The 144,179-nt window shown below is 41.6% G+C and overlaps 2 protein-coding genes and 1 pseudogene across 5 annotated transcripts; 2 read left to right on the top strand and 1 right to left on the bottom strand.

Annotated features, from left to right (window-relative positions):
- Positions 1-37,338: 37,338 nt before the first annotated feature.
- On the top strand, positions 37,339-41,022 carry BSX (brain specific homeobox). The gene is made up of 3 exons (NM_001193069.1): positions 37,339-37,600; positions 39,562-39,758; positions 40,783-41,022. The coding sequence occupies exons 1-3, from the start codon at positions 37,339-37,341 to the stop codon at positions 41,020-41,022; spliced, it is 699 nt and encodes a 232-aa protein (NP_001179998.1).
- Positions 41,023-55,069: 14,047 nt separating this feature from the next.
- Positions 55,070-137,151, bottom strand: JHY (junctional cadherin complex regulator). 4 transcript variants are annotated; one of them, XM_024975533.2, is made up of 9 exons: positions 137,007-137,147; positions 134,072-134,490; positions 106,168-106,684; positions 87,136-87,249; positions 77,391-78,052; positions 71,710-72,004; positions 58,674-58,754; positions 57,777-57,905; positions 55,070-55,632 (listed from the first exon to the last, which is right to left on the bottom strand). In XM_024975533.2, the coding sequence occupies exons 2-9, from the start codon at positions 134,476-134,478 to the stop codon at positions 55,435-55,437; spliced, it is 2,403 nt and encodes an 800-aa protein (XP_024831301.1). In that variant the 5' UTR covers positions 134,479-134,490; positions 137,007-137,147; the 3' UTR covers positions 55,070-55,434.
- LOC107133161 (AN1-type zinc finger protein 6-like) lies at positions 87,709-88,404 on the top strand (annotated as a pseudogene).
- Positions 137,152-144,179: the final 7,028 nt, after the last annotated feature.

The raw sequence follows: 144,179 nt of genomic DNA, 5'->3' as shown, positions 1-144,179 counted from the left end.
GTTTCTGTTTTCTACATAGATTCATTTATATTATTTTTAGATTCCACATATAAGTGATATAATATAGTATTTGTCTTCGACTTCACTAAATACAATTTACTCTAGGTTAGCCATGTTGCTGCAAATGGCAATATTTCATTCCTTTTTATGGCTGAATAATATTCCACTCTGTATCTGTACCACATCTTCTTAATCCAGTTGTCTATTGATAGGCACTTGGGTTGTTTCTGTATCTTGGCTATTGTAATTAGTGCTGCTGTGAACACTGGTGTACATGTATCTTTTTGAATTAAAAAAGTTTTTATTTTTTCTGGGTATATATCCAGGAGTGGGATTGTAGGATCATATGGTAGCTCTATTTGTAGCTTTTTGTGGAATCTTCATACTGTTCTCCATAGTGGCTGCACTAATCTACATTCCCACCAATAGTGTAGGAGGATTTCCTTTTCTCCAAACCCTCTCTGGCATTTACTATTAAAAAAAAAAACAACGCTTTCATTTCTTTATTTTTAATTTTTGGCCACATACCACGTGGGATGTGTTTCATACATTGGTAATGCAGAGTCTTAACCACTGGAACACTGGGGAAATTATTTGTAGAATTTTTGATGATGGCCATTCTGACCAGTGTGAGGTGATACCTCATTATAATTTTCTTTAATTTTATATAAATTTCTAAAGTTCATATAATTTTTGGCTGTTCTGGGTCTCCATTGCTGCACAGGTGTTTTTTCTAGTCATGGGGAGAAGGGGCTACTCTCTACTTGGGGTGCATGGGCTGCTCTTTGCAATGGCTTGTCTTTGTGGATCATAGGCTCTTGGGCACCGGGGCTTCAGTAATTGCAATTTCCAGGCTCTAGAGCATAAGCTCAGTGGTTGTGGCTCACGGGCTTAGTTGCTCTGTGGCATGTGGGATCCTCCCAGATCAAGGATCAATCCTGTGTTTCCTGCATTGGCAGGCAGGTTTTTTCTACCACTGAGCTACCAGGGAAGCCTGCATTGTAGTTTTGCTTTGTAGTTCTCGAATAATTAGTGATTTTGAACATCTTTTCATGTGTCTGTTGGCCATCTATGTTTTCTTCGGAGAAATGTCTGTTTATGTCCTCTGCCAACTTTTTTTTAAACATGGACTTTTTAAAAAAAATTATCATTTTTGGCTGCTTTGGGTCTTGGTTGTAGCACGTGGGCTTCTCTCTAGTTGTACATGGGCTCAGTAGTTGCCTGGCAGCGTGTGAGATCTTAGTTCCCCTACCAAGGATCAAACCGGTGTTTCCTGCACTGGAAGGTAGATTCTTAACCACTGCACCACCAGGGAAGTTCCCTCTGCCAATTTTCTAATTGAGTTGTATTTTTTTTGGACATTGTTTTGTGAGCTATTTGTATATTTTGGATATTAACTTCTTGTTGGTCACTTCGTTCTCAAATATGTTCTCCCATTCTGTAGGTTGTCTTTTTGTTTTGTTGATGGTTTCCTTTGCTGTGCAAAAACTCTTGGTTAGGTCCCGTTTGTTTATTTTTGCCTTTATTTCTTTTGCCTTGAGTGACTGATTAAGAAAATATTGCTATGATTTATTTCTGAGAATGTTTTGCCTATGTTCTCGTCAAGGAGTTTTATGGTATCTCATCTTATTTTTAGGTCTTTAAACCATTTTGAGTTTATTTTTGTATATGATGTGAGGGAATGTTCTAGTTTCATTGATTTACATGTAGCTGTCCAGTTTCCCCAACACCACTTGAAAAGACTATCTTATCTCCATTGTATATTCTTGCCTCCTTTGTCATAGACTGATTAACAGTAGGCGCATGGGTTTATTTCTGAGTTTCCTATTCTGTTCCTTTGATCAGTATATCTGTTTTTGTGCCAATACCATGCTGTTTTCATTACTGTGGCTTTGTAATATAGTGTGATGTCTGGAAGGGTTATACCTCCAGCTTTATTATTTGTCTTCAGGATTGCTTTGACAATTCTGAGTCTTTTGTGGTTCCATATGAATTTTAGAATTATTTGTTCTAGTTCTGTAAAAAGGGTCATTGGTATTTTGATAGGGAGTATAGATTGCTTTGAGTCTTGTAACCATTTTAACAAGATTAATTCTTCCAGCCAAATAGCATGGGATATCTTTCCATGTCTTTGAGTCATCTTCAGTTTCCTTTATCAATGTTTTACAGTTTTCAGCATATAGTACTTTCACCTCCTCGGTTAATAAACAATTTTTATATGTGTTGGGAAGCAAAAAACTCATGTGACTTTATTGAGATAGTCTCTTTATTACAGGTCCGGAGTCAAACTTGCAATATTCTTGAGGTGTGCCTGTAGAGTTAAAGTTGGAACTTTGTTAGTCTGACTCAGAGCCTATATCCTAAACCTCATGATATTTTGCAATTACTTTGCAAAAGCAGCCACCTCTGTTGTTGAAGCTGTAAGAATGATTCTTTGTGGTTAAGCTAGTCTTGTTCTAAGAAGAGAAAAGTCTGATGGATGCACACCATGGATGTAGAGAAGGGACTGAGCAGGTCATGGTGTGAGGGCAGAAGGAGGAACAGGGAAGGAGAAACGTGTTGACAATATGTCTTCTAAAAGCAAGATATCTTAGTCTCTTTGGGGTGAAAAGATGATGCAGGCCTCCAAACTGTTTGTGGCCTAGAGGTGGCACAGAACTAATACTCAAATGATTGGGTTATAAGGCTTACATGTTGAAGACACGTGCTTTGGAGGTTCATCATAGAGATGTGCATATGGTAGATGGAATCAGAGAGGATAAGGAGGAATTTGACCTGGGTCTTTTTTTTCCCGTGGCTGCACAGCCTTCACGATCTTATTTCTCCAACCATGGATTGAATCCATGCCCCTGCAGTGGAAGTGTGGAATCTTAACCATCAGACTGCCAAGGAAGTCCTCCTTGACCTGGGTCTTGAAGGGAAGAGAGGATACCAGTGAATGAAGAAAGCTGGGGAGGGGATTTCCAGGTCCTACAGTTGTGAAGAACTATAAAAAAAAGATCTTCCTGGCCCAGCTAACCACGATGATGTGATCACTTACCTAGAGCCAGACATCCTGGAATGCAAAATCAAGTGGGCTTTAGGAAGCATCACTATGAACAAAGCTAGTGGAGGTGATGGAATTCCAGCTGAGCTATTTCAAATCCTAAAAGATGATGTTGTTAAAGTGCTGCAGTCAATACACTAGCAAATTTGGAAAGCTCAGCAGTGGCCACAGGACTGGAAAAGGTCAGTTTTCATTCCAATCCCAAAGAAAGGCGATGCAAAGAATGTTCAAACTACTGCACAATTACACTCACACGCTAGCAAAGTAATGCTCAAAATCCTCCAAGCTAGGCTTCAACAATATGTGAACCATGAACTTCCAGATGTTCAAGCTGGTTTTAGAAAAAGCAGAGGAACCAGAGATCAAATTGCCAACATCCATTGGATCATAGAAAAAGCAAGAGAATTCCAGAAAAACAACTACTCCTGCTTCATTGACTATGGCAAACCTTTTGACTGTGTGGATCACAACAAACTGTGGAAAATTCTTGAAGAGATGGCAATACCAGACCACCTGACCTGCCTCTTGAGAAATCTGTATGCAGTTCAAGAAGCAACAGTTAGAACTGGACATGGAACAACAGACTGTTTCCAAATCGGGAAAGGAGTGTGTCAAGGATGTATTTTGTCACCCTGCTTATTTAACTTATATGCAGAGTACATCATGAGAAACATTGGGCTGGAAGAAGCACAAGCTGGAATCAAGATTGCCGGGAGAAATATCAATAACCTCAGATATGCAGATGACACCACCCTCATGGCAGAAAGTGAAGAACTAAAGAGCCTCTTGATGAAAGAGAAAGAAGAGAGTGAAAAAGCTGGCTTAAAACTCAACATTCAGAAAACAGAGATCATGGCATCTGATCCCATCACTTCATGGCAAATAGATAGGGAAACAATGGAGACAGTGACAGACTTTATTTTGGGGGTTCCAAAATCACTGCAGATGGTGACTGTAGCCATGAAATTAAAACATGCTTGCTCCTTGGAAGAAAAGCTATGACCAACCTAGCCAGCATATTAAAAAGCAGAGACATTACTTTGCCAACAAATGTCCATCTAGTCAAGGCTATGGTTTTTCCAGTAGTCACGTATGGATGTGAGAGTTGGACTATAAAGAAAGCTGAGTGCCGAAGAATTGATGCTTTTGAACGGTGGTGTTGGAGAAGATTCTTGAGAGTCTCTTGGACAGCAAAGGCGATCCAAGCAGTCCATCCTAAAGGAAATCAGTCCTGAATATTCACTGGAAGGACTGATGATGAAACTCCAATACTTTGGCCACCTGATGCGAAGAACTGACTCATTGGAAAAGACCCTGATGCTGGGAAAGATTGAAGGCAGGAGGAGAAGGGGGGCGACAGAGGATGAGATGGTTGGATGGCATCATGGACCCGATGGATGTGAGTCTGAGTAAGCTCCAGGAGTTGGTGATGGACAGGGAAGCCTGGCATGCTGCAGTCCATGGGGTCACAAAGAGACACGACTGAGTGACTGAACTGAGCTGAACTGACAGTTGTGATACCTAAACTTTCCTTTTTGCAATGGCCCTGCATCTGTAAGACTGTGCTATCAAAACAGATTTATTAAGTAGTATATTTTTATACTTAAATCAATAAAACTGTTGATTAAAGCTCCTGATCATCACTTACTAGCCAGTATGTACTCAACAAAGAGATATTCAGCACCTTCTATGTATATAGTCCTGTGTCTGGTACTTGAAATACATCGATAGATAAGTCACTATGCTTCTTCAATTCTGAGTTTTCTAACTGGACAGTTCTGTCCCATACTATCTTGGGTACTTCTGTTATTAGGCCTTTTGAAATATTTGAAAAGGAAAACGACTACCATTTACTGAGAGACAGCTCTGTGCCAGGCACACATTGGGTACTTTCTATAGGTGTGGTTTTATTCATTCATGTCTCCCTTCCACCCACACTCGAATACAAGCTTCATGTTTTGATCACTGCTGTGTCTCCACTACCCACAGTGATGCAGAGTAGGTGTTCAACAAATACTAGTTGGACTGAGCTCAGGAATTAATTCAAGTCTAACAACCTGCAAGGTGGTTGTGATTCATTTTCTTTCACTGCTGAGCAATCTACTCCGAGATTGAATAAGCTGCTCAAGTCCGTGCAACTCCAGGTGACAGGGCAAGGGTTTAAATCTCACATCTGTCTGACTTTAAAAGTGCTGCTCTCAGGACTTCCCTTGTGGTCCAGTGGCTAAGACTCAGCACTCCCAGTTAAGGGGGCCTGGGTTTGATCCCTGGGCAGCGAACTAGATCCCACATGCTACAACTAAGAGTCCACATGCCACAGCTAAAAAGATCCTGCAGGCTGCAACTAAGACACAGTGCAGCCAAATAAATAATAAATAACAATTTTAAAAATATTTATTTATTTGGCTGTGTCGAGTCTTAGTTGCAGCACATGGGGTTCTCTAGTTAAGGCACACAGTCTCAGCTGCCCTGCAGAATGTGGAATCTTAGTTCCCCAATCAGGGATCAAACCCATGTCCCCTGCATTGCAAGGCAGATTATTAACCACTGGATCACAAAGGAAGCCCTCCAATAAATAAATTAAAAAAAATTTTTTTAAGTAAAAATAAAAGTGCTCCTGTCATTCTGTTCTTCTGCCAGAGAGGCCTGAAGACAGGCACACTATGTTGGGAAGCCCTGAAATGAGACATGTGTAAAAGAGGGTTGAAGCAGGGGGAGTGGCCAGGGTTCCGGGTCAGGAAAGGAGTGGGGAATGAGGCTGCATCGTGTGTTAATGTGGAAGGCCGATACACTGTGCAGAAGACCTTGACTGGATTGGGAAAGCACTTGTGCGTGTGGTGCCATGTCGCTTCAGTCATGTCTGACTCTTTGTGACCCCATGGACTATAGCCCACCAGGCTCCTCTGTCCATGGGATTCTCCAGGCAAGAATACTGGAGTGGGTTGCCATGCCCTCCTCCAGAGGATCTTCCCGGGCCCTGGAATAAAACCCGAGTCTCCTGTAACTCCTGCATTGCAGGTGGACCCTGTACCCTTGAGCCACTGGGGAAGCCCTGGAAAGGCACTGGGTAACACAGACTTTTGACTTGGTTGGAATCATGTTTTAGAAAGATTAGAAGCAGTGAACAGGGAGGTTAGGATTTTAGGGAGATGAGAGATGACCAGGGTCATTAATTCTTCAGTTGAGGGAGATTCAGTAATTGAATGGAGGTGGTGACAGTAAGAATGGAAAGGAAGGATGGTGTCAGAGTAGACTCAGATGTCCCAATGAGGGACCAAGATAAAGCTCAGATAGGGATTTCCATTGACAGGTGGGTGAGGTGGCTGGTATGAATGGTCTCCTCCGCCTCCTATGTCCAGGTGGGCAGCAGCCTCTGTAGGACCACAGCTTTTACCAGTCATCTGGGCAGAGCCTATGGCCAGCCATTTCCCTCGCAAATATTTATGGAGCACTTAGAATGATCTGTTCACAGCCTCAGCATTAGTACTGCTTTTGCACTTTGGGCTTAGGTCAATAACATGCATTAAGGCTGTACTGTCCTAGGGTTTGGAGATACGATAAGAGGAGACATGTGGGACTCGATTAGGCTTCCCCGTTCAGTCTATATGTAACTCCTCCTTTCAGTTTCTTCAGCTGTAAAATGAGAAAAATAATCCCACCTATCTTACTGTGCTGTGAGGATTCAATGAGCTAATATAGGTTAAGCAAATAGAACAGTGCCTAATTATAGGAGAAATGCAAGTGACTGTAGTAGTAGTGGCAAGTGATTGGTGTTTGCTAATGTGATGTGTAAGACAAAGCCCCTCCCCTCAAGGACAGCATCATATAACTGTATTCATCCAGTCTAGCAAGACACTGCAGTAACAGGTATAGACACAAGGGTCAGAAAGAGTTCTAAAGGGGAGTGATTTTTGAAAAAATTATTTATTTATTAATTTGCTTTTTGGCTGGCATGCAGTATGTAAGATCTTAGTTCCCCCACCAGGGGCTGAACCTGCACTCCTCGATTCAAAGCACAGAGTCCTGAAGTTCTGGGAGTGGTTTTCTAAAAAAAATTTTATTGGAGTATTGTTGATTTACACTGTTATGTTAGTTTCAGGTATACAACAAAGCGATTCAATTATACATATATATCTATTTTTAAAATCTGTATCTATTTTTTAACTTGTGGGAAAAACCTTGGAGAAGGTAATGGCACCCCACTCCAGTACTCTTGCCTGGAAGATCCCATGGACGGAGGAGCCTGGTGGGCTGCAGTCCATGGGGTCGCTAAGAGTCGGACACGACTGAGCGACTTCACTTTCACTTTTCACTTTCATGCATTGGAGAAGGAAATGGCAACCCACTCCAGTGTTGTTGCCTGGGAAATCCCAGGGATGGGGGAGCCTGGTGGGCTGCCATCTATGGGGTTGCACAGAGTCAGACACGACTGAAGCGACTTAACTTGTGGAAAAAACCTACAAGGTTTTTCCCCCTCTTAGGTTTTTACAAAATATTGAGTATAGTGACCTGTGGTATACAGTGGGTCCTTGTTGGTTACCTATTTTATATATAATAGTATATATATGTTAATCTCAAACTCCTAATTTATCTTTCCCCTCTTTCCCCTTTGGTAACCTTGTTTTTTATGTCTGTGAGTCTATTTCTGTTTTGTGTATAAGTTCATTTGTATCTTTTATTTTAGATTCCACAAAAAAGTGATATCATATGGTATTTGTCTTTCTCTGCTACTTCACTTAGTATGATAAACTCTAGGACCATCCATGTTGTTGCAAATGGCATTATTCCATTCTTTTTTATGGTTGAGTAGTATTGCATTATATATGTGTGTGCGTGTGTATGTATATGTATATATACACATATACCACCTCTTTTTATCTTTCCTCTGTTGTTGATAAACATTTAGGTTTCTTGCATGTCTTGACTATTGTAAATAGTGCTTCAGTGCTTCAAATAGCAAAGTAAATAGTAAATAGTGCTTCAAATAGTACTATTGTAATAATATTTCATTGATTAAAGGTGAGTGATTCTTGTGATTACTTCTCTATTGTTTAACTGGATCCTTGCCCCTGACAGTCAAGTTCTCTTTATATCTCTCAAACTCCTCAGTGACAAAATGACTATCCACTCTTCCCCAGCATCCAGAATGTTAGACTTCCCACGAGTGTGTGGGAGTCAGAGACCCCCATATAATTCTGGAGGTGACCTTTATCTCTGTCAAGCTCAGCAGATCTACAGGAATTAAGTCCTGGGACAAATGAGATTATGTTCCCTCTGGAGGAAAAAAAAAAAAAAAAAGACAATCTTCACCTCTCCCTGGACACAGATATTCTTTTGCCTGATCACCTGCAAAGCAGATGAGCCTCTGAAATGCCCTTTTTCTTGTTCACTTAGGGGTGAAAAATTACCAGCAAGAAACCAATTAGTATCTTCTACGAGCAGGTCCCAAGCCTTCTGGAGCCAATTTTTTTACTCCTTTCTCTGCACTGAAGGAGCATCTGCTTTGGGATCTGGTCCTAATTGAGTCCAACCTGTGCCGTTATCATGTGTTAATTGTGTCCCCAAGAGAAAAGGCAGAGGGAGGGACGGAGGGAGGGAGAGAAGGGACTCGGTCCTTCCTTTGTCTCCAGCCTAGAAAAAGACAATCAAGACAGAAGGTGGTTGGCCAGAGGGGTCAGAGGTCAAAGATGGAGGAACTACCTAGACACATTAGTGACTGATTTACATGCGATAAAAAAGGATAAAAATCCTTTTTTGAACAATTTTTTGAATTTCATTAATTATGCACCAGGAACTTTTTTTTTTTAGATATGCCATGGGACTTGCAGGATCTTAGCTCCCCAACCAGGGATTGAACCCAGGCCCCCAGCGGTGAAAGCGCTGAGTCCTAACCACTGGACTGCCAGGGAGCTCTGACCAAGCACCATTCTAAATGCTACTTATGGATTAACAGATTTAATCACAACAACTCTCCAAGTTGCTTCCCAGGTGGTGGTAGTGGTAAAGAAAAAGTGTTCGCTGCTCAGTCGTGTCCCACTCTTTGCGACCCATGGCCTGTGGCGCCCTAGGCTCCTCTATCCATGGGATTCTCCAGGCAAGAATACTGGAGTGGGTTGCCATTTCCTTCTTCTTTTTTTTTTTTTAAATAACATCTTTAATTAAAGTTTTTGCAAAGGTAAAATATTAAACTTAAAATAGGTCTTAGTACATCAAAATACTAAGTTCTCTAATTGTATTCCAAGATGGTCTTTAAAACATAATATCCCGTATATCACAGAAGAGCAACCTTGATCTGCAATTGTACAGAATGAATTTTACAAACATAATAAATATATTTACGCCCTTACACATAACAGTATGTACAACAGCAGTTGACAATAGTAGCTCAGAACAGCAAAAAGAATTATCTCCTCCCCCAAATTGTAGCCCTGAAGCATACCGGATGATTTAAGGAAACTTAACTTGAAATAGTAGTTAATAACTCAGTGTAGTTCTTCTCCTAAAAGAAAAAACAATTTTTCTTGTTCCTCAAAATAAAAATATCAAGTTCTGTGTGTTCTTCCTTAAACCATAAAAAATGACAAAAAATAGACTAAGGCAGACTTAAAAAGGGAATACAAACTTCAGAATAATTTCCATAGCATAATAGATTAAAATGCAAAACTATTTAACATAAACCCATGAGGAAATACATAAAGCAACTATTTTTTAACCAATGAATTAAAAACCGGAAACAGCTGATTCAGATGGATAGGTGGGAGATAGATAGATGTATGAAATAAAACGAAAATGTACAAAGGTGGATCAATAAAATATTACATTGCACAAAAGCTCAAAAAAGTTCAAGATGAAATAATCTGAAAATACAGGAATTTTCTTAAGAGGAAGAAAAAGCTAAGATATAAGGGAGCTCCCAAGAAAATTATGTCTGATTTCTTATACAAGGTTTATTTATTTCTGAAAAGAATGGTGACATTATTGCTATAAGATAATCAAAAATTACTCTTAGAAGGAGATAACACTTTTCATTCCTCCATAAAAGCCAGAAAAAAAGCAAACCAAATCCTTGATTTTCATATAGCAAAAGAAAATCTTTATACAAAAGCTATTATACTTTTATTTTTATGTTCTTGCAGTCTAAACCAGAGTCTATTAGACTATGGTCTTCAAGAACACATTTTAATCGCTATACACACTGCTCAAATCTTGATGCATGCCAAAAAGAACATCATCAAGGTGGCTTTGATTTTAAGAGAGGCAACAATATAAATGTGGTGCTATGATGGCATTTAATAGAAGGAAATGTGAACATTTAAAAAAATATAAAAGCCCAATATAAAGATCCCCCTCATATAACAGACATTTTAGTCCAGAAACTAATTGCACATTAGAGTTGTTTTAGCCAAATGTGGCACTCCACAGAATTTAAATGTGCTCTCAGCCATTCAAATGGTCTGATTATCCAAATGACCACCAAAAAAAAAAAAGAGTACATACACTGAAAGGCACACATTTTCACACTTAAACCTAGTACTTTTGTGTAAATTTTCCTTAGCACTGTTGATTGTTTTTTAATAAAAGGTGCCGTCATCATCTGTGCAAATCTAAACAAACCCTTTTCTGAAACCTTCACTTATTTCATAATACCAAGTCTGAACTATTTTCCTTCTTTGAATAAACGTTATCTTTACTTCAAAATTTTGAAAGTGGGAATCCTTGCATTTTCAAAGGAATGACATTTTTAATGGAACCTAATGAAATGATGTTAAATAAAATGTTAAAAGCATGATTAAGAATTCAAGTACAATAAAAGATAAGCAAGTGGCATTCTTACAGCAAGCCACTATAATAAAACTAAAACATGCTATTTGACTATAAAGGGACACAATGCAGTGATATATAAGAGCACAATTTGGTATGCAGTGTTGTTTGGACCAGTTTTCAGAATTTTCACAGGTAAAAGAAAAGCGCTTGCCAAGTATGTTATAGTTGATATGCAATATACACAGGTGCAAATATAAATGGTTATTTCCTGCTTCAAAACAACCCTACTAAGTCACACTGAAAGCAGTGGTTGTTCATATTTCAATGTTATAAAAACAGGCTAGTATACAATTCTATTATGAATACAATGTTTTTGTCTACATAGAGAGTCCAAAATATAAGCTGAGTATCATATAGTAATCCAAGGTTCAGTAGCGTAAGAACTACTAGATAGCCAAAGGGTTTCAATCAACACTGCAGCAATGCTAAACTTTTATAGGTAGTTCAGGTCACTGACTTCTTCACCAGGTAAATATAAACCTACTAGCAACTATACTGAAGGACAAACGAACAACAGGACTTCTGTGATTTTACTCCCTTCCTCTCTCCTCCCAGGCTCAAAAAAACAAAGCAAAACAAAAAACCTGCGTGTGCTTTGAGCATAGTGGGGTAAACAAATAAACCTCCAAAAAACTAATATAGTAAAAATTAAAACCGTATCACCAGACATGGCATCGAAATAAATCTAACTACTAGCATGCTAGAAACCACCATTTATATCAAAGTTCAGAACATAAGTTAAAGGGACCAAGGTGGTATTTTGGGAGGGAAGTAGGCAAAAGAAAAAAAAAAATTAGCCTTTTCAAGAAGTTAAAAAAAACAATATATATTGTGTTTCCAGAAGTAACAGAGAAACACTTTAAAGTACGTTGCAGAGAAAAACTGTGAGCTGTTTTATATTGCCATTTCCTTCTGCAGTGGATCTTCCTGACCCAGGGATTGAACCTGGGTCTCTTGCATTGCAGACAGATTCTTTACCATCTGAGCCATCAGGGAAGCCCCAAGTGGTTAAGAACCTGCCTGCATTGCAGGAGATGTAAGAGATGCAGGTTGGATCCCTGGGTGGGGAAGATCCCCTGGAGGAGATCACGGCCACCCACTCCAGTATTCTTGCCTGGAGAATCCCATGGACAGAAGAGCCTGGTGGGCTACAGTCCATAGGGTCCCAGAATCAGACATGACTGAAGCAACTTAGCATGCACATATGCACTCTCCAAGTTAGGTGTAGTTGTTAATTCTCATTTAAAAAATGGGGAAAATGGGGGCACTAAAAAGTTAAGTATTTGCCCAAGGCCATGACTAAATTGAAGAGAAACCAAGATTGGGCCTCAGTGCTCCTGCTGCTGCCTCTGTGCTCTAACCACTGCACTGCTTGGCTTCTCCCCAAGATCACCCCTTGGCTGCTCTCAGAGAGCTGAGCCAGCAGCAGCATCAGAGCAAAGACTCAACTACAGGTGCTGCTGCTGAGAATCATCAAGCCTAGGTCTCTGTGATCTCCCAGTTATCTGCCAAGAGAGCCTGGATGAGCAGCAGATGGAGGTGCCTCCTTGATGTAGAGCTCTGACCTGGATACAGAGGAAACAGGTAGTGTTTGGGGACACTAGGTGGACTTCCCAAATGGTTCAGTGGTAAAGAATCCACGTGCCAATTCAGGAGACACAGTAGACATGGGTTCAGTCCCTGGATTGGGAAGATTCACTGGAGGAGGAAATGGCAACCCACTCCAGTATTTTGTTTGTTTGTTTGTTTGGACTAATGAGTTTTTTATTCATATAATTGGAATTTTTAAAGTTTTATTATGATTAACATACCATAACGTAGAAGGCAATGGCACCCCACTCCAGTACTCTTGCCTGGATAATCCCATGGATGGAGGAGCCTGGTGGGCTGCAGTCCATGAGGTCGCTAAGAGTTGGACACGACTGAGGGACTTCACTTTCACTTTTCACTTTCATGCATTGGAAAAGGAAATGGCAACCCACTCCAGTGTTCTTGCCTGGAGAATCCCAGGGACAGGGGAGCCTGGTGGGCTGCCGTCTATGGGGTTGCACAGAGTTGGACACGACTGAAGCGACTTAGCAGCAGCAGCAGCAGCAGCAGCAACATACCATAAAATCCACTCATTTAAAATATACAATTCAGTGGCTTTTAATATATTTGATAAGTTGAGTAACTATTATTGTTGTTGTTTAGTCACTAAGTTGTATCCAACTTTTTTGCCACCCCATGACTGTAGTCTGCCAGGCTCCTCTGTCCATGGGATTCTCCAGGCAAGAATACTGTAGTGGGTTGCCATTTCTTTCTCTTCCAGTAGTCTTACCTGGGAAATCCCATGGACAGAGGAGTCTGGCAGGCTACAGTCCATGGTGTCGCAAAGAGCTGGACATGACTGAGCGGGAACATCCATTAGGGCTATCAAGGAAACAGGGTATGCAACAGGTTGAGACAAGCAAAAGCAAATTAACACCTGCCACTGGGGCCATGGCCTGAAACACAAAGCCCAAACTCTCTAGTAAAGCACCACAGGCCCCTCACCTCGTGGCTTCTGCCAAGCTCGTAGCCTCAGGTACTTGTTTTGGATGAAGACTGAGAAGAGGAAATCCCTCTCTCCTGTTGCAGTGTCTTCTCATTGCCACCCTACTGGCCAAGCCCAGCATCCCCCTGACTGCAGAAGAATTGCTTGGGTTCAAATCCACATGCCAGGCTCCAATCTGTTTCTCAGAGCACAGAGTTACATGTTCAAATATCCTTGGTAAATAAAGGAGGTATAACTCAATAGTGAGTGAGTGGTGCCTCCTGCCTTAACCTTAAAAGCAAGCATTTTGCCTAAAAGCTTTCAGGATAAAAACATAAAAAACACTGCTGAGCAGTTCAGGGCTCTTGGCTCCCCAGCGGGAGGAGGGATGGGAGTGAACCTAGAATTTCTCCTTTCCTGTGAATTCCTAATAGTAAGGAAGCAGCGTGGTGTGATTCCTCTGCATTGTAAAGGCATGCATGGACTTCGAAGCCAGATTATGTCATTTTGACCCCCAGCTCTACTATTTATTACCTGTGTGACCTGGGACAAACTCATATACCTCCCTTGGCCTCCATGTCTTCATCTGTAAAATAGGGAAAATGGTAGGACCCACTTCATGAGAGCTGTTGTAAGAATTAAATGAGTTACATGTAGACTGCTTAGAACAGTGTCTGGCCCCTCTTTGGTGCCATATAAGTGTCAGCAATGATTATTTCTATAGTGCACATCTCACAAGTTCTGGATGCTGTGGACATACAACGACAACCTACAGTTCTGTGTGCAGCCTGACAGCAAGAAGGTATATATATGTCACGTGTGCATGCGTGCTAAGTCACTTCAGTTGTGTCTGACTCTTTGTGATCCCATGGACTATAGCCTGTCAGGATCCTCTGTCCATAGGATTCTTCCAGGCAAGAATCCTGGAGTGGCTTGCCATGCCTTCCTCCCGGATCTACCTGGCCCAGGGATTGAACCTGTGTCTCTTATGTCTCCTGCACTGGCGAGCAGGTTCTTTACCACTAGCGCCGCCTGTTGTTGTTGTCCAGTCACTTAGTTGTGTCCAGCTCTTTGCGACCCCATGGACTGCAGCACGCCAGGCTTCCCTATCCTTCACCATACCTGGGAAACCCCATATATGTCACAATATCTCTAATTTACCAGGTTCCCTGGAGGTCACCATTACGTCACTCATTATTTTATAATTATTAATAATAATTAGTAATAGTATTATTTATTATATAATACAGTGTTTTAATAATAATAAAATTAACTAAAAGTAACAGGGTTCCTCTGTCCATGGGATTCTCCGGGCAAGAATACTGGAGTGATTTCCATTTCCTTCTCCAGGGGATCTTCCCAACTCAGGGATGGAACCCCCATCTCTTCATCTCCTGCATTGGCAGGTGGATTCTTTATTACTAGCACCACCTGGGAAGCCTACATATAGAGAATTTTCTATTAGTTGGATACCACACTAATTGTTTTCTATGTATCATTTCAGTTTTCATGTAAGTTGTACATGACAAGGACTATTATTATCTTCATTTTACAGATGAGGTTCCTGAGGTTTACAAAAGTTAACTAAATTACTTAGTCAAATTTTTTTTTTACTTAGTCAATTTTTATAAAGCTGACTCAATTTAATATAATCCTATGTCAATATCTTTTTTCACAGGACTGGAAAAGGTCAGTTTTCATTCCAATCCCAAAGAAAGGCAATGCCAAAGAGTGTTCAAATCACCCCACAATTTCACTCATTTCACGCAAAGTAATACTCAAAATTCTCCAAGCCAGGCTTCAACAGTTCCTGAACTGAGAGCTTCCAGATACTCAAACTGGATTTAGAAAAGGTAGAGGAACCAGAAATCAAATTGCCAACATCCGCCTGATGATAGAAAAAACAAGAGAATTCCAGAAAAACATCTACTTCTGCTTCACTGACTATGTTAAAGTCTTTAATTATGTGGATCACAACAAACTGTGGAAAATTCTTCAAGAGATGGCAATACCAGACCACCTGGACTGCCTCCTGAGAAATCTGTATGCAGGTCAAGAAATAACAGTTAGAACCGGACATGGAACAATGGACTGGTTTCGAATTGGGCAAGGAGTACATCAAGGCTGTACATTGTCACCCTGCTTATTTAACTTCTATGCAGAGTACATCATGGGAAATGCTGGACTGGATGAACACAGGCTGGAATCAAGATTGCCGGGAGAAATATCAATAACCTCAGATATGCAGATGACACCACCCTTATGGCAGAAAATAAAGAACTGAAGAGCCTCTTGATGAAAGTGAAAGAGGAGAGGGAAAAAGATGGCTTAAAGCTCAACATTCAGAAAACTAAGATCATGGCATCCGGTCCCATCACTTCATGGCAGATAGATGGGGAAACAGTGGAAACAATGACAGACTTTATTTTTTTGGGCTCCAAAATCACTGCAGATGGTGACTTCAGCCATGAAATTAAAAGACGCTTGCTCCTTGGAAGAAAAGCTATGACCAACCTAGCTAGCATATTAAAAAGCAGAGACATCATTTTTCTGACAAAGTCCATCTAGTCAAAGCTATGGTTTTTCCAGTAGTCATGTATGGATGTGAGAGTTGGACCATAAAGAAGGCTGAGCGCCAAAGAATTGACACCTAGAACTGTGGTGTTGGAGAAGACTTTTGAGAGTCCCTTGGACTACAAGGAGATCAAACCAGTCCATCCTAAAGGAAATCAGTCCTGAATATTCATTGCTAGGACTGATGCTGAAGCTGAAGCTCCAATACTTTGGCCACCTGATGCAAAGAACTGACTCTTTGGAAAAGACCCTGATACTGGGAAAGATTGAAGGCAGGAGGAGAAGGGGGTGACAGAGGATGAGATGGTTGGATGGCATCACCGACCCGATGGACGTGAGTTTGAGTAAGCTCTGGGAGTTGGTGATGGACAGGGAGGCCTGGCATGCTGCAGTCCATGGGATCACAAATAGTCCATGGACACAACTGAATGACTGGACTGAACTGAATTATGTCAGTGTCTGTAAAACTTATGGACAAGAAATTCTGGAGGTAAGAGCTTTTTTTTTTTTTTTTTGGCCATGCTGCGTCAAAAGAAAGTTCCCTGACCAAGGATTGAACTTGGCCCTAGCCACTGGATCACCAGGGAATTCCCAGAATTATTCTTTAAAAGGAATTCTTCTTGTGCTGTTTCCAGGTAGTGACCTGTTAGGCTAGGAGGAGATAGCTTGGAGTAAAAGGAAGCAGAGAAACTCAAGGCTGAAGATGGACAATTTAAACTGTGTAAAAGTGAAATTGGGAAAATGTGCACAGCATTTGGCATTTTATTGAGTGCCTTCTGGTTGCTCTGGATTGTTTTTGAAACAAGGCATTATGTAACTAAATAGGGATGTCACATTATTTTTTGTTTGGTTGGTTTTCTTTGTCACTGTGCTGAGTCTTCGTAGCTGGGCATGGGCTTTCTCTAGTTGCAACGAGTGGAAGCTGCTCTCTAGCTGTGCTGCACGGGCTTCTCACTGCAGTGGCTTCTCTCGTTGTAGAGAGCAGCCTCTAGAGAGCGGGCTCAGCAGTTGTGGTGCACCAGGTTAGTTGCCCCAAGGCATGTGGGGTCTTCCTAGATTGGGGAGCCAAGCTGTGTCTCCTGGGAGGTGGATTCTTAACCACTGGACCACCAGGGAAATCCTCTCTCTTTTTAGTGTTTATTTATTTGATTGTGCCAGGTCTTAGTCGTGGTGTGTGTGATATAGTTCCCCAACCAGAGATGGAACCCAGGCTTGGGAGCACAGAATCTTAGCCACTGGACTGCCAGGGAAGTCCCACATTCTTTTCTTGAAGAAACCTCTGCAACAGTTGTGAGATTCTCATTCTATAAGTGGGGCAACTGAAACTAGGAGGGGCTGGGTGACATGCTGAAGTTCAGTGCAGACACAGGGGTCAAACTTGTGCCAGGAGGAAGTCGGGTCCTGTGCATAGAAGAGAGATGTGTGCACAAAGTATATAGAACGTGCTGACCCAACAGAGGAGACCAAAAGGGAGGAGGAGAGAGAGGTTGCTGCCTTGCTCAAGCCTTAGCCCCATCATCTGGCACCCAGCTGAACCGCAGCATGCAGAATCTTTTGTGGCCACAAAATGTCTCTTTCTTTTCCTTTCCTCGAGTTGCCTGCATGTTTCATTATGATTTCAATTGAGGGATGGAAGATTTATGCCCTACAACCCTTTTCCCCAGCATTCTCATCACTTTAATTTGTTGAGCTGCCTAATTACCTAAATACTTCTGGCCAAGAAGCAGGAAGGGGATGCTGGGGCTGGTGTATCCATCACCTTCCTCCTCTTCCCCAGCAGGGCCGTCCCCATCTCAACTCCAAAGGCCCAGCGGTTTCCATCGGAGGGTAGCAGCTCCATTTCCCTCCAATATTAATAATTATGACATTAGAGGGGTGATCTGCTGCAATTCAGCCTTTCTATTTGCAGGCTGGTGACTGCATATCAATGGCATGATTAGGCAAATGAAATCAGATTGGCACTGTTATGAAATATTTACATGGCCAGAATGCATATGCTTCAATCTCATTGTTCCCATTATTAAGCCATTTTATAATCTCATAACATTTAGACTCACACTTTGCATTTCTAATTAACTTGAGGAGTGACTTCGCTGGGAATTAATTGCAACTTGTGCATTCTTATACACACAAACTCGCCGAAGAACAAACTCTGGTTGGCAATCATGCAGCTCACCCCCAGGCTGGACTCTAGGCTGACTTCTGTTCTAACCCATCCTCTGTCAGTTGGGAAAAGTGGTTGGAAACTTTAGTTTTCATTAAAATTTGGCCACAGATCACATGCAGGAACAGTCTGAGTGCCAGAGACCTGTTTCCCTTTGGAGGGACTTGTGTCTACCTACATAGCCTTGCACAAAGAGCATTGTGAGGGAGTGGTTTTCAGCCTTTTGGGTTTCATGGATCAATAACATCTTCAATAATAATAATGAAAGGTTTGGGATATCTAAGTAGATGTTGTGTTGAGCTATTACATTGTCTTTATTGAAAATTACTTCAGGATGAAGAATATGGTATATCTCGCACTCTTTAGTTGGTTAGTTAGCATTTGAAAATCTCTAATCACAAGTCCGTACCCCTGAAGTGGTCGCTACAAGCACTTTAATGATCTTTAACTCCTATTAACATCAGAGTTTTGTTAATATGCGCAGTTGGTGTCAGAAATGACTTTTTTACTGGAGAAATGAGTGATGTTCAAGATATTGTGGATTGGTTAGAAATACTGACGAGGCATTGTCATGAATGAACAACTTGTAGCCCAATGGCCTACACGGTTCAGAATAGGCCCAGAATTTTGCCTCGTCAAATTTTAAGAAACTTGTACAGGATCTGGCTGCCTGGATTCGATTAAGAAATGATCTAAGGGCTTCCCTAGTGGCTCAGTGATAAAGAACCTGCCTGCCAATTCAGGAGACACAGATTCGGTCCCTGATCCGAGAAGATCCCACATGCCCAGGAACAACTAAGCCTGTGCACGACTACTGAGCCTGTGCTCTAGAGCCCGGGAGCTGCAACCACTGAAGCCTGAGCGCCCTAGAGCCTGTGCTCTGCAACAGGAGAGGCCAGCACAGGAAGAGAAGCCCTTCCTTCACAGGGCTGAAAACCCACGAACTCTCTCAACGAAACAAAAACCAAGTAGCATGACTCCCGTTCTACAGAGGAGAAAACAGCCTTCAGCAGCTTGTTCATTGTCATAAGGCTAGTATGAGTTTTCCGTATCTGAACCCAGATCCCCCCACCTCTAAGATCTCAGAAAGGAAACATCTCTGCTGGGATGTGACCTAAGGATGGTGGGTATGTATCCACTCAGCATCTGATGGAGCATAGGATTGAATATTCTTTGGTGGATCATCTGGTCCAGAGATTCCCAACCTTATAATAGATCCATGAACCTTTAAAGAAAATTTTTTTAAAGTTTCATTTATTTTTGGCTGCTCTGGGTCTTCATTGCTGGGTGTGGGCTTTCTCTAGTTGCAGCAAGTGGGGGCTGCTCTTCATTGCCGTGCCCAGGCTTCTCTTTGTGGTGGCTTCTCTTGTGGCTCTTGGGCTCTACGGCACTCGGGCTTCAGTGGTTATGGCACAGGCTTAGTCACTCTATGGCATGTGGGATCTTCCTGGACCAGGGATTGAACCATGTGTTCTGCATTGGCAGGCAGATTCTTAACCACTGGACCACTAGGGAAGTCTCATGAACCTTTTAAAGATAATTATATACTTTGATTTTTTTCCAAGGAAAAATATTTTAAAAATACTCTGACACTACTCATGCCATTTCATTGAAGAAAGTATATTTTTAAAAATAATTTTATTTATTTATCTTTATTATTTATTTTTGGCTGTGCTGGGTCTTTGTTGCTGTGCAAGCTTTTCTTTAGTTGCAGTGAGTAGGGGCTACTCTTCATTGCAATGCACAGGCTTCTCATCATGGTGGTTTCTCTTGTTCCAGAGCATGGACTCTATGTATACTGGCTTGAGGGCTCAGTAAATGCAGCTCCTGGGCTCTACAGCATAGGCTCAATAGTTGTGGCATATGGGCTTAGTTGCTTCTTGGCATGTAGGATCTTCCCAGATCAGGGATTGAACCCGTGTCTCTTGCATTGGCAGGTGGATTCTTTACCACTGAGCCACGAGGGAAGCCCAAGAAAGGATATTTTGATGCTAGGAGAATAGAAAGGAAGTAATTCCTTCCTTCCTTCATTCAGTGAGTATTTATCAAGTGCCCATTTCATACTTGTATTCTAGGCGTTGGTGAAAAAAACGGAAAATGAGAACATCAGAGTCCTTGTCCTCTTGGAGCTGATGTGCCAATAATATAACTCAACTCTTTAAGTAAAAGAAATTAAACTCTGTGAAAGATTCATTCCAGGGTACCTATTGTTATCTTTTCATCTTAATTAGTACAATCCTTGTGTGGCGGGATTAGTAAAATCCTTGTGTTCCTAAATGCTGGTCCACAGCATTTGGGAACTCTGTATCTAATGCATTTATCTGTTTCCAAGGACAGAGCCCTGAAGTCATTTCAGATAGAAGGAAATCAGATCAAATTTTAGATAGTGTCACAGGGCTCACAGGGAAATCGGCTGTGGCCTTGTACGCTGGGGTGGCAGGAGCCAGTTTTCTCTGAGTGCAACTTCCGGTGCTTTGGTTCCACTGGTTAAGTGGCAGTGTCCGCGTCACCTTACTTTGCCTGCTTTTTCTATACGCTCACTGGTGTGCCCGGAGACCCTTCAAAGCATTCCAAGCACCTTTCCATCTCCCAGTTCATTGCAGCTCATGTACAGCACTGGGAGGTTAGGTTCATTTCCCTCACAGGGAAACTGAGCCTCAGGAAGAGGTCACCTGGCAAGGCAGAGGTGGCTTTAGGACCAATCCTGGCTCTTCTGCTTTTCCTCCATGGATCTATTCATGGGACAAACTAGAGTCTTCTCTGTTGCCTGAAGCAGTGACCTCAGAATTCACGGCAATGGGTCTGCATGGCTAGTATCTCTTACTTGCTGAGCTGTGCAGCAGGCTCAGAAATGGCAATACAATGACGTACACACTGAGAAGTGTCCTTGAGAGAGGGCACAGTAAAGAGGAAGAGCATAGGGGGAGAAGCAGGCCTGAGGTCTGAGGCTGGAAGGCTGTTCAGGGTGTTCCCCAGGCTTCAGGGTGGAAGTGAGAAGGCCAGGGTCCTTGCCTGAACTTGACAGCTGGAAAATAAACAGTGAGCTTCCCTTACTCTGCATGAGCTTGGTTTAGTTTTGCTTTTGTTGTCCTTGTTTGGTCAAGTCCTGTCTGACTCATTTGAGACCCCAGGGACTGTCACCCTTCAGGGTCCTCTGTCCATGGGAATTTCCAGGCAAGAATACTGGGGTGGGTTGCCATTTCCTTCTTCAGGGGATCTCCCTGACCCAGGGACTGAAACTGCATCGCCTACATTGCAGCAGATTCTTTACCAACTGAGCTGCCAGGGAAGCCCCTAGTTTTGCTTTAGAGAAAGGAAATTCCTGCTGGATCTTTAAGTAGCATCTGATCTCTCCTCTGGCCTCCAGGCAGGCCTACATTGGTACCACCCCTGGTGGCTGCCACTGGGCCGTATGCCCCTCCCTCCTGCCAGGCTGTGCAAGCCCTCTGCCCTCCATCCGAACGCCTGCCCTTCCCAGTCACTTCCCACAGAAGCTTCCTTGGCTGGTGAGAGTGTGGGCCTGCACAGGTCTCACTTGTTCATGCTCGCTCCACTTTCTTCTTTAACTCTGGAATTCATTCTCAGTTGCTGGTGCTGTTGCCACGGAAAAGGATGACTGGGCAACAGTACAAAGCAGTGCCTGGCACCGAGATCTTTCTGAATGGCGCTGAGAAGTGTGGAGGAACTTCTTGAGAGACATGCATCTCTTTCTGTTTTATTCTTTGGGTGGAGACTAAAAATGAGTCTGTGGTTCCTGAGCCCATAGCAACTGCAAACAAAGTGAGGAAACCCAGGAAGCATGGTTGGGTTGAGAGCAACATCCGCACAATGAGTGCTTGGCCATGGAAGATCTCAACATGCACGACCAAGAGGCAACCTTTATGTTTTGTAGAATATTTTATTATATTTTCATTGAAATAGAATAGACATATAACATTAGCTTCAGGTGTACAATGAAATGATTCCATATTTGTATATATTGCAGAGTGATCACCACAACAGGTCCAGTTAGCACCCACTGCCACACTTCGTGACGATTTTTCTCTTGCGATGAGAACTTTTAAGATCTCCTGTCTTAGCAATTTTCAAAGACACAAAACAATATTATTAACTATAGACAACATGCTAAGAGGTGATCTTTTACATATAGCATTTATTATGCTGTTTAATATTTACTGGGTTGGCCAAAAAGTTTGTTGGGGTTTGCTAAGAGGTTATGGAAAAACGAAGTTTTTGGCCAACTCAGTATGTCCAAATATGTGACTAGTTTAGTTTCTGCTAGTCAATAGGATTTGGATTGACTTTTTGTCAATAAGTGTTGGATTAATTAGTTTATCAATAAATAATACAATGTGTATTTCTATACAGCATCATTCATACCACATTTGGAATATTATGTTCAATTCAAGGCAGGTTCTGTTTTAAAGTTCAGAGCTCCATAGCGGTGAGATGGCTAAAAAATGATGTTACAAGGAGCAGCGCTGGTTCTGAGATATTTATTCTGGGACGGAGAATACTCAGAGAAAACAGTAGAGCTTTTAATTTTTTTTTTGTTTGTTTAATGTTTGAAAAGCTTTTCTGTAGCAGTTTTCCTCTATGTGATTCTATGCTCAGAACAGGAATCAGTTGTACAGGTTACACAGAAGTAAATTGAGACTTCATAGGAGGGAGTTGTTACACTGTCTCACGTCTTTTAGGTGGAAGGCCTACTCTGGGTAGAGTTTGGACAAATGTCTGCTAAGGCCCTTTCCTGCTATAAAATTATACTGCTGCTGCTGCTAAGTTGCTGCAGTCATGTCTGACTCTGTGTGACCCCATAGACGGCAGCCCACCAGAATCCCCCGTTCCTGGGATTCTCTAGGCAAGAATACTGGAGTGGGTTGCCATTTCCTTCTTCAATGCATGAAAGTGAAGTCTCTCAGTCGTGTCCGACTCAGCGACCCCATGGACTGCAGCCTACCAGGCTCCTCCATCCATGGGCTTTTCCAGGCAAGAGTACTGGAGTGGGTGCCATTGCGTTCATATTACATATATGTATATACATGGGCTTCCCAGGAGGCACTGTGGTAAAGAACTTGCCTGCTAATGCAGAAGATGCAAGAAACTTGGATTGGATCCCTGAGTTGGGAAGATCCCCTGGAGGAGGGCATGGCTACTCACTCCAGTGTTCTTGCCTGGAGAATCCCTTGGACAGAGGAGTCTGGCGGGCTACAGTCCATAGGGTCACACAGAGCAAGACACAACTGAAGCTACTTGGCACACACACGTGTGTGTGTGTAGCATATGGTTCTTCTGCTGTACCCAGACATAGGTTTTTGCTTGTCTTTTATTATGGGTAAATGTGACTAAGATCATCTGTTCTCTGAAAGTACATTATTTGAGTGAATGTGAACATGGCCTTACATTGATATGCATATACAGAAGTACATAACAGTATTGTCTAATTTTTATTAGGCACTGGACCCACCAACCACTTTCTGTGCACTGTCTCATTTAAATCTCCCAACCATCCTGTGAAGAGATGGGACCATTTATTTATGTCCCCATTTTACAGATGAGACATAGACTCTGAGAGGTCCCAGATAACATACCCAAGGGCACACAAGAAGGGAGAGCTGGGTTGAACGTCCAGGTGTGTCTGATGATCAGCCTCATGAAAGAGGATGTGTGATTTGTGTTTAAAGACAGACACACATTTTAAGACTGGGCATTTATCATGGAGACCACATAAATAGCTGCTGCTGTCCGGGTCAGTCTCTGTCTCACTGCATCATGGGACTGCAGAGGCGGTGGGGTAGCTTCTCTTCTGAGTGATGGGCTCCCTTCTTCCTTCAGGATCCGTGTACTTCAACCTCAAGGAGCTCATGGCCAGCCTGGGCCATGCTGTTGGTCTGGGGTTTCCCTGCCATGGCCCCGTCACAGAATGGAAATAACCTCACATTTCTTTAGTTGAAGCAAATGAAAATTTCTGTGCCTTATTTCACTTTGGTTTTTGTGTGTTTTGTGTCCATATGTACCTATACACATGGGCTTTTGCTTTTATTTTCCTAATGGATGAAGTTGGCATGGCAGAAGCTGAGCTCTCTGTACCAGAAGGGAAGCCTCCCCGATGAATGAGGATGGTTAAATGAGAGGAGATGCTTTTCACAGTTTGTCTCAAACAATCACTTAATGGGCACAGGAAATTTCTGCGAAATGGGTGAATAGCGTGGGTCCATTTTATCAGCCCCTTAATGAAGTAAAGCCCGCCGGCTTTTAAGAGCCAGGCAGCAAAGAAAAAGTGGTCTTTATCCTCACACACCAAATCTGTGCATCGGTAAAGTGCAGGCCCTGACAGGAATTTCGATTATTTAATCAAAAAGAAAATGAAAGAGGTCTTAAGTGTTGTGATTTGAAGACAGCCTTTTCATAGACCAATCTAGTGTGCGCTCACATTGAATATGAAGCAAAATGGGAAGGAAATTAAGGCAGCTTCGGCTTAAATCATGTGATTGCAAATAGTAAATTAGTTTCTCGATGTTTTCATTTAAGTGTTTAAGTGGAAGGTTTTATTCCTAATGTAGCGTAGTGACACAGAAGAGAACCCTCACCGACTCCAGCTTCCCGTCTTCAGGCGGTGATGCATTTGCCCTGGGGAGGGAGAGGGAGAAAGGGAGGCGAGGACAGAGAGAGAAGGGGAAGCGGAGCCGCAGTCACGTTGAGGTGCTTTTGTTTTAAATTGCTCGCGAAGTAGCTTTCACAGCAACTCATTAATCGGGCAGATGAGTAACGTCTGTTGAAAACGTACCGAGTGAAATGCATTTAATTTGGAAGAGAAATCAGAAACTGCATTAGTCAGAGCATTTAAATGGCAGCATCATCCAGTCGCCTGTTGTTTTGCTTGATGCGGCTTCACTGAGTTTGTTCTTAAGGGATAAGGGTTGGTAAAACCAGTTGGCATTGAGCTTCAGAGAAAATATACCCCTCTGGCTTTCAAAGGCTTCTGGGTGGTTTGGCCGGGGCTTCAGCGGGACCTGCTGGTTGGATGGGTGAGGACACCCTGGGAATCTCTCGGGAAAGCACTAATTGGGTTGGGCCGAGATGACCTCTGGCTGGTGCAACAAGTAGCTGGAGGTCATTTCTTTGCAAATGAGCATCCCTTTGTGTTTGTAATTAGCTTTGATTATTCGGCTAGGGGCCCACGGCGGTGCGCAGCAGGAGGTCTGGCTCTGGCTCTCGCTGTGGACCAACAGAGTATGGTCTTTTAATATCAAATTAGGCAATAGGGCTTGGCACCTCTGAGGATTAGACTTGCCAGCACCCCGCCTGTAGCCCACAGTGGGAGTAGAGTGGCGGTGAATGTGTCTTTAAACTCGCCATCGTCTTGGTTATGCTAGGATTACTGACCTTCTTGTATGTTTCAGTTTCAGTCATCCAAAGTCCCACCTCCTCCAGGAAGTATTCCTTGACTACCTCAGGCCAAGAGATTTATTTTTCCCCCCCTAGGAGTCTAGAGGACTCCTAGATAGCTTTTGGTTTATGTTTTTGTGATGCTTTCTGGACACTGAATACTGAACATACACTTTTATTGTTGTCTAACTTTCTTTTTATGGTTGAATGGTATTTTTGCTCTTCTTTCTTTTTATTATGGAAATTTTCAACAACTAGAACAAAGAAAACTATAAGGAATTTCCATATATTGCTCACTAAATTTTACTGGTTATTAGCCTTTTGTCATATTTATTTCTTCTTCCCTGCCCTGGTCTCCAAGACTTAGTTACCTTTTTCCATTTTTCTAAAAGAGTTTTTTATGCTTGGTATGTTCAAAGCAGGATCTAATCAAGGACCACAGATCGTGTTTGTGTCTTAAGTTTTCAGTACTCATTTTATTTTTATTTTCCTCATGGCATTGTTTTGTTGAAGGAAATGGGGAATTGTCCCATGGAATGCTGAATCACCTGGATTTATCTCACTTCTATGCAGTATGGTTTAGCTTACCTTTGGGTCCTTTTGTATTTTCTGAAACTTAAAGTCGGATCTAAACCTGGTTGAATTCAGGTTAAGCATTTGGCAGGACATCACAGCAAGGACACAGGTAATGTCTAGTTGTCCCACCATTAGGGATGTTAAAATTGATCACTGAATTGAAGAGTTGACCGCCTGATTGCACCAATATAGAGTTATAGTTCCTTGTCTGTAGACAGCAAGTAATCTGTGGGGTGGTACTTTGGTGTCATAAAAAAAAAAAAAAAAATCAGTTTCCCCATTTCCCAGCAAATGAGGGTCAAGAACCTTGCGTTAGAAAGTTTCCTGTTTTCTGCAGCATCTAGTTGTGTAACTGATATGGTAACAATTCAAAAAGTGATTGGTTTTGAGAGAATAAAAAACTTAATGAGAAATTCTGTATACCCTCCTGTGACTGATACATTGGTCAAAGGGCTCAACAACTTTGGGAGTCATGAAACACTAACACTTCACTGGATGTGGAGAGACTCAGGTTTCCTAGCCTCAGCTCGGCCAACAGTTTGCTGTGTGACTTTGGGCAAATCACTTACCTTCTCTGGAACTGATGTGTAAAACAAGGACTACAAAAAGAAGAAATCTGGGACTTCTTGGCAGTCTAGTTGTTAAGACTCTGTGCTTCCAGTGCGGGGGGTGATGGTTTGACCCCCAGTTGGGGAACTAAGATTCCCACATGCTGCAGGACATAACTAAAAATAAAAAGAAATCTCTAAGTTTCTACCAGCCTTAGAATTCTAAAAAACATGATGAACTATTTGGACCAGGTGGTTGGAGCCTGCAGATCTTGAACCTCCTTGAATCTGCAAAACACCAGCCCCTTCTTGCACCAGAGATTTGTGGTATTTAATAAGCTTACAGGTTGTCATAGCAACCACTGCCCTCCCCATAGCTTATTATCTGATTGCCAGGTCGGCTCTCTGCCCCATTTGATAGTGAATTGGAAAGGTGACCAGGCATTGATTGACTTTCATGCCATTTTATACGCAGTGGAAAACACTTCTTTCCCAAGCCAAGAAAAATCTTCCAGGCTTGATCATCTGAATGGCTCTTCTTTCACGTATGCTCTTATTTATTCACTTACTCAATAGTTGAGACCTTACTATGTGCCAGACATTGAACTCGATGCTTGAAAGATCATTGGTCCTCCTTTCTGTGGGGTTTACAGTTGAGAGAGGGAGTGCTGGTGGTTTAGTCGCTAAGTGGTGTCTGACTCTTTGCGACTCCAGGGACTGTAGCCCACCAGGCTTCCCTGGGGTCCATGGGATTTCCCAGGCAAGAATACTGGAGCGGGTTGCCATTTCCTTCTCCGGGGATCTTCCTGACCCAGGAATTGAACTGGGGTCTCCTGCATTACAGGCGATCTCCTGCATTGCAGGCAGATTCTTTACTGACTGAGCCACAAGGGAAGCCCCTAGAGAGGGAGACAAATGATTAAAGAGGCAGTTGCAATGTAGTGAGAAAACTATGATGATGTCAGAAGTATGGTAGCACAAGGGCAGGGCTCCTAATCCACCTGGGGGCATCAGGGGAAGGCTTCCAGGAGGAAGTGATTTGTTTTAGCTGAAAACTGGAAGCCAGCGCCAGAATGAGAAGTGGCAAGAGCAATGAATGTTCCTGGCAGAGAGGGTAACTTAACCTACTGCCAAAGGATTTTAAGCATGGACTAACAATCAGATTTGTACTTTTGAATCATCACATTGGCTAGTGAAGAAAGGATTGGAGGGAGTGACAGAAGAGGGACACAGAGACTATTAGCATTTAACATCATGCCAATATCATGAGGTTTGAAAGTCTTAAAAGCAGATGATGTTGTATTTACATTTTCTAAGCTACTGCTCAGAGAGGGCAATGGCACCCCACTCCAGTACTCTTGCCTGGAAAATCCCATGGACAGAGGAGCCTGGTAGGCTGCAGTCCATGGGGTCCCTAAGAGTCAGACACGACTGAGTGTTTTCACTTTCACTTTTCAATTTCATGCATTGTAGAAGGAAATGGCAACCCACTCCAGTGTTCTTGCCTGGAGAATCCCAGGGACGGGGGAGCCTGGTGGGCTGCCGTCTATGGGGTTGCACAGAGTTGGACACGACTGAAGCGACTTAGCAGCAGCAGCAGCAAGCTACTGCTGGGCTTCCCTGATAGCTTAGTTAGTAAAGAATCCGCCTGCTATGCAGGAGACTCCGGTTCAATTCCTGGGTCGGGAAGATCCTTTGGAGAAGGGATAGTCCACCCACTCCCGTATTCTTGCCTGGAGAACTTCATGGATTGTATAGTCCATGGGGCCGCGAAGAGTCAGACACGATTGAGCAACTTTGACTTCACAAGCTACTACTATCATGGCGGACGTCCACAGAAAGTGACTAATAAACATTTGTTGGGCTTCTGTTGTGGCTCAGTAGTAAAGAACCTGCCTGTGATGCAGGAGATCATCTGCAATGCAGGAGACTGGGGTTCGATCCCTGGGTAGGGAAGATCCCCTGGAGGAGGAAATGGCGATCCACTCCAGTACTCTTGCCTGGAAAATCCCATGGACAGAGGAGCCTGGTGCGCTACAGTCTAGGGGGAACTTAGCAACTAAACAACAACAACACAATGCTATCAGAGAGTAAGTGCTCTAATCTATTATCCTTAATAATAATTAGCATTTTCATGCTGCTGGACAGCTTTGAAAGATCTTTTGCATATTTTCCTCATAAAATAGTCCTACAATGGGTCTCTGAGGTAAGTGACATTATCCCCACTTTGCAGATAGAGTAACTAAGCCTCTTAAAGTTGGAAGAGTGGGATGGGAAGATTTTTCACTTCATAACTTTTATGGTTTTTCACCTTGAATGATTTGAATATTTTTCCTATAGAAAAAATAACACATAGTCTAGTTGGAGAAACAGAACATGGCCATGTAAAGAGATAAAACATATCAATGTTGTAATTAGCCTATTCTAAAAGCACAGTGAGTGGAACATCTGCTAATACTATGGTGACTAAGTGCTGTGGACAGGGATAGTTTTCTCAGGGACAAGGGTATGAACTGGATCTAGATTTGGATGGAAATTTTCTATGTAAATGGGAGGTGATATGGATGAACCTTCCTGAAAGAGATAGATGGAAGCAAGTTTTAATAATCAAGTTTTGTGAGGCTAAGACCTCAGAGTACAAAAGAGGAGAGTGAAAAAGCTGGCTTAAAACTCAACATTCAAAAAACTAAGATCTTGGCATCCAGTCCCATCACTTCATGGCAAACAGATGAAGAAAAAGTGGAAGCAGATCAATGTCCCCTGCTTTGTAAGGCAGAGTCTTAACCACTGGACCTTCAGGGAAGTCCTTGATATTATTTTCTAAATTAATGTTTTTGAACTCTGTCTGGGGGAAAGTAGGGAACATGAATAATGCAGCCATCCAATAAGAAGTTGTCATCTTTCTTAAAATCATCTTCAAAGTATCTTCTAGAGCTAAATAGCTATTCCCTACTTGGATCCAAGAGATGACTCCACCTTCTCAGTATATTCTTTTTTTTTTTTTCTTGACAAAAAAACTCTGCAATTATATAAGCCTGCTTTCGTGTGGCAACATGGTGTCAGATTCATTAATCCCTCGTGTCTGTGATATTGATCATTGGGCTTGCTTTTATCAGTTAGTTGGGCCACCAACACCACTACCACCACCATCAGCTCCATCTCTATCACCAGCAGAAGCACCAGTAGCAGGGCCACTTACTAAGCATTAACTGTGTTAATGCTTACTAAGCGCTGAGCAAAATGCATTACATATATTATCTTTTAACATTTTAGATATAAGAAATTCCCTGGCAGTCCAGTGGTTAGGACTTGGTGCTTTTACTTCCAGGGCTCTGGTTGGATCCCTGGTCAGGGAACTAAGATCCTGTAAGCTGAGTGGTATACCCCCAATCCCCCCAAAATTTGAGATATAATTGACACGTATATATTACCTTAAATAGTCTCCATTTTACTACTGAGAACAATAGGGCTTAGAGGAATTAAACAAAATGTCCATTATCATACAGCTAGTATGGAAAGGTGATGGAGCCAGATCTCTACTCTTAGTCTGCTTGACTCTAACCTTGCTCGATTTTCAACTGGCAATGTATACTGCTCTCATCATCTTGAAGCGTGCGTGTGTGTGTATTCATATTGCAAAGTTAAAACTTTAAAACAACCTGTTATTTTAAGTTCTGGTTATTACAGGTCATGATATGAATTTTATAAATTTTATAAAGTTATAAATTGGAGGATTTATAATCCTCCAATGAGAAGAACTGGGGAGACTGTCCTCTTAAATCTAGGGCAGTAGTTTCAAGTTCCATTCCAGATGGGAAACAGGCAGCATCTATTATTGTTTTGCTTGTCCATAGTAATGTGGTTGCAATGAACAGAGTATGGACCCTGGGGTCAGATAAACCTGAGTTCAAGTCCTGGTGTACAAAGCTGAGCGGCTCTGCCTACGTGATCTTCCATTTCTTAGTATGTAAAAAGGAAGAGCTGTGATACTCAAATGAGAAGGCAGAGCCAAATGTATGATAAATAATATAAATGCAAGAAATTCACCTCATGATCCATAATGTCATCATTGAAATAGTTAAAAAGCATTCTTCAAAGACTTGAAGTGACTAAATCCATATTATTCTTAATTTCTGGTTGAAAGTGAAGTGTGTGATCAACTTTTTGAAATCACATATTTTATATGACAATAAAGACTTGAAGAACTTTTACTAAGGAATTAAAGTTTAAAGTCCCTTATAGGCAAATATCAATTAAACACAACAGTGTACTAATTTGGGTCCAGTAACTTACAGAGAAAAGCTAAAATCATAATAAAAATAATAGAGTGAATTTTGACTGGAACATTCTGGGGTTGAAGTATAATAACTTTTTTTTCTTTTATATTTTAATCTTAAAATTATTTTTGAATAAATATTACATTCATATGATTCTTACAGAAAAAATTCAAAAGGGCGTTTAGGGAGAAACCTACTTCCCATGAAGTCCCTGGCACCTCAATCCCTGAAGGCAACTAATGCTAATACCTCCTGGAGTTCCTTTTGTTCTGGGTTTGTATAATTTAGTCGTGCTGCGCAAATCATATCTGTTGGATAAATTTCAATGTGCATTTGTAATTTTGACATATATTACTAAGTTGTTCTCCATAGAGATTGTACAAATTTGCATTCTTTGCATCAATATATGAGAGTGATTCTTTCCTGCACAGCCTTGCCAACAGAATGAGTAATTAGATTTTTAAATTTTTTTTATTCAACAGGTTAATGTCTCACTGTTCTCTTTCATTAGTCTTATTTTTGGTAGTTATCATTATTAGCATCTTTTAAAATGCTTGACAGCCATTTATTTATATTTTCTTTTAGGTGATCTCTTTCTATCCTATGCCCGTTTTTAAATTGTACTCTTTTTTTAAAAACAATATTTATTTTTATTTATTTATTTATAAATGGTAAATTGGTTGTGCTGGGTCTTAGTTGGAGCATGCCTGGTCTTTGGTTGCAGCATGTGAACTCCTCATCCTAGCATGGAGGATCCAGTTCCCTGACCAGGATCAAAACCTGGGGCTCCAGCACTGGGAAGGTGGAGTTCTTACCACTGGGCCACCAGGGAAAGCCCTTAAATGGTGCTCTTGATTTTTTAAAATTGATTTGTAGGAGCTTTTTATATATAAGAAATTATCCTTGTGTCTGGGATACAAATTGCAAATACTTTCTCCCAGTTTCTTGTCTTTTTCCTTTGCTTATGATAATTTTTGGCATGCAGAATTTTTAAAAATTAATTTTTATCAATGTTTTATTCTGTGACTTCCAAATTTTTATGTTATACACAGAATGATTTTTCCTATTTTAAGTTTTAAAAAACTTCCCCAGTACTTTCCCTCCTGTTTTCTTTGAAGATTATGTACTGTGTTGGTTATTGGAGGACAAACCCAATATTGTTCTCTTGCAGCGACATTTGTACCTCCCATGTTTTTGGCCCACCTAACTTGGTTGCATTCTTAATGAGAGTTTAAAGAATACAAATCAGTTTGCTTCGTGAACAATATTCTCAAAAAAATATAAACAATCCAGCATTTTAAAAAAACATACTCAATATTTAGTTCTATGAACATAGTCCTTTTGGAAAATGTTTACAAATTTCTGTACCCAGTGATAGAGTTTGAAAGGATCTTATAATCTCTGATATTAGAAAATCACATAGTAAGTATTATGGTAGCAACTCATTATTTTTGAAACTATGCATACTAATTTTGTATTGTTGTTTAAAGTACATTGTGCTAGTAGGTGCTAAGTTTTAAATCTGACATAGAATTTAAATAATTTAGAATGGAAGAAAAGAATACTTAAAAGGCATTTTGTAAGCTTATTAGGTTTTTTCCCCCTCTGGTAATATACTTAGTTTTGGGGTCTTGATGTCTTTTGGGGTTTTGATGAGAAAATGGTGGAATACTAATAAGAAACTTATTCAAACCTCATTCTTATTCTACTATATACTTCTTAGAGGATTAAAAAATGATGTGTAATCGCTCACATTTCAAACCTTTAACGTCAGGTTTTTTTTTTTTTTTTTTCCTGTCACTTTGTGAAGCTTGTTTTGAATTGAGAGGCCAAAGTCAGCACAGAAAACTTCAAAAGAGAAATGGAAGTTTTTAACTGTTCAGATTTTATCCTCAATGAGCAAACTGGATAGAGTTATTTCTCCTTAGGTTAGGAATACTATGATTTAAATACCCTATCCTTGAATGTGTTCTCATAAGAGTTCACATCCTAATTTTCAGTGTAAAAGCATTATTTGAAGATACATTTGCAGGAAGCATTCGGTGATTCTTGTTCTTTTTCTCGGCATGTCATCCACTTTGTTGTGCTTAAAATAAAGTACTCAGATAGAAGGTAAGTTGAAACAGACAACAAGCAATATAATACAAAATGTTATGAGTAAAGTGTGTTACTCAGATCCTTCTAAAATACGTTTCTCTCTATTTTGAAGGCCACGGTATAGGCATCTTGACTAATGGAACCAGTCTCTTCCTTTGATCATCAGTAGGGTTATCTTTTCGGGAAACCAAGTCTCAGTTCAGATGACAGTCTTAGATGAGGCTGACATGAAAGAGAGAAGGATTTTTTAATTATTAGCTCCCTGAGAAACATGCATTCTCTCTCTTTAGATTAATAATTCTTCAGCTGAAGCCATAAACAGGAGCTTGATCAGGTCTTGTGGGTTGAGGGGGGGTGGGGCAGGGATTTTTTTGATCTTTATTTTTTTGCTCAGATAGTAAATAGGATCTGAATGTATGTGTCAGCCTGGCATACAATTACAGCCTGCTGACTCTGGGTAGATCAATTTTGGTCAAAAGAGAATAAAAAAATAAATGTAATGTGAATGCATTTCTTTAATCTCCTAAGGCTTGGGGAAAGCTTGCAAAGATGGGTAGGGAGTACCCTCTCAGACAGTAGATGCTCAATGAATGCTCACAATAATAGAATATCATAGATGGATGAAAGGCAAGCATTGAGAATGTTGGAGGCTGGCTTCAACAGCTTCTTTCCATTTCCTGTTTGTGAATACCTACATTGGAAAAGGGCAAAAGGAATTACGGCAATTAACTAAGCGTGCACTGTTCAGTAGGTAACCACTAGCCATATGTGTTTAGTGAGCACCTGAAATGTGGCTAGTCTGAACTGTGAACAGAGATGTGCACCAAGTATAAAATACACCCTGGATTTTGAAGATTTAGTATAAAGAAAGGAATGCAAAAGACCTCAATGATACCCATACTGATTACATGTTGAATAATAATTTTTTTTATATATTGGGGTTAAATGAAATACATTACTATTTTACCTCTCTCTTTCTACTTTTCAAATGTGACTGATAGAAAATTTTAAATTACTTATGTGGTTTGCATTATACTTTAATTAGATGATGCTGGTCTGGACTTTGGAGATAATGTAGGCAATGAAATATCTCTGCTTTTAAGGGCCAACTTGCAAGCTATGTAGCTATATGACTACTTTTCTCCTTAGGTAGACTGGTGGGAGAGGAGGGGAGAGGGAAGCCTGTTGACTCTGGAATGCCTCTTCCTTCAGACCTGAGCCTTCATCATGCAGGCAGGCTCAGTCGCTCAGCCCTATCCGATTCTTTCACAACCCCATGGACTGTAGCCTGTCAGGCTCCTCTGTCCATGGAATTCTCCAGGTAAGAATGCTGGAGTGGGTGGCCATTCCCTTCTCCAGGGGATCTTTCCCACCTAGGGGTTGAATCTGTGTCTCTTGCATTGGAAGGCGGATTCTTTACCATTGAGTCACCTGGGAAGCCCACCCTGAGCCTTACCCCAAAATTTAATCTCAAGAAGGGGCTGGGCACCTCAGGGGGCCTCCTTCACCCAACCTGGGAAGTAGGATGGGTCAGACCAGAGCCCTAGCATCACAGAGAAACTTGTCAGCTTTCTTCACCTCCCGATTTTCCAAGAGTCTGGGTTGTAATAACTCTATCTAAGAGGAAAAAGGAACTTTCGTGGGACAAGCCCTGCCAGGACAGCCTGCCCTCATACTGGACTCAGGCCCTACAGCCCCTAGTGGGGTCCCAGCTGAGATTACCTGAGCACCCTGGGAGAAAGGTGTATCCTTAATGGAAAGGGGTGATGATGGAGGAATCCCTCTCTCGGCCTCCACTTCCGATCCCCAATTTCTACCTCTGAGCCTCCAGGGGCCTGCATTAGTGTGGACAGTGGGTCCACTCTCTCAGCCACAGAGCTTTGCTTCCCAGCACTGCTGAAAGGGGAAAGGCAAGGAAAACTTCGGCAGTCTTGGAGGTCCTGCCCTTTCTCAGAGCTGTCCAGTTTCCTCCCTCCATCTGTCATTTCCCAGGTTCCCAGGTTCTGCGGAGGCAGAGGAGGGAGGGCTGGACTCCTGGGGGAAAAGGCCTTCAAGCGCTTCTCCATGGGGCTGAGCTCTTGGGCAGGCGGGTGCGGTGTGAGCAGTAGAGAGAGGGGAGTGTGGGCAGGGCCTGGGGAGATAGCCTTAGCTTGGAGGGAGAACAGGGAGTATGAAATAAAAGTATATAAAGTAAGGAGGCAGTAAGGACTGAGCAGGCTGCATACCTCGCCCTCTCCCTTCCCTCTTTGGATCATGCAAACATCCCAGGAGAGGTTAAGGTTGAATTCTGAGACAGGGTTTGCAGCACCTTGGCTCCAAGGTAACTGCTATCCAACAGAGTGTTTTACTGCCCCTACTCCCAAGGGACTTTCAGAAATCTTGTCGTTTCTGAGGCTGAAATTAGTCCCCGCCCCCAGGTGAAGCTGAAATCTCACCCTCAAGGGTGGATGTGAGTCTGCTCCGTGTAGGGATGCAGTGTAGGTGTGCAGACCCAAAGGCTCTTTACAATGGCTACTGCTGTTTGTATATGCGCCATTCCCTCAATGGCCACTCTGCCTCTAGAGTCTCAGTAGACAAGATGCCTCAGCTCTCACTGGGAGCTGGTAGATGTGCATCAAGTGTGGACTGTCACCCCCACCACCTCTTCACGAATTTGTCTTCCTCTGGACCAGAGCTAAGACCAAGCATTGACTCCCAGAAGTCTGCTGTATTCCCTCTCTGAGACCACCTGTTTGGGGTTTTCAGTTCTTACCATTATAAACTTTAAAAAGATCATAGTTCAGGCTCCAGGACATGAGTTCTGACTTCATTTAGAGGCTTACTTTCCAAGATCTTATTTTAAAGTTATTTCCCCCTTCTTTCTCCTTCCTCTCACTCTCCTCATCTATTTACCATTTACCAGTTCATCCGTATGGAATACGACGCTCCCACTTCTTGGAGTGCTGTAGTTTGGGGCCTAATTGATTCTGGTAATTAATTTGTTCTACCTGCTAGATCAGATGGAAATCCTACCCGTGCGCCCAAGGATTAGCACTTGGCTTTCTAACACCTCCTCTAATTATCTAATAGCATGGGTTGTGTGGACTCAGTCTCTATTAAAACACTTTTACTATTAGCAGTAGTGATTGGAATTGTGATGGTGACTAGATTTCAACAAATTAGAGCTTAAAAATGGAGAGATGGAAGAGAAGTGGCTTCTTTTAATTTCCCTGAGTTTAACATCAATAATTAGAGCAATTTTCGGAGATGTGAGCTGAAATTACCCCTGCTGTGTTGTAGATGATCACCTTAATTTTAGCAAATTGACTCCAGGGAAATAAATGTGACAGTTTAGAAAAAGACAAACAGAAAAAAAAAAAAAAAAAAACCAAAAGATTGGGAGGGAGGAAAATGAAAAGAAAGGTTGCAAAAGGGAATGGGAGACAAAAACACAGTACAATTATTTTGCAGGCTAGGGTTGGTTGACAAGTGATGATATAGTAGGAATTGCAAGTCATGTGAGTGGAATGAGAAAGTAGTGGAAATTTGAGAAGAGGAGGAGGCTGGCATTAAGAGGTAGTTCTGGACATATTTATACAGATCAGATTACTTGACTAATGTAGATATAACTTTACTCACACCACCCTCTAAAACTGAGGTAAATAATGTTTTGATCATTTATTTACCTCCACAATCCAGTCATCCCTTAGCCATCAACTTAAGTTGGGTCAGCAGGTATAGGCTCTCTCCTCACTTCTCTTCCCCTTCTGCAACCATTGTTCTAAAGTGCCCAGACCCCAAAGCTGAAGTACATACTTTATTCCTGTTGCTTCAGGGCCCTTTAAATGCCCTCTGCTCTCTAAAGAGGAGTTTGTCCGACGGTAGAGACCTTTTCTCTTTCGCTTTCTTTAAAAGACGACTGGGAGCTAGGCAGCTCCTGCAGTGGCCAGGCAGAAATCGAGGTCCAGAAACCTGGCAAGAGCAAGAATCCAGTTCTCTCTGCTTCACTCTTTCCGGGCCTGGCCGGTCGCATTCAGCACCGCGGACAGCTCCCCGCCCCGCCCCGCTCCGCCCCGCGCCCACCGCACCCTCCCCTCTGCCTCTGGCAGCCTTGCCATTGGCTCTCCCGGCTCCCCTCTCCAAGCTGCCAATTCTCCTACACGTAGACCCAGTCTACCCAGGAGCTTATCTTCTCGCCTCTCCAGCTCCGGGGGTAGCCCGAGGCCGAGAAGAGAGCATCAGGGATCCGAGCTCGAGGGTGGTTGGCTCTCGACCAGGCGTGGTGAGACGCCGCCTGCTTCCTACACTTCGTCCCCGGCCCTCGCCCTGTGGCAGGCGCTCGGTTCAAGATGAATCTCAACTTCACCTCCCCTCTACACCCGGCATCATCTCAGAGGCCCACGTCCTTCTTCATCGAGGATATCCTGCTACACAAGCCCAAGCCGCTGAGAGAGGTGGCCCCTGACCATTTCACCAGCACTCTGGCCTCCCGGGTGCCTCTGCTAGACTATGGCTACCCACTCATGCCCACACCCACCCTCCTGGCTCCTCACCCCCATCACCCACTACATAAGGGAGACCACCACCACCCTTATTTCCTCACCACCTCGGGTAAGTAACAGGGGTCTCATGGAATGGGGAGCAAGAACAGGTCTTCCAGCAGACTCTGAGCCTGTGATGGAGCGGAGGAAAGGCCAGAGCTGCCTGGGCCTGGCTTGGTGGCCTCCTTCTCTAAGTAACAGGGAAAGAATGTTGGGGATACAGCTGAGAACACAGGGAGCTCCCTTGAGGCATGCCAACCCAGGGTGGTAACTGTACTTTTTATTATGAAGGAAACATGCCTAGCCAAGAAGTGGCTGTAGGTTTGGGTGATATTCTTGATGCACAGTGTTGGGTTTCCTTTTTCTTGGTCTTGGTCACTTTGGTCCATCTCTGTCCCCATCGCTATCTCTTTCACTCTGAGGGGGACCCCTGACTATCCCACCCCATGGAAGGGAACTCAACTTTTCAGCCCAGAAGCTCAAAAGTCTCCAGTGGGGCCAGCTCTCTCCTTCCAGGTGCTGAGCATTCGCAGATACTTCAGGGGTTTAGAAGTAAAGGAGGGTTTGGGATATTGTAAGGACTGAAGGTTTGGACTGGCCTGAATAAGGGAGAAAAGGTAAGAAAAAAGAGAGAGAGAGGAGGCTGTTCGTTAACCCTCTTCACTTCCAACATCCATCATTTAATTCACAGTCTAGGGCTGGGCTGCCCTCCCCTGCCCCAGTTGCTGGCGTCTCTGGAGCCCCAGCCAAAGTAATTTGATTTCCGAGGCATGGCAAAGAGCAGAGACCAGCAAAGTCTGGCTGGGACAGGGATATGTGGGGGAAATACCCAGTTTTTTTTCTGCTTCTCTCCGAAAGGCCACATTCACACTTTCTTTTCCGGCCTCTTCATTACAGCCCGAATTCGTTGATTCGTTGAGTCCAGATGCAGAGCGTAGCGGGAAAAACAATCCCGGTCGGGGTGGGGTCTGGAAAGACGGGAGACAGTCTGTGAAATGTGGGCGCTGGAATCCACGACAAAAGTTAAAGCGTTTGTGAAGCGGTAAAACCCAGACTTAGGGGCACTGGGTTGGAGGGGCAATTTTAAAACTTGTGTCCGAGCTCGCCTTTTGGTTTTTGCTTCACCACGGGCCGGAGACAGCTCTTATCGCTGCACCCATGTTCCCCGCAAATAGAAAATAGTGGACAAAGCCCGAGAAACAGGAACTACTTGTTTTCTGTTTCTGCTTTTTCTCTCTGGAATCAGTCAATATTGATGTCTGTGGCGGCTGGTCCGCTTGGCGCGTCTCAGACACGGTGAAGCCTGCGAGGGTCAGGAAAGACTCAAAAAGTGTCCCGAGGCAAGGCGCTTCAATTCTTCTGCGTGGGGTTGGAGGGAAAGAACGAGAAAAAGAATGAGAACCAGATCAGAGAGCGGGGTCCCCAGCGCTTCCCCGAAACTGACAGGAAACGTGCGAGACGGAAATTACTGCTCCGTTTTCGCTCAGGAGTTTTACTTGCATCTGACTGTTGGTCTATTCCCTTTGGTTGCAGGCGGGAGAACCGGGGCGGCTCAGTGAAGAGAAAGGTGCTTTTTAAGTAAGGTTGTGAAGCAGGATCACATTCACTGCTTCCATCAGCCCCAGGACATCACTGATTGTCACTGAGTGTCCAGAGAAGACTGGAAGGATCGGGTGGGGGCGGGTGGGGAGAAATAGCTGCTGGACCACTCGACGTTTGCAAGAATATTTTAGTAGGCGCGACCAGAAGTTTTTCTCCAAGAGGACATTTTCAAAGACCTCCGGATCTATTTGATAATTTTCTTTTCCGTTTTACTTACTGTTTACTGTTTGTATTTATAAATGGCCTTTCTGATAAAGATCTCCAAGCGCTATTCTTGCAATTTGTTCTCCCCTGCCCTGCGATTCCTAGGAGAAGCTTTGGGGACGTGGGGCGGGACCGGTGGGGGCGCGAGGCGGAGGGGCAGCCGGGGAACTAGGGTGGGAGTGGGGCGGGCGCTCTCTGCCCACTTGACCGCTCTTCTCTCCGCAGGGGTGCCGGTCCCCGCGCTGTTCCCGCACCCCCAGCACCCGGAGCTGCCGGGGAAGCACTGCCGCCGCCGCAAAGCTCGCACAGTTTTCTCGGACTCGCAGCTCTCGGGCCTGGAGAAGAGATTCGAGATCCAGCGCTACCTGTCCACGCCGGAGCGGGTGGAGCTGGCCACGGCCCTCAGCCTGTCGGAGACGCAGGTGGGCCGGAGGAGGGGGAGGCCCCTTCTCCGCTCGCTCCTCTCCCTAACGCCTCTGGGCGGGCCGCAGAGCTCCCGCTTTATTCTAGACTTCTCCAAAGACCCGTAGGAAGACTACCGACACTTCCAATCTCTTGTCTGAGTCACTGAAGCAAAATCTCTCGAGCGGGTTCCGGACACGGAGGAAAACCCCCTCGAATGATTCCGATGATCATGTCCTGTTTGAGGACTACCATTTCTGCGCCTTCCCCCACTCCTTTCCCATCAGGGCAGTAGCCCGGGTCAGAGGCAAATCAATAAGAAATAAAGAGGGTTCTTGACCCGAGAGAAGTCCACATAAGGATCCCCCCCGCCCCCTTAATGTTTCTCACAGCCGCAAGTCTTCATATCCACCCTCTCCCTAACACACTCTCACACACATGCACAAATATGAGCCTTCTTCCTATTTCCCTGTCCTGAGTGGGAGAATTGTTTTCATTTTCTTCCAGATGCTTTTCACCTGCAACCTCAAAACGCCTGGCTCCACTCCCTCTCCTCTGTTCTCTGAAACCCAACTTGCTGTGAAAGCGCAGGCCTGCCAGGCCCCAGTGATTTTTCTCTCTGATGAGAAGCAGCAACTCTGCTTCTCTTCTCTTCCTGTCCAGGGGTCTTGCTGGACAAGGTATTTAGATGTCACAGTCAGAGAAACGTGAGTTGAACGGAAAGGAAGCTCACCCACGCAGCACTTACTGTTAGAGGTTCTAATTAATAGCAGTATTAGTATGTACTAAGCACACCATATTGAGCCTCGTTGTTATTTTGGGGCAATTACTTCTGAGAGCTCTAGGATATCTGGTTCCCATTCAAGCTAAGACGACAACTTGTGAGCCGTTCAGGTGTGACCTAACCCAAGGGTGAGACAGTCAATGGCTTCTGGATAATTCGTCAGTGGGTTGAAGTCTATTTTCTCAAACCCCAGCAATCGCTTTTATCTTCGCTGAGTCTGAAGGAATGACGTGCTTTTCTGTCTTTCTCCCCGGAATCAGGTGAAAACGTGGTTCCAGAACCGGCGGATGAAGCATAAAAAGCAGCTGAGGAAAAGTCAAGATGAACCCAAAGCGCCTGATGGGCCCGAGAGCCCCGAGGGCAGCCCCCGCGGCCCCGAGGCCGCACCCGCCGAGGCTCGGCTGGGCCTGCCTGCCGGCTCCTTCGTGCTGACTGAGCCGGAGGACGAGGTGGACATTGGGGACGAGGCGGAGCTGGGCTCAGGGCCGCACGTGCTCTGAGCCGCGGGGCCGGAGAGGCGGGGAGGACGCGGCGGGGCGGGCCTGGGAGATCGGCTTCGGGAACACAAATGCTACACACCTGTTAGCCCTCCAACCCGTGCGGGCCGGTGCGCCCGGCCTCCCGCCCCCTTCCCCCGCCCACCCGCCCGCCAGAGCCCGCGCCGCCGGGGCGAGAGTGCGCCTGCTTCGCTTGTCCGCGCGTCCCGCGCCTTCGGCAGCGCCCACGGGAGCTTGGGCTCTCGGCGCCCTAATTCGGTGCGGGAACCTCTTCCCTGCCGCGACTGCAGACCCCTCGGCCCTCGCCCTCAGCCACCTTTCCCCGCTCGTTGTCCAGGCGCTGCGGCCTCTCCACCGGACCCCTTGCCCTTCCTTGGGCAGACCGATGGGCTGCAGGTAAGGGACCGGGTGTTCCGCTCACATCCACTCCGGGACAGACTCTCGCGCTGCTCGCCGCCACGCTCCCACTCTCCCCCGACTCCCTCCTCTTCTCAGGGCGGCGCTTCCATCCTCTCTCTCCAAGGTTCTCAAGATCTCTTGGTTCTGCACCCAGAACCCTTTTTGAGCTTGTGGTCCCCTAGGCCCCCGCGGTCTTCACTCCGGTGACTCCGGCCCCCGTACTGGGAGGCGAGAAACTTGGGCGGAGAAAACCCATCGAGCAATTCCGGCTCCCCACCTTGTTGCGCGCCTGCCCCGCAACTCTTCCACACCCCGCCGGCTATTGATATTTTAAAACTGAGTGTCTCTCGGGTTCTATATGGAAATGCTCGTTCTCATTGCATTTTAGGGAATCTTAGCAAGATGAAGCCTAAAGGAGAATGCGCATCCCCTACCAGGCGTGCCTGTCTCTTTTTTGGGGACTTTTGAGGTGGGGGCAGGAATCGGGTTGGCCCTGCCCGTCGCTCCCCTTTCCTTTCCCCTGGGAGGTCTCCTATTCTTTTCCCGGGTTTGCACTCTCTGTAGATAATAAAGGGCTCGCCGGGCAAAACTGGGAACGAACACGAGTTTCCGGGAATCGTTTGTTACCGCGACCTCCTGCGCGCACGCCCCCTCCGCTCAGCCCTGGGCAATTTCCTGTCCTCCGCAGGACTGAGCAGGGCTAATAACTTTTACTTAACAGATTCCCATCTCCCCAACGCCGATTTTTCTGTTTTGAATCGTTTAATAGTCTCGGGTTCCACCTACATGAAAAAGGTCTCTGCAGATGGTATTTTTGACTCTCAAATGCTGAAAGGACAGCGGTCTCTTGATACTAGGAGTTTGAAATTGTGCTAAATGAATTGTGTGACGACACTACATACCCAGTACACTTATCAGATATAGCACCCGTGCCAGAGGCGACCTCAGTTTCCTACCTTCCTTTCGTTCTGGTTGTGTATTTAGGTAAAAGAGCCCAGGAAACCTGGAAAAGAGGCTATGTCGAGTCCTGACTCTTGGGTCCTAATGACTAACGTTAATTACATGAATTACAGCTCTATGACCTTGGGTTCCATTTAATTACACTTTTTGGCTCCCTATTTCTCTAATAAGAGGATGAACCGTCAAGATCCTTCTGGGTCTAAGTTCTATGATTCTATGAATGTAGCAGCAGACTTTTTTTTTTTTTTTTAAGTAAGCTTGTTTGGGGAAATACTAACTTAAGCAGAGATAAGTATCAGAGTGAGACCTTTATCCAGTCTATATTATTTAGGAGCAAAACTATTGCTTTAAAAACACAAGCATTGTATATACTATCTGGATTTTCCAAATGCTCTTTATCAGTTAACAATCAGTGAGTCTTGGCAAGAAGGGATTGTTTTTCCATTCATAAATAAGGAAATTGAGGCTTGGCAAGGTTGAAGGATTTACTCATGAAATCAGGACTAGCTAGGCGCCAAAGCAGGACAGAAAATCTCTTCTGACTCCTTGATCACTTCTTTGCCTCAAACACTTTTTCTTCCGATAACAATGCATTGGTTGGCATTTTGCTTCTAACACTTCGTAAGGACACCCCTCTCATTTATTTAGATCTTGTAGATGTGCTACAAATGCAAGTCTAGGTTCAGATTCCTCCTCTCTCTCTCCCTGTTCAGATAACGACGGTACCATTTTAAGCAAGTTTTTGACAAATGCTTTAAGGAAGACTTGTTTATAGAAAGAAAGCAATTTGTGAATAAGAATGTTCTTGGTAACTGGGAAGAGAAAGTAGATCCTATTTATTACACAAGGGGAAATAAATCTCAAATTCTTCTAATCCCAGGAAGAGCAACTACTAAGAGGGATTTTGGGGGAGAATCTTTGAAGCGAGTAGAAATACTGTGTTTAGGGGGAAATTTAAAAAAAATTAGATGGTTAACACAAACCCCAAAGCACCAAACATTTCTTTCTTTCTTCTCTTGTCTTCACAAGAAGATGGCAGGGGTTATTTTGGCTCTAAGAGTAACAGATTAGCTACATTTTAAAAACTTTTTTGCCTTGAAAAGACAGATAAATAGGAAACACTGTTAGCATAGGCACAACATTGCTTGACTGGAGGCAGAATGAATCCTGGAGCTAGGAAGTAGCTGTGTCTTTCATTCATGAGCATCAACACAAGAAGATGTTCACTTTGCCTCATCCTGGTCTCCCTCTGTGGCTTTCCCTCAGTGGGTGGGTTAGTTGGGAAGGGAAAAGCTCAGACCTGCAGCACCAGCAGAACCTGTGGCACCATTTCCACATCAGACAGTATTCCCTGAAATTGATGCAAACAATTCAATAGCAAAGTTCTCCTAGATTTTCTTTCCTTTTTCTTTTTTCCCCCTTTTTTATATACAGCGAGTTAGTGATGATGGTAGAGGATAGACACAATTTAGTCTCAATTTAATGTAACATGGTAGTACTTTTCGTTTTGGGCCTTCAATACTGATCAAAGCCTCCATAGGCTGAAAAGATATTTTGTCTGAATTACGCAGGCTTTTGCTTCAACTCAGTTTCACTTGGTGGTGAAGATCTGACAAAACCACGCTCATTATGATATATTAAAGAGAGATATACACAGATCTGGTTCTGAAGGGTCAAAACCATCTTAAAATAGCCCTGGTGGACAAGTCATCCTACTTGTAATCCTAAATGTAGTAAATAATTTGTTCGGTATTTGTTCTCAATGTTGTTTCTGATGGACAGCATTTCATAGCCTCTCAGAGAGGGACTCAATAATATTTCTACTCATATGACATAAGAATGCAAGAAATTGACAATACGTCACTTAGCCTAGTATTAGCTCATAGTGGCACTAAGAAGTGATTAATTGAAATCCATGACACCACTTCAAAAGACAGAGGACTGGCTTTTATCGATGGATTTGATAACTAGAGATAAAGAGGTATGAAGGCACAGAGCAAGCAGAATGCTTTCTGGTGCTAAGAGAAATGTGCAATAAACATATTTAATTGAATCAATAACTTCCTGGTCTTGAATTGGGCTCAGTGTGTGTGCAAAACTAATGAAATATATTATATTTATGTTATGTTCTTGACATCACATTTTAAAGAGGATATTGACAAAGGTTAAATTCATCCAGGAATGAATACAGGAACCTAGATAGTAAAAGATATAGGAAACAAAGAAATGTGAACTTTTTAGCTTGGAGAAGCAAAGCTTTGGGGAGGGTTGGGAAAGGCTGTGTTAGTTGTGTTTCAGTGGCTGCAGAGGGATTACATATCACGAGGGCATGTCTAGTCTGCTCTGCTGGAGTGGGCAGAACCAGAGCCATTGGGTGGTTCCAGGGAAGTAGATCTTGGAACAATATTTGAGTAACTTCTGTAAGACAGGTATTGTGTTGACCATCAGTTGAACAGGCTAAATCCACAAAACACTAAATACTTTTCACTAGAAAAGTGTGATCAGAAGCTGGCAGGCAAAACATTTAAAATTATTTGTCATCTTACTAAGAATAAGATTTTAGTTCGTACACTCTAAATAAATAGAAGAGTTAACAAAAACGAGAAAAAGAAGAAAAGGATATTCGTTTATTCATTAAAGAAGTCCCAGAACCTCACTCTAAAAAGTAAGTGAAAACTAAGTGATGTTCCTGTGAGTTAAAGACAAAAATATGATTAGGAAGGAATTGTCCGTATTACAAGAGACATTTGACAAAATCTAAGTCCTTCATTTTATAAAGGAAGACATTAAAATCCAGATATAACAAATTACGGGCCAATGTCAAATAGACAGTGGTGGAATTAAGACTAGAAGTCAATTTTAATTATACCTTACCACTAATTCATATTGTGATAGAAGTGGCAGAGGGGTTATTATCATTCTATTATGTGGAGGAAAGGATTTTGCATAGTAATTTTAGATGTAAAATTTTAAAAAAATAGCTGGAAATTATCTGGCAGATTCTTAGATCAATTTATGGTACACCTAATTAAGAGCAATCTGAAACTTAAATTGACATTCCTAGGAGGTACTGAGTCCCTTAGACTGTTTTTTCTCCAAGCCACAGGGGAATAACAATTTGCTGGGTGGGATGTTTTAGAAGATGTTTGTGTGTCCAGTAGGATGAACTAGATATGTCTGCTGCTGCTGCTATGTTGCTTCAGTCATGTCCGATTCTGTGCGACCCCATAGATGGCAGCCCACCAGGCTCCCCGTCCCTGGGATTTTCCAGGCAAGAACACTAAGCTGCTTCAAATCCCCATAGTTTTCTAAAAATTTTGGCCTAAATCTCCTTTAATTGCAGACAAAGCAACTGAGAGAGACTGACTTGCCTCATGTCACACAGGCTATTAATTTGGTAAATTATAGAATTAATACATGTAGAGGTCAGAGAGCATTCCAGTAAATATTTAGGAGATAAAAATTTGAAATGACTTTCATGTTTTCTCTTCAGATTCTCCGTTGTATTTTCTAGTTTTAATCCTGCCTCCCAAAGACACATTTCTCCTTCTCGCAGAATTCCCTGTGTGTACACTGGAGAACCTTCCCTCCGTGATTTCATTTTTGTTGTTGCTCAGTTGCCAAGTTGTGTCCGACTCTCTGCGACTCCATGGACTGCAGCACTTCAGGCTCCTCTGTCCTCCACTGTCTCCCAGGGTTTGCTCAGATATATGCCTACTGAGTCAGTGATGCTGTCTTACCATCTCATCCTCTGCCACTTCCTTCTACTTTTGCCTTCAATCTTTCTCAGCGGTTCCGGTTTTCTCTTATTACTCTTTGTATTATTGTGGAACCATAGCTGATTTGGCCACTAGCTAGGTGGCTTAGAGACTTCAATTCTAATCATTTCTTTTGCTAATGATTACTTGGCATCTGTAAATTATTACTTTGCTAAAAATTTTTCTTACTTGGTATCTGAAAAACAGGGAGAGTACCCTGTAAATCAGTTGAGAATGGGAGGGGATGTGAGATAACAGTTATAAAAATACATACTGTGGTATCTTGGAAGAAATGTGCTAGAGAAAGATGATGAATTACAACATACATCTGAGGACAGGGAGGCCTGGCATGCTGTAGTCTATGGGGTCTTGAAGAGCTGGACACCACTTGGCGACTGAACTACAACATACATTGAAGGTATCAGTTTGGTCTTTGATACTAAACTGCAGAGGACATCGGCTGTAGCAATATGGTACCAAAAGGTCAGTATTAGTTTTGTGTGCCAGCACCATCATTAAAAAGGGGATTTTATGTCTCTTTCCAAGGAATTGTTTTTTTATAACTTCATCTTAATTTCTGTTGTTGACCTCATGTGTGGACTGAGAGGATCGGACAGCCTGGATGAAATAGAAAGTGTCGCTGGGGATGCTTTATCCAGAATGCTCCTTTTCCTCCCCCTTACCTAGCCCAGCCCCCTTCTGTCCCAGGTTTCTGTTATCTTCCTTAGTAACAGACATGATGCTCTGTAAAGAGGGAAGTTAGAATTCAAATTCTTGGGAACCCTCTTAAGAGAGAAAGAATTGCCTGTGACTCCAGTACAGGGATCAAACTTGCATCCCTGCAGTGGAAGCGTAGAGTCCTAAACACTGGACCAGCAGGGAAGTCCCTGTGCGTGTATTCTTAACATTTCATTTTCCTGAACCAGGCTCTCCCACAGCCTCTAGCCTGTCCACCCTGAATTCTGTGTCAATGCATCTTTCTTCCCCTTTATCCCATGGCTGCCTTTCAGTTCACTCTTGTTTCCTCTTTCTTCCTCATTCTTGGTTTACTCTATTTTGGTGGAGCACAGGCTCCTCTAGCTTCCTGGTTGGTAGTGAAAGGTCAATGTTTTGAGATCATTCTTGTGTAAAAACATCTTTATTCTAGTTTCTTAGTATTTTGGGTAAGTATAGAATTCTCAATTGGAAATCATTTTGAATACGTTTGAATAATTTTGAATTCAATCGTGTTTTGGCTTCCAGTTGCTGCTGTGAAGTCTAATGCCATTTTGATTCTTGATATAGCCTGTCTTATTTATTCATTTGTTTTCCTCTTGGGAAGCTTGTAGGGTCCTCTCTTTGGAGCCAGTGTGCTGAAATTTTACAGTGATATGCCTGTGTTGGAGGTCTGTTTTCACACACTTTTTCAGATGCTCAATAGGCCCTTTCAATGTGAAAACTCTTTTTTTTCAATTATGGGGAAATTTCTTGAATTAATTTTTTGATGATTTCTCTCTTTTGTTTCTATATTTGTTCTTTATGGAACTCCTATTATTTTGATTTTTTTCAACCTTCCAAATTTATCCTCTAAACTTATTCCTTTCCTACTTTTCTATATTTTTGCCTTTTTTGCTCTGCTTTTTGAAAAAAATTCTTCAGTTTTACTTTATAACCTTTGAATTTTTAATTTCAGCTATCCTTTTTCTAACTCTCAAGATCTCTTTAATTTCCCTCTCCTTTTTAGTAGTATAATATCTAGTAATATTTAGCAGTAGCCATATAATATCCTCAGATATTTGGAAAACCTTGATTGTCTGCTCATATTTAAGTAGGAGAGACAGAAAGCTGATAGGAAGCTCTGAATACCTAGTGAGACCTGCTAGCTGTGAGCTCTCCTGTAGGATATCATGGTTGACTCCTTCACTTGGAGAACCTCTGAGGTCAGAATCTTTAGCTCTTTTCTGCTGGGCTGGTCAGATTCCCAGAGAAGAATTTTCAAATCTCTGCTTGTAGGATGAAGGCCTAACTTTCTGGGAGCCTAGTGGCAAAGGAGGAGCAGAGGTCTGTGTATTTAGAACACCTGTGCTCACTGTTGACCCTGTTCTTGGGATGGTGCCTCCTAACAGCAAGTTGTTTCTCACTCCTGAGACACTGTCCTACCCTCTGCAGAGGGTCCAGCAGCCTTTGACTGGGGTGGTGGAGGGTCAGTCATCCTTCATTTCACCCCACCCCCTTTCCCCACTACTTCCAGTGGTAATTGACCTCATCAGTTCCTGAGCATTTGGGGGCATTCTGTAGTATAAATCAGATTGATTCTTGGATCTCCCCATTGCTTGGTTACAATTTCTTATTTTTTGAGGCTTTTAATTAGTATTATTATTTTACAATCTATTCATCCCTTTTCTAGTTTTACAAAAGTCGCTACTGGTATCCCTCTTCCTGTTCTCCCTGTTCTTACATGTTTATGCCATTAAAAAACAAAAAGCTGTTACTGTGATTTTAGTGGGAGCTTGCCAAAGGAGTGAAACAGATATGCACATGGGCACGTGTGTGTGTTCAATCTACTGTATTTATCCAGATTTCTCATAATTTGAATTTAATGTTTGTTTATTCTGGCTTTTACAATGGAGGTACTGATCTTTTATCTTGATGTTTCTTTTATGTAACTGAATTTGTTAAATTCAGGAGTAGCATTATCATTACAACAGACTAAAAGGTTGACTTCGTTGCCAAAGCACAGAATATCCCCTCTTACCTCATATTCAGTAATGTAGTACCAATGGCTTGGGATCTACCCATTTGAAAGTACTGGAAGTTAGTTAGTCCTTAAGAATCTTTGTCTGTGAAAGGTCCTGAATAGTTTTACAGGATATTCTTAGAAATTTCAAGGTGAAAGGATTTGTTATTTCATTTTTCTTGGTTTCAGATTAATTTGAAACCTGGGTCCCTGATCTCTGAACAGAGAAACGGAAAAGATAAATAGAGACAGCAAAACAGAGCCACAGACACACAAATACATGGGCGCACACATGCGTGCACAGGCTCACAAAGAGAATGCTGCACACAGGACAGGGAGAATTGGAAGGTGATCAATTAAGACATTAAGTGTTTTGTGACACACGGACGCATCTACATTTTGCCCTGATAACACGGCCATCAGCTCGTTTTCAGAGGGCTGCTGCCTTCTTTAGCTCAGTCCTCAGATCAAAGCAAAACTGTCTGCTTGCATTTTCCAATCAGAATGGACATGCTAATTTATACTCCTTAATGTGTGATGGTAGGAGACCCCTTCAATTAACTGAATTCTATAGCTGGCAAAATAAAAGGTATACAAAGAGGCGCAGGCTGGAAGAGCCGAAATTCTCATTAAATCAAAAGGTCCAGTATTCATTACCTCGTGCATCTGAGGCTAAACACTAAATATGGGCATCATCAAAGGAGGTTTAATGGGTTAAATTGAGAATATAATCTAATTAAAACATTAGACATGGCAAATAGTTCTTTGATATTCATCTAAAGGTTTCATTAAAAATGGGTGCTTGAGGTTTGTATGCTAGATTATCAATTTTAAGTAGAGACGGCATCCTTGGTACTGCTTCAAAGTGTCACCATTGTGTGGAAGCAGGGGAAATGGGAAAAGACATTGCTGCCAGGTGACGGGTTGGAGATCCGGGGTAAGGCCAATCAGGTTTCATGAGAGTGATTTCGATCATTGTCTGGATGGCAAAAAAGAAAGTGTAAGGATTAATTTAGGAGGCAAATTTGCCACAGAGGAAAGAGTCCATTTGGAGCCCAAATTATTTAGTGTAGATATCTACAGGGATTTTACTCACTGGACATTCATTTTCTTCTTCCTTCTCCTGTATAAACAGCTTCTCAAAGGATAACAGGTATACTTGGTGGATTTTAAATTTCTGAAGGTTATTTCTCCCACTGTCAAATTTGTGCCCTTAGGATACCTACAGTTTAAGCATCTCTTGCAAACGCTTGGGACTCCAGCGACAAGAGGTGCTCTGAAAAGCCAGTCTGGCAGCCTCCATATCCGGTTGGGTCTCTCTGAGCTCATTAAAGAAAATTTCTGACATCTTATCAGATATTTCCAGGGCGTCACTAAATATATTTGCCTGAGATAGTCACATCATTGTAATCCTCTCGACCTGTTAGAGTTGCTTAATAGTGGAAGATCATTTATTCAGCTTATTGAAAATTAATTACTTACATGGCTCGGGTTTGCAAGGGTACAATGAAAAGGCAGTAGAGAGGCAGCAGGGGAGATAAACCTTGCCGCCAAATTCTTTTTTCTTCTCTTCATTTTACCCAAAGAGGCCCTATATTACGTGGTGGAGAGACCTGAAAAATCTGTGCACTTTGCATCTTATTGCATCTCACACTGTGATATTTCCATAACCTTTTGGGAAAGCCTCAACTTTCCAGCTGTTCCACTAAATCAAAATCAAGTAACAAAACATGAAGAATGGGAATCTTTAAGACAGATGGGGAAATGAAATGAACAGACGAAAGAATGAGTAAATTGATGAATGAAAGAAAAATCTGCTATCCAAGCCCTTTTGCTTTCCATTGGATGGATGTTTGCCTGGGAAATGGAGACATTTTGTGTTTTCTCAGTACCTTTGTGAGAAAGATGTGTGGTTTTGCTTAATGAAGTGCGAGGGGGAGTAGAAACAAATACTGTACTTAGTCTGGAGGCTGTGGGTTGAGGGGACGGTTCTGAATATCAGATTTTTAGTTACTCTGAGATCCTACTTCCATATGCTTTAAAAAGTGGAATGAGGTGGGGAGAGAGTGGCTAGGCTCTGCAGGGGGCGTCGCTTGTTCCCAGTTCTCCTGAGGCCAGTGGAGACATCGCCTCCGGAAAAAAAAAAAAAAAGTGGAATGAATATCTAAGTGAACATTTTATTAGAATACGTATTTCTCCTTTTTTTGCCTTTATAGTACAGAAATTTTGTCTGACAATGTAAAAAATTTCTTATAATCAAGGATATATAATGGGAGTGAGACATTGGATAAACAAAATCTGCAATAATGAAAAAACATCACCTCATGCTATTGTTTCAAATCCTTTTTCACTAGGAAAAGAGCTAAGTAAATGGAGCACTCCTGTATCTTTTTGTCTTTCTGTTTTTACCCATTAGGAATAGAAGTTATGAAAACGTAGTTAGCATTAGGGATAAGTCCTATAGTCCTCCTGTAGAATACTTGAGAGATGAAATATGTATTATTGTTGTTCAGTCGTTAAGTTGGTGCCCGATTCTTTGTGACCCCATGGACTGCAGCACGCCAGGCTCCCTGGCCTTCACCATCTCTCGCATTCAAGGTTTATTCTTGATAGGAAAAGATAATCTTTAAAAAGGCATGTTTAGGAAAGCAACCTTAACTTTTCCTTAAGAACTTTATGTTTTCAAGTGCAACTTCTAATCTAATAGTAATATATGTTTGGAAGCACATCTTAGAATTAGTTAAACTTGTCCTGATATGTGCAGGCTGTCACCCAAATTCAATTCATTTTTTATGCAATTTTTCAATCAGTAGTTAAAAAAGAATCCCCCCTGAATTTATCCTGTCTTATATTATAGACTATTTGCTATCAACTCAAAGTTCTCAATTAGCTCCAGTGTTGTTCTAATTACTGGATGTGTTTTCAAACAACTCCCAGCTAATAACTGTTGGGATGAAGAGTCGTTTTCTCACTAGAGTAGGCTGTGCATGCTCATGTTTGCTGTGATGTTTTGACAATGATTCATTAACCAATAATAAGGCCCCGATTGGAACCATTAGACTTCGGTGCTTTTGCTACGCTTACCTTTTATTTTATTCCTCAATATTGTCTTTTCTTGAGTTGGTTTCTAGATAACTCCCAGGAGACTCCTTACCATACAGAACAATATCATGAAGACAGCTGTCATTAAATTCAGCTACTTGTCCAAAAGCTCCCTCTAGGAGGATGCTCTTGTTGGAAACTCAAGATGGAAAAACGTCACAAAAGGAGCTATAATAAGAGAACATTCATGATTTAAAGGTCCTTTATTTATACCAGCTCACAGCAGCAGCATAGAGATTAGGCGGATTAGACACTAGATCTTTCAGTGGCTTATCTAACATCTGGTCAAATCCAGGCCCTCCATCATTTTATCACTCAGGTTTATAGTTTCGTGCCCTCTGATAGGCAGGTTCTTTTTATTTCCTAAATATCTGAAACAGAAATACTGTAAAAATTGATGACTGATCCGATTGGGTCTATAGAAGATCAGTGTTATTAGTACAGTTTTCTTGAGAGGAGCCAACAAGTGTTCATCACCCACTGTTCTTGGAATCTCTGTCCTGTGCTAGTGTCATGACATCCTGCTTAGATGTTAGAGACGTTCTGCTGGATCTTATGGTTGTGGGATGACTTGGGGTCAGAGGAAGCCTACTTTGAGCTATTCTTTGATTTCGACCCCCAAACTTTCAGCAAATATGTTCTTTTTTTTTAGCTAAAGTCATTTTAGATGCTACCTGTCACTTTGAGTATTTGGGTACAAAGAACTTTTTAAAAAAGCAAGCGTCCCATTTTTAAAAAGTTATTTGTGGCTGTGCTGGGTCTTTTGTTGCTGTGCAGGCTTTTGTCTAGTTGCAGAGAGTGGGGGCTGCTCTCTCGTTGTGGTGTGTGAGCTTCTCACTGCAGTGGCTTCTCTTCTTGGGGAGCGTGGGCTTTAGACACGCAGGCTTCAGTAGTTGGGGCACACAGGCTCTAGAGCACAGGCTCAATAGTTGTTGCTTAGTTGCATAGGCTTAATTACTCTGGGGTATGTGAGATCTTCCTGAAATCATTTCTTCTGCATCGGCAGGCGGATTCTTTACCACTGAGCCACCAGGGAAGCCCCTGTGTACAAAGAATTTTAATTGTACTAGGGTCATACTTTGGAGAAGGCAATGGCACCCCACTCCAGTACTCTTGCCTGGAAAATCCCATGGACGGAGGAGCCTGGAGGGCTGCAGTCCATGGGGTCGCTAAGAGTCGGACACGACTGAGCGACTTCACTTTCACTTTTCACTTTCATGCATTGGAGAAGGAAATGGCAACCCACTCCAGTGTTCTTGCCTGGAGAATCCCAGGGATGGGGGAGCCTGGTGGGCTGCCGTCTATGGGGTCGCACAGAGTCAGACACGACTGAAGTGACTTAGCAGCAGCAGGGTCATACTTAGTGGATGGTAAAGCCTTGCCTTGGATGTACAGTCTCTGGGAAATGTTGGTATCAACTGATTCATTGAGCCTGCTTCAGTGGAGTGTGGGTTCTAAATGGCATTGATGTGTGTGAACATGACTGAAGGATTTAATGCTTAGGCTGAGAGAAATGGTTAGGGGAGGTTTTTAAATGTTCTGGGAAAAAAAAAAAAAACTGTAATAGCATCTCATTTATTGGTCAATATTTGAGTTGTGTTGTAGACGTCTCTTACAACTTTAGTAATGAAGTTGCCAGATTGTGCATGTTAAAAAGGCAAGATAGATAATAATGCATATTTCTAAAAAATGGAACTTAATGGTGGAAGTTCACATCCCAAATTGAAATATATAGCTAATTCCTCTTTGCTCACACAGAGAAACAAGGGCTCTCTCTTATCACAATCAATCAATCCAACAGTGCTGCCCTGGCTGTTCAAAGACTGGAGTTTAGACCTGCCTGCTCTCCCACTGTAGGACTGAAGGGTTTCAGAGGCACACCCTTTCTTGATCATCATTGCCTCTTCCGAAAAATCGACACTTGAACAAGATAAACCCCTTCCAAGCTCTAAATTCCTTTAAGATAATTTAATAGAAATGGAACATTTAAATAACTTACCCTGTCCCTTTACATATGGAAATATGGAAATGTCTTTATATGCATTATTTCCTTTATCTTCCAGAGCAAGTTTAAATTTAAAAAAATAATCGTTCTAGTTCATGTTTTTAGAAAAATCTTTGAACATGTAACCTGAAGGGTCTGCTTCTTTTATAAATACATTTTAGGAGGAGCTTGGGCTATGATTTTCCTGAACTAACTCCTCATATATGCTCTGATTTCCCCAATACTACTGAACCAGGGTGCTCCAACTTACTGTTTATCTTCAGATACTTGTTATCGTTCCAGACCTTCAATTCTATTTCCAGTAGGAAATTAAATTTTGTACAGTCTTTCTACCATGTTGTAGTATATGTAGATGTATACAACATAGGAATAAATCTCCAAAGCTAGTCCTTATGCCACCTGTAGAGAGAAACAGATTTGCCTGGAGAATTTCATGGACAGAGGAGCTTGGTGGGCTGCAGCCCATGGGGTTGCAGAGATGGACATGACTGAGTGATTAACACCATACTGTACTATTGTTAAATGTGTCCATTTCTAGATATAGCCATCTAAGAATGCAATGCCCACCTAGTACAAGCAAGTCAGAAAAATTAAATCCTCCAGTAAATTAAGACCTGGGAATTTTACAGTGTGTATTGAGTTTCAAAAGATTTTTTAAAAAGTAAAAAAATATTTATGAATATTGACATTCAGTAGTACACAGTGGGATGTTTTTGTCTTACCCAGTGTTTTTATGTGAAAGCAAACACCTGAGGATATTTTAAGATCTTTGTGATGGCAAGATGGTCAGCGCATTTATAGACTTGAGTAAGTAGCTTTGAGAAAAAGTATCTCAGAGTTGCCTAACTTGAGCGTTCCTGGCCTTGGTAGATTTCTGATTAATGTCTTGATGCTCTGTTAGAACAGCATTGAGATTGGTTTTACTTGAGTGAGCACATCTGAAGCACTTTCATTTAAAAGATTTTATCCTTTAAAATATTGAGAGATGTTAGAAATATTTTGGAAACGACATCTCAAAATTTACCTGTGTTTAGTCCCATTTGAGTTCTTTTCAACAGAAACTGAAGTGTTCATACTTATTTTTTTCTTATCAGAAAAATGAGAAATAAACACAAGTAGATACATTTATTTCTGGGTAACTTCAAGAGTTTCATTATGCTGAGAAAAGGTAGCCATCATTTTAGAAATTCGAAGAGCTGATAGAAAACTAGAAGGTTTTATTCCCTAGTTCTTATTCAGCCCCAGTTTTAACTGATTTTGAAAATAAATAATTAAAATAGTTTTTCTTCCTGAAAAGTAAAATATGGCACCGCATTGTAATTAGGGCTCCATATTTTAAATCCTATACAAAGCAAACATGGATTGCAGTTACATGATGACGTGAGGTCATCACTTAATGCAGAGCAGTTAAAGTTGGAGTTTCTCTCCTCCATGTCCATTCCCCGAGTGTCTCTGGTCTCCAACACATATGTTGTCTATACAATGTGAAGGACTTTAAAAGCAGCCACGGCCTGTTTTTCCCTTTCGTGTCTGTTCTGCAGCACTTCCAGCAGTGAGATTTCAGGTAAGGTGTCTTCTTTTCCAGCATGGGTTGGAGTTTTCTTTTCTTTTGAGGCTTGATCACTCAGATTTGAAGGTTTGGGTTTGGGGATGGTCTTAGCATATTCCAAAGCCTAAAAGCATATAAAAGTTTATTTGAGATGGGAAGGGAGCCCTGGATTCCTTAAATCTAGTCTTAGAAAAGGTTTATTGATAATATAAATGGAGACTGTTGCTACAGGTAATATACTAAGACATAGGTGGAAATGGAGACCAAATGGAAAATACAAATAATGCAATATAACACACAGATTAAATAAAATGAACCATGTAACAAAATGCTGTGGAAGAAAAAGAGTTGAAGACTGATACACACAGTTGTGCCTTTGGATGTTTTCTTTATAAAACTGAGCTTTATTAAAGTGCTTGAAAATAGATTTCTTATGTGTTTGATCTATTTAGCTTCTGGCAGTCTTATTAAAACCAAACCTCTATTAAGGCGATATTAACAGACCTTTCCATCCAAAGAGGACTTGTTATAGCTTGAGACCAAAGACATCACTGTAGTTGAGATAAAATTGAGCCTCCATTATTATACCAACTATTCTTGTTTCTGGCTCTTAGACCTCTAGCAAGTATTCTTTAGAGGTTGAAAATTCTTTTTTCTTTTTTAGTATACCTATAGAAACCTGGATACTGAAAAAAGGCAGTCTTTTATTCAGGGCTGTTCTGAAAGGCATTACAATAAAAATGAGATCACTAAATATGATTTCTAAATCTGCCTTTATATGTTTTAATACTTTTTTAAAATTAAAAAATTGAAGTATAGTTAATTTACAATGTTATTTTAGTTTCAGGTATATAGCAAAGTGATTCTGTTTATATATATATACACGCACACACACACACACACACACACTTTTTCAGATTCTTCCCCATTATGGGTTATTACACGATACTGAATATAGTTCCCTGTGCTATATAGTAGCTCCTTGTTGTTTATCTATTTCATATGTAGAAGGGTGTATATGTTAATCCCAAACTCCTAATTTATCTCCCCTCCCTAGTTTTACATTTTACTAAGAGTTTCCTGAGAGCTGAAATGGGGATAGATACAATATATGTAAGTTCTGGAAGGGGTAAAATTCCCCAAACAGAAAACTCCAGACTTCTCTGTGTGTATAGGTGACTTCTGTTGGAATTTCTAATTATAGACTTGCTGCCTTGAATTTTTCATGAAAAAAATAATGGTTTGGAGAAAAAAGAAAAAGTGGCACCATGGAAACTCAATCAAGAGGACTGAGGTCTTCAAGGTCTGAGGAAGAAAGGCAATAGATAGAAAATATGAGAGTCTGTGAAAGAGAACACGAAGTACAAATACCTAAAAGCACCAAAGGGTCACTTGTCCCTCATGCAAAGGGTCCCACGTCCTTGCTGGGACTGAGGCAGAGGCTTGCACTGCAAAGCTTGGTGTCCCCATAGAAAGTATTTCATTCATATCACAACTTAGAGTTGGATGACTTCTGAGAGGGAGAACATTCTGTATTTTATGAAATCATTTTTCTTGGGTTGTTGTTCAGTTGCTCAGTCATGTCTGACTCTTTGCGACCCCATGGACTGCAGCACACCAGGCCTCCCTGTCCTTCACTATCTCCCAGAGTCTGCTCAAACTCATGTCCATTGAATCAGTGATGCCATCCAACCATCTCATCCTCCTCCTCCTGCCCTCAACCTTTCCCAGCATCAAGGTCTTTTCCAGTGAGTCAACTCTGCATCAAGTGGCCAAAGTATTTTCTTAGGTAGAGGAACCTATACCTGTTGTACCATCCCTTAGGAAAAATGTAGGGAGTGAACTTGAAACAATCAAGGACTTTGCTCTGACACCAGCACCCAGAGATGGCAAGAAGATGCTAATTTCTTAAAACTTATTTAGTGGTAGAAAAGGAAATTGATGGTTAATCAGGATTACTAGTTTCTTTTAGAAAGAAAACCACCTAAGCATTCAATTCTTGTGTGACAAACTTGAAATACTAGGAGGAGAACACATGGAGGACTAAAAATGATAGTGACCCTCAGGGGAAAAAGACTCTAACCTTCCAGCAGCATATGTGGGTATATCACTTTTACATCGATATCTGTGAATGATGGGGTGCTGCAGGAATGGTAGTAGCTAAAACATCCTCTGTGTTCAAAAGATGTGGGGAATTTAAGTCATGAGGTCACACAGATTTCCTTTTAATTCTAATGGAACAGAGAACTGCCTTGGTGAGTTTCTTACCTTCTGCCGCGGGACAGCAGATTTATTTTCAGTAATTGCTGTTTGTGGCTTTGAGGGGATGGATAGTGCCTTCATGTTGTATTCCTTCACTTGTTTAGCATATTCCTTTTGCTGTATTAATTTCTGCATCTGTTCAGAGAAGCGCAGGGAGAGTGACTCACAGGTCCTGCTAGATCGCTCTGTTCTCTTTCAAGTGACACTAATTTTGGTGAGCTGGGCATACAGTATCATTAGCACAGGGGAAATGGGATTACCACGTGTGACAGCAGTGAAATGGTTAAATTAATGTTTCTCCTAGAAATCATTCTCTCTCAAGGAGGGACTAATACACCCAGTGTTCCTTTAACAGGGGCTAAATCGCATCCAGCCTCTGCTTTGTTGCATTTACCCAATTTATTTTCATTCTTGCGTCCAACTTTGAACTCTACTCTCTTGTTATGCCTTGAGTGCAACTGCAGTTAAAACACATTAAATGAAGATCTCCTTTCACTAGAGGAAAGAGAATAAAGTGGATGCACTTTTCATGGGGGAAACTCTTACCCTGAGTGTCTTCTCTGTAGCCACTCTTCAGTATTATAAAGATAACTCTATTGGGAAAGCCCAACAACCACATAACACACACATCTCTTTTCATGGGCATGTGCCCACTTTTCTGCTTGGGCCTTTAAAACTAACTTAAAAGCTGGATACATAAAACAACATTGGCTGAGTAATTTTATTTCATGGTAGAAGGAGTGCCCGGGGCTTATTATTAATACCAGTGCTATTTCAGAGGGGTCTCTATTCAGAGCGAGATGTTTGAATTAGAACTTGGTTCTGGGGGTCTCTCTCTACAGTTCTGCTGGAAGACAAAGGGCAGATCTGAGCCTGGAAATGCTGTAGGTACCTCCCACTCACTTTGTCTCTGATGGACTCAAGGTCAGGTCCCAGGCCTCCAAGTTTCACGTCTCTGTTCTGATAACCTTTCAGCTTGGAGCTCTTGAAAATACAATCAAAGAGAGAGTTTCTTTTAGAGACTTGTATGTTCCCCCCCGCCCCTTCCGAGTTGTCACAGCCACGTGAGAAAGGGGAGAGGCGAAATGAAGAATGGTGGCCTGTGTGGGCCTCGGGGGAGTGGGTGTGTCCTGACAGTTCTTCCATTTAAATGGTTGTCATTGATAACAGTGTCCTCGGTAATTTGTAGCTGCTGGGCTGACGTGTGTGGACTTTTCCACTTCTGCAATAAAAAACACTGAAATTCTGAAAATTATAAATAAAAAATTTCAAGTGAGTAAAGTGCTGCTTTGTTATTAACTTTTTTAAAAAACATTTTCCCCTATTTTTTTAGTTTAAATATTTAAACACTTTTTTACGATGTTGTGTTGGTTTCTGCCATACAACAATGGGAATCAACCCTAATTATAAATGCATTCCCTCCCTCCCTAGCCTTCTTCTTCTCCCCTCATCTCATCCCTCCAGGTCATCACAGAGCACCAGACTGGGCTTCCTGTGCTGCATAGCAACTCCTCACCAGCTATCCATCTTATACCTGATAGTATATATATGTTGATGCCACTCTCTCCCTCCCTCACTGTGTCCACATATCCATTCTCTACATCCGTGTCTCCATTCCTTCCCTGAAAATAGGTTCGTCAACATAATTTTTCTAGATTCCATATATATGTGTTAATACACTATATTTGTTTTTCTCCTTCTGACTTCACTCTGTATAATAGGCTCTAGGTTCATCCACCTCACTAGAACTGGCTCAAATTCATTCTTTTTATGGCTGAGTAATATTCCATTGTGTATGTGTACCACATCCTCCTTATCTATTCATCTGTCAATGGACATTTAGGTTGCTTCTGTGTCCTGGCTATTGTAAACAGTGCTGCTTTGAACATTGGGGTACATGTGTCTTTTTCAGTTATGGTTTCCTCAGGGTACATGATCGGTAATGGGGTTGCTGGGTCATATGGTAGATTTGTTATTAATATTTTTAACATGACAGACACATTCACATGACAGACACATTCCTACTTTGCTGCTACTATGACAAGTGTGTCTAGTTTTGTACCATTCACTGAACCAAATGATCTCCCTGGAAGAGGCTATCTATCAATAAATGACTCAGGTAAGCACACTGCTTCAAAGGCAGAGTGCCCTGTCTGATGTTAAAATTCAAAAGAACGGAAACATGTAAAGCTTAAGAGTCTAAGGAAGACCCACTGAGAAATTCATTGTATTCAGTGTGATTCTGGATATGTTGAAGGGTACGGGTAATTTTGATTCCCTTGTGTCTCAGCTGTTAAAAAATCCACCTGCAATGCAGGAGACCTGGGTTGGGAAGATCCCCTGGAGAAGGGAAAGACTACCCACTCCAGTATTCTGGCCTGGAGAATTCCATGGGCTGTATAGTCCATGGGATCACAAAGAGTCAGACACAACTGAGCAACTTTCACTTCACTTCACTTCACAGGTATTTTATAAGATAACTATTATCACCATTGCATATTTAAAGGGATGATACAAAACAAGGCCATTTAATTATTAAATTATGACACGAGCACAGTAGTAGGCAGGAAAAATACTAAGGTGTTCCTGATTGTGGGGTAGATTGGGATTTTCCCCAAATTCCTGCTTTTGACGGGAAATCTGACTTGTTATTTGCAGCAGATGCCCTTGTGGTAAACCGTGTCCTTTAATTTGTGAGCTCCTTTCGTTGTCTTCCTTGGGAAGGGTGCATGCGTGCTAGGTCACTTGAGTCATGTCCAACTCTTTGCAACTCTATGGACTGTAGCCCCTCAGACTCTTCTGTCCTTGGGACTCTCCAGAGGCAAGAATACTGGAGTGGGTTGCCATGCCCTCCTCCAGGGGATCGTCCGAAGCCAGGGATTGAGCCCCGTCTCCTAACATCTCCTGCACCGGCAGGCAGGTTCTTTACCACTAGTGCCACCTGGGAAGGGTAGGAAGGATGATGCCAAAGATATGGTTTGGGTGACAGTAGTGATCTTGGGGCACATCGAAATTGGTGCTTAGAATAAACAGCCGTACCGTGGAGGTGGCAGTTCTGAACTGTACATGGTACCACCTATTTATATGCTAATGACAAGGCATTTTTCTAAATGTTGAAAGTTCCTGTTAATTATTGAAAAGTGAAAGCGAAAGTAGCTCAGTCAAGTCTGACTCTGTGGCCCCATGGATTATACAGTCCATGGAATTCTCCAGACCAGAATACTGGAGTGGGTAGCTTTTCCCTTGTCCAGGGGATCTTTCCAACCCAGGGATTGAACCGAGATCTCCCACATTTACCACAAGGGAAGCCCAAGAATACTGGAGTGGGTATATACACTATACCTAATGTGTTCTTTCCTAAGAGAGAATTTGGCAGAGATAGTCAAGAGACTTTAAAAATGGAACATTTCATCATATAGTTACTGCATATAATTCTCAAATCTTAACAGTGAATTTACATATACACATGGATCAACTGTTACTACTCACAGGGACTATTGACTGACTACCTGGAGGTCAGATCACTTAGCTTCTCCATTGCTATTTCCCAGGCTTAGAGCCAAATTCTCTTTTCCCCAGATCCCAGCACTGAGCTCTGGGCTTTGAGGTGTGAGCTAGAGGGTGCATCTTGGAAAACTTTTATTTAGACTGCGACAGCCCCTCCCCTTTCCTTTGATCTTGTCTTGAACATGGATGTAATTTCTGGAGCTAACAGCAGTCTCAAGGCCAGGAAAGGGAAAAAAGAACAAGAGAATCATAAATACTGGTTCTGATGTTTTGAGCTCTGGAACCACCAGTGCAACCACCTGCTTGTGAATTAACTATATGTAAGAAGCATGAACTCAATAATTTTTTGAGTTGTTGTAAATAGCAATTCTATGGCTTGTAGCTGAAGGCAATATTTCTATGGTCCTACAGAATTTTTGTAGTGCATCTTGGGGCTTCAAAGGGCCAAAGTCATGTGCCATTTAGGCAATAGTTCTACACTGCAAGGATGAAAGTTCTGTAAATAGTATTTGCCTTATTAGAATGTTAATATAACATTATATTATATAATGACATTTATAGTCAAAACTCTTTCAGTGCATCTAATCCTAAAAGATCAAAGAAGATCCTTTCTTAAAGAAGGCTTTGTTGTTGTTCAGTTGCTCAGTTGTGTCCAACTTTTTGCGACCCCCATGAATGGCAGCACACCAGGCTTCCCTGTCCTTCACTTCTCCCAGAGTTTACTCAAACTCATGTCTGCTGAATCTGTGATGCCATCCAACCATCTCATCCTCTGTTGCCCCCTTCTCCTCCTGCCCTCAATCTTTCCCAGCATCAGGGTCAAAGAAGGCTTTGGACTAAAATGACTAGGACATTAATAATGTTAAGTATATAGAAGAAACAGTGTTCATTGAAGCCACCTAAAAATCATAAATCTCCTTTAAGAGAATGGAGTCATCACCCAGAAAAACCACTACAGCTGCTTCCTGCCCTTAGATGTGTTTGCTCCTACTTTTCTAAAATTGTCCCTATGCTACAAATTATTTTATTTTTCACTGAGGTTAGCATGACACTGTATTTCCCTGCCACTGAATATTTTCTGTGTTTAACATGCTATTGTCTCTTTGTAGTTGAATTATTTAGTGCTTTCTCCAAATGTTGAACATTTAAGGTGTCCTAGGGAGGAGCACAGGCCTCCCTTGTGACTCAGCTGGTAAAAAATCTGCCTGCCGTGTGGGAGACCTGGGTTTGATCCCTGGGTTGGGAAGATCCCCTAGAGGAGGGAAAGGCTACCCACTCCAGTATTCTGGCCTGGAGAATTCCATAGACTGTATAGATCATTGTGGAACCCCAGCTGGGGTCCCCTATTCAGCACTGACTGCCCCCCATGCACACACACAGCAGCTGCTCCTCCAACCACACCCCTCCTCCTGCTCCCCCACCCACAGCCCTTGACCCTGGCCAGCCTCCCCCAGAACAGGCCACCAGATGGGCTCCTGAGACCCTGCCCCCGGCAAAAGGCTGTCTGTGTGCAGCTGATTCTGCTGGGGGTGGAGAGTAGGAGGGTGTATGCTAGATGTTGGACTGGCAAATAGAAGCCTGGGGTAGGGGGTCAGTGTGCCTCAATTTCCTCCCCAACAACAGAATTTTTTATAATATCTGAAAACTGAGGGGACTTCCCTGGTGGCTCAGACAGTAAGAGTCCACCTGCAATGCAGGAAACGTGGGTTAGATCCCTGGGTTGGGAACATCCCCTGGAGAAGGAAATGGCAACCCACTTCAGTGCTCTTGCCTGAAAAATCCCTTGGACAGAGGAGTCTGGTGGGCTACAGTCCATGGGCTCACAGAGTCGGACACAACTGAGCGACTGACACACGCATGCACATGCACACAGGGATGAGCACTGTTTGTAGGCCACTCATTATTTCTTCACAAGTATTTCTTCTCTTCTCACTTCTGAATTATTTCTTCGCTTCTCTGAAGAGAAGTGAGATTATTGAAACAGAATTGTGAACGTATTCAGGGCCATTCATGAACACTTCCGTTGAGGAGGCAGAAGAATGCTCCTTTTGTGCAGATCTTGATGACACTGAGTATTATTACATTTTAAAACCTCTGCTGATTTGTTGTAGGTAAATGAGCTCAGATATCCTATTCTTGGCAACTGCGGATTTGTTCTTTACCTGGCCTCTGCCACCTGTGCCACTGTTTTCAGCATATCTATTTGCCAAAGTAAATCAAAGATGAGAAAAGAGGGAACCCACTCGTGTCCAAGTCACAAATCCAATTTGTCCAAAACTGAGAGAAAGAAATGATTAGTGCCTAGAAATCACAGCCTTAGTCTGAAGCAGCTTAGCCTTAATCATCCCACCGATTCACAAAAGACAGATTGTGAAGCATGAGTAATTGCTTATTGCTGCCCCGTCCAAGTTCTTAATATCACCTGGATTGGACGTCATGGCGGTCACAGGAAGACAGAACTGAGGGTCCAGTACTCAGACTGACGCGAAAGAGAGAGTGTGGACGGAAAGGGGCATCTCCAAACGCCACTGACCCCTTGACAGGCTGAGCTGCTGCCAGCGAAAATAAGAAGGGACATTTCTCAAGGGAGCTCCAGGGCTCCTGACAGAGTTTGTTCTGGGTGACCGGCAATGAAAAATCCTGGATTCACTTGTTAGCCTCAAGTAATCTTGATTGGTTCTCAGTGCTGTAATTTTGTTTGATCCCTTTCCATCAAAAATCTTTTTAACAGCTTTATTGAGATAAAATTCACACACCACCACATTCACCCATTTGAAGTTGTACAAGTCAGTAGTTTTTAGTGTAGCTATCAAGCTGTGCAAGAGTCACCACAATCCAGTTTTAAAACATTTTCATTATCCTAAAAAGAGACCCCATACCCATTAGCAATCACTCCCCTCCCCTCTCTCCCTCCAGCCCTAGGCAACCACTAATCTACTTTCTGTCTCTTCAAAAGGCTGTCATGAGCAAATAATCCCTAGAATTTACTTTGATTTACCTCTCTTTGGCTGTTACAAGACCAAAGGGTCACGACAGCGTGATGCCCTCAAATTTTTTAAAATTACATCAACAATATAGTCTCATTAGGTCTCCAAACATGAGGAAAATAAAAGCACGTTTTCAACAAATCTCCAGTGGGGTTCACCGCTAGTCTTTGTGTGAGATGCCCATGGGCTGACATTAGCCAGCTCTGGCTCTAGTTGATGACTGACCAGGCCAGACCAGCCCCTCGGAACTGGTGTCCATGGGTCATGACTTTGGCAGAGTTCGGCATAGGATTTCCTGGTGGAAGGTTTCTGCCAGCCATCCATCATGCTTTTCAAGCTAGAAGACGGACTTTTACTGTAAACTTGGGGCAAGAGCTGCCTGAGCTGAAAATGACATCAACTGTCCCCGGGAGGACTTGTGTCAACTCTGAGAGGTCATGCCCCGATGTGGGGGGACACTGCAGGACTTTCCCCCAGAACATTCCTCAGATGTGTAAGGGTGAGAGAGTTACTTAGTGATGGGATAGAAAACAATGTCTCCAATACTGGGGAACAGCAAGGGAAGGAAATTTGCTCTGCGGTTACTAAATTTAATCCAAATAAACCTCTTCTTAGAAGCAGTCGAGCAGCAATACCCAGATTGTCTGTGACAACAAACACACGAGTTAATTACTATGGCTCAGCTCTGCACAGCTGTCAGAGAACTCCTTAGGCAGTTATTCTGTGCAGGTCGCAGTGGATATTCTTATACTGTTTGTCATCCCTTGCGCTGGGTTAATCTCTCACTGCCTGACGTCTGGATTCAGTGGCATGGACAATGCTGAGTATTCATAAATCAGTCACAATACAACTGCCAGGAGAAGAGGGACGGTGCTCAGGCCTATTATCTTGACAAATCCTCAGATTTTTACTGTGATTCAAGTCAATTCCCTTGGAGACCAAGAGATTTGTTTTGACTGGGAAATGGGCCTGATCTGGGTAATGAGTCCTGTGTCTGGGGCCCCGGCTACCTGCTGTCCTATACAAATAGCTTGGTTCTCAATCATTGTAGCTTCTGGAATGGCTCTCCGGACAAAGACTGCTTCTTTGTCGGATGTAGGCTGAAGGTCTTGGATGGAGAAAATGGTCACAAGAAGATTGTAACATCCCCTAGAGAGAGCAGGAGGAGAGGGATTTCCCAAGTTTAAAGAGGGCTTGGGAAGCAGTAAGTGGAAGTTCTCTTTCTTCCTCTTCCCTCTCTTCCAGATCTTAGATGTCTGGTGATACCCACCATTACCTGGGCCTATCCTCTACCCTCCCAGGTAAAATGCAAATTCAGACTACAGGAGGAGAAGGAAGGGAAGGGAAATGAACATCTAGTTGCATCTATTCTTCACTAGGTACTAAGCTAAGGTTTTGGGGTTTCCTTGGTGGCTCAGTGGTAAAGAATCCATCTGCAAGTGTAGGAGATGCAGGAGACAGGGGTTTGATCCCTGGGTCAGGAAGATTCCCTGGAGGAGGAAATGGCAACCCACTCCAGTATTCTTGCCTGGAGAATCCCATGGACAGAGGAGCCTGGCAGGCTACAGTCCATGGGGTTGAACATGACTTAGTGACTAAAACAACAATAACAAGCTAAGGTTTTAATATGGTATTTCATTTAACTGTCAAATGAAATCTACCAAAATAACAACTCTAATTGCACAAATGGGGAACTAGGGGCTCAGGTGAATTAATAACTTGCCAAGTTATGCAGAGATTAGGTGATGGAAATTTAGAAATGGCCAAGTGTGTGACTTCCACTGATCCCTGCTCACTAGAAATTGAGCTAAAATAATCCACAGTTGGTAGGAACCCTAACCCAGAAGGTTCTCATCCAAAGTGGTGTGTTTGAACTCTTTCTTAGGCTCTGATAACTCATAAGTTCTAGAGGGACAGGGCATCCTCATCTTGAGAATGTGCTGGTTCCTAAGCTCTGAATACATTTCCCCATAGAAGTAATAATACACATGGTGTCTGGCTTCCTACAAACTCTATTCTGTTTATGAAGTACTTGAAAACAGTACTAATTGTACCTCAGAACCTAACTGTAATGTAACCTAAGCATATAATGATGTTTTGGTGGAAAAATAAGTTACTGATGGTCCCAGGAACACATTTCTTCTTAATACAGTAAAACTGGGGATTATCCCAGCTCCAAACAACTGGTAGTGGTCTCCATGGCCTGGGTAAGAATTAGGACAGAGGATGTGAGGGAAGGTCAGACAAGGAGCTCAAGGAGCCCTTGGGTGGGGGTATAGGAAGGGGTGGTGGTAAGGACCCTGGGTTGTGAGCAAGCTGAAGACCTGGGCTGTGTGGGCTCTTGGGTGGAGGCTGTGGCAGTGGGCTGAGGTGTTTCATGTCCATCAACCTCTGAGGTCCTCTCTTAGGAGGACACAGCAAGCCAGTCTTCCTTTCCTTCTCTGTAATACAGAACTGTCATTCTAGTCTACTTTCCCTTGTTTTCTTTAAGGTCACCCTTTCCTTTTTTTCTGAGGCTCCCACATGAGTTTTTAGCTCATGACCCCCTATTCCTGGTGTGCTCTGCACGACATAGCCAGAACAGTCTTTCTAAAAAGGCTAAGCTGAATATAGTAAAGTTGCAGGATATAAAATTAACACACAGAAATCCCTTGCATTCCTATACACTAACAATGAGAAAACAGGAAGAGAAATTAAGGAAACAATTCCACTCACCATTGCAACGAAAAGAATAAAATACTTAGGAATAAAGCTACCTAAAGAAACAAAAGACCTATATATAGAAAACTATAAAACACTGATGAAAGAAATCAAAGAGGACACAAATAGATGGAGAAATATACCGTGTTCATGGATTGGAAGAATCAATATAGTGAAAATGAGTATACTACCCAAAAGAATCTATAGATTTAATGCAATCCCTATCAAGCTACCAACAGTATTCTTCACAGAGCTAGAACAAATAATTTCACAATTTGTATGGAAATACAAAAAACCTTGACTAGCCAAAGCAATCTTGAGAAAGAAGAATGGAACTGGAGGAATCAACCTGCGTGACTTCAGGCTATGCTATAAAGCTACAGTCATCAAGACAGTATGGTACTGGCACAAAGACAGAAACATAGATCAGTGGAACAAAATAGAAAGCCCAGAGATAAATCCACGCACCTATAGACCCCTTATCTTTGACAAAGGAGGCAAGAATATACAATGGAGAAAAGACCATCTCTTTAACAAGTGGTGCTGGGAAAACTGGTCAACCACTTGTAAAAGAATGAAACTAGAACACTTTCTAACACCATACACAAAAATAAACTCAAAATGGATTAAAGGTCTAAATGTAAGACCAGAAACTATAAAACTCCTAGAGGAAAACATAGGCAAAACACTCTCTGATGTAAATCATAGCAGGATCCTCTATGACCCTCCTCCCAGAGTAATGGAAATAAAAGCAAAAATAAACAAATGGGACCTAATTAAACTTAAAAGCTTTTGCACAACGAAGGAAACTCTAAGCAAGGTGAAAAGACAGCCTTCAGAATGGGAGAAAATAATAGCATATGAAGCAACTGACAAACAACTAATCTCAAAAATATATGAGCAACTCCTGCAGCTCAATTCCAGAAAAATAAATGACCCAATCAAAAAATGGGCCAAAGAACTAAACAGACATTTCTCCAAAGAAGACATCAGATGGCTAACAAACACATGAAAAGATGATCAACATCATTCATTATCAGAGAAATGCAGATCAAAACCACAATGAGGTACCATCTCACATTGGTCAGAATGGCTGTTATCAAAAAGTCTACAAACAATAAATGCTGGAGAGGGTGCGGAGAAAAGGGAACCCTCTTACACTGTTGGTGGGAATGCAAACCAGGACAGCCACTATGGAGAACAGTGTGGAGATTCCTTAAAAAACTGGAAATAGAACTGCCTTACGACCCAGCAGTCCCACTGCCAAGCATACACACAGAGGAAACTAGAACTGAAAGAGATACATGTACCCCAATGTTTAGCACAGCACTGTTTACAATAGCCAGGACATGGAAGTAACCTAGATGTCCATTGGCAGATGAATGGATAAGAAAGCTGTGGTACATATATACAATATTACTCAGCTATTAAAAAGAATGTATTTGAATCAGTTTTAATGAGGTGGATGAAACTGGAGCCTATTATACAGAGTGAAGTAGGTCAGAAAGAAAAACACCAATACAGTATATTAATACGTATATATGGAATTTAGAAAGATGGTAACGATGATCCTATATGTGAGACAGCAAAATAGACACAGATGTAAAAAACAGACTTTTGGACTCTGTGGGAGAAGGCAAGGGTGGGATATTTTGAGAGAATAGCATTGAAACATGTATGTTATCATATGTGAAACAGATCGCCAGTCCAGGTTCAATGCATGAGACAGAGTGCTCACGGCTGGTACACTGGGATGACCCTGAGGGATGGGATGGGGAGGGAGGTGGGAGTGGGGTTCAGGATGGGGAACACATGTACACCCATGGCTGATTCATGTGAATGTATGGCAGAAACCACCACAATATTGTAAAGTAATTAGCCTCCAATTAAATTAAAAAAATAAATAATAAAAATAAAAAGGAATGTTAGTAGGATCTAGCTCTCTACTACAGAGGCTAAGAATAAGGTTCTAAATCTGATTACTGCTAACCAGAAAACCACCTTCAGTTTTGTCATCACATGCTTTAGTGTTTCCATGTAAACTGCTGACTAAGGGAAAGAGCCATTTAAACCACTAGCTATCTGTTAATCCATAAATCATCTGATGAACACATACACATTCTGGCCAAAAATGAGCAGCTAACGTGTCAGGGGACTTACTGTAATTTCTTTGCAAGACCCTCATTTGATCAGTATGTGACTGAACTGACACTTAATTTTGTGTCTGTATCTTTTCACTTATCCACACACCAGAAAACAGACTAATGAGCAATAACATCATCAAAAGCACAATAAAACAGAAGAGAAATAAAGCCCTCAATTAACCACCCATGACTGAAATTCCTCATATTTGACTGTAAAGCATATTATCCCTGTTCCTGATATTGAATCTGATAATGTATCTGAAGCAGGACTAGTAATAGAATAGTTACTTGGGAAATATAACTGGTTAATAATAAATGGAGGACAGAAAAACATAAGCAATAGAGAAAGAATAAATGAAAGCCTGGTTTTTACAGAGACCTTTATTGAAAAGTATTTCTTTTCAATTTCAATGAAGTAATACTTCATTGAAAAGTATTTCTTCCCTCTGAACTCAAGAAATGCTAAGGATGCAAACCATTCTAATTAAAACTGTCACCTTATTTGAATGTCTTTGACATGAAACTTTTCATTCATATCTTTTGATGTCTTGTGACTATACCCCAATTTTTCACCCTAGCCCTTTTTGTCTCATCTCTTCTCTTCAGTTGTTTTATTAACCTTCTGGTTATAAAAGTAATGCATGCTCAGTTCCAAAAAAAAAAAAAAATCAGAAAATATGAACAATTACGAACAGAAAAAAAGGTCAATGTTAATCCCATAAAATAAAAAGACTAAGCCTATTGTGGTTAAAATTCTTCAGTGCCTCCCGCCAACCCGCACCTCTACCCTCCAGCCTAGAGATTAGAGCCCTTCTTCCATCAATGACAAGCAAGATACTGGCAGACCTACCCAACCCCCTCAACTCCCTCACCTATTTCTCCACTGTCATCTCTGAACATTCAGGCCTCCTAGTTTTGAGGGACTGCGCTGTGCTTAGTCGCTCAGTTGTGTCCGACTCTCTGCAACCCCGTGGACTGTAGCCTGCCAGGCTCCTCTGTCCATGGGATTCTCCAGGCAACAATTCTGGAATGAGTTGCCATGCCCACTTCTTTACCGTCTGAGCCACCAGGGAAGCCCCAGTTTGAGTGACAGCAGCCTTGAATTGCTTCAGTTCCCAGCATGCTTTGTGTTCTCGCGCGCTTCAGAATATTTGCTCACGCTGGTCCCTCTGCCTGAAATGCTTTCAATCTTTCTTCTTCTGTTAATTCATGAACGTCCTCTGAGACAACTCACGATCACCCGTGAAACTCTGCATGACCCCCAGGTGGGGATGTGTGCCCCCTTGGTGCTCCGTGTTCACCCTGTATCTCTCTTTTTTATTTCAATATGATACTGAAGCCACGTGCCTGCATGCCTTCCCCAGTTCCAGGTAATTGTCCACTCCTGCTGCTCGTTCACTATACATCCCCCAGCACCTGACTCCGGGTCCTGGAAGGACACATATGTCCTCAACCTATGTGTTGAGTTGAACTGAGGATGGCTCCCTAAATCTGCCTGAGAGTGGACGCTCCCCTGGAACCAGACTCTTGTGCCCCCAGCTGCTGAGTGTTGTGTTCCGTGGCTCACAGTCGAGTCCCTCCCTGAGAACTGCCCTCACCCAGATGGAGTAGCCCAAAGTTACTACCAAAGTAACAAAGTAGTAGCCCACAGGAGCCGTGCCCAAAGTTACTACCCTTCCCCACAGACGGGCAACAGCCAGTGGCTGATCCGTGTCAGGGTACAGCTGGTGCCTTGCCTCTGAAGGGCCATCCCAGCTTCAGAACCCTCGTGGGCTTGGCTGAAGCTTCCACTTTCAGCCTCAAAGCTGCCGCCTCTCCCTCGCCCGGCCCTGCCTGCTCCCTCCCTCCCAGGGGTGGTTCTGGAGGAGGGCTCCAGCTCATAAATCTCCATTTCAGAGTCTGTTCCTGGGAGGGCCCATCTTCCAACCAGGTCTTTCCCTGTTGCCCCTTAAAGCATTTTCCAGCTTTTTCCCTTACTATTTGACACTAGAAAACAAGTGGTCTCTCCTGAGGAGTTTTTATTTGGAACAGTGGAGAAACATAAAGGACATAAAAAGACTCCTTCATTTCTTCCTGGAAACCTTCCTTTTTTGCCTCCCACCCCCATTTCCTTTATTTAGCAAAGCAGACCCGATGGGGAAGACTTCAGTGCACAAAGGTGCTAATGATGGTGAATGTTTTTGTTGTTTTAAAAATATTTTCATTGGAGGCTAATTGCTTTACAGTGTTATATTGGTCTCTGCCATACATCAACATAAATCAGCCAAAGGTATACATATGTCCCCTCCCTCTTGAACCCCCCTCCCACCCCACCCCGCACCCCATGATGAATCTTATAGATAGTATCGAGTTATAGTAAACACAGAACTCAGTAAAGCAAACATTTCAGAAAAAAGTGCAGTCATTGGCTGTCCTGGGTGTTTTACTGCAGGAGCTGAGGTTGAGATGAGAGTCAAGGAAGAGTTCTTAGGGGACTGGGGCAGGAAGAAGAGAAAGAGGAGGAAGAGGAGCATCCCTATTCCAGGCCTATGATAAGGAGAATGAAAGTCAAGGACCATGCGTATTATCAAAATGGAAGGTTAAGTAAGATGCTGTTATTACCTTAATGCTGCTTCTTTTCCTATGCTTTTTCCCCTTTTCCAGTTGAAACAGATAGCTTTCAGAATTGCTGCGGCTGATTTTCACTTGGTTTCTTTGGCTTCTCTCTGAACTGAGTTGGGATTCACTCTCCACCCTTGGCAGTATGGGTGGAAGGGTGAGGCCGGGTGAGGCCCCTTCGTGGGGCTGCACCTCTGTCAGCTGCAGCAGGGCTTGCTGATGCTGCTCCATTATCTGGGAGAGCCGGGAATCTGGGGAAGCCTTAGCAGGTTGTTCTTCAGAGGAGGAATGGAATTTCCTTAAAGGAAAAACAAAAAAAGCACAAATCTGTTAAAATGTAGATACATAAGACTTAGCATAAAAGTCTTCATGAACCATTGATTTACTGTATTTACCACTCCCAAAGAACCCACCGCCAATGCAGGAGACATAAGAGATGCAGGTTCCATCCTTGGATTGGGAAGATCCCCTGGAGGAGGAAGTGGCAACCCAGTCCGGTATTCTTGCTTGGAGAATCCCATGGACAGAGGAGCCTGGTGGGCTATAGTCCATGGGGTTGCAAAGAGTAGGACTTGACTGAAGTGGACTGGACTTAACATGCATGACAATCAAATTAATGTCCTTTAGTTTAATCTTTTCATAAGTATATTATTATCCATATTGTCCTATTTTTTTCTTTAGGATATTCTAGCTCTTACTTAGAACTTTCATTTACTGCATTCAGAATGGAAACAACACCATTCTGAAAAATCAAAGGCCTTCCCACCACAAAATACCTGGATATGGTGTATTAAATTAAATAAATATCCTTTTAATTGTATAATTGTAAGAGAGATGGGGAATCTTCAAAGACCACAAACTAAACAGGAACTAAAACTAAAGCAGATTTTGGATGAGCTGAAGCTATAGCTCTCTTGGAGGGGATTTTGAACCTAAGTGCTTGCATTTTACCATTTAACACTGGGTTTAGATATGTCAGACCTTGGCCTTGTGTGGGGCAGGGAATCAGAAGTGAGATACCTACACTAAGGCTCTTACCCTTGAAGATCCCATTCTCCAGGGGATCTTTGCGACCAAGGGCTCGAACCCAGGTCTCCTGCATTGCAGGCAGATTTTTTACTATCTGAGCCACCAGGGAAGCCCTGAAGAGATACAGCCTCAATAAAAAGGCAGATTAGTAAAAAACTCATTCACCAGCCTTGAGAAACAACAGAGCAACACTATCTTTGTCTAGGCTCTGAACTAGGGGGGAAAAAAATTCCCTGGGAATTTGGGGCAATATTTGGGGTTCAAATTTACCTTACCTACATAATCATGGAACTCCAACACCAAGAAATTAACATAAAAATGATACTGGAGGAAGGATACCTCTGTAGGTGGCAGAAGCAGATACTAAAGTTCTCTGGAAAAATGCAAATCAAAACGACAATGAGCTACTACCTTACATCAGTCAGAAAGGCCATCATTAAAAAGTCTACAAATAAGAAAGGCTGGAGAGGGTGTGGAGAAAAGGGAAGCCTCCTACACTGTTGGTGGGAATGTACATTGGTACAGCCACTATGGAGAACAGTACAGAGATTGCTCAAAAAACTGAATATAAAGTTGCCATATGACACAGCAATTCCACTCCTGGGCATATCTCCAGACAAAAGTATAATTTGAAAAGATAACTATGCATCCCTATGTTTATAGAAGCAGTATTTACAGTAGCCAAGACATGGAAACAACCTAAATGCCCATCAACAGATAATAAGGTATGGTGCATACACACAATGGAATATTACTCAGCCATGGAAAAGAATGAAAGAATGCCATTTGCAGCTATGTGGATGGACCTGGAGGTTATCATACTAAATGAAGTAAGTCAGAAAGAGAGAGACAAATACCATATCACTTATATGTGGAATCTAAAATACGACACAAATGAACTTATCTATGAAACAGGAACAGACCCACAGACAGAGAGGACAGACTTGTGGATGCCAAGGGGTGGGGGGAGGCTTGGACTGGGAGTTTGGGACTAGCAGATGCAAACTATTATATGTGTTAGTTGTACTCAGTCATGTCTGACTCTTTGCAACCCCATGAACTGTAGCCTGCCAGGCTCCTCTGTCCATAGCAACAATGCTGGAGAGGGTTGCCATTTCCTTCTCCAGGGGATCTTCCCAACTCAGGGATTGAACCTGGGTCTCCCATATTCCAGGCAGGTTCTTTACCATCTAAGCCACTAGGGAAGGCCCAAACTATTGTATACAGAATGTATAAACAGCATTGTATATCATAGGTGACTATATTCAGTATCCTGTAATAAATTACAGTGGAAAAGAGTATGAAATAAAAGTTCTCTGGAAGGATACATCCCCACCCAAACCTGCCTAGGTGTCTACAGATAAGGTGGTTACACATAAGTTCACAATCCAAAATTTTAGAACATGTAAGGAAATAACCTACCAAATAAGAGAGTCCAGACACACATGCAAACTCACATACAAAGCAGTAGTAGATTTCTAAGAATTTAGGATAACTGAATATTAGAAAGCATTTGTAAGCAAGCATGTGTATAATGATTAAAGACATGAAATAAGAAACACAAACTCTGAGAGATATATTCTGAAAAAGCAACAGGAAGGTTTTAATCAGAACCATACAGAAGTTCTAGACATGAAAAGCACCATCACTGAAATTTACAACCAATGGACACGTTAAAGACCATATTGGACACAGCCAGAGACTTATAAACAGGAAATTTCTCAGAAAGAAGCACAGAGAGATATGAGATGGGAAATAAGAAACAGTTAAAAAGACATGGAGTCTAGAATAAGAGGATCAAATATATATCTATTGTGTGTTCCTGAAGGGAAAATAGAGCAAATTTGGGAGACATACTATTCAAAGGGAAGATGTGTGATGATTTTCCAGAATTTATGAAAAAGATGAACCTTCAGATTTAGGAAGCCCAGAAAAGTCACAAGCAAGATTATAAATTTCAAATTAAATACGTCATAGTGAAGCTTGAAAACAAAAAGCAAAGGAGAGACCGCAAAACCAACAAGAGAATAAAAGACAAAAAGAATGATAAATACATTGATAAAAGTCTTTTCAAAGAAATACAGAAGCCAGGAAATAGAGAAACAGTGTTTTTCAAAGAGTGTAATTCTTTACCGAGTTAAACAGTAATTTAAGAGAATAAAGTAAAGGAATTTCAGGTAAGTTTACCAGTGAAATGTACTTGCTGAAAGAACTTCTGAAGGATCTACTTGAAGAAGGAAGAGTGAAATGGGAGAAAGATGGAAAGCAAAGACATTAACAAACAATCAGTTAAATCTAAAACAGCATGGACTCTATCCAACAATAATAAAACAGCAATTAGGAGATATAAGATGCTGAATGAGAAGAGTATGTATGACACAAAGGGTGACTGGATTAGAACAATCCAATGATTTTGAACGTGTCTGCAGGATAATAGAAATATTAATTTAACACTAGACTAGTTAAGTATGTAAGTTAAAAAAAAAAGAGAATAGAAAGAAAATATGCATTTCTAAATCAGTAGAGGGGAAAGGTAACAAAGTTCTATCAGTTTAATAGATAATATTTTTTTTTTAAAGATGATATTAGAAAAAAGTAGGGTGGTTAGGACAAATTAAGATAGTGGAAATAAGATTTGAGTATCACAAAAAATATAAGTAGTCTAAAGTTTAAAATTTGCCCACAAACAACAAAAGAAAGGCCAAACAAAAAAAACACATGTGAACTAAATAGATTTACTGAAAAATTCTATGTAACTTTCAAGGGACAGTTCCAATTGTGTATCCCAGAGGATGTGAAATGAGGGAATTATTCTAAGGCTGGTATAATCTTAGTATAATTGATAACACATCCAGACAAGGCCAGTGACAGATTGGAGAATTTTAAGCCAGTCTCACTTCCTACATGTGAATGTTAAATCCTAAATAGCATTAACAAATCAAATCAAGCAGTTTATTAAAATAGTATGACAAGGTGGGATTGTCCTAGGAGTAAAAGGTTGGTGGAAGGGTAGAAAATCTGTTAATACATTTAGCCACATTAAAGAATTAAAGGAGAAAAATTTTCAATTGATGCAGAAAAAGTATTTGATAACATTAAGCATCTATTTATGATAGATTTTTGCAAAAAAATATGACGTTTCCTCTATATCTCCCTAAGTACTAAAAATTAAATATTTTTAATGGCAAAATGTTAGAAGCACTCCATCTAAAGTCAGGAAAAAAAAGACAAAAATGCCTGCTATCTATCTATCACTATCTCTTCTAGGAAGTGAATTCTGAATCTTGTTAAATGTACATTCCACACCTCCAGGTGGAGCACTGAAATGTCTGCTGATTAATTCATACGTGTTAAAATTGTCTGTCTACTTTGAAAATAAGCTCCTTGAGGGTTCCCATGCATCATACTACTTTTGTATCTTCTATAACATTTCAGTCCTATATTCGGTTGTGTCAGGCGTGTAATAAATACATTTGATTGAATGACATCAAGAAATCCCCTTGATTTTAAAAATAACTTTTCATTTTTCTAATTACAGAAGTAATGCATATACATTGTAGGGAATTTAGACAGCTCAGAATATATAAAGAAGAAATTAAAAATAATCCCAAACTCTTTTGCCAGAGGAAAACATTATTGATGTTTTGGATGATTTTCCATCTTCTGTGTACATTTTAACACTATGTGAAGCTCATACTCTTTTAGGTAAAATTTTGTACCTCACTATTTTCTCTCTATAAGGACTTCCCAGGTGACTCAGTGGTAAAGAATCCACCTGGCAATGCAGGAGATAAGAGTTTGATCCCTGAGTGGGGAAGATCCCCTGGAGGAGGAAATGGCTGCCCACTCCAGTATTCTTGCCTGGAGAATCCCATGAACAGAGAAGCCTGGTGGGCCATAGTCCGTGGGGGTGGCCAAGAGTCAGACATGACTTAGCAGCTAAACAACAATAACAACATTTTCTTCCTATAGAAGCATAATTTTAAAGGGTGTATTGTTTTTCAGTCACTAAGTCATGTCTGACTCTTTGCAACCCCATGGACTGTAGCATGCGAGGCTCCTCTGTGCATGGGATTCTCCAGGCAAGAATACTGGAGTGGGTAGCTATTCCCTTCCCCAGAGGAAAATGAAGGTGAAATCTTTACAGTCTGAGCTACCAAGGAAGCCCATTTAAATAATTCCATGATATTTAATATAATTTACTTAAACATTTCTTTATTCAATGATTGTCATTTCTGTAAATGGTGATATTTTTGCACATACATAATTTTTTCTGCATTTTAGATTATTTTCTTAAGATTGACCATTACAGGGTTGGAGATAATTTGTTTCCTCCAAATATTACTTGCAGTTCTCAAGATATACTGTATCTTTTTTTTTTTTAACTGTATCTTTTTTGATAGGGTCCCTCTGTCCTTCTCCCCACTAGTCTCTGGTTTAACTACAGTGGAAAAGCTAGAGACAGGGAAGAAGAAAATAAATACATGAAAAGTGGACTATTTTAGGTAGAAGGCCAGAGCCAAGGACGCTGTTAGGTGAATTTCTCCTCTTGCCTGACCACTGTCATGAACCCACCCCTCCGTCCAGCATCCCATCCCTCCCTCTTCTAGCCTCTCATTTCTCCAGAAAACCACCTGACAACAGGGAATTCTTACCATAATATTTCTAAGTTCTTATACTTGGTCTCTGTATAAGCCAGTTTGGGTTGCTTCTTCTTTTCGGTTGATGCTTGCCTGTTTATGTTAGAAACAGACTGAGAGCCTTTCTGGCTACCTGATGGGTGTTTCTTGTTAAGTTCATGAAGGTAGTTCAAGTGCATATCGGATAGAGTGTCGATGTGTAGCTGCTGGTAGGAAAACCTTTTCTCTTCTTGGTCGTTGTGTCCTCTTTCTCTATTAGCATTCGTCACTGGGTAATACCTGGCAGGATTTTTATATAATACTTTGTCAGAAATCTGGTGTAGTGGAGCATATTGATTGGAGGTTACTGTGGGATCCTGGCTTCTCAGTACACTTGAGTATTGTAAATCATCGTTGGTGGCATTCATAATCACAACTGTTTCCTGTGTTACTTCAGTATCAATAGGCTTATTTGGGTTTTGCTGATGTCTGGGAGTGTTATTCTGGTTTCCTTGACTGACAACCAGCTCTTCAGTCACCAAAGACTTTGGGCCATGCCGGTGTCTACGCTGTTTTCGAATCTTGTGCTTGGCTGGTTTTCTGGAAGGTTGCTGGCCATTGGTTGTTTCCGAAGATTGACCTCTGGGTCCACTGCTTGACTTTTCATGTTCATATTGAGACCAGTGTTCCTGGTAATCCTAAAAAGATATTTTTTGTTAATGTAAAGTTAAAAGACTGAATTTAATGTAAAGTTAAAAGACAAAAATTTTAGTGTTTCTCAAACTGGGAGTTTTGAGACTTCTAGAAAGGTGATCATGGGATTGAAAGGAGATAAAGAGAACACAGGGGGCTTTCCTCATTTCAGGTAACGAGAGGGTGATTAGCTGAATGCTTCCTCTTGGCAATTTCAGATTATGAATTTTCTAGAAAAAAAAATAGCTTAGAAAGGGCATTATATTAAGGGCAAGTCTTTGACTTAAAATGTTGTAAAATGAAGTATTACCACATAGGGGGAGAAAGCAGCTTTTTCTCTAAAGAGCTGCATACAGAGGAAGTGCAAATCAGCATCAAAATACGCACATTTGTCTTAACTAAGAAAAATATTAAAAATCTCAACCAGAAAGAACATCAACGATTTACTTTACCCACTAAATACAAGTTTAGTATGAAATACAATTCACATTATCAGATCTTAGTCATATAGGTCAGAAGCCAGAAATGACCTCTTCACCAGATGAAACAAATTAGATTTTATTCAGAGGATTATAAAAGAGTCTGCATGGTGATGGGACATCTGTGAAACCACAAGGGTTGTTTTGCTTCTGTTCCTTAATATAGCCTGTACTTAGGCAATCAAACATCTGGGGGAAATATTTCAATTTCAGAACAGTCTTTATGCTTTCCAAAGTCTTGTAACAACACAATGTACTCCTGGTATAATAGATACACTATGTAACTATATTGCACTAAGCCATTTAGACATATTTCCCAAGGAATAAAGCACTCATTACTCTGTGAAAAACTAGCTGAGTTAAGAGGCCTCTGGAAAGAATGATTATATGCTTACTGAAAACAGTCAGAGAACCATATGCCCCCATGTGCTGTGCAACTGCAACATATTTCTTCCCATCTGAACACACATATAAAAAGCCTCTGTGGCCTGTATCTCTGCAAGGTTAATCGAAAAAGTGCAAGTTACACAGATTGTTCAAGAAAAAAAAACCTTGAAATGAATAAATCATGTTTTTGCTCAAATTGTTTTAGGGATATTTCACTTGTTTGATATAATTGCCAAGACTCCTGTAAAATATACTACTACTGTGTAATACTACTCTTGTATAATATCATTTAGTGCCATTCTATTTCTCATGATATCTCATTATAATAAGGTTGAGATTTTTGAATTTAAAATAGTAATATATAAAATTCTCATATCAGATTTTCATGTAAGAGTGACTTATAATTTGAAATTTAGAGTACGTTCTCCTTAGATTTTGAACTTTCTAGAAGATTGTTCTGATTAGCTCCTTAAAGTTTTTACCTGCAGTGTCCAAAAAAGAAAAACTTCCTTCTCTGTATTTCAATTGAAAGGGTCCTTCCTTCCATGCAGTATACTGAGCTGCATGGACACAATGTGGGCAAGAAAGCTCTGCCAGTGCACAGCCTAAGAACATCCTTGCTTGTAATGCATCCAGAAGAAAATTATTTTACACTCTTACAGGTGTGTTCATGAAACACAGTGGCTCTTTTTATGGCTATTATCACTGTTCTTGAAGGTCAAGTAAGATCCACTTTTGCGATGATCTATAGATATTTACTGATGCTGATGTTATTCTTTTCAGTATTTGTTTAGCCTTTTTTGTTGACTTTTAATGTTGTGTCAATTTCTGCTGTACAGCAAAATGACTCATATACATATATACATGCTTTTAAATATCCTTTTCCATTCTGGTTTATCACAAGAATATAGTTACCTGTACTATACAGTGTAAGACCTTGCTGTTTATCCACCCTATCTATGACAGTTTGCATCTGCTAATCCCAGATTCCCCAGCCATCCCTCCACTCCTCCTCCCTCTTGGCAACCTCAAGTCTGTTCTCTGTGTCTGTGAGTCTGTTTCTGTTTCATAGATTAGTTCATTTGTGACATATTTTAAATTCCACATGTGACTGGTATCAGATGGTATCTGTCTTCCTGACTTCACTTAGTATGCTAATCTCTAGGTCCATCCATGTTTGTTCAGCTTTTTAACTGCTGGAAAAATAAGTGACCAGGAGTTCTTCTTCTGCTACCATCTGACTGTGCTTGGTCCAGTTCTCTCTCATTTCCACCAATGAGAAATGACCCGAAGTCATTCCACCAATGAGTACCAGACCCAAAGTCTTGGCTTACCACTTGGTCTTAATCACATTATACCTTTTCTGCTGACAGTTCAGACGACAGCAGTGCTCTTCATGGGGCACTTTGTCAACAAGGCCAAGGACTCATCATTTCGTGAGAAACTTCAATTGTCTCAAGTGTTAAATCTGCTATTCATGTAAATGTGAGTACCCAGGGATGGCATTTCAGTCTCCGTAAAGAAAGACATTTACGGGCTGGATGTGATTTGTCTCACCTTCCGAGCAGCCTACTTGAAATCTGAGGTTTACTAAAGATGTATTACCTACAATTGAGGCATCAGGTGTCACTCTTTAGGGCAAGACCTGAGTTCCCTGAAGTTAATATACAAAGCCATTCTCAGGCTATTTAATCTCCATCAGCACTGAAATCCTCTACTGCATCCCCCTCTCCCTGGGATTCTTTTGTCAGCAACACTCACAATCAGTCCAGACTACATGCACTCAGAATAACTGCTTAATGGCAGTAGGTTTTTCCAGCACACACAGAGCAGAGTCCTGTGGCTGGGACATTAGCACCAGAGTCTCCTGATGCCTGATGCTAGGATGATAGCTTCTTAGTAAGATCTGTACTCAGTTTTTAATGCTCCTCCGTATTGTGCCATCCAAGGGAAGTTTGCCACCAACCCTGAGAAGGGCAGCAGCTGACTGTCTTTTTCATGACTTTCCGGTTTACATGATATAAGCAGAGGGGAGAATGCACACTTCGATCTCAGCAAAAGCGGAATGTTCATCTGCTTTAAAACAAAAGCCATTCTTATTCTCAACCACCCTGATCAACCCTAGAGTCCTGAGGGCTATGCCTGGACTCCAAGATTAGCTCTGAAGTTTGTGTTGTCTTTTTTATTATTTTATTTTTAATTGGAGGATAATTGCTTTACAATGTTGTGTTGGTTTCTGCTGTACAACATCGCAAATCAATCATAACTATACATATGTATGTCGCCTCCCTCCCACCCACCCCTCATCCTGCCCCTCTCGGTCATCACAGAGCACCAGGCTGGGCTCCCTGTGCTCTGTAGTAGCTTCCCACTAGCTATCTGCTTTACACAGGGTAGTCTGTAAATGTCAGTGCTACTTTCTCAATTTGTTCCACCCTCTCCTTCCCCCACTGTGGCCACAGGTCCATTCTCTACATCTGTTCTCCAAGTGTGCTGTATTTCTTAACAACAAAACACATATTCTTTGGGTTATACATTCCATCCAATAATATTAATAAAATTTAGAGAAGACATTAACTGGCTCTAATTTTTTGTGTTTGGATGAATAAATGCATCATAGTTCTGCTGAAAGCATTGGAGGCAAAACCTGATGAATAGCTCTTTGGAAAGGTGGAAAGATAACTTAGGGTGGGATTACGAGAACTTTGACGTTAACAAGTCAAAGATGCTGCATATCTTTCACACCGTCATTTCTTATCTAGAGAGGCAAGAGTTATTTTAGAGAGAAGAAGGAAAACATCCTATTTCATCCCTTTGAAGCCTTCCTTAACCGGGGAACGTTCGTCTTTTCCTTTTGACCACATGCTTCTCTCCTGGGAAGGTTCTTCTGCAGGTGAAAGTGTGCCCTCTTACACTGGCCCCCTGGGCTCCGACTCTTGGCTAAGTATTCTGTACATTTCTGAGTACACAACAGAAATGGGATCTGGAAAAGATTCACAGGAGAGCACAAAACAATTCAGGGTGATAGAACCTCATGGACAGGTAAAGGACAATGGATTACTCGAGATAAAGATGTCAAGCATGGGTAAGGCCTTATACAGAAAATAATGAGAATGACCATCAGTTCTTGGTATTTTTAAAGTGAAAATACACAGGCTTAAATGGTCTCAGGGACCTTGTTTCCAGCATATCACCTTTCTTTTTCTGGTCCTATATCTCTAGTTTCTTATCCTTTCTAGCATGTGAAAGTGTTAGTCACTCAGTTGTGTCCAGCTCTTTGCTACCCCATAGACTATAGCCTGCCAGGCTCCTCTGTACATGGAATTCTCCATGCAAGAATACTGGAGTGGGTAGCCGTTCCCTTCTTCAGGGGACCTTCCCAACCCAGGAATCAAACCCAGGTCTCCTGAATTGTGGGCATATTCTTTACCATCTGGTAAAGACCTTGTAAAGCCACCAGGGAAGCAAGCAAGTAAATGTTTAAAGCTCTTCTATTAAGAAAGAAAGAAAAAAAAAAGAAACAATTCCTTACTTGACCTCATTCTCTGGTTAAACTTCATCTCTTCAGTGGGGGTGGGGGATAAATTGGGATTGACGCATATACTACTATCTAGAAAACAGATGATTCTTTTTGAGAACCTACTGTATAGCACAGGGAACTCTACTCCGTGCTCTGGGGTAACCTAAATGGGGAGGAAATCCCCCCAAGAAGGGGATACATGTACACAATAGCTGATTCACTTTGCTGTGCAGCAGGAGCTAACACAACATTGTACAGTAACTATTGTTGTTGGTCAGTCACTAAGTCAAGCCCGACTCTGCGACCCCATGGACTGCAGCACGCCAGGCTTCCTTGTCCTTCACTATCTCCTGGAGTTTGCTCAGACATGTCCATTGAGTTGGTGATGTTACCTAAACATTTCATCCTCTGCTGCCCTCTTCTCCTTTTGCCTTCAATCTTTCCCAGCATCAGTGTCTTTTCTGATGAGTCAGCTCTTCGTAACAGGTGGCCAGAGTACTGGAGCTTCAGCATCAGTCCTACCAATGAATATTCAGGGTTGATTCTTTAGGATTGACTGGTTTGATCTTGTAGTCCAAGGGACTCTCAAGAGTCTTCTCCGGCACCACAATCCAAAAGAATCAATTCTTCAGTGCTAAGCCTTCTTTATGGTCCGACTCTCACGTCTGTACATGACTACTGGAAAAGCCAGAGCTTTGACTATACGGACCTTTGTCGGCAAAGTTGTCTATAATATTAAAAAAGCAACTACTCCAGTAAAAATTAAAAAACAAACAAAAAATCCCCAAACATCTCATCTTGTAATCCATCGCCAAGCATCTTAAACTGCAGGTTGGTCTTCATCTTCCCCGCTGTCATCCTGACCCCTGTACACTGCACGTGGACCCTTACTCTCACCGCCCCAGGGAAACTGCTCTCAGGCCACCAACCACCTCTTAGTTGCTAAATCCTATGGTACCACTTTATTTAACTTTCTGTTTTTTCACACTTACACTATTATTTCAAACTTACAGAAAAAAAAAATGGCCAGAATAGCACAGAGAACTCCCAGATATCTTCACTGATTCACTTTTTAACATTTTGGCACGTTTCATCATTCTCTCTCTCTGTAGGTCACTCACTCTCCATATGTAGACAGACACACAAATACACATTCTGTCATTTAAACTGTTATTGCTGGTCCCATCATCACTTAGTTGGTCTGAATCATTTGAAACTTGCATCTGTGAGTTGGATACATTCCTCCCTTTTCGTGGCACAGGTGCACAGGCTTCTCACTGTGGTGGCTTCTCTTGCTGAGAAGCACAGGCTGTAGAAGTTCAGGCGTCAGTAGCTGCAGCTCCTGGGCTCAGGAGCACAGGCTCAGTAGTTGTGGCACAAGTGTTTAGTTGCCAAAAATCTTTTAATTGACATAGAGAGCCTTTCCTGGCCCCCAGCTAGCCTGCCCAGCCTCTGTCCCCTCCTCACACATTTCCCCTTTAGTCACTGAACTCCAGGCAAAACTCTCAGGGCAGACTAGACTCCCTCCCCTTTCATTCCTCTGCTCTCATCTGTCTGCTTGGCATGGCTCAGAGGGTAAAGCGTCTGTCTACAATGCGGGAGACCCAGGTTCAATCCCTGGGTTGGGAAGTTCCCCTGGAGAAGGAAATGGCAATCCAGTCCAGTACTCTTGCCTGGAAAATCCCACGGACAGAGGAGCCTGGTAGGCTACAGTCCATGGGGTCACAAAAAGTCGGACACGACTAAGCGACTTCACTTTCACTTTCACTTTCCAGGGTCAGCTTAGATGCCATGCCTTTTCGAGAGGCTTTTCCCATCTTTTTAGGGCAGAATTAGGTGCTCTTTTAGTTATACTGCATTTTATGCCGACTTTCATATCACTGAATTTTGATGACTACGTAACTGTTTTGAGCTCCTTAAGGGTAGGAACCATTTTTAAAAGGGTCTTTTGTTAAGTTTTATTTCTATTTTTTTCTGAAGAGTTTTAAAAAACCTATGTTTTTGGGGCCAGGCACCTAAAAGCTGCTGGTTGGAACATAGTAGGTATTCAATAATTATTTATTGTCTGAATTATTTTGATTTCACATAGAGGTATCTCTATGTTAGTAAGAGTTGCTCATGGTTAGAGTATGTTTACTAAAGGATGTGTAGATTCTTTGAAAGTCACCTTTTAAGAAACAGATTTCAAATGAGGCCCATTTTCACTTAAGATTCAGTAAATGACCTATAAATGGTTTTCTAATCCACCACTGGGCTTCCTGGGTGGCACAGTGGTAAGAGATCCACCTGCCAATGCGGGAGACGCAAGTGATGTGGGTTTGATCGCTGGGTCAGGAAGATCCCCTGGAGAAGGAAATGGCAACCCACTCCGGTATTCTTGCCTGGAACATCCCATGGACACGGGAGCCTGGTGGGCTACAGTCCACAGGATGGCAAAGAGTGATACACGACTGAGTGACTGAGTACACCATTAAATATCGAGTATCAGCTTTGGGCAAAGCAATGTCCTAGGAAGTGGAGAGAAAAGTTCATACAAAATTATGGGAATTATCAAGGAACTTAGAGAGTAGCTGGTACAAAAGAAACACAGACAGCAGCTAATGGGACAAAGGTCAAACGGGGTAAAGCCTGGAGGAGTGGTCCTGACCACAGGCATGACAGGATGCGGTGGGAGAGGCAGGAGGAGAAGGGGAACCAGAGCAAAGGCAGTGGAGCTGGGTAATTGGAGAGAAGAAAGGCAGGCATCCTGGGGACCTTCCTGGCAGCCCAGTGGTTAAGACACTGCAGTTTGAATTCATGGTGCATGGGTTCAGTCCCTGGTCGGGGTACTAAGATCCCATATACTGTGGGGCCAAAGGGAAAAAAATAAGGAAGGCAGCCTGGAGGTTTGTACATTGAGTATCCAGTCCGCGTGTTGGGTGCAGCGGGCAGCTAGGAAATCCTTTCTAAATAAAGGGAAACATTCCTTGGGCCGCTCTGTGTAGCCATCTTTCTGGGTCCAACAATCTTTAGATGTTTCTCTTCTTACTGTCTTCACTCAGGAGTGGGTTAGAACCAAGTAAGTCTAGGGCACTCAGAGATGAAACAGCTTTCTTCTGATTTTTTTCTTACAAAGTTTTTTCTTGTCTCTGCCTAGGGTCATGCCATGCATCAAGCACCCCAATTTTACCTTGATTCTTTTATCATTGGCTGAGATGCCTCCAATTTTTCATAGTGACAAGTGTGAAAACTAGAGGTTGTGAGAATCTTACATGCTTCAAGTGTGTTTTCCATAGTAATTTAAGTTAACTAGAGATAAAGGATCTTAGATTCATAGCATTTTGCAGCTGGGATGGCCCTTGTAGTTCATTTCTTTTTCTGCAACTCTGAAAGTAGCCTGGAGGCCACTGTAGTGGGGGGAAAAAAAAAAAAAAGATGATTTGAGCTGTCCCTCTTCTCTAATGTTTCTGAAACTGGAATGAGCTTTCTTCTTCTTCCCGCCCCCCACCCCCCCACCCCTCCACCCCCGCATTACCTAACACGTGGGATCGTAGTTCCCTGACCAGGGATTGAACCCATGCCCCCTACATTGAAAGCACAGAGTCTTAACCACTGTATCACCAGGGAAGTCCCAGGAATGCGCTTTATTCTTATTATTGCTTTTCCTTTGAACATGATTCTAACTAATGATGTCAACAGGCTCTGTAGCCTGGGTGATTTCAAAGGGCTTCTCCTTCTGAAAACGTTTGTTGCTTAGTCGTGTCTGACTCTTTCCGACCCAATGGACTGTAGCCTGCCAGACTCCTCTGTCCATCAGGTTTCCCGGGCAAGAATACTAGAGTGGGTTGCCATTCCCTTCTCCAGGGGATCTTCCCAACCCAGGGATCGAACTGGGGTCTCCTGCATTATAGGTGGCTTCTTTACTGTCTGAGCTACCAGGGAGGTCCAAGAATCACTACTACACATAACACTATATACTGGTTCAAGAAGAAATCAGCTGCTAGACCTTTTCTTGATTCTTCTAGAAAAACAGTCAGTGAGGACAGTTTCGTGAAAATCTTCCCTGAAACAACATTGTGATTTCAAAGTAGTAAACCCATGGCCCTCAAAGGGATGTCATCATGCTAAATTACTAGGTAATAGGCTGTCATGTTATGCCAGTGAAGGTTTATTGAGGCTCTGGGGTTTCCCATCCATTTTTAAGGACTGTGCCCCTCCCCCCGCCATCACATAGGGATTCTATGTGACTGATAACTCCAAAAGGAAATAGACCTGTTTTTTTTTTTTTTTAAATCTTGCCATGCTGTGTGGCATGTGGGACCTTATTTCCTGACCAGGGATCAAACCCAGGCCCCCTGCAATGGAAGCATGGAATCTTAATCACTAGACCGCCAGGAAGTCCCCAGGAAACAGACTTGGGAACAGTATAGGATCGGACAGTGTTTTGGACCTGCCGTATTGTTTCCAGGCCATTCCTCTGAATATCTGCAGAGTGATGTAATGATTTTCCTCTAGGAAGGAGAACTTTGGGAAAGTGGGTAGGGTTGGCTGTCTGAGCAAGTAATGGCCCATCTGGGCAGAAGTCGTCTTACCCATCAGAAGGTAGGTAACTATTCTCAGGCATAAGAATAAACCCTTAAGTGATAAGATGTCAGCCACAGACCATCACTTAGATCCAGCAGTAACTCTTGAAACACACTTAAAATTCAATCTAGCAAGTGACCTTTAGCTGTTGGGCTCTTTGATGCCATTTGTCTTCAGGGTCTATAGCGACATTTCCAGTCTCTCTGGCATTCTGAATAGACGTCTTGTCAGTTACTCTGACAGGGTAGGAGATCTGCAGGGGTAAAACACAGACAGCATGTTAACTGGATTCATTTTAGTCTGTACTCTCGAAAGAGGTCCTGCAGTGTTACGTCTTACCTATGGTTCATTTCAATCATTCATCTCAGGTAGCTTAGGTACCCGGATTATTCCCAAGGAAAATAGGAATAAACAATGTTTTCTCTTGTAGGGATGATGTGAGAATTGGTGTTTTGAAGTCAAATTTTGTTGTGTTGTTTAGTCACTAAGTCATGTCCTACTCTTCTGCCACCCTATGGACTGTAGCCCACTAGGCTCCTCTGTCCATGGAATTCTCCAGGCAAGAACACTGGAGTAGCGAGGGGCCAGTGGCAGTGGGCCTGGAGTGAGCAGGGTTCGGCGGCCTCACCTGTCCCCATTCAGAGGTGGCTATCGGTGGCAGCGGGCAGCGTGTCAGGCAGAGCGAGCCGTCACCAGGTGGGCAACAGGGGAATGTGGCTTAAGAAACTAATCACAGCCAAGTGCCTGTGCTTTGTTCTGCTGGCTGCAGATTTTATGGAAACCCTAGTACGAATGGCATGTGTTCAGTGCGCAATAAAGAACATCTTCAAATAGTAGTTCAGAATAGTGATGGTAGAATAAGCCCCCCTGTACTTTCTGTCTCTAGTCTGTCTGAGTCTTTACCAGCCCAGAGCACAGATGGCAGTGTCCCAGAAGCTCAGTCAGCGCTAGACGCTACGTCTTCGTCCATGTAGCCAAGCCCTGTATCACATCAGTCACTTTTATCAGAATCTGTAGTGTCTTCCCCAAGTGGACAGTACATCTATGGACAAAGCAATACTGGAAACAGATGACCTGCAAACTGCAGTATCAGAAACAGCATAGCAGCCGTCTGAAGAGAAAACCAAGTCTCTTGAAAAACCAAAACAGAAAAAGAATCTGTTTCATGTGCAGGAAGAAAGTGGGACTTGGTTTGAATGCCAGGTGGAAATGTTTACTGCAGTGTACACCATTACTCAGATGTACACAACTGCTCTTACAATTAAAGACTGATGGCTGCTGAGAAAATCAGAAAAGAAAATCCAGTACTTGTTGGTGAAAAGATCCAGAAGATTTGAACTGCTGGGATACAAAATCCTTTGATTATCTGCAAACTAAAAACTGACGAGGTTTTTTTCCCCTAGTTCTTGGGAACGTAGAACAATGTGTCTTGCACAGACCTTTAATCATGAATGTCATCATAGATTTTTGTTTTTGTTTTGAAAATTACTCTGAACATTTGTTTCCAATGCAGTTTCTGTGGCTGAAACGACTTAAGTAAACTCTGCGAATATTATCCTTTTAAGATCATTTTAATTTTAGTTGAGTGCAGAGGGCTTTTATAAGAAATGTGGAGAAATTTTGGAGGGCTGTGATTTTCCCCAGTATTAAACATGCATGCTTTAATCTTGCAGTTTATTTTCTCATTGTGTATAGCTTTTCTCTGCAGCACAATTTCTGTCTTGATAATGCCCTTTAGGGCACAGCTAGTTATCAGTAACTGAATATATATTAATCATCATGGCTGCTTCTGATGTTCACTGACAAAGGTTATACATATGTTAGCATATAGTTTCTTGGTACCTGGTATTTATGTCTGGATCATTTGTCACAGGAGAGCGTGTGATGATACAATTTTAGTGAAGTTGCTCAGTTGTGTCTGACTCTTTGAGATCCCATGGACTGTAGCCTACCAGGCTCCTCCATCCATGGAATTTTCCAGGCAGGAATACTGGAGTGGATTGCCATTTCCTTCTCCAGGGGATCTTCCCGACCCAGGGATTGAACCCAGGTCTCCCGCATTGCAGGCAGACACTTTACCATCTGAGCCACCAGGGATGCAATTCTAAGTCTGTGTGTTTTTAAATTTTTTTGAGCGAGGGAAGGGAAAGCTGTACGCATTTCATTGCTGACTGCAGGTTTCTTTTAAGATTATGTTCATTGGCCTGTGTGTATACAATATAAAGAATGATCTGAAGTAATTAGCTGTATTTATATTTATCCACTGTCTTTGATTAAATAAAAAGGAAAACCATAAAAAGAAAAAAAAAAAAAAAACACTGGAGTGGGTTGCCATGCCTTCTTCCAGGGGATCTTCCCGACCCAGGGATTGAACCCAGGTCTCCTGTGGCTCTTGAATTGCAGGCAGATTCCTTACCACTGAGCCACCAGGGAAAGCCCCTAGCTACCTGTTTTAAGTCGAGAAATTAGGTTGTCTTTGCGCTATATGGAATTCTAGCCACTGGGTAGCATTTCAGAGAACAGACTTAAAGTTCCGCAATCTTAAAGGTGGCAGAGATTCTGAAGATAACCCAGCACACCCTCTGGTGTTTCCATGCATCCCTGGTCGACCTTCCTCCCCTCACTGCCTAATCACATGCCACTTCGACAGGCGGGAGAATCTGCTTGTCAGTATTTGTATAGATGGAGAGAGGAAGGCAGAGTAAGGTGGCTTGTGAATATCCCTTGCTGTGGGAGATCCAGTCCTTCCAACCATCCGCTGGAGTAATAAAATGTTAGATCTCTGAATCTCTGTTTCATTAATGATGAACATTCTTTTCCATCTTCGAGAAACCTAACTGCTATGAATGAAAGTGTTAGTCACTCAGTCGTGTCTGGCCCTTTGCCACCCCATGGACTGTAGCCCGCCAGGCTCCCCTGTCCATGGAATTCCCCAGGTAAGAATACTGGAGTGGAAAGCCATTTCCTTCTCCAGGGGATTGTCTCAATCCAGGGGTCGAACCCGGCTCTCCCAAAATGCAGGCAGATTCTTTATTGTCAGAGCCACCAGGGAAGCCCAGATTCTATTAGGCTGTTCCTTATAAGAGCAGTGATATGTTTGTAATTTCTATCCCTCTGCCCTTTGAAATAACACAGAATAACTCAATCCGTCTTTCAGAAAGTGCATTGGGGTTTAGGATCTGCATGGTTGCATTTAAATTCTCCCTGTGTGGCTGACTTTTACTTCATACTTACACAAGCAGACTAGTATTCAGTGCAGAAAGGCAAAAATACTTGTTAAATATTAACTAGTAAGCAGGCATCATTGACTCAATGGACATGAGTTTGAGTAAGTACTGGGAGATGGTGAGGACAGGGGAGCCTGGTGTGCTGCAGTCCGTGGGGTCGCAGAGAGTCAGACATGACCGAGCGAATGAACAACAAAGCGTTTTACAGTGATGATAACCTCACTCCTTATTCAGGGTAGCTTCTCTGGCACAAGAAAGACAATTTGTTTTTTGTTTGTTTGTTTGGGGTGCAGCCCTCTATCTGAATGCCTCCTGATCACAACTGCCCAACTCAAATAGTGTGAAAGTTTCAATGTTTAAAAGGTTGATCTGTAAAAAGGGAAAAAAATGAAAGTAAAACCTTTTTCATGTTTGAATTCTCACTGCTAACACAGGAACACAATGTACTGTTGGATCATGGAGTTTTTGTTTTTTTATTACAAATGGAAGTAATCAATTGGTTTTGAGTAATTACCTACTGTGCAAGTGGAAAACTTCAGGATACCATGCAACAGTTGAACTTGTGCTAAGATGGGAAGTTTGGAGTTAAAATGCTATAATAGAGCTCAAGGTCAGGAGCCGTTTTCTCGTGTTTCAATCTCTCAGCCCTTCACTGTTTCCAGAAACCCGGGATGACAATAAAAGTATTAAGATTTTGCAACTTTTGTCATTGTTTTCTCCAAGGCTTCAATCCCTTACTGCCGTGATGTGAAACAGAAACACAACTCATTTGAAAGAGAGATCAACTCTGTCAGGGAGGAGAAATGACAGTCGGGACAGGGTGGGGGGAAAAAATCTAAAATAGGCTGCCTAAGCAGGCGAGGAAATAATCCTGTTTTCAATCTCAAACACGCAATGTCTTGGACAAGCTGGAGCCTGGGAGAAGCTGGGTTTATTCCTAGATCTGCCACGAGGAGATTTGATGCCCTAGCTTTTGTAAAGGGGACTTCGTTAATTTGGTTTTTCACTGGTGATATTATTTGGTAAACAACCATGGGGTTCCTTAATGGAGCTCTGATAAAAAGTTTATAGATGAAAGAATATACAGGCATTGTCCTACACTGCCTTCCCCAGAGAATGTAAGATGTACAGTATTTCCATCCACAGGCTGTTTTGGTAGAACTCGGTGTGTGAATCCCCCCAGTGAGTCTCCGGGTGGATAAAGCATACTTCTACATTATCTCTTTGAAAGTGGAATGGGACACAACCTCTGCTAGCTATTTCTTTTTTTTTCCCCTTGGTGAGCCATTCTATTAATACCAATCAAATCGAGAAAATGATCAAATGAAATTGCATTTTGAGCATCATAAGCTGTGTAATGTCTATTCTGTTAAATTGGGACCTATAATTGCTTCTCTACTGAAAAGATACAACAAAGACAGCAATCATGCCATGTCATTATCCCGGACTAGAAAACCGGCCTTTGCTGGGAGGACTTCAAAGGCCTGTGGTTCTCGAATTGCATTTGGCTGCTATTGTTGAAGCTCGGGCAATCTTGATTAGGTGTTTACACTGAGGTAAGGCGCAGAGCAGAGCGCCTGAGTGCCTGGGTCTAGAGCCATTAAAAAATTGTACATTATGTTCCTGGCTTTGAAGTGAGGGTTTGTATGTAGGAGAGCAACTCAGATTGAGTACAGCTGAGCTAGATTGGGCTGGCTACTTCTGTCTCAAAGAAACTCATCAGGTTCTTAGGGAATCGGCACCACAAAACAAGTTGATGCTTTACCGAGAGCCCTATGTGGATCCGCGTGTACCCACAGAGACACACACTGAAACGTGTTTAAATACAGTATCACTGTGAGGTCCTGCATCGCTGAAGGTTTGGGGCCTTTTTTCCCCTTTCCGTTATATTCTGGTAATAACCTTGTGTTTAGTTATTGTGGGGGAGTCTCGTGTGAATTTATTAGGTTCCCTGTTATTCTCATTCCTTGATGGTATTTATGATATATGACAAGCATATATCCAGATTAAAATCGGCCAGAGGGTCCTATTTTTCCAAAGTTGCTGTTTGCTTAGCATCATTCCAGCACATCTGTTATTGAATCCCTCCCTTAGGAGCGTAATCAGTGGACTGAGCGTGCGTCTGTTTGTGAACTTGGCCGATGAGTGATGTGCAGTGTTAACTTGTCCTGTTTCTAATCCGTACTGCTCTGTGTCGGTTTGGACCTGCTAAGGTCAGCACTGCTGCTGCCTGTATTACATATCTTCTTCTGTGGCTGGCAGAAGAGGCAGGGACGTCAGGCTGTTGGGCTCCGACAAGGGTATTTAGTACAGTTGTTTGAAGTTTGAGTTATCTGGGCGTTTGTAATAATTATTCAGCTATTTAGAGACGAAACACCTGAAATGTTTTGGCTCTGCCGCTGGCCACTTTCTCTGTCCTATAGAACAGGGAGTCCCCAACCTCCGGGATCTGTGGTGGAGCTGATGTAATAATAAGAGACATAAAGTGCACCATAAATGTAATGCTTGAATCATCCTGAAATCATCCACCACCCTCGGTCTCTGGAAAAACTGTCTTCCACGAAACCAATCCCTGGTGCCAAAAAGGTTGGGGACTGCTGCTGTAGATCACTTCATAATGTATTTAGCATGCATCTACTCAGAAACTGATGACACTGAGATCTCCGAATATATTATTTTTACATTAAATTTCTGTATAAGACTCTCGAGCTTCTGACAACCCTACATGAATTACGCCAGTCACCTACTTAAAGAGCCTTCAGTGCACTTCCTTTGCCCTTAACCTTTGAAAGGTTTATAAGCTCCCACATCCTCTATACTCAGCCTCTCCTCCCTGCTCTCATTGTTGTTGTTTAGTCACTAAGTCGTGTCCGACTCTGTGACCCACTGGACTGCAGCACACCAGGCTTCCCTGTCCTTCACTATCTCCCAGAGTTTGCTCAAACTCATGTCCATCGAGTCAGTGATGCCATCCAACCATCTCATTCTCTGTCATCCCCTTCTCCTCCTGCCCTCAAACTTTCCAAGCATCAGGATCTTTTCCAATGAGTTAGGTCTTTGCATCAGGTGGCCGGAATATTGGAGCTTCAGTTTCAGGATCAGTCCTTCCAATGAATATTAAGGATTGATTTCCTTTAGGATTGACTGGTTTGATCTCCTTGCTGTCCAGGGGACACTCAGGAGTCTTCTCCAGCACCACAGTTCAAAAGCATCAATTTTTCAGCCTTCTTTGTGGTCCAACTCTCATATCCATACATGACTACTGGAAAAATCATAGCAGACTTTTGTCAGCAAAGTGATATCCCTGCTTATTTCTATGCGGTCTATGTTTGTCATAGCTTTCTTTCCAAGGAGCAATCATCTTTTAATTTCATGGCTGCAGTCACCATCTGCAGTGATTTTGGAGCCCAAGAAAATAAAATTTGTCACTGCTTCCACTTTTCCCCCTTTTATTTGCCATGAAGTGATGGAACCATGATCTTCGTTTTTTGAATGTTGCGTTTTAAGCTAACGTTTTCATTCTCCTCTTTCACCCTCATCAGAGGCTCTTTACTTCCTCTTTGTTTTCTGCCTCTTTAGTTCCTCCTGCTCTCGTTAGACTGTATGTTTTCAGGTCTGTTGTTGGGCCACATGCTCTGGGTCCATGCACACGCCATTCTTTGGCCTGGAAACTCTTCACTTTACCTACTCTGACCAATCCCATTCACTGGTCTACTCTTGGCCAAAATATAACTTCCTCCAGGAAGCCTTCCCTGATACCCCTAGGAGGTTATAACAGATGTACCACCGCCTTAGTGTTCTGTCCTTTCTGTGTGTGACAAGTTTCACCCTGGTCGTTATGTTTGTCTCGCCTCTAGATGTTAAGTCCCACAAGGGCAGGAAAAGGAGGGACTCTGTGCCGGGCTGTAGGGCTGCAGGGGCACTACTCCCATGAGCTATGTGGTGACGCTGGATGTGCCTGGCACATACGTGCTCAGTAAACGTTACTGAGTGAGAAGATTCATCTACATTGCTCACTGGTTGCTCCATTTACATCAGAACACATCCAATCTATTGTTTCTCTGCCTAGATTTCGATTAAAGCCAGGTGGCGGCTGTCAGCGATACAAGGTAGAAGCTAGGATCCCCTGTCTGTCCTTTCCCTTGCTGGCTTGGCTCCAGGCCCGTTGCCCTTCCTCTCTTCAGCGCTTTGCATTTGCTGTTTCCTCTCCCAAGAAAGCTCTGCTCTCCTGCCTCCGTGACCTGTCTACAATGGTGACCCCCACCCCCAGCATTCCCTGTCCCTACTCTGCTTCCTGTCTCTCCTCACCACTTACATCACCTGCTAATACGCTGATTATCTATTTTGTCTATTGTCTGCCTCCTCCTAATAGGAAGTTGGCCCTTATTTTGTCAGTTTTGTTCACTGATATATCCAAGCACTTGGGATAAAGCCTGGCACGTAAGAAGCTCTTAATAATTGTATGCAAATGAATGACGCCAACAACCATTTTCAAGAATGTGAAAGAGATTTTTAGGAATGTGGCATGAAACGTAAGCGAGGGTTGATTAGCAACCTGAACTCCCTATAACACAGCTAAGGATATGTAAGTGTGACCTCTGGACCATCACAGGATTCAGATTGCTCTGTGACTAAAACCCTTTGGTGATTCCATGTCACATAAAGGAAAGGCCTAACTCTTCAGCATGGTAGTTCTTAAACTTGAGCACATGTCAGAATCACTTGGAGGGCTTGTTAAAACACAGATGTAGGGACTTCCCTAGTGGTGCAGTGGTTAAGAATCTTCCTTGCAAAGCAGAGGACTTGGGTTCGATCCCTTGTCAGGGAACTAAGACCCCACATGACACAGAGCATCTAAGCTGGCCTGCCATAACAAAGACCTGATGCAGCCAAATAAATAAACCTTTTAAAAAAAACCAAACACAGATGTAGGGAATTCCCTGGTGGTCCAGTGGTTACAACCCAGTACCTTCACCCAGTGGAATGGGGTGGGAGGTTCAAGAGAGAGGAGATATGTGTACACATATAGCTGATTCGCTTTGCAGTACAACAGAAATTGAAACAATAGTGTGAAGCAGTTGCCCTCTAATTAAAAAGAAATAATGTGATAATGTGAGAATAATGGAGAATGTGATAATTCTGTGCTCTCTTACCCAGGCCACAGTGCCCTGTTCTGCAGTAAAGTCGAGAGCCATGGTGATGGGCACCATCCTTTGCCTCTTTGCCAGATGCCATGTTTCTGTGGTCATTTTTGCCACTCTCAGAGTACATCCTCTTTAGGAGCTTCTGGCCAAGCAGGAAGCAGACATGTAAACAGGACCAAGTGATAACTACTGTCCTAGAGACACATGTGGCCCCAAAAGAACCCAGAAAAAAAATGCCCAGGTCTGTCTGGAGAAGTCAGAGGGGGCTTCATGGAAGAGGCAGTCATTGAACTGAGTCTTTAAGGAGAAGAAGGTAACACCAAGAAGGCAATGGCACCCCACTCCAGTACTCTTGCCTGGAAAATCCCAAGAACGGAGGAGCCTGGTAGGCTGCAGTCCATGGGGTAGCTAAGAGTCGGGCACGACTGAGCGACTTCACTTTCACTTTTCACTTTCATGCATTGGAGGAGGAAATGGCAACCCACTCCAGTGTTCTTGCCTGGAGAATCCCATGGACAGAGGAGCCTGGTGGGCTGCCGTCTATGGGGTCGCACAGAGTCGGACACGACTGAAGCGACTCAGCAGCAGCAGCAGTGTATATATGTCAGCGCTGCTTTCTCAGTTCTTCCCACCCTCCTCCTGCCCCTTTGGTGTCCACATGTCTGTTTTCTATGTCTGCATCTCTATTCCTGCAAATAGTCCAGACACGTTTTTTTCAAAGTTATCCTTAGACATGATTCATTCTGTTAAAGTTCTGGTTTTTGAAAGGGCATGCTTCAGTTATGAGGAAAGTTGTCTCTTCATGGGTCCCTCCTCAGTAATGCTGAATTAATGAAGTGTCACTCTATAGATCAGACAAATAAGTGCTGACTAGCGCATACAAGAAAGATGCCTTAAGAAACGTCTTGTATTGAAAAACCATAAAGTTCAATTTAAATTATGCTGTTATAAGTAAGTGCTCTTGTTGTGGTTGCATAGGGCAAATTAAAAAAAAAATCTATCAATGAACATACACAAAGTACCTACTCTATAGAAGAATATTTTTTTTGTCAGTATGAGACGTAGGACTCAAAAACACCACCAAACTGGAAGAATTCTATAAAAAAGCATTCTGTGTTTCTGACCAAATATAATTAGAAAAAGATGATCATAATTTAAATAGAAGTTTAATTTTATAGACAACCAAAGATTTCTTAAACCATGATATTCAAAACCACAGAAAAGGAGATCATTATATCAATTAGATATTAATTTTATCCAACAGGGGACTAAATTCAGAACAAACATTCAGTAATAAATGTAACATTTATATAAGCCTATATAATTATGCAGAGCATTCACATATAACATCTTATTTGGCCATCTAAATAACTGGATCTGTAGAAGAAGGTAAACATTCAAGACTTAATTTACCAAAGGTAATAACTGGCTGTAATAATAATGGCGCTCAAATGTGGTCTTTCAAAGCCAAATTCCATTATTTAAGTCAGAAGCATGAACTCCTCAGTTTTGAAAATTTTTTTCACTTGAGAGTGATAAAAACCTGAACCACCTCCCCTCAAGTATTTAAAAATTACATTCCTTCATAAAAGATGTAGAAAGTGCTTACTGTATGCCATGCTCTAGGAATTCAGAGATGAGCCAGTCCTTGCCTTCAGGAGCTCAGAGTCATGTAAAGACATACAGACACAAACATTAAATAGTGCAGCGTGGTGTCAGGGGTTTTATGGTGGGTGTTCAACGATGAGTTTGGGCTGAATCTCAAAATGGAGGGTGAGATTTTCCCAAGGAAACAGGACAGGGAAGGGTAATTCATCAGCCTGGACAGAGGGCCAGGGGAAATGCTGGGTTCAGGGAGCCGTGAGTTCCCAGAGTACGGCTGGGGCATAGGATGCAGGGGAGGAGTGACAAAGGATGAGGCTAAACTGGCAGAAGGGGCCAGCTCACAAAGGGCCTCGAGTACCACTCTGAGGGTTTGACTCTTATCTTGAAATTAACAGGGACCCTCATTAAGCAGCTGGTTGATATGATCAGATTTGTATCCAAGAAGAACACTTGTGACCGCAGTGGAGAAGTTAGATTTTCAAGAGCTGTGATATGCAATTGCACTTCGAGACCAAAGTGTCAAATATTCACTGAGTTCCTTGTCACCAAGTGTAAATGTCTGAAACATTAACTGAGGCCAAATGCAACTTCTTAAAGAAATATTGCCAATGAGTACAAGACTATAGGGTCCTGTAATCCCCGGGGCAGTGTTTGATTGATGGGGGGACCTTCAGGAGACAACCTGGTTAGTGGACAGTCTTTTGGGAGTCACACCATAGAATGGGCTTCTAGAGTCTGTGTGCGTGCTAAGTCCATTCAGTCGTGTCTGACTCTGTGTGATTCTGTGGACTGTTGCTTGCCGGGCTCCTCTTACCATGGGATTCTCCAGGCAGGAATACTGGAGTGGGTTGCCTTTTCCTTCTCCAGGAGACCTTCCTGACCCAGGGATCAAACCTCACTGCATCTCCTGCGTTGGCAGGTGGGTTTTTTTTTTTTTTTTTTTTACTTTACCACTAGCACCACCTAGGAAGCTAGGGTCTACAGATGTGATCCTTTTGGCAACATTTTGTTCTTACTCTACCTGAAGTCATAGGCTTTTCATTTTCAGACACTGTAGCCTGAAAAAAAAAAAGCCGTTTAGAAGGACCTGGTTTCAGGGTGGATTCCTTTCCTTTCTCATGACTTAAGGAACGACCCGTTTAATAACAGCTTCCCTTCACTGAGTGTCTGCCATGTGTCAGGAGCTTTGTATAAATTCTTCCAGTAGCCCTCCAAGGCAGAAATGAACCCCCTATGACAGGTGAAGAAGCCAAGGTTTAAAGAGTCACTTGCTCAAATGTCTAGTTAATGGTACGACCTAGTACATTGAAGAACCAGCATCTAACCTGTGATAGTCTGACTCCCAAACCAGTGTTCTGTTTTGGTTTCATCCCCTTTCCCACTATATTGTGTAGCCCCTTCCAAGGCTGGGACCAACCAAAGCTCTTTGCCCAGGGCTTTACCCAGGGCTTCTCTTTCTTACCCATTCATGTCTCAAACCATATCTTCTCAGAAAGTGAAAGTTTCCCTAAGCACCTCGTTAAACATCCCAGTTATACCTTTATTAAAGAAAGTTGATTCAATATCCTTTGAGGTATTGAATCCTACCCAAAATTATTTTGTTAGATGTTTCTCATCAGGTGATTGGATGTAAGTTTCCTGAAGACTGGACTCTACATCTCTTATTTCCTGTGATAGCACTAGCACTGAGGAGAGTACTTAGCATACAGCTGGTACTCAATAAAGATACGTTTGGTTGAGTGACCTGCTGCCTCAGCAACAGCCTCAAAGATGTGCTGGTGCTCAGAATGGGTAGTGGATTCTATGTAGGGACCTTATATTGTTTTGAAGGCCATAGGTAATGGAATAACCTTTCTATATGCACACTGCAAAGTATCTGTAATTTCTTGAAGAAATTATAAGGGAAAGACAGAATAATATGTATAAAGCACTTCCTGCTGTTTTCTGAGCCCATAATAAATTTCACCTTCATCAGTCTTCAAAGTCACACTTTAGAATCAAGATAGAAAGGTAGCTCACTTTTCAAGAGACAATTTCCTTTAATGGTAGATCATAAATTGACTTAATTCTAGTGAGTTTCAGACAAATACCTCTGGCTACTGAACAAGTCTTGAATAAAAGCAAGCACTGAATATTCACTAGCGAAGTATTGGCTGACTGTGATACTTAGGTGCCCTCTAGCGTGTGTTGGTTTTTATATCAATTCCTTGTCTTGCACATCATGTGACTGAGATCTCATAATGCATTCTAAAGGTGATTTTTCCAGTGCTTTTTAATGTAAGATAAACAGATCTATGAAAAATGGTGAAAAGGTCATGGAGAAATCAAATTAAAAAAATCAGTGGTTCTACTCTGAGCCATTATTTTCAAGCAGAAGTGCAATTTAGGTGACCCTGAGCAATCAGGGAGTATAAAGTTACCAGGGTTCCCACAAAACACTAGATATTGCAACCACGTAAGCATGGTTCAAAAGTAAGACATATGTAAAGGCATGAAGTGAAGAATTATGCTCCCACTCTACTTCTGCCCCATCCTCTACAATTAACCACCTATGTATTCTTTCTCACTATTTTAAAAACATATCAAGAAAATATGTATATTTTTATTCCTTCCCACTTTTTTTGCACTATATACACTTTTCTACAACTTTAACTTCTGTCTTAGTAATAATAAATCCTGATAGGTTGTCCATAACGGTTCATGGGGAACATCTTTTTTTTTTTTTTTTTTTTAAAGCTATAGGATGCTCTGGTATATGGACGTACCATAGTTTATTACAGATTTTCCAAATAATAGACATCTGGGTACCTTCCAATCTTTTGCTATTAGAAGTAAGGATGAAATGAATGATTTTATACAGGGTTATTTCAAAACTGCACACATATAACAAGGATACAGTCCGGGGAGAGGAAGATGTTGGGTCAAATTTAAAAAATAATAATTACTAACACTTATAGAGCATTTACTATAAGCCAGGCATCAAGTTAAGCACTCTCCATATATTAGTTTACTTAATCTTTTTAATAATCCTTTGAGGAAAGAAGGTGCTATTATTATCCCCATTTTAAAGATGAGGAAAACTAAGGCATAGAGAGGCTGCACAGCCTGCCCAAGGTCAGACAGCTAGCAGGTGGCAGTGTTAACCAACGTGGCTTGAAAGCCTGTATTCTTGGCCATTATGCGTTGCTTTCTCAGGAGTGTGTGTAGTATTTGTATTTTAAGTGGATATTAGCAATTTGTCCTCCATACTAGTTAGTCCAATTTATTCTCTCACCAGCTCGACTGTACTTTTTTTGCCCAGAGGTTAATAAAAAATTGGGAATTTTATTGGTTTAATTATAGATGAAAAATGGAATCCCAATATAGTATTAATTTGCATTTCTCCTAAATGACCAAAGTTGGATATGTTTTCATATGTTTAATAGCCACATGTATTAATTTTTCTGTGAACTATATATTCCTATATTTTATAAATTTTTATATTCACAAAAGATACTGTCTGTTGGTCTCTTTCTTATTGACTTCTAGGAGCTCTTTACATATTAGAGCTATTACTTTGTGACATGAATTAGACATATTTTTCTAGTTCTTTGTATCTTAATTTTCTTATGCTTTTCTTTCTTGCAGAAGCTTTTGATATTTATATACAGTTTACCCTTGTACAAAGTGAGGGTTAGGGGTACTGACCCTCCAGAAAATCCATGTATAACTTTACAGTCAGCCCTCCATATCTTCAGTTCTGTAGCCCTGAATTCAACCAACTAAACATTGTGGAGTACTGTAGTATTTATTTATTTTTAAAAAACCACAAGTAAGTGGACCTGTGCGATCAAACCCATGTTGCTCAAGGGGGAAGTGTAGTCAAATTTATCTATGTTTTGTAGATTCTGGATTTTGAATAATTTCAAAGTTATATGAGAATTTTCTTGTTTTCCCTCTAGTATTTTATGGTTTAATTTTTTTTTTTTTAGAGTATACTTTCTTTACAATGTTGTGTTAGTTTCTGCTGTACTACAGTATAAATCAGCCATGTGTATACAATGGTTTAATTTCTAAAAATTAAATATTTGACCCACTTGGGATTTATCTTGTTATATGATATGGGGTATGTATACAACTTAATTTTTTCCCAAATGTCTATCCAGTTGTCTTCTTGGAGAACTCATCATTTTGTCACAGATTTGAGGTCTTGCCTTTACCAAATAATTATGTCAGATCATATATTCTCACACTAATTTGGTCCTAATTCTAGACTTTCTATTCTATGTGTCTGTAAATGCATTAAACAAAACTTTATTATTTAACTATTGAGGGTTTATGTATACTCTGTTATCTAGTGGGGCTACATTCTTTCACGACTCTTTTAAAAAATTTTATTTTAATTGTATAATTACTTTACAATATTGTGATGGCTTTTGCCATTAATTTCCAGAGCTTGTGTTATTATTCTTGCCTGTTTCTTATGTGAACTTAATAATTAACCTTTTAAACTTTTTTTTTTTTAATGGGTTGACATTTTTACTGGGATGTTGTGTTGTGAACTTCTTAGACTTAATTTCAAATCTTCCCAAATAACAATACACTGCTTAAGACCCTGTCTGATTCACTGGGCATAGAGACTTGCAACAAAATGATGGGTTTTCTTGGCTGTGTAGTGGTAATTGACATTTATTCATTCACTAAACAACAGAGATCATTTATCCTTTCAATATTTCTAGTTGTAAGACGTTTATTATCTCTTTCAAAGAAATGAGTAGGGAAAAACAGATTTCCAAATATGAAAACCTTCGAAACAGATGCGGCTTGATCTAAAACAGCCTCTAAACCTGCCACCCCAACTTCTTACCGCACATCCTCAGCCGTTGCAAACATCAAGGGCCAGTGAGCAAGGACTCACACAGTCGTAACTGTAGGTTTCTGGAAAGCCCTTTATGTTCTTTCTGGGTCATCCAGGGGCCAGCACCCTTGGCATCACCTGGGAGTTTGATAGGAATGCAGACTCTTGAGTCTTACTCTAGACCTACTGGATCAAAATCTATATTTAAACACGCCCTAAGGGGGTTCATAAATACCTTGAAGTTTGCAGGAAAGAAGATCAGTGGTTCTTAAAGTGTGGGCCTGATAGCAGAAATGGTGGACTCTGCAACTATGTAGAAAAATTCAAACCTTGGGCCCCACCCTACCTCTAATGGATCAGGAATCCCTGGGTTAGTCCCGCAAGCTGCTTGAACAAGCTCTCTAGATGATTCTAGAGGAGGCAAGGAAGGACAAGAAGAGGACAAGGGGACGACAGAGGACGAGATGTTTGGGTGGCAACACAACTCAGTGGACGTGAGTTTGAGCAAACTCTGGGAAATAGTGAAGGATGGGGAAGCCTGGCGTGCTGCAGTCCACGGGGTCACAAAGAGCTGGACACAACTGAGCAACTAAACAACAACTGGATGACTGTGATACACCTGATATTTGTGAATCAATGCTCTAGGTCATCGACTCTCAGTCTTGCTGAGATACTAGGGTCACCTGGCAAGCTTTGGAAGCTCCACAATGCTTCCAAAGTGAAGCATTAGAATTTAGAACTAGAATTGTGAAATTAGAAAAGTGAAATTAGAATTTCAGTTGCTGCAGACTCAGGAACGAAGACGCTTGTCCTTTTCCAGGTGATTGCAATGTGGAGCCAAGGATGAGAACCACTGCTCTAGTGTAGAACAATGCTTCTCAAGCCTGGCTTCATGTTAGAACCACTGCTGCTGCTGCTGCTGCTAAGTCGCTTCAGTCGTGTCCGACTCTGTGTGACCCCATAGTCGGCAGCCTATCAGGCTCCACCGTCCCTGGGATTCTCCAGGCAAGAACACTGGAGTGGGACCACTGAGGGTCTTTTTAAAAAATACTGATGCTCAGGATCTCATCCAGATATGTAAACTGGTCTGGGTAGTGAGGATCACATTCTCTCCACCACCCCCCACAACTGAATCCAGCCAGGATTTCAAACCACTGTCCTAGAAATACCATTTCTCCCACATAAACTTCAAATCACAGTAAAGAGAATAAAGTTTGGAGGTGACAGAAGCTGGACACTTTTTATTTCCCATATATGTACTGAGCCATGATAGTACGTTAGGCCAGAAGATTTAAAGGTAAGAACAGGGACTTCCCTGTTGGCCCAGTGGTTAAGACTTTACCTTCCAATGCTGCGGGTGCAGGTTTGATCCCTGCTTGGTGAGCTAAGAACCACATGCCTTGTGGCCAAAAAACCAAATCATAAAACAAAAACAGTACTGTACAAATTCAGTGAAGACTTTAAAAATTATCTACATCCAAAAAAAGAAAATAAAAGTCTTAAAAAAAAGTACAAAGCATAGTTCCTGCCCATCAGGGAATATATAATCTGTACTGGCAGAAAGACCTGCACATACTTCATACATAAATAATGACTTGAACACATCATTCTATGCTACTGACTATAATTCAAAAAACAAGTTACATCTATTATTGTATATCATTATTAGGTCAAACTAGTTTGCATCTTTTTTTTTTTTTTAACGAATTGGAGTAAAATGAAGGAAATGTATGTTGGAAAACGGTGCAGAAACAGTTTTGAATACAATTAACAATCAGCCTTTAGACATTTGAATCTGGAGAAAGTGGAGGAAAAGATCCATGGCCATTTCACAGAATAATTCGAGAGTTTAAAGACTGGGCAAAGCTGAACTGCTTTAAAGTTTCCTCCTGGGCATAATGGAAGAAAATTATGCTATTGACTCAGTGACAATCAACACACCCTGATATTGTTTGTAAATTAAGGTGTAACTATTAAGAAAAATTAGCAATTAAGAAATCAATTAAGGAGCTTATAATAAACCTTTTCTCGGTTTTATTATTGGAGATATAACTAATTCTTTTTTGCCTCACTATTTGCCTCTTCTCTTTTGAGAATACATTTAAAAATAAAGGAAAAATATTGCCTTAGTCTAGGAGAAACTATTGACCATAAACAGCTTTCACAGAATTTATTTGTATTTTAAAATGAGTGACCAAGCAAAATTTAAAATGTCACATAAGTTTCATGGAAAAGTACATTCACAACTAGAACTGAGTAAAAATGTTGAAAATTCTGTTTGAAGTCAGCTAAGTGTTTTGATAATCAACTAAAAATACATGTCCACTCCTTTGTTTTATTTTCAGTTACGAAGGCAAGGATATGACATAATCTTTTAAGACCATAGACAGAGTTTCCTCAGTTAAGAAAAAATCACAAATGTTCACTTTCCCTTGTTCCTTCAGAAAATACAGGTTAAAACAGGTCAGAGTACCCTAAATAATGCCAGTTTGAATTTGAATAGGTCAAAAAGCATCCCTGTATTTGTGCATATGTGTGTGTGCACACGCTTAGTGGCTGAGTCATGTCTGACTCCCCTTGGCCCCATGGAATATAACCCTCCAGGCTCCTCTGTCTATGGAATTTTCCAGGCAAGAACCCACTGGAGTGGGTTGCCATTTACTACTCCAGGGGATTTGCCTCACCTAGGGATTGAACTGGCGTCTCCTGCATTGGCAGGCAGATTCTTTACCACTAGCACCACCTAGAAAGCCCCAAGGGCATCCCTATTTAATATAACAACCTCTCCTTCATGTTTGAAAATGATCCCACATTGTTGGGGGATGAATTTCAAGCTGTTTCCCCAGTAAGGCTGGTGGATGCACTGATCCAGCCATTCTATTCTCCATGTCCACAAACATGTCCCCTAGGAGGTGGGCTGATGTGAGCTTTATGTGCATCCATGAAATAGAGCTAAGTTTACTGGCTCCAATATGTCTTGAATTCATCATCTGGGGTAGAATAAACCCTCAAAATGATCAGATGAGAAAGGGAGGGGACATAATATTATTCCAATTTTATAGACAGAGAGACTAAAGTTTATAATCAGATCACATCATTTGCACAAGTTGAAAGACAGTACAGTGATTATCAATGGGAATTGGAAAGATAATAGAATCACCTGGATAATAATAATAAAAAAAAACCCTTGTTGTACCCTGCCATCCTTGCACTACCACCCTATATATATATACATACATACACACACACACACACACACACACACACACACATATATATATATATGCTGCCAAGTCGCTTCAGTCCTGGGTGTTCATTGGAAGGACTGATGCTAAAGCTGAATCTCCAATACTTTGGCCACCTCATGCGAAGAGCTGACTCATTTGAAAAGACCCTGATGCTGGGAAAGATTGAGGGCAGGAGGAGAAGGGGACGACAGAGGATGAGATGGTTGGATGGCATCACCGACTTGATGGACATGGGTTTGGGGAAACTCTGGGACTTGGTGATGGACAGGGAGGCCTGGCGTGCAGCGATTCATGGGGTTGCACAGAATCGGACACGACTGAGCAACTGAACTGAACTGAAGTCGCTTCAGTTGTGGCGGACTCTGTGAGACCCCATAGACGGCAGACCACCAGGCTCCTCCATCCCTGGGATTCTCCAGGCAAGAATACTGGAGTGGGATGCCATTTTCTTCTCCCATGCATGCATGCGAAGTCGCTTCAGTTGTGTCCGACTCTATGCGACCCTATGGACAGCAGCCCATCAGGCTCCTCTGTCCACAGGATTCTCTAGGCAAGAATACTGGAGTGGGTTGCCATTTCCTTCTCCACACACACATATATATATATACATACACACACACATACATATATGTATACACACACATACACACAGAATCTGAGCTAAGAATCACTTCTGTCAGTGGCTGTTACTGATAATGAGTATGTCATGTCACCGCCAATGTACTAGAGGGATTTAATAGGATTGAAGACCAGTGCTTTTGTGGGAACAAAGGCAGCCAACACAGAGAATCAAACCCTCAGCTCTGTATTTTATCTAATGGAGTTTATAGTTTAAAAAAAAAAACCTATGGTTCCTTGGATGGAAACATTTTGGGTCTAATAATTGAATTACAGCACTGTAAGCCATTAATGACTTCTATTTTGCTTTTAAGAATTTGTGGAATAATCCCCCCAATTCTTCAAAGAGGGGCAAGGTACAGGGTGTTTGTTTTACTCAGCCGGGTGCTTACAATGACATCGCCACCCCAAAGAAGTGATACCCAGCTGTTTCAAACAGAGGCAAATGCTAGTCGAGTGCCCGGAAGAGATTTTTAAGAAGTCGCTACGTACCTGTTCTAGGTGACCTTCCCCCCTTTTTTTATTGTGAAGTTGAAGATAAGAGTCCATTCTTGGAGTGGGTAATCCCAAAGTCAGCTTGTTTTTTTCCACAAAATATTGTTTGGACTTCCTTCGCCTAGGGCCGCGTGATCCTGGCAGGAATGCCTCGCTGCGTGAACTTGAACTCTTCAAGTACCGAGAGAGGTTGCTGGACTTTTCCTCAGGGTCGCTGTCACTCAGCACGGAAAATGGCTCAGTGCGGTGGGTGCTGAGCTCATAGTTCGGGCTTACGAATTCACTCCCAAGTAAGGAGGCTGTGCTCCGTGGGCTCTTCTGTTCACCTTTCCCCGCTGAGAGGTCCATCGAAGGCTCCTTGGAAGGGTAGAGTGGGTTCAGAGTCAGATTTTCTGTAGAGCTGTCCACAGACTCCGGCAACGCTTCTACAGGCAACAATTTTCCCTCCTCTTTCTTACTCTTCCAGTTTGGATCGTATCGGAGGTGTGAGTATTTGTCTTCTGTGGGTTGTCGGCTGCCCAGAGCAGAAAAGAAATGTCAAGTCCTTCATCCAAACAGATTACTCATTCTCTTCAGCTGACCATCTTACTCGACATCAGTCTCCATCTTTCTCTTACAATTTTCCTTTTTACTATGTAACATGTGAAAGACACATCTCAGGCTCAGACCAGGCCTACATACTACACATAAGGGCAAAAAGTCGTCATTATCTAAGTTCATTGAAATATGGAATAAAAAAGGGGGATGGTTCATTTCTAAATGCTGGAAAACCAATGTCTGTAACATTAAGCCAGCGAAATCATCTTGGTGCGAGGAATGCTATTACTTAGACACACCATAAGTTGCATAAGTAATAAGCTGCTGCAGATAAAATGGATTTCACACTTAGCTGGTGATATACACATTGAGCTGTTTATCAAGGAAGGAAAATTCGACCGTTGCCTGGACAACGACTCAGTCTGCATCTTTGTGGGAGAAAAGCAGGATTTATGCCAACTGAACACCTACACAGGTTCATCCTCCTGAATCAGTGATTTTTATTCATCACTTCATTTTGTCTTTTTTTTTCAAATATGCTACGGGAAGATCCTTCACATTTGGGATCAGACAATGCCTCTGAAAGCTCTCAGCTCATATTCTCTGGGTCAGGTCTGTGTACACAAAACTCAGTAGACAGGTCAGCATGTGTTTTAAGGTGTAGAAAAGCCCTATATGAATAAAAGGTTAAGCATAGGGTCCTGCCTGGTCCATATGAATGGGTCCATAATCAGTACATATGACCCCAAATCAAGTCCTCCCTTTTTCCCTATGACGATCTCAATTTGTAAAGCACCTCCTAGTCTTAATCAAAAAAGGAAAAAAAAAATGCTGGTAATACGGGCATATTTAATGGCCTCTTTGATCTTCAAAAGCTAAATGGGAGAGATTTTCCTTGAGTACAGTAGATGCAATCCTCTAATCAAAAAGAAAATGTAAATCATCTGGGCTTTTTATGCTATTTGATATTCCCGTTTACAGAGGACATAATTTTATGCTGGGTAAACAAACTAATGGGGCCCCTAATGCTAATTTAGTCTTCTTAATGTGAACCTAGATTTCTTTGATTTGATGTAAAGCAGAAACTAGAGCAGAAAGCCCCAACTTCCATATCTTGCTAAATTGTCACTTTGAATTTTTAGTGTCCTTTTTTTTTTTATTAAACCATGACACAAGGCTTGCTGGACGGGATGTCAGTTCCCCGATCCAGGACTGAGCGTGGGCCACACTGGTGTAAGACCTGAGTCCTAACCCACTGGACTGCGGGGAGTTCCCCTCGTCACTCTGAATCTGTACTTCACATGTTAAGATGGAAAACTTATTGGGACAGACTGCTCTGCCTTTTCCACTGAGGGAAGAAAAATGATATTCTCCTCCAGCAAAGGGCCTGGATGGATGGTCCATGATAGTCAGGAAACTGACATCAAACCGTGTGACTCGTCACTCCTGAAACTCCACAGGGCTACCTGCCCCTGGGGCTTTGAGGAGGTCTCTCTGTGCGATGTCCCCTACTGTCCCAGGGGCAGGGGTTGGTCCAGCAGGGCATAATCTGGACTTGGGACTAGACAGACCTGGGCTCAAGTCCTGGGTCCGTCACTACCTGTCTGTGCCTCAGCTGGTAGACCATGTCATCTCTGAGCCGGTTTCTCTCATCCCTAAGTTAGGGATCAGTTATATTTGTTCTGTTTATTTCTCAAGATTGCATAAAATCCAGATGAGACAATGTAGCTAAATTCATGTGCTGTATTTGTGCTTAGTTCACTGTTCACCATGGCAACTGTATCTCCTCACCTAGGTCAGGTCCTGGGCAGCAGGGCTGGCCTTCCTTTCCCTAACCTCTGCCCTGTGCTATGGACAGAAGAGGTAAAAAGTGATGCCTGAATCAATAACTGAGCATTAGATATTTATATTTAAAAAAAAAACCCAACAGTAGTAAATTAGTATTTAAACATGCAGAAAAGCTGTTTTCTTTGGACCAAACAAGTGAATGACTTTAGGGCTTATTTTGTGCTGCATCAAGTATAAGGTTCAGCAATGGTTGTTTAGATGGGGAAGAAAAGATGAAAGTACATCTTCAAGTAAATAAAGATAGAAAGTATTTTTTTAAATGAAGAAATGTGCCATTTTCCCCATATCTATGATATATTCATATCATAGATATATATTATATATCATATAATATATATAGATATATATTCATATCATATCATAGAAAATGTGAGTTTAACTCTCCTCATTCATTCATTCACTTGATTCAACAGAATTTAACTTTCCTCATGCATTTGCTTGTTCAGTGATTCTATAGATGTTTACTGAGCATGTACTGAGTTAGGGGGAGGTGGTGCTAGTGGTCAAGAACACGCCTGTCAATGCAGGAGATGTTCGATCCCTGGGTCGGGAAGATCCTCTGGAATAGGAAATGGCAAGTCACTTTAGTATTCTTGCCTGGAAAATTCCATGGACAGAGGAGCTTACAAAGAGTCGGACATGACTGCACATCCCCACACAAGTTAGGGGGAGATGATGGTGAGCTCAGTTGGGGATACAGACCAGGAAATGAGCGATTTACAACTGGAGTCATGAGTGCACCGAGCAGGAGAACAGGGCCAATCAGAAAATTGCAGAGGAAGGTAAACTTCCAAACTTATTCTATGAGGCCACCATCACCCTAATACCAAAACCTGACAAAGATCCCACAAAAAAAGAAAACTACAGGCCAATATCACTGATGAACATAGATGCAAAAATCCTAAACAAAATTCTAGCAATCAGAATCCAACAACACATTAAAAAGATCATACACCATGACCAAGTGGGCTTTATCCCAGGGATGCAAGGATTCTTCAATATCCGCAAATCAATCAATGTAATACACCACATTAACAAACTGAAAAACAAAAACTATATGATTATCTCAATAGATGCAGAGAAAGCCTTTGACAAAATTCAACACCCATTTATGATAAAAACTCTCCAGAAAGCAGGAATAGAAGGAACATACCTCAACATAATAAAAGCTATATATGACAAACCCACAGCAAACATTATCCTCAATGGTGAAAAATTGAAAGCATTTCCTCTAAAGTCAGGAACAAGACAAGGGTGCCCACTTTCACCATTACTATTCAACATAGTTTTGGAAGTTTTGGCCACAGCAATCAGAGCAGAAAAAGAAATAAAAGGAATCCAAATTGGAAAAGAAGAAGTAAAACTCTCACTGTTTGCAGATGACATGATCCTCTACATAGAAAACCCTAAAGACTCCACCAGAAAATTACTAGAACTAATCAATGATTATAGTAAAGTTGCAGGATATAAAATCAACACACAGAAATCCCTTGCATTCCTATACACTAATAATGAGAAAACAGAAAGAGAAATTAAGGAAACAATTCCATTCACCATTGCAACGAAAAGAATAAAATACTTAGGAATATATCTACCTAAAGAAACTAAAGACCTATATATAGAAAACTATAAAACACTGGTGAAAGAAATCAAAGAGGACGCTAATAGATGGAGAAATATACCATGTTCATGGATTGGAAGAATCAATATAGTGAAAATGAGTATACTACCCAAAGCAATTTATAGATTCAATGCAATCCCTATCAAGCTACCAACAGTATTCTTCACAGAGCTAGAACGAATAATTTCACAATTTGTATGGAAATACAAAAAACCTCGAATAGCCAAAGCGATCTTGAGAAAGAAGAATGGAACTGGAGGAATCAACCTACCTGACTTCAGGCTCTACTACAAAGCCACAGTTATCAAGACAGTATGGTACTGGCAAAAAGACAGAAATATAGATCAATGGAACAAAATAGAAAGCCCAGAGATAAATCCACGCACATATGGACACCTTATCTTTGACAAAGGAGGCAAGAATATACAATGGATTAAAGACCATCTCTTTAACAAGTGGTTCTGGGAAATCTGGTCAACCACTTGTAAAAGAATGAAACTAGAATACTTTCTAACACCATATACAAAAATAAACTCAAAATGGATTAAAGATCTCAACATAAGACCAGAAACTATAAAACTCCTAGAGGAGAACATAGGCAAAACACTCTCTGACATACATCACAGCAGGATCCTCTATGATCCACCTCCCAGAATATTGGAAATAAAAGTAAAAATAAACAAATGGGACCTAATTAAACTTAAAAGCTTCTGCACATCAAAGGAAACTATTAGCAAGGTGAAAAGACAGCCTTCAGAATGGGAGAAAACAATAGCAAATGAAGCAACCGACAAACAACTAATCTCAAAAATATACAAGCAACTCCTACAGCTCAACTCCAGAAAAATAAATGACCCAATCAAAAAATGGGCCAAAGATCTAAATAGACATTTCTCCAAAGAAGACATACAGATGGCTAACAAACACATGAAAAGATGCTCAACATCACTCATTATCAGAGAAATGCAAATCAAAACCACTATGAGGTACCATTTCACACCAGTCAGAATGGCTGCGATCCAAAAGTCTACAAATAATAAATGCTGGAGAGGGTGTGGAGGAAAGGGAACCCTCTTACACTGCTGGTGGGAATGCAAACTAGTACAGCCACTATGGAGAACAGTGTGGAGATTCCTTAAAAAACTGGAAATAGAACTGCCTTATGATCCAGCAATCGCACTGCTGGGCATACACACTGAGGAAACCAGAAGGGAAAGAGACACGTGTACCCCAGTGTTCATCGCAGCACTGTTTATAATAGCCAGGACATGGAAGCAACCTAGATGTCCATTGGCAGATGAATGGATAAGAAAGCTGTGGAGTATTACAAAGTAACACAATGGAGTATTACTCAGCCATTAATAAGAATACATTTGAATCAGTTCTAATGAGGTGGATGAAACTGGAGCCTATTATACAGAGTGAAGTAAGCCAGAAGGAAAAACACCAATACAGTATACTAACGCATATATATGGAATTTAGAAAGATGGTAATGATAACCCTGTATAGGAGACAGCAAAAGAGACACTGATGTATAGAACAGTCTTATGGACTCTGTGGGAGAGGGAGAGGGTGGGAAGATTTGGGAGAATGGCATTGAAACATGTGAAACGTCATGTATGAAACGAGATGCCAGTCCAGGTTCAATGCAGGACTCAGGAGGGACATCCAGTCCCATCTTGGGAGAAAGGGGAGCTTTCTGAAGGCATTGATGGCTTAGCTGATACCGAAGGCTAAGAAGGGCAGAGAGTCTAAGCCAGGCTGAGGAAACAACTTGTAAAAAGGAACAGACGGGTGAGAGAACATGGGGCTTTCAAAGGACAAATTTTGCATGGATAAAGTGGAGGGTAGGAGTGGGGATGGTTGAGGAGTGAAGGTCAGGGTTAAGCCGAGGTGAGATTTTGCAGGGCTTTGTAAATTCCATGAAGGGTATGGCTTAGCTCCATTAACTTGAAAGTTTGGATTTAATTTAGCAAAATCACTCAATTAGAGAACAAGGTAAGACAGATATATTTGGATAGGCACAGTGATGTGGTGTTCAAAGGGCTTATCTATGGTTATCTACGGCTTATATATGGTTTTTGGGGGAAAGTTTTAGAACAGGTAGCCTTCTTCTTTGCACTGTTTAAAGCAGGGCTTGGCAACCTTAAAAGTGATACATCTGGGCCTCTCTGGTGGCTCCGTGGTAATCAGCCTGCCAATGCAGGAGATATGGGTTCAGTCTCTAGTCCAGGAAGATCCCACATGCTGTGGAGCAACTCAGCCCATGACCACAACTGCTGAGCCAGTGCTCTAGAGCCTGGACGCAGCAACTCCTGAGCCCATGGACTGCAACCACTGAGGCACGTGAGCCTAGAGCGTGTGCTCCACAACCAGAGGAGCCACTGCAAATAGACGCATAAGCACCGAAACTAGAGCGTGTCCCTGCTATCCACAACTAGAGAAAAGCCCGCGCAGCAATGACGACTCAAAAATAAATTAAAAGACAAATTCTTTTAAAGTGACACATCTTATTGGGGCCCACCGCCCCACTGCTTTCCTAGGGTGGATTGTAGAGTGCTGGCTTTGGGAAGATAGAACATATTATGGTGTGCTGATCTAATGCTAATGCTAAGTCACTTCAGTCATGTCCGACCCTGTGTGACCCCATAGATGGCAGCCTACCAGGCTCCCCTGTCCCTGGGATTCTCAGGCAAGAACACTGGAGTGGGTTGCCATTTCCTTCTCCAATGGGTGAAAGTGAAAAGTGAAAGTGAAGTTGCTCAGTTGTGTCCGAATCTGAGCGACCCCATGGACTGCAGCCTACCAGGTCGCTCCGTCCATGGGATTTGCCAGGCAAGAGTACTGGAGTGGGGTGCCATTGCCTTCTCCAGGTGTGCTGATCTAGGGAATGCTTATAATGAATCTCCATTTTTAACCTCAGAGCAACCCTATGGGGAGGTGTCACCATTATGCCCATTTAATAGATGAAGAAACTGAGGTTTGGAGAGTGAGGATCAGATTGCTAAGTCACTTCAGTCATGTCCGACTCTGTGCGACCCCATAAACGGCAGCCCACCAGACTCCCCCGTCCCTGGGATTCTCCAGGTAAGAACACTGGAGTGCGTTGCCATTTCCTTCTCCAATGCGTGAAAGTGAAGTCGCTCAGTCGTGTCCGACTCCCAGCGACTCCATAGACGGCAGCCCACCAGGCTCCTCCGTCCATGGGATTTTCCAGGCAAGAGTACTGGAGTGGGGTGCCATTGCCTTCTCCGATCAGATTGCCTGCACTGAATTCCTCATACTGCCAGTTACCGTGGGAGTGTGGGCAAGTTATTGTACTTCTCTGTGCTTCAGTTTCCTCATCAATAAAATGAGGATGCGAATAGTACCTACCTAAAAAAAGGTAATGGTACCTACTTCATAGTCATTGAGATTATTAAGCACATTTGTATACATATATATGCTGAGAACTGTGTTCTTTTTTAAAATATAATTTTCTTATTTTCTGTGTTTGCTTTCTAAAAAATATTTATTTGGTTGTGTTGGGTCATAGTTGTGGCACACGGGATCTTCGCTGTGGCACGCGGGCTTTTTTCTAGTTGTGGCCTGAGGGCTTAGTTGCCCTGCAGCATGTGGGGTCTTAGTTCCTTGACTAGGGATCAAACCTGCATCCCTGCATTGCAAGGCCGATTCTTAGTCACTGGACCACTGGGGCAGTCCCTGGAACTATGTTCTTGGCACAAAGTAAGGAGGGTCCCAGGAAGGGTCTGCTCTGAAAGCGTGTGCCGACAAGCTCCGTCACGGTGTCTGTGGCTGTGTGTTGTGTTCTGTCACATGACACGGCACTGGTGTGTCCTGTGCTTCCTGCTGATTGGATCTCAAGGGCTTATTTTCTCCCTAAGGCCCAAGTTATTTCCAGGACACAGCATTGTCTCGTGATGCAATAAGTGGCACCTTAGTGGCCTGAAAGTGTGAATACACTATCTTAGAAAAAAAAAATTTTCCCAAGAACTAGGCATCATGGAGACTCTGTTTCAACTGTGATTTAGGAAAATGGGATTAAGAAATGTCTGTGTTTCCACATGATGAGAAATTTTAGGCACTGCTGAGAGATGATGAGGAAGATAAAACCGGGAGATTTCAATTATTTTAGACTTTCAGAAGGAGATATAATTTCTAGCCTCAACAAATTGCCATCAGACACTGCCCACAGAAGTAGCATCACACACCCTGGAAAAGACAAGTGTTTTGAGTGAAACCTGGAAAATTCAGAAGGTTTTGAAACAAATCAGACACACTGAGTTGCTCTGGCTGTGAAAGATATTTTTGGACCAATCGTTTGAAGAGACACTCTAGTAAGGTGTATTTACAAGATTAGAATCAGAAAATATGGCTCTTCTAAGAGCTTTAATTACACTGTACCGCGTACACCTACAATGACTATCTTAAAACACGCCCCTTTCTCTTCCTTTTGATGGAAACCATATGTAGGGACAAATGGGAGGTTATGTTTTGCAAACTCAGGAGCGTGAAAAGCTGTAATACTTCACGGAAACAAATCTAATGCTTGAAACAGAACATGATACTAAAGAACCCCATTGTTCTGAGCTTGTGTGCTGAGATGCTCCTTTGTGTTGTGTGGTCCAGGTCAACACACTGGGAACACAATGAGTGTGAAGTGCTCCTTCATCGGTAATCATGTGCACACAAAACACACACCTTGTTTTCTCCCCAGCGGATAGGGAGGTTAGACAATGAGTACACAATGCCTTTGTTGCCATTCAGACAACAGATGCCAGGTCTGCCCTTCAGATGCCCAGGTTAGAGACGGATGCAGAGAGGAAGGGGAGGGTGGTCTCCTAGGCATATGCCATCCTATTTGCTGTCTCTAATGGACCACATTCGAGCACTGACTGTGACAACTTCAGTCCAAATAAAATCAAATCTCCATTTGACAAACAGCTTCGTGTTCAGTTTAGTATTCAATCAAAAAATTACTAAAATTAGAGCATGTTTCTAGTACAATTAACATCCTTTGCACTCATAATAAAATATTCAATAACTGGCCATTTTGCCTGTCAAGGAGGTGAATAAAAGCATTGCTATTAATCATTTAGCAGTTATTTCTTTGCCACTTTAAGTAGGCAGTTAAATTGAAACTGCACATGTTATTATTGATTTAGGTTTAATTTAATCCTTTTAAACAGAACAATTATTCCCAATTTATATGCCATTAAATCTTTTATGGATATGAACAGCAAATTCAATTTCTGTTTAAGTGTACAGTTTTTAATGCTTCTTTAAGGAGCAATAAAACTGACAATTGCTTCCAGGGATTTCTGAATTCTGTGCTCATCTTAATCTTTTTATCAACAGCTTTTAAGTAAATAAAATGAAATAAATCCAAAGGATCAAAAAAATCACTTTTGTAAGTGCAAAACAAAAAGGTTCCACAAGTATATTGAAATCCTTTGGGAAGGCTATTTACAACCCAGAAAATTTCATCTAATGCAGGAATTTATTCTGCTAAAAAAAAATTAAACATTTTAATAGGAGAAAAGTAGTTTAATGAACCAAAGGCCAAAGACTATCCACAAATGAAGGGCTTGGATTGTTATGTTATCTGGTGAATTTTGTTGACTGCAGTCATACAGTTTGGATAATTCCAACCAAAATCTCCCTTTTTTGACAACAGCTTTTGGCTGCAAAATAACCAAGTATTTGCACCAGGTTCTTATTAGTACCAGTGTTGATTCATGGACAATCTCTGAGTTAAAATAAATTATCTTAAGAGGGCATGCTAGTAATTGCAACGTGAAATTCCAGTACCTTGTTTCCATTAAGATTATCTTATGTGAAACAAAGGCTGCATCCTCACAAGGGAAATGCTGATGACACAGAACATATTCAGAAACAGAATTCCTTCCCCTCCTTCAGTGAGAGTGTACAATGCTCCTGCCAGACATTTTCTGTGGAAAGCTCGGGAGTTCTTTTCATTCTCCAGAAACAGTGGCTAAAAGGCAGAGACCCAGACTGACAACACTTCCAGGTGCTAGTTTCTTGGACTTTTTTCTTTTAATATATATATATATTTTTTTTTGATGTGGACCATTTTTAAGAAAATCCACTCCAGTATTCTTGCCTGGAAAATTCCATGGACAGAGGAGCCTGGTGGGCTACAGTCCATGGGATTGCAGAGAGTCATACAATTGAGCACACACATACCATTTTAAAAGTCTAGATTGAATTTGTTACAATATTGTTTCTGTTTCATATATATATATATATATATATATTTTTTTTTTTTTTTGCCAAGAGGCATGTAGGATCTTAGCTCCCTGACCAGAGATGGAACCCGCATCCCTTGCACTGGAAAGCAAGATATTAACCACTGGACCACCAGGGAGGTCCTCTCTTGTATATTAACTGCCAGATACCAATGGCATTGGAATTGCAAGGTAGCTGTGATGTCATGGGAAGAGCACTGGAGAGGTCTTGACACCTGAGCCCTAATCCAGATTTTGCCACTGAGCAGTTACGTGAACTTGGGTAAGTTTCTTATCCACTCTAGGCCTCAGGTTCCACCTTTTATTAATACAGTAAGGGATAGGCTGATCTTTAAAAGACCAAACAGCTCTAAGAATCCACCATTTTAAAAACTGAATTGGGCCTATCATGGGAAACTCACCAATGTATATAGGGGTTGGGGAAAATTTTTAAATTCAATACATTAAAAAATTAGTAACCAAAGATTTCCACATTACCAAATTTGTCAGGGAGTAGAAACAAATGAATACAGTGAGGGTTGTCAATTAAACTTATCTGCTCAGTTACTTGGTTACAGTCTTCCTCTTGATAGACTGGCAGGACTGTAGGTGATATAAATTCAATAACACATTGTGAGGTTTCGAACTCACTGTTTATTTACTTATTTTAACACAGTAATGCATCCCCATTTGGAAATAAGCTGGAAAGGAACTCATGGTCCTCTCCGAGGGCAATAATACCCCAGGAGTCACGGTAGCATTAGCATTTCTGGCGGGGACTGTGCCTCTAATAGACACAATTCATGCCCACACACACACTTCACTTCCTCCTCTGACTGCTCGTCTGTCATGATGGCACAATGCCTGCTCTGAGGAGCGCATCAGGGTTTGACAGCTGCATAGTTTGTGAGCAAGTGAACATAAGACAGCAGTGACCAATACCTATGACACCAGGTCACTTCTTTGATATGATGATACCCATGTGATCAGAAATAAATAACCAACATGCTAGTAGCTATCGCCAAATACTGTGTGAACCCCATAGGATTGGGTATATGTGCATGCATGCTCAGTCATGTCTGACTCTTTGCAACACTATGGACTGTAGCCTGCCTGGCTCCTCTGTGGATGGGATTTCCCAGGCAAGAATACTGGAGTGGGTTGCCAATTCCTTCTCGGGGAGGATCTTCCCCACTCAGGGATCAAACCTGTGTCTCTTGCATCTCCTGCACTGGCAGGCAGATTCTTTACCAGTGAGCCACCTGGGAAGCCCTTGGGTATAGAATAGAATGCATTTGAAGAGGCTGGCCAACCAATGACCTTAAATGGAAAATCTCATCAAGACAACATAAATTAACATGGATGAATGTTGCTAGAAACCAACAGGAATGAAAGTTGATGCCTGGAAGCTCTCAGAATGTTCTTGATAAAACTAGAATATTATACCTAGCCTCAAGTTTCTTTATGCTCCCAATCAGAGGGGGAAAATAAATCTCTATGACACTTATGAGAGGAAGTAATCTCTCATCAGCTCAAATATATCTTATGTGTGAAATTGGAGGGGGAAGTTAAAATTCTGAGTTTGGGTTTTTACTAAGTCTCTCTATGTACTTTTGGTTTTGCTTATCCCATACTAATATTTAAGTCCTAAAAATCACCATTCAGTACTTCACTTGATTCTTATATTGTTAATTGGAGACAACATACAGTCATCCCTGGTATATATGAGGACATGCTGAGAATACCAAATTCTGTGGATGCTCAAGTGGCAGGACCCACCCTCTGTATCCACAGTACCACATCCAGTAATTCAACCAGCTGTGGGCTTTGTACTACTGTAGTACTATTTATTAACAAAAAATCCTCATGCGAGTGAACCCATTCAGTTCACATTCATTTTGTTCAAGGATCAACTGTATACACACACACACACTACATATTTATATATAAGTACTACATATTTCATATATATATATGTGAAAGCTTTTGAGAGGAAAAATTATATACTACCACAAAAATGCAGATGATTATTCCTGAGTCCTTTTCTTGCTTTCAGTCAATTCTAAATATTCAAGTTAACTAAGAATACTTTCCCGCACCTGTCTTCCACCAAGTACTTTCTGGCACAAGGTGGTCTTTTAGACAGAATGGGGAATATTTGGTGAGGGCTCTGCTTCCCAGGTGATGAGAGAACCTTCACTGAAGGAAAACATTCTGTTTTCCAGGAGAGTTGCTGGGGAATATAGGCTACTGTGATTCTGTTCATATGGACCCTCAATGGATGTGAATCTGAGCAAGCTCTGGGAGGTGGTGAAGGACAGGGAAGCCTGGTGTGCTGCAGTCCATGGGGTCACAAACAGTTGGACATGACTGAGTGACTGAACAACAACAAATGATCCTCCTGCCCAAAAGTAAAATACCATTAATATTTATTGTGTTCTGAGGACACAGGATCCATTACAGATTTGTATTACTTAACTAAAATTTATCACTTTACATGCATATTTAATCTGGCCTCAGTTCGGTCCATATTGAAGCTGTTACAGCTTTAATTTCTGATAGAGAGCAAAACTGAGTTCTTGACTAGATCAGTCCTTGATCACCTATCCAGATACATACAAGTGGAGGCACAGACTTTGGAGTTGGAAGACAGTTCATTTAGCTCAATTTCTGGCTCGGCCACTTAGTAGCTACATATACCTAACAAAACTTTCAGAGCCTTGGTTCCCCATTTGCAAAATTTGTCTAAGAGCCTCTTGTTGTGATAAATGAGATAGTATATATCAAGCAAATGGTCCTCCAAATAGTAGCTAATTATATTGAGGTATTTTTGTAAATAAAACCTTATCAAACACATATACCAGTTACTGTATTGCTGCTTTCTGATTTTTTTTTTTTTTTTAATCATATGAGGTTTCAGAGGGCCACAGGGCTGAAGAGGTTATTTCTAATGCTCTAGGAATTACATTGATCTCCTTTTCCCTGAGTGCCGAGTGTCATAAGGCTAGTTCTGGAGTGGGGTTTAAGGATTATCACGTGAAGATCCTCTTTCTACTCTTGATTCATTCACTGCAGTCAATGCTGCTCCAATTTCTATTAAGTAAAAGGTTTTTCTAATCCATATACATTGAGCTGAGGCTTGGCTTTGCTGAGGTACAAGGGAGTAATTGCTTTGAGGAGGTTCTAGTAACATCAAAACACAAGAGTAGAGCTCAAGTGACTTGGCAGGCAGCTTTTAAAATGGTTGCCCATAAAAGCAAGAAGAAAGAGATTTTTCTTGGTTTTAAGGCAAGGCTTTGACTAATTATTTTGAACTACAGTTCCCAGAATGCCATCTACCTGCCAGAAATGAAAGCACTCTTGAATTTCATATTGAGAGCCTGTGATCAATTTGTCTGTTTCTTGACTCATAAACTACTCAGATCCAAGCAACGATACACCTAGGAAAAGTTTCCAAGATGAATAGAGAAAGGGGCCAGTAAGGAAATGCTCAACTGGATGACATTTTTTTAAGGCTTTTAAAAACATTTTTATTTGGCTATGCTAGGGCCTTAGTTGCAGGATCTCTCAGTTGCGGCATGTTGGCTCTAGTTCCCTGATCAGGGGTTGAACCTGGGCCCCCTGCATTGGAGTGCAAAATCTTAGCCACTGGACTATCAGGGAAGTCCCTGGATGATATTCTTGAGGTACTACTTGACTAAATGCTTTGGTTGTGTTTTCCTTTGTAGTGGAGAACTGGTTCTCCAGTCAATGTATGAAGCATTGTACAGCCAAACAACTACCAGGGCCATAACCCACTCTAATCCTGGGGATTATAGTCTTTCATTAATGTTTCCAAGACAAATCAGTCTAAGGAAAATACCATCATTTTAGGATCTGTGAATCAGAAGACCAAGGCCCTAACCATGCTTTTGACTTTATATTATTCTTTATTTAAAAATACATTGATATTTTTGGGGCTCCCTTGGCGTATAAAAGTGTCACATTCTTCCGGCTACTATGGATTTGTGAAATTGTTACTTTTCTTCTTACTCTTTAGTGGTGACTGTCTCTTCCTCCAGTGCTCTGAAAAAATAGAGAACCAATGGCTCTTCTAAGGGGATCCTATGTAGTGAAATCGATCACTGGATTGAAAATTTAGAGCTGGGTGCCCATTTCATCTCTTCCACTAAATTACTTTGTGACACAGGAGATCAAGCTCTGAGCCTTTACAGTGGGAATACTGACTCCAAGACTCTAGACTACCAGAGAACTAACCCTCAGTCAGTTCAGTCACTCAGTCGTGTCCGACTTTTTGTGACACCATGAATCGCAGCACGCCAGGCCTCCCTCTCCATCACCAACTCCTGGAGTTCACCCAGACTCACGTCCATTAAGTCGGTGATTCCATCCAACCATTTCATCCTCTGACGTCCCCTTCTCCTCCTGCCCCCAATCCCTTCCAGCATCAGAGTCTTTTCCAATGAGTCAACTCTTCGCATGAGGTGGCCAAAGTACTGGAGTTTCAGCTTCAGCATCATTCTCTCCAAAGAAATCCCAGGGCTGATCTCCTTCAGAATGGACTGGCTGGATCTCCTTGCAGTCCAAGGGACTCTCAAGAGTCTTCTCCAACACCACAGTTCAAAAGCATCAATTCTTCGGCGCTCAGCTTTCTTCACAGTCCAACTCTCACATCCAGACATGACCACTGGAAAAACCATAGCCTTGACTAGACGGACCTTTGCTGGCGAAGTAATATCTCTCCTTTTCAATATGCTATCTAGGTTGGTCATAACTTTCCTTCCAAGGAGTAAGTGCCCTTTAATTTCAAGGCTGCAGTCACCATCTGCAGTGATTTTGGAGCCCAAAAAAATAAAGTCTGACACTGTTTCCACTGTTTCCCCATCTATTTCCCATGAAGTGATGGGACCAGATGCCACGATCTTCATTTTCTGAATGTTGAGCTTTAAGCCAACTTTTTCACTCTCCTCTTTCACTTTCATCAAGAGGCTTTTGAGTTCCTCTTCACTTTCTGCCATAAGGGTGGTGTCATCTGCATATCTGAGGTCATTGATATTTCTCCCGGCAATCTTGATTCCAGCTTGTGTTTCTTCCAGCCCAGCATTTCTCATGATGTACTCTGCATAGAAGTTAAATAAGCAGGGTGACAGTATACAGCCTTGACGTACTCCTTTTTCTATTTGGAAGCAGTCTGTTGTTCCATGTCCAGTTCTAACTGTTGCTTCCTGACCTGCATATAGGTTTCTTAAGAGACAGGTCAGGTGGTCTGGTATTCCCATCTCTTTCAGAATTTTCCACAGTTTATTGTGATCCACACAGTCAAAGGCTTTGGCATAGACAATAAAGCAGAAATAGGTGTTTTTCTGGACTCTCTTGCTTTTTCCATGATTCAGCGGATGTTGGCAATTTGATCTCTGGTTCCTCTGTCTTTTCTAAAACCAGCTTGAACATCTGGAAGTTCACGGTTCATGTATTGCTGAATCTGGCTTGAAGAATTTTGAGCGTTACTTTACTAGCGTGTGAGATGAGTGCAATTGTGCAGTAGTTTGAGCATTCTTTGGCATTGCCTTTCTTTGGGATTGGAATGAAAACTGACCTTTTCTAGTCCTGTGGCCACAGCTGAGTTTTCCAAATTCGCTGGCATATTGAGTGCAGCACTTCACAGCATCATCTTTCAGGATTTGAAATAGCTCACCTGGAATTCCATCACCTCCACTAGCTTTGTTCGTAGTGATGCTTTCTAAGGCCCACTTGACTTCACATTCCAGGATGTCTGGCTCTAGATCAGTGATCACGCCATCGTGATTATCTTGGTCATGAAGATCTTTTTGTACAGTTCTTCTGTGTATTCTTGCCACCTCTTCTTAATATCTTCTGCTTCTGTTAGGTCCATACCATTTCTGTCCTTTACAGAGCCCATCTTTGCATGAAGTGTTCCCTTGGTATCTCTAATTTTCTTGAAGAGGTCTCTAGTCTTTCCCATTCTATTGTTTTCCTCTGTTTCTTTGCATTGATCGCTGAGGAAGGCTTTCTTATCTCTCCTTGCTATTCTTTGGAACCCTGCATTCAGATGTTTATATCTTTCCTTTTCTCCTTTGCTTTTTGCTTCTCTTCTTTTCACAGTTATTTGTAATGCCTCCTCAGACAGCCATTTTGCTTTTTTGCATTTCTTTTCCATGGGGATGGTCTTGATCCCTATCTCCTGTACAATGTACAAACCTCCATCCATAGTTCATCAGGCACTCTTATCTATCAGATCTAGTCCCTTAAATCTATTTCTCACTTCCACTGTATAATCATAAGGGATTTGATTTAGGTCATACCTGAATGGTCTAGTGGTTTTCCCTACTTTCTTCAATTTCAGTCTGAATTTGGCAATAAGGAGTTCATGATCTGAGCCACAGTCAGCACCCGGTCTTGTTTTTGTTGACTGTGTAGAGCTTCTCCATCTTTGGCTGCAAAGAATATAATCAATCTGATTTCAGTGTTGACCATCTGGTGGTGTCCATGTGTAGAGTCTTCTCTTGTGTTGTTGGAAGAGGGTGTTTGTTATGACCAGTACATTTTCTTGGCAAAACTCTATTAGTCTTTGCCCTGCTTCATTCCATATTCCAAGGCCAAATTTTCCTGTTACTTCAGGTATTTCTTGACTTCCTATTTTTGCATTCTAGTCCCCTATAATGAAAAGGACATCTTTTTTGGGTGTTAGTTCTAAAAGGTCTTGTATATCTTCATAGAACCGTTCAACTTCAGCTTCTTCAGCCTTACTGGTTGGGGCATAGACTTGGATTACTGTGATATTGAATGGTTTGCCTTGGAAACAAACAGAGATCATTCTTTTGTTTTTGAGATTGCATCCAAGTACTTCATTTTGGACTCTTTTGTTGACCATGATGGCTGCTCCATTTCTCCTAAGGGATTCCTGCCCGCAGTCGTAGATATAATGGTCATCTGAGTTAAATTCACCCATTCCAGTCCATTTTAGGTTGCTGATTCCTAGAATGTCGATGTTCACTCTTGCCATTTCTTGTTTGACCACTTCCAATTTGCCTTGATTCATGGACCTGACATTCCAGGTTCCTATGCTATGAGAACTCACACAAAGGAAACCGCTTGAATACAAGACCCGGCATCACCCAACCACCAGTAGCACCCTGTGCAGGGCGCCTCATCTAAACAACAAACAAAACAAAAATACCTACTCAGTCAGCAGACAGGATTACCACCTCACTCAGCCTTGCCCATCAGAGGAAAAACAAACAAACAAACAAAAACAGCACAAATCTCACCCTATATGAAGCTTGCACAAACCACTGGAGCAACCTTAGGAGGGCAGAAATCAAAAGGAAGAAAGAATTCAACCTTGAACCCTGGGAAAAGGAGACCTCAAACACAATAAGTTAAAAAAAAAATAACGAAAAGGTAGAGAAATACTACACAAATGAAGAAACAAACTGGAAATACAGAAGTCCAAATAAATGAAGAGGGAATAGGCAAACTACCTGAAAAAGAATTCAGAATAATGATAGTAAAGATGGTCAAAAACCTTGAAAACAAAATGGAGAAAATGCAAGAATCAATTAACAAGGACCTAGAAGAATTAAAGAATAAACATACAGAGACAAACAACACAATTACTGAAATCAAAAATACTCTGGAAGGAATCACTAGCAGAATATCTGAAGCAGAAGAATGAATCAGTGAGCTGGAAGATAAAATGGTAGAAATAACTTCTGAAGAGCAGAATAAAGTAAAAAGAATGAAAAGCACTGAGGACAGTCTCAGAGACCTCTGGGACAATATCAAATGCACCAGCATTCAAATTATAGGGGTCCCAGGAAAAAAAGAGTATGAGAAAGTTTTTGAAGAGATTATAGTTGAAAATTTCCCCAACATGGAAAAGGAAATAGTCAATCAAGTCTAAGAGGCACAAAGAGTCCCATACAGGATAAACCCAAGAAGAAACACCAAGACACATACTAATTAAACTAATAAAGACTAAACACAAAGAAAGAATATTAAAAGCAGCAAGGGAAAACCCCATACAAGGGAAACCCCATACGCTTAACAGCTGGTCTTTCAGCTCTTCAGGCCATAAGGGAATGGCAGGATATACTTAAAGTACTGAAAGGGAAAAATCTACAATCAAGATTACTGTACCCAGCAAGGATCTCATTCAAAATTGATGGAGAAATAAAAAGGTTTTCAGACAAGCAAAAGTTAAGAGAATTTAGTACCACCAAACCAGCTTTACAACAATGTTAAAAGGACTTATATAGTTAAGAAATAAAAGAGAAGAAAAAAGATCTACAAAATCAACCCCAAACAATTAAGAAAATGGCAATAGGAACATATATATCAATAATTACTTTAAATGTAAATGGGTTAAATGCTTCAACCAAAAGACACATACTGGCTGAATGGATACAAAAATAAGACCCATATATATGCTGTCTACAAGAAACCCACTTCAGACCTAAAGACACATATAGGCTGAAAGTGAGAGGTTGGAAAAATATATTCCATGAAAATGGTGAGGAAAAGAAAGCTGGAGTAGCAATTCTCATATCAGACAAAATAGACCTTAAAGAATATTACAAGAGATAAGGAAGGACACTAAATAATGATCAAGGGATCAATCCAAGAGGAAGACATAACAATTGTAAATATCTATGCACCCAACATAAGAGCACCTCAATACATAAGATAAACACTAACAGACATAAAAGGAGAAATTGACAGTAACACAATAACAGTAGGAGACTTTAACACCCCACTCACACCAATGGACAGATCATCAAACAGAAAATTAATAAGGAAACACAAGTCTTAAATGATATATTAGATGAGAAGGATATCTTCAGGACATTCCATCCAAATGCAGAAGAATACATCTTCTTCTCAAGTGTACATGGAACATTCTCCATGATAGACCAAATCTTGGGTCACAAATCAGACTTCAGTAAATTTAAGAAAATTGAAATCATATCAAGGATCTTCTCCAACCACAATGGTATGAGACTATATATCAATTACAAGAAAAAAACTGTAAGAAACACAAAGACATGGAGATTAAACAACATGTTCCCAAATAACCAACAGGTTACTGAAGAAATCAAAAGGGAAATCAGAAAATTTCTAGGAACAAATGACAATGAAAACACGACAACTCAAAACCAACGGGATGCAGCAAAAGCAGTTCTAAGAGGGAAGTTTATAGCAATACAATCCTACCTCAAGAAACAGGAAAAACATTGAATAGACAACCTAACTTTACACCCAAAACAACTGAAAAAAGAAGGACAAAAAAACCCCAAAATTAGTAGAAGGAAAGAAATCATAAAGATCTGAGCAGAAATAGATGAAAAAGAAATGAAAGAAACAATAGGAAAGATTGATAAAACTAAAAGCTGGTTCTTTGAGAAGATAAACAAAATTGACAAGCCTTTATTTAACCAGAGTCATCAAGAAAAAAAGAGAAAAGAATCAAATCAACAAGATTAGAAATGAAAAAGGAGAGGTTACAATAGACAGTGAAGAAATACACAGGATTATAAGAGACTATTATGAATGACTCTATGGCAATAAAATGGATAACCTGGAAGAAATGAACGGATTCTTAGAAAAGTTCAATCTTCCAAGACTGAACCAGGAAGAAATAGAAATTATGAACAACCTAGTTATAAGGGCTGAAATTGAAGCTGTGATCAAAAATCTTCCAAAAAACAAAAGCCCAGGACCAGATGGCTTCACAGGAGAATTCTATCAAACATTTAGAGAAGAGCTAATGCCTATCCTTCTAGAACTCTTTCAAAAAATTGCAGAGGAAGGAATACTTCCAAACTCATTCTACGAGGCCACCATCACCCTGATAACAAAAACAGACAAAGACAACATAAAAAAAGAAAAATCTGTATGCAGGTCAGGAAGCAACAGTTAGAACTGGACATGGAACAACAGACTGGTTCCAAATAGAAAAAGGAGTACATCAAGGCTGTATATTGTCACCCTGCTTATTTAACTTCTATGCAGAGTACATCATGAGAAACGCTGGGCTGGAAGAAGCACAAGCTGGAATCAAGATTGCCAGGAGAAATATCAATAACCTCAGATATGCAGATGACACCACCCTTATGGCAGAAAGTGAAGAGGAACTCCAAAGCCTCTTGATGAAAGTGAAAGAGGAGAGTGAAAAAGTTGGCTTAAAGCTCAACATTCAGAAAATGAAGATCGTGGCATCTGGTCCCATCACTTCATGGGAAATAGATGGGGAAACAGTGGAAACAGTGTCAGACTTTATTTTTTTGGGCTCCAAAATCACTGCAGATGGTGACTGCAGCCATGAAATTAAAAGACACTTACTCCTTGGAAGGAAAGTTATGACCAACCTAGATAGCGTATTCAAAAGCAGAGACATTACTTTGCCAGCAAAGGTCCGTCTAGTCAAGGCTATGGTTTTTCCTGTGGTCATGTCTGGATGTGAGAGTTGGACTGTGAAGAAGGCTGAGTGCCGAAGAATTGATGCTTTTGAACTGTGGTGTTGGAGAAGACTCTTGAGAGTCCCTTGGACTGCAAGGAGATCCAGCCAGTCCATTCTGAAGGAGATCAGCCCTGGGATTTCTTTGGAGGGAATGATGCTGAAGCTGAAACTCCAGTACTTTGGCCACCTCATGCGAAGAGTTGACTCATTGGAAAAGACTCTGATGCTGGGAGGCATTGGGGGCAGGAGGAGAAGGGGACGTCAGAGGATGAAATGGCTGTATGGCATCACTGACTCAATGGACGTGAGTCTGAGTGAACTCCAGGAGTTGGTGATGGACAGGGAGGCCTGGCGTGCTGCGATTCACGGGGTCGCAAAGAGTCGGACACGACTGAGCAACTGAACTGAACAGGCCAATATCACTGATGAACATAAATGCAAAACTCCTCAACAAAAATTTTAGCAAACAGAATTCAGCAACACATCAAAAAGCTCATACACCATGAATAAGTTGGATTTATTCCAGGAATGTAAGGATTCTTCAATATATGCAAATCAACCATATTAACAAATTGAAAGAAAAACCATATGATCGTCTCAATAGATGCAGAAAAAGCCTTTGACAAAATTCAGCACCCGTTTATGATTAAAACTCTTCAAAAAATGGGCATAGAAGGAACTACCTCAAAATAGCAAAGGCCATATATGATAAACCTTCAGCAAACATTATTCTCAATGGTGAAAATTGAACACATTCCCCCTAAGATCAGGAACAAGACAAGGGTGTCCACTTTCACTGATGTTTTTCAACATAGTTCTGGAAGTCCTAGCTACAGCAGTCAGAGAAGAAAAGTAAAAGGAATCCAGATCGGAATAGAAGTAAAGCTCTCACTGTTTGCAGGTGACATGATACTGTACATAGAAAACCCTAAAGATAGTTATCAGAAAATTACTAGAGCTAATCAGTGAATTTAGCAAAGTTGCAGGATACAAAATCAATACACAGAAATCACTTGCATTTCTATTTACTAACAATGAAAAATCAGAGAAATTAAGGAATCAATCCTATTCACCATTGCAACAGAAAGAATTAAATATCTAGGAATAGACTTACCTAAGGAGACAAAAGGACTGTATACAGAAAATTATAAGACACTGATGAAAAAAATCAAAGATGACATAAACAGATGGAGAGATATTCCATGTTCCTGGGTAGGAAGAATCAATATTGTGAAAACGAGTATACTACCAAATCCAATCTACAGATTCAGTGCAATCCTTATCAAATTACCAATGACATTTTTCACAGAACTAGAACAAAATATTTCACAGTTTATGGAAACACAAAAGACCCCAAATAGCCAAAGCAGTCTTGAGAAAGAAGCATTGAGCTGGAGGAATCAACCTTCCTGACTTCAGATTATACTACAAAGCTACAGTCATCAAGACAGTATGGTTCTGGTGCAAAAACAGAAATATAGACCAATGGAACAAGACAGAAAGCCCAGAAATAAACCCTTGCACCTATGGGTACCTTATTTTTGACAAAGGAGGCAAGAATATACAATGGGGCACAGATAGCCTCTTCAATAAATGGTTCTGGGAAAACTAGACAGCTATATGTAAAAGAATGAAATTAGAACACTTCCTAACACCATACCCAAAGATGAACTCAAAATGGATTAAAGATCTAAATGTAAGACCATAAACTATAAAACTCTTAGAAGAAAACATAAGCAGAACATTTGATGACATAAATCTAAGCAAGATCCTCTATGACCCACCTCCTAGAGTAATGGAAATAAAAACAAAAGTAAACAAGTGGGATCTGATTAAATTTAAAAGCTTTTGCACAGCAAAGGAAACTATAAGCAAGGTGAAAAGACAACCCTCAGAATGGGAGAAAATAATAGCAAATGAAACAACTGACAAAGGGTTAATTTCCAAAATATACAAGCAGCTCATACAACTCAATGCCAGAAAAACAACCTGATCAAAAAGTGGGGGAAAAGACCTAAACAGACATTTCTCCAAAGAAGACATACAGATGGCTAACAAACACATGAAAAGATGCTCAATATCGCTCATTATTAGAGAAATGCAAATCAAAACTACAATGAGATACCACCTCACACCAGTCTGAATGGCCATCATCAAAAAGTCTACAAACAATAAATGGTGGAGAGAGTTTGGAGAAAAGGGAATGCTCTTGCACTGTTGGAGGGAATGTAAATTGATACAGCCACTGTGGAAGACGGTATGGAGATTCCTTAAAAAACTAGGAATAAAACCACCATATGACCCAGCAATCCCACTTCTAGGCATATACCCTGAGGAAACCAAAATTGAAACAGACACATGTATCCCATTGTTCATTGCAGAACCATTTACTGTAGCTAGAACATGGAAGCAACCTGGAAGCAACCTAGATGTCCATCGACAGATAAGTGGATAAAGAAGTTGTGGTACATATACACAATGGAATATTACTCGGCCATAAAAAGGAATGCATTTGAGTCAGTTCTGATAAGGTGGATGAACCTAGAACCTATTATACAGAGTGAAGTGAGTCAGAAAGATAAATATTGTATTCTAATGCATATATACATAATCTAGAAAAATGGTACCAAGGAATTTATTTATAGGGCAGCAATGGAGAAAAGACTTAGAGAATAGACTTATGGACATGGGGAGAGGGGAGGAGAGGGTGAGATGTATGGAAAGAATAACATTACCATATGTAAAATAGATAGCCAATGGGAATTTGCTGTATGACTCAGGAAACTCAAACGGGCTCTATCCACCTAGAGGGGTGGGAGGGGGAGGGAGTTGGGAGGGAGGTTCAAAAGGGAGAGGATGTATGTATACCTGTGGCTGATTCATGTTGAGGTTTGACAGAAAACAACAAAATTCTGGTAAAGCAATTATCCTTCAATAAAGAAATAAATTTAAAAAATACATTGAATAGTATTTACATTGTCCTTGGGTAAAAAGCAAGGTTAAAGTCAGGTCTCTGAAAACTGTTCTAAGAGGAAAAACTCAACATAGGGGAAATGAGGTCACATAATGGATCCCTGCCTTGGTTTCTTCCTCGTAAAAGTACAGACAAGAATACCTATCCTTTCTGATGCCCTGTTTCTATAAATAAAACTACCATTTATTTCCTAGGAAACTATGACTCTCTTAGATTAGCGCTACAATAGAAACATGGTTTAAAGCATAGAGTCAGACTGCAGGAGTTTGCTGCTCTACCACGCCCCTGGTGAAATAAGTAACCAGCTTCTGTAAGCCTTATTTGCAGTCTCTAAGATGGGATCATGATAGTGTCCACCTGTTGGGGCTGCCAAAAGGATTAAATAAGATGATATATGTCAAGTGTCTGGCACAGGGATTGGGCTCAGGACAAGTATTCTGACAATGCTTTTGTTGTCAGAACCTTAAAGTAATCTTTGCCTTCTCTTGTTCTTTCCAACCCCAGTTCTAAATTGTCACCAAGTCCTAGCAATTCTTTATATACGTATGTCTCCACTCATTAGCTGTGAAGGAAATGAATTAAAAATTGCTATGAAGGAAATATACTCATATAAGAGTATGTATTGGTTGGAACTTCCCTGGTGGTCCAGTGGTTAAGACTCCACGCTTCCACCATGAGGGTCTTGTCCCTGATCAGGAAACTGAGATCCCACGGGCTGCGCGGCAAGGTCGGAAGAAAAGTATGCGTTGGTTATCTCTGAGGAGGAAGACGGGTGTGAGAAGAGGAACAAGGAAACTATCTTCAACATTTTGTTTTAAAAAATATATCTGAAATATGGCAGTAAGGGTGAGATGGTATTTTTCTCTGTACTTTTCTATGGGTTAGAATTTTTTCTTAATTAAAAACCTCAGGGAATTCCCTGGTGTTCCAGTGGTTAGGACTTGGCGCTTTCACTGCTGTGGCCCAGGTTCGATCCCCGGTTGGGGAACTAAGATCCTGCAGGCTGCACAGCATGGCCAAAGTAAATAAATAAACAAAGTATTAAAAAAAAAAAAAAAGAAACCCTCAACATCAGTAACAAAGCACTCTGATGTTAGGTGACTTTATCTCTGTCAGCTTCATTTTCCTGACCTGTAAAATGGGAATAGCAGCACTTTCTTGTGGGATTGCAATGAAGAATTGAGTGAAGTTATAATGGCCTTTCAAAAGAGATGATGTTACTATTACTGTTGTCATTATAATTACTACCATCTGGTGGTTTCTTTACTGTGTTTTTACCGTCTAATTCATAATGCACCAGCTTGCAGAATAATCTTCCTTGAATACTGCTTCATCTTATTGTCCTCCCCAAGAACCTGTGTTTTTTCCTCTGGGTATATCCAACCCCGTTCAGTCAGGAGCGGAGAGCTGGTTAAAGCCTTCCTAAGCCTCTTTTTTTTTTTTTTTTTCTTTTTCTAATGTTATTTTATTTTTAAACTTTACATAATTGTATTAGTTTTGCCAAATATCAAAATGAATCCGCCACAGGTAACTCTGGTGTTGGAGAACACTCTTGAGAGTCCCTTGGACCGCAAGGAGATCCAACCAGTCCATTCTGAAGGAGATCAGCCCTGGGATTTCTTTGGAAGTAAAGATGCTAAAGCTGAAACTCCAGTACTTTGGCCACCTCATGCGAAGAGTTGACTCATTGGAAAAGACTCTGATGCTGGGAGGGGTTGGGGACAGGAGGAGAAGGGGACGACAGAGGATGAGATGGCTGGATGGAATCACTGACTCAATGGACGTGAGTCTGAGTGAACTCTGGGAGTTGGTGATGGACAGGGAGGCCTGGTGTGCTGGATTCATGGGGTCGCAAAGAGTCGGACATGACTGAGCAACTGAACTGAACTGAAGCCTCTTTTACCCCCTAACTCTGTGGCTGCACCTCAGTTATAGCATTTATCACTTGTCAGTAAGTCTCCTATATACAAATGAGTTCCATTCCAAGATGGTTAAGTCAGTTAAGATCAGTTAAGTCCAATATATTTGTAAGTCTAACAAAGCTACCCTCAGTACCCAACTAACAAAATTGCCTTTATAGCACTGTATTGTTAGAGTTTATAATATGTTCATATCTTTGAAAGTTCATGACTTGAAGGTTCGTATATACGGGACTTACTCTATTCCAACAGCCCCTAAGAAGCAGACGAGCTTGATTCAACTTGGTATCTTCAGTGACAGAGAAAGAAGGAAAGAAGAAAGGGGGGAAAGACGTAGGGCTGGGCTCTCATTCTGGCTCCCATGAAAGCCTGTGCCAGGAGTGTACTCTTGGGAAACATCATTTGAGTTCTGTGTTCAATGTCATATCTGTGGCATGGGCTGGTGGTAACCACAAAGGCCCTTGTAAGCAGGCTCCTCCTCTAATTTCCCTACATTCAAAAAACATCCTCTGTCATCAAATGGGGCTCAATGGGCCACACACACTCATGTTAATTCTGTTCTTTTTTCCCAAAATCTTGCCTAGTTTCCAAAACCCTGCCTGCCCAAGTTCTAAGCCTTCCAATAAACTTTCCTCAATTTACTTTAGCTCTAAGTTAAAAAACATCTAACACAAAGAGGGTCCAGGAGGGAGGGGATATATGTATACATAGCTGATTCACTTTGTTGTACAGCAGAAACTAATACAACATGGTAAAGCAGCTATATTCCAACTCAAAAAAATAAAAGCAGTTTATACTGCACATTTATAAAAATTATTTCCTTAAACTTAAGAGAATAAGGTAAGGCATTATTTTCTACAATCCCATGCACTCTTATTACTTGGCTAACAAAATTAAGCCCTACTTCTGACTTTATATCATTGCTCCTCCTCAACCCTTCAGCTTTGGTTTTATGGGGGGGGAGGGGAAACATGGTAGAAGAGTGTTTTTTTTTTTTTTTTTTAATCTAACACATACATAACTTATTAAGAGTCACTGTTTGAAGCACTATATATATATATATATGAAACGCACACACACACTGATTTTAGCCTTACAATAAACTGTGAGATAACTACTATTATTATCCCATTTTTACTGATGAGGAGCTGAGGCACAGAGAGTTTAAATGGGCTTGGCCAAGGTCACACAACTAGTCGGTGGCAGAATCTGAAACCACTTGGTCTGCTTCAGATGCTTTGTAACTCACCACCATCTCAAGATCCCTTTCTAATCAATGGCTTTGAACTTCAATACTGTAGTGTGTCACTTATATTTTCATTAAAACTGAATAATATTGCACTCATTTATATCTTCTTAGATGTTTTGGTAGCTTCTAGCATAAAGTGAATACACCCTAAATACTAATGATTAAAGAAATTAAATCTCTGGGATTATATAAGCCCAGGAAGGTAGACCTCTCCTGGATCAGGTAGAGGTCTCAAGTTCCCCCCAACAATGTACTTCACTGACGTGATGGCAGTCTTGTGAGAGAAGCAGGCTGGCTCATTTCACAGGAGAGAAAACATGAGCTGCAGAAGACTAAAAGGGACTTATTTCAAATTATACACTAAACACCATTGCCTCGACCCACTCAAGAACATCTGAGTCCATGATCATGGCACTTTTCTAGATTAGGCTTTCTGGGATTTCTCCAAGGTGAGGTCGCAGCACCTTGGAATATGGACAGGAAGTAAGGAGCATAAGAAATACAAATGTCCTTATCGTTAATAACTATTCTCATCAAAAATCTTGGCTCTAAGCTGTCCTTAACTTCTTGGAGATCTGTCTCACACACATTACAAAGGAGCTCGTTACAAGAGCCTGTTCAGAAACAGACTCATAGACTTAGAAAATGAACTTCTGGTTGCCAAAGGGGAAAGGTTGTTCAGGGGGAGGGATAAACGAAGAGTTTGCAATTAACATGTACACACTACTATAAATAAAACAGATAATAAACAGGGACCTACTGTATAGTATAGGGAGTTCTACTCAATATTCGGTAATACTGAAAAAAGAAAAGAATGGGACAAGAATGAAAAAAGAATTAGATATATGTATACCTATAACTGAATCACTTTGCATACCTGAAAGTAATACAACATTGTAAATCAATTGTATCCACTATAAAAAAAAAATCCCAAAACAAGAGCCTGTCCTTACTTTCACTTGGGACAGTACCAATAATTATGCATCTCAGAACCCACTGTTTCTTACACAAGCCAATTTCTTACCTGTTAATTGCAGCAGCATCTTGGGTGTGGAGGTTTTCCTTCTTGGCCCTCTGAGCTGCTTTTCTGCTTGCTTCCTCTTCCGTCTCACTCAAGTTCTCCTCCTCTAGGCTGTCAGGCTCCATGTCGTTGTCCTGAATTTGGTCTTCAAGGTCAGACTGGGACTTGATCTTTTGAGTGGGGCTTTCTGAGTCAGATTCCAAAGAGTCTTTTGAAATCAAATGTAAGTCTTCTTTCTTAAAAGATGGCTCTGTGGACTGGACCTTTAAGTTGGTGTGATGAACAGGAGATTGAATAGACACCGTGGGAATGAATTTACTATGACTCATCTTGAGAAAAATACAAAAATGAACAGGGATTCTCTCTTGTGGATGGCAGCAGCTGGCTGGATATTTAAAGTTGTGGTTCATAAAAGCATTTGCCTAAAAAAATTATATTTATGTTATTCTGTGACAATTAAAATCTCTAATTCCAATATTAATCAAAAAATTAAGTAACAGAACCTCATTATATTATCTGCAGGCTTTTGTATGCACCCTTTTGTAAGTATGAGAAAGGTCTATCAGAAAAACTATTGTGTTTTTCCATCTACAGGAACACTTCTGCTGCAGAGCTCATAAACAGTCTGAATAATCAAATGCAGCTTTTTTGAGGAAATCAAGTGACTGGAATCCTTTCTCTAGCTTCCAAGAGCCTGTTACAGATAAGATTGGACAAAGCCAAATGGGTAATTACGGATAGTACTTCAATGCCTTATTTCCAATACCCAGGGCACTGATATATATATATATATATATATATATATATATATATATATATATATGCCGTGTTCAGTAGTATTTACAGACAGAGTAAAACAGGTTCAGGGTCTGCCTTTTGGAAAATAAAGGAGGGGGAGACAGTATGGTTTCCACAGTTGGAACTGAAAAGATGATGGAAGCTAGTTTGTTCCTAGACCTATACTGGCTGACTTTTCATTTGAAAGACTTTTTGATGTCCAGGTTGCTACCAGGTAGGAATACGTAATTTAGGTGGATGTAACATGGAGATCAACTTCAGTTCAGTATTAATAAAAACCCCATGATAATGATCAAAACTGTTCAACACAAGATTTGATGGCCTTGTGAATTCTGCCATTCAGTGATTCATAGCAGAGGCTGGGTATCTACATGGACCTGAAAGGGATGCTGTCCTGGGGAATGTTGGCTGGGTGGAAGATTGGCCTGAATACAGCTGGGGTCCCTTCTAACTCGCTTAAGAGTATGATTCCAAGTGAGCCCTCCCTGTCTCAGAGGGCTGTCATAAAGACCCATGAGATGGTTTACGGAAAGGGTGCTTTGAGTTCAGATACGATTGAAAGGAAATGATGTTTTTGGATTGTGCTTCCTTTCATCTCTAGCTGGCATTTCTGTTTGCTCTGTCTTCTATCTCACTGCCTTTATGCCATTTTTTTCCCCCTGTAGGTCAGATAACAGAAACAACCTTTCTGATCAGAGATTACTGTAAAATTTCTTTTAATGGTCTACTCCTGTTCTTTTGGCAAATCCTTTCTTTAATTAAATAATACGACCTTCTTTTTAGTCCTAGTTGACCTTGTTGCTAACGCTTCTATGGAACATCAGTAATTCCTTGGAGGAAAGCACCGTAACAAACAAAAGAGACCAAAGGTAACATTCATATTGAAATACATATGATATTTAAATATCTATGGTTTTCTTTTTAACTTAAAGTTCCCCCCTCTTGGTAGACTAACATATTATTTGTCAAACTGTTAGTATTAATTGCCTTATTTAAAAAATATATATTCCATTCTACCATATTGTTTTAATTTTGATAAATGGATCAACCTTTGCTTTTAGGATATTTTTAGAAAGCAGCAAATCCCTCAAATACTAACACATTTTAACCAAAACAGTTTGTAATAATACATCTTTAAGAGTTCAAGTCACTGTACTTGGGATCTTAAAAAGCTTGAAATAATCATTGTATTTCAATTTGGAACTGTTGCTTCATGAAATAATTCAGTCCCTTCAATTTCTCTTAGTTTCTTAAATGACATAGACTAGGGTTTCTTGGAGTTAATTAAAAATGTTCATAGGAAAAGATACGATTTTTGTTGTTGATGTTTGGGAGATAATGAAGAGAGCAAAGCCAGATACCATCCAAGTTGGGTCATCTGTGGAGGTGTGATTTTATAAAAGCATGGGATTAAAAAAGGAAAAGCTGATGGCTGAAATAAATTAGAAAGTGGGACTTCTAAATGCAGTGAATGTGGCTCCCTACTGGACAAAGTTTTTCACTGAAATTTCAGACAAAGACCGGCTGACATATCTCCTAAGTAAACAAGACTAGAGGCACCAAGAAACCCCTCGTTCCCAAGGGGTCCCGTCAAGATCCTTGGGCCCAGCCCATTACATTAGTATTGGGAGGAACACACTTCCTTCTGTAGGTGAAATGTAGCCCTCCTTCAAGGGTTCATCCACCAAGACGAGTGCAGAGGAAAAGTTACCCTGTTTTGGAACAAGTCCTAAGCTGCCCAAGGGGGCGTGGCATTTAGTTCCTCCCTCCACCTATTCTCTGATGGACAAGACTCGGCAGCCAGCGGCGTTTTAAGGCCCAGGAAGTGATGGGTTATCCGGTGGGTCTGATGGCCCGGACCGGCCTGATCAACCCAGGTTAGGGCTGTTCTGGGAGTCTGGGCGCCAAAGTCTTCCTAGATCCCGACCACCGGCCCCTGGGCTCCGTCCCTGCTCGGCCACCGTCTGTCCTTCCTGTCTGGGTCCCAAGTGCTCCCGCCTTGTGGGCTCCCTTTTCTCCCCACCTGGATCACTTTCCTTGAGAGGTTTTCTCCTATCCCCATCCCCGGTCCCACCGTCCACCCCCAATCCCTGCTCGGGGGCGCACTGCACACCCTGTTTGGGAGGCAACCGCCTGTCACCTTGCCGGGCGTTCCTGGCTGCCGCGACCCTGGAGGCCCCGCATCCTCAGTGCTGGCGCCTCCCGGTCCCGCCCTGCGTCTCCCAGTGCTGCCCTGGAGACCGGGGCCAACAGAGCCAGCCCCGCGCGCGACTCTGGCCGCCCGGCTGTGGGCGGAGCCTCAGCGAGAGGGCGGGGCCTGTGCTATCCATCCCGGCATCCCCCGTTACACAGTGCCGGATCTAGTCGGTCCAGGTGGAGAGGGTGGGACGGGTTGTGATGACCGCGTCTAGGGCACAGCTCCCAGGATCCCGGAAACTCCCAATGAAGCCGCTCGCAGTCCATACTGGCTTTTCCAAAGTTGAAAAGCAAGGAAAGACAGGCCACCGAGTGGGAAGGGAGTATGTAAAGAACTCCTACAAATTAAGAAAGCAAAGAATCCAATTTAAAAATGGGCAGATGACTTGGACAGAAATTTCACAGAAGAAATCCAGTGGCCAATAATTATATGTTGTGGATGGAAAAGGTTAATAATCAGAAGAGGATAAAGTAAAGCCACTGTGGATACCGGCCACACTCACCATGTGGGCAAACATTTTAATACTTGACAGCGTCCAGGGTTGGGGAGGATGATTTGGCAAAGATCCCGCATATACTGCAGACGGGAGTGTGAGTTCGTGTAGATACTTTGGAAAATGGCTACACATTAGCTCGGATGTGTACCCTGTGATTCAGCAATTTCACATTTTAGGTGTTTACCTCCCACCTGCGTATGCTTATGTGTACCCAAACTGGAAATAATTGAAATATCCATCAACAATAGAATAGTTAATTTAATTGTAGTATTTCCCAAATCACTGCAGATGGTGACTGCAGCCATGAAATTAAAAGATACTTGCTCCTTGGAAGAAAAGTTATGACCAACCTAGACAGCATATTAAAAAGCAGAGACATTACTTTGCCAAAAAAAGGTCTGTCTAGTCAAAGCTGTGGTTTTTCCAGGAGTCATGTATGATGTGAGAGTTGAATTGTGAAGAAAGCTGAACACCAAAGAATTGATGCTTTTGAACGGTGGTGTTAATGAAGATTCTTGAGAGTCCCTTGGATAGCAAGGAGATCCAAGCAGTCCATCCTAAAGGAAATCAGTCTTGAATATTCATTGGAAGGACTGATATTGAAGCTGAAACTCCAATACTTTGGCCACCTGATGTGAAGAACTGACTCATTTGAAAAGACCCTGATTCTGGGAAAGATTGAAGGCGGGAGGAGAAGGGAACAACAGAGGATGAGATGGTTGGATGGCATCACCGACTCAATGGACATGAATTTGAGTAAACTCCGGGAGTTGGTGATGGACAGGAAGGCCTGGTGTGCTGCAGTCCATGGGGTCACAAAGAGTTGGATATGACTGAGCGACTGAACTGATTTCATATACTGACATACTATACAATAGCAAAAATTAATGAAATACATCTGCATGCAATAAAACAGAGGCATATTAAAATACAATATTGAGTTAAAAAAACACCCCAATACATTGTATGATTTTGCACATAAATAGTTTTAAAAGGCAAAATTGAACTGCATTATGGTTATGGATACATACTTAGTGGAAAAAGAAAGTGTCCAACTCTTTGTGACCCCATGGACTGTAGCCCACCAGGCTCCTCCATTCATGGAATTTTCCAGACAAGAATACTGGAGTGGATTGCCATTTCCTTCTCCAGGGATACTTAGTGGAGAAAACTATATAAAAAAAGTGAATCTCATAAATTTAGGATTGTGGTCAGTTCTGGTGGGCAGGGCAGTGTGGGGATTTGGGGATAGAGTGCCTTTGAGATTGTATTTTCTGACTTTTAATGCTGGTTATGTAGATATTCATTTTAGAACAATTCATTAAGCTATACACTTATGTGTGTATAGAATATTTCACTATTTAAAAAATCTTCAAAGATGAGTAAAGAAAGGAAGTGGTGGGAATTATATTCATATTAACACAGAATTAAAACCACAAATAGATTTGGATAACTGTCTTCAAAGATACAAAAATTCTTCAGTTCTTCAATACCAGTTGCCTCATTAATGATAGGAAACACAGAGAATTGGAAAACATCATTAGTACTCAATTTTGCTATTTTTATTCTGCTTTTTATTAGAGTTAGATTTTTTGACAAGGGAAATATAACCTTTATTATGGTAAAATAATTGAACCCTACAACACTGCTTGATTTGTTTGATTTGATTATGACTTAGGAATGTATGGTTGACAAGATAAAAGCTACATCCTAATTTTGTTTCATATGCTTGTGGTTGATGCTATTATTATTTTAAAAAATATCTATTTCCTGTCACCTTTGACTTTTAGTTCAACAGTGATTTATTATTTGCTCGTCAAATTGCATTCAGATTAGATCAGATCAGATCAGTCGCTCAGTCGTGTCCAACTCTTTGCGACCCCGTGAAACGCAGCACGCCAGGCTTCCCTGTCCATTACCAACTCCCAGAGTTCACTCAGACTCACGTCCATCGAGTCAGTGATGCCATCCAGCCATCTCATCCTCTGTCGTCCCCTTCTCCTCCTGCCCCCAATCCCTCCCAGCATCGGAGTCTTTCCAATGAGTCAACTCTTCTCATGAGGTGGCCAAAGTACTGGAGTTTCAGCTTTAGCATCATTCCTTCCAAAGAAATCCCAGGGCTGATCTCCTTCAGAATGGACTGGTTGGATCTCCTTGCAGTCCAAGGGACTCTCAAGAGTCTTCTCCAACACCACAGTTCAAAAGCATCAATTCTTCGGTGCTCAGCTTTCCTCACATTCCAACTCTCACATCCATACATGACCACAGGAAAAACCATAGCCTTGACTAGATGAATCTTTGTTGGCAAAGTAATGTCTCTGGTTTTGAACATGCTATCTAGGTTGGTCATAACTTTCCTTCCAAGGAGTAAGCGTCTTTTAATTTCATGGCTGCAATCACCATCTGCAGTGATTCTGGAGCTCAAAAAAATAAAGTCTGACACTGTTTCCACTGTTTCCCCATCTATTTGCCATGAAGTGATGGGACCGGATGCCATGATCTTCGTTTTCTGAATGTTGAGCTTTAAGCCAACTTTTTCACTCTCCACTTTCACTTTCATCAAGAGGCTTTTTAGTTCCTCTTCACTCATCTGCATATTTGAGGTTATTGAGATTTCTCCCGGCAATCTTGATTCCAGCTTGTGTTTCTTCCAGTCCAGCGTTTCTCATGATGTACTCTGCATATAAGTTAAATGAACAGGGTGACAATATACAGCCTTGATGTACTCCTTTTTTCCTTCCTCCCACTTTCTTGTATTTTATTGAGATAAATAAAAATGGAGCTGACAAAGAGGCCTCTGACTGATTTGGAAATATATATATTTTTTAACAGTAGCATTTAAAAAAGATTTGTTTATTTACTTTTTGGCTGTGGTGGGTCTTCGTTGCTGTACACGGGCATTCTCTAGTTGCTGCGAGTGGGGGCTACTCTGTTGGTGTGCAGGCATCTCTTGGTGGAGCACAGGCTCTAGACGCACAGGCTTTAGAAGTCTCGGCTCTCAGGCTCTAGAGTGCTGCCAGCTCAGTAGTTATGGCACATGGGCCTAGTTGTTCTGCAGCACGTGGGATCTTCTCAGCCCAGGGATCGAACCTGTGTTCCTTGCATTGCAAGGTGGATTCTTAACTATTGGACCACTAGAGAACCCCTCCACAGGGGCATTTTTTTTAATGAATTATTTTGAAGTTTAGTTGATTTACAATATTGTGTTACTTTCAAGTGTACAGCAAAGTGATTCAGTTATATATATATCATATACATTTGTATACATCTATACATCTCCATATATCTAGATATTTATATTCTCTTTTAGATTATTTTCCATTATAGGTTATTATAAAATATTAAGTATGGTTTCTCTATTTCTTTGCATTGTTCACTTAAAAAGGTTTTCTTACCTCTCCTTGCTGTTCTTCAGAACTCTGCATTCAGATGGGCATATCTTTCCTTTTCTCCTTTACCTTTTGCTTCTCCTCTTTTCTCAGCTATTTATAAGATCTCCTCAGACAACCATTTTGCCAATTTGAGATTATATTTCCTTACTTAATGCTAGCTACATAGATATTCATTTTATAGCAATTTATTAAGCTGTACATTTATGTGTATGTAGAATGTTTCACTATTAAAAATTTTTGAAGAAGAGTAAAGAAGGATTGGGGATTGTATTCATATTAAAATAGTGTTAAACGAAAAAGAGATTTGATTAACTATCTTCAAAGATGCGAAAAGTCTTCTACAGTGGTGTCATTAATGATAGCAAACACAGAGTGTTGGAAAATATCTTGAGTACTCAATTTTGCTGCTTTTTATTCTGCTTTATATTCAGTTCAGTTCAGTTGCTCAGTCGTGTCCGACTCTTTGCGACCCCATGAATCACAGCACGCCAGGCCTCCCTGTCCATCACCAACTCCCGGAGCTCACTCAGACTCACGTCCATTGAGTCAGTGATGCCATCCAGCTTTATATTAGAGTTAGATTAAAAACAAAATGTTTTTGACAGCAGGGAATGAGTATACAATAGGACCTCAATGTTACTTGAAGAAATGAAAGCAAGGTTGCTGAAAGCATTGGTGTTATTCTGTCCAGCATTTAAAACTTTTAGTTTTATTTTTGGTCGTGCTGGGTCTTTGTTGTTGTGTGCAAGCTTTCTCTGGTTGCAGTCGGTGGGCACTACTCTTGGTTTTGATGTGGTGGCTTCTCTTGTTCATGAGCACAGGCTCTAGAGCACGGGCTCAGCAGTTGTAGTGCAGGGGTTTAGTTGCCTCACAGCATGTGGGATCTTCCCAGACCAGGGATTGAACCTGTGTCCCCTGCAGTGGTATGTATTCTTAACCACTGGACCACAAGGATAGTCCTGTCCAGCATATTATAGAGTTGATATCGGTGGTGATTTAGTTGCTAAGTTGTGTAGCTGTAGCCCGCCAGGCTCCTCTGTCCATGGGATTTGCCAGGCAAGAATACTGGAGTGGGTTGCTATTTCCTCCTCCAGGGGATCTTCCTGACCCAAGGGTCAAACTTGCATCTCTTCCATTCAGTTCAGTTCAGTCGCTCAGTCATGTCCGACTCTTTGTGACCCCATGAATCGCAGCACGCCAGGCCTCCCTGTCCATCATCATCTCCCGGAGTTTACTCAAACTCATGTCCATCGAGTCGGTGATGCCATCCAGCCATCTCATCCTCTGTCGTCCCCTTCTCCTCCTGCCCCCAATCCCTCCCAGCATCAGGGTCTTTTCCAGTGAGTCAACTCTTTGCATGAGGTGGCCAACATACTGGAGTTTCAGCTTTAGCATCAGTCCTTCCAATGAACACCAAGGACTGATCTCCTTTAGAATGGACTGGTTGGATCTCCTTGCAGTCCAAGGGACTCTCAAGAGTCTTCTCCAACACCACCATTCAAAAGCATCAATTTTTCAGCGCTCAGCTTTCTTCACAGTCCAACTCTCATATCCATACATGACCACTGGAAAAACCATAGCCTTGACTAGACAGACCTTTGTTGGCAAAGTAATGTCTCTGCTTTTGAATATGCTATCTAGGTTGGCCATAAATTTCCTTCCAAGGAGTAAGCGTCTTTTAATTTCATGGCTGCAGTCACCATCTGCAGTGATTTTGGAGCTCAAAAAAAATAAAGTCTGACACTGTTTCCACTGTTTCCCCATCTATTTCCCATGAAGTAATGGGACCTGGAATGTTAGGTCCATGAATCAAGGCAAATTGGAAGTGGTCAAACAGGAGATGGCAAGAGTGAATGTCAACATCCTAGGAATCAGCGAACTAAAATGGGACTGGAATGGGTGAACTTAACTCAGATGACCATTATATCTACTACTGTGGGCAGGAATCCCTTAGGAGAAATGGAGCAGCCATCATGGTCAACAAAAGAGTCTGAAATGAAGTACTTGGATGCAATCTCAAAAATGACAGAATGATCTCTGTTCATTTCCAAGGCAAACCATTCAATATCACAGTAATCCAAGCCTATGCCCCAACCAGTAAGGCTGAAGAAGCTGAAGTTGAATGGTTCTAGAAGACCTACAAGAGCTTTTAGAACTAACACCCAAAAAAGATGTCTTTTTCATTATAGGGGACTGGAATGCAAAAGTAGGAAGTCAAGACACACCTGGAGTAACAGGCAAATTTGGCCTTTGAATATGGAATGAAGCAGGGCAAAGACTAATAGAGTTTTGCCAAGAGAACGCACTGGTCATAGCAAACACCCTCTTCCAACAACACAAGAGAAGACTCTATACATGGACATCACTAGATGGTCAACACCGAAACCAGATTGATTATATTCTTTGCAGCCAAAGATGGAGAAGCTCTATACAGTCAGCAAAAACAAGACCAGGAACTGATTGTGGCTCAGATGATGAACTCCTTATTACCAAATTCAGACTTAAATTGAAGAAAGTAAGGAAAACCACTAGACCATTCAGGTATGACCTAAATCAAATCCCTTATGATTATACAGTGGAAGTGAGAAATAGATTTAAGGGCCTAGATCTGATAGATAGAGTGCCTGATGAACTATGGATGGAGGTTCGTAACATTGTACAGGAGACAGGGATCAAGACCATCCCCATGGAAAAGAAATGTAAAAAAGCAAATGGCTGTCTGAGGAGGCCTTACAAATAGCTTTGAAAAGAAGAGAAGTGAAAGGCAAAGGAGAAAAGGAAAGATATAAGCATCTGAATGCAGAGTTCCAAAGAATAGCAAGGAGAGATAAGAAAGCCTCCCTCAATGATCAACGGAAAGAAATAGAGGAAAACAACAGAATGGGAAAAACTAGAGATCTCTTCAAGAAAATCAGAGATACCAAGGGAACATTTCATGCAAAGATGGGCTTGATAAAGGACAGAAATGGTATGGACCTAACAGAAGCAGAAGATATTAAGAAGAGGTGGCAAGAATACACAGAAGAACTGTACAAAAAAGATCTTCACGATCCAGATAATCATGATGGTGTGATCACTGACCTAGAGCCAGACATCCTGGAATGTGAAGTCAAGTGGGCCTTAGAAATCATCATTACGAACAAAGCTAGTGGAGGTGATGGAATCCCAGTTGAGCTGTTCCAGGTCCTGAAAGATGATGCTTTGAAAGTGCTGCACTCAATATGCCAG

Source organism: Bos taurus, chromosome 15 (genome assembly GCF_002263795.3).
Source record: "Bos taurus isolate L1 Dominette 01449 registration number 42190680 breed Hereford chromosome 15, ARS-UCD2.0, whole genome shotgun sequence".
Lineage (NCBI taxonomy): Eukaryota > Metazoa > Chordata > Mammalia > Artiodactyla > Bovidae > Bos > Bos taurus.
Note: the sequence above shows the minus strand (reverse complement) of the source record. Positions and strands in the feature narration are given on the sequence as shown.

What these genes read in the sequence shown, in the direction of transcription:
- BSX (NM_001193069.1), top strand. Translation starts at nt 37,339, where the DNA reads ATGAATCTCAACTTCACCTCCCCTCTACACCCGGCATCATCTCAGAGG. An exon ending in TTATTTCCTCACCACCTCGG is followed by an intron (nt 37,601 to 39,561) that starts GTAAGTAACAGG and finishes TTCTCTCCGCAG; the next exon opens with GGGTGCCGGTCCCCGCGCTG. An exon ending in TCAGCCTGTCGGAGACGCAG is followed by an intron (nt 39,759 to 40,782) that starts GTGGGCCGGAGG and finishes CCCCGGAATCAG; the next exon opens with GTGAAAACGTGGTTCCAGAA.
- JHY (XM_024975533.2), bottom strand. Translation starts at nt 134,478, where the DNA reads ATGAACCACAACTTTAAATATCCAGCCAGCTGCTGCCATCCACAAGAG. An exon ending in AAAGAGCCCAACAGCTAAAG is followed by an intron (nt 78,053 to 87,135) that starts GTCACTTGCTAG and finishes ATATCTTTTTAG; the next exon opens with GATTACCAGGAACACTGGTC. An exon ending in TTGAGTCCATCAGAGACAAA is followed by an intron (nt 57,906 to 58,673) that starts GTGAGTGGGAGG and finishes TTCTCTGAACAG; the next exon opens with ATGCAGAAATTAATACAGCA.